This window comes from Silurus meridionalis, chromosome 24 (assembly GCF_014805685.1).
Source record: "Silurus meridionalis isolate SWU-2019-XX chromosome 24, ASM1480568v1, whole genome shotgun sequence".
NCBI lineage: Eukaryota > Metazoa > Chordata > Actinopteri > Siluriformes > Siluridae > Silurus > Silurus meridionalis.
In genome coordinates, this window is record NC_060907.1 from 10,612,752 (window position 1) to 10,756,930 (window position 144,179).

At 38.9% G+C, this 144,179-nt stretch overlaps 5 protein-coding genes and 1 non-coding gene across 11 annotated transcripts; 4 read left to right on the plus strand and 2 right to left on the minus strand.

The window, feature by feature from the left end:
* Window positions 1–8,650: 8,650 nt before the first annotated feature.
* On the minus strand, window positions 8,651–64,842 carry itsn1 (intersectin 1 (SH3 domain protein)). The gene is given in 41 exon segments (XM_046837310.1): window positions 8,651–9,603; window positions 10,697–10,870; window positions 11,290–11,373; window positions 11,802–11,884; window positions 12,124–12,245; window positions 13,214–13,426; window positions 14,302–14,469; window positions 15,056–15,154; window positions 15,296–15,328; window positions 15,330–15,480; window positions 15,896–16,002; window positions 17,226–17,347; window positions 21,644–21,835; window positions 23,826–23,949; window positions 24,867–24,988; window positions 25,456–25,501; window positions 25,725–25,891; window positions 26,589–26,671; window positions 29,171–29,376; window positions 31,112–31,283; window positions 31,381–31,703; window positions 32,303–32,317; window positions 32,428–32,549; window positions 33,605–33,819; window positions 33,955–34,049; window positions 38,565–38,704; window positions 38,850–38,937; window positions 39,245–39,385; window positions 39,458–39,607; window positions 40,176–40,438; window positions 40,594–40,706; window positions 41,252–41,389; window positions 41,737–41,800; window positions 42,158–42,267; window positions 42,350–42,428; window positions 42,530–42,718; window positions 42,964–43,124; window positions 43,276–43,339; window positions 48,313–48,408; window positions 48,510–48,570; window positions 64,704–64,842. Coding segments are annotated over 40 exon segments (5,211 nt in total). The 5' UTR covers window positions 48,538–48,570; window positions 64,704–64,842; the 3' UTR covers window positions 8,651–9,454.
* On the plus strand, window positions 47,245–47,316 carry trnae-cuc. The gene has a single exon. It is a non-coding gene; the product is annotated as a tRNA-Glu (tRNA).
* A 56-nt stretch (window positions 64,843–64,898) lies between the features above and the next one.
* Window positions 64,899–74,035, plus strand: cryzl1 (crystallin, zeta (quinone reductase)-like 1). 3 transcript variants are annotated; one of them, XM_046837313.1, is made up of 14 exons: window positions 64,899–65,079; window positions 67,434–67,505; window positions 68,305–68,382; window positions 68,480–68,552; window positions 68,645–68,689; window positions 68,778–68,846; window positions 68,942–69,075; window positions 70,914–71,025; window positions 71,165–71,185; window positions 71,342–71,440; window positions 71,663–71,775; window positions 71,880–71,985; window positions 73,447–73,492; window positions 73,741–74,035. In XM_046837313.1, exons 1-14 carry the CDS (start codon window positions 64,903–64,905, stop codon window positions 73,838–73,840), a joined length of 1,245 nt encoding a protein of 414 aa, XP_046693269.1. In that variant the 5' UTR covers window positions 64,899–64,902; the 3' UTR covers window positions 73,841–74,035. The 3 variants fall into 3 exon arrangements, with proteins under 3 accessions (XP_046693269.1, XP_046693270.1, XP_046693271.1); XM_046837314.1 differs by having other exon boundaries at window positions 67,437–67,505; XM_046837315.1 differs by lacking the exon at window positions 71,165–71,185.
* Window positions 74,036–74,481: 446 nt separating this feature from the next.
* On the minus strand, window positions 74,482–84,910 carry setd4 (SET domain containing 4). 2 transcript variants are annotated; one of them, XM_046837311.1, is made up of 10 exons: window positions 84,774–84,910; window positions 82,712–82,807; window positions 82,578–82,615; window positions 81,671–81,759; window positions 81,068–81,497; window positions 80,283–80,457; window positions 80,110–80,191; window positions 79,902–79,982; window positions 79,659–79,782; window positions 74,482–75,788 (listed from the first exon to the last, which is right to left on the minus strand). In XM_046837311.1, the coding sequence occupies exons 1-10, from the start codon at window positions 84,838–84,840 to the stop codon at window positions 75,648–75,650; spliced, it is 1,323 nt and encodes a 440-aa protein (XP_046693267.1). In that variant the 5' UTR covers window positions 84,841–84,910; the 3' UTR covers window positions 74,482–75,647. The 2 variants fall into 2 exon arrangements, with proteins under 2 accessions (XP_046693267.1, XP_046693268.1); XM_046837312.1 differs by lacking the exon at window positions 84,774–84,910 and adding an exon at window positions 83,902–84,027.
* A 109-nt stretch (window positions 84,911–85,019) lies between these two features.
* cbr1 (carbonyl reductase 1) lies at window positions 85,020–89,784 on the plus strand. Of its 2 annotated transcripts, none has more exons than XM_046837316.1 (4): window positions 85,020–85,151; window positions 85,252–85,604; window positions 87,754–87,861; window positions 88,711–89,784. In XM_046837316.1, exons 2-4 carry the CDS (start codon window positions 85,325–85,327, stop codon window positions 89,145–89,147), a joined length of 825 nt encoding a protein of 274 aa, XP_046693272.1. In that variant the 5' UTR covers window positions 85,020–85,151; window positions 85,252–85,324; the 3' UTR covers window positions 89,148–89,784. The 2 variants fall into 2 exon arrangements, with proteins under 2 accessions (XP_046693272.1, XP_046693274.1); XM_046837318.1 differs by having other exon boundaries at window positions 85,043–85,151; window positions 85,308–85,604.
* Window positions 89,785–93,007: 3,223 nt separating this feature from the next.
* Window positions 93,008–106,190, plus strand: morc3b (MORC family CW-type zinc finger 3b). Of its 2 annotated transcripts, XM_046838263.1 has the most exons (17): window positions 93,008–93,240; window positions 94,710–94,782; window positions 94,900–95,032; window positions 96,260–96,484; window positions 97,030–97,167; window positions 97,798–97,915; window positions 98,029–98,157; window positions 98,632–98,751; window positions 98,845–98,942; window positions 99,125–99,232; window positions 100,228–100,356; window positions 102,023–102,097; window positions 102,179–102,221; window positions 102,318–102,453; window positions 103,374–103,431; window positions 103,537–104,047; window positions 105,493–106,190. In XM_046838263.1, the coding sequence occupies exons 1-17, from the start codon at window positions 93,202–93,204 to the stop codon at window positions 105,757–105,759; spliced, it is 2,400 nt and encodes a 799-aa protein (XP_046694219.1). In that variant the 5' UTR covers window positions 93,008–93,201; the 3' UTR covers window positions 105,760–106,190. The 2 variants fall into 2 exon arrangements, with proteins under 2 accessions (XP_046694219.1, XP_046694221.1); XM_046838265.1 differs by lacking the exon at window positions 96,260–96,484.
* The last annotated feature ends 37,989 nt before the right edge of the window (window positions 106,191–144,179 follow it).

Consider the following 144,179-nt stretch of genomic DNA (forward strand, 5'->3'; position numbering starts at 1 on the left):
AGTCCTTTTTTTCGTTGATGTTGTCTTGTGAATTTCATGATGTTATTTTATAGATTTTATCTTGTAATTTGTTTTATTTAACTCTATGTAGTCCATGACAAAGCTAGCTATAAATATATAAGTATACATTTTATAAGTATAAAGATAGAAGAACAAATCAATTTATCCAATATATTAATTTTGATTTTTTTTTTCTATTTTCCACACTTTGCATAGTTGAGCAGAGTCAGTTAAAGTTCCCAATATTCCTAAAATAATCACAACAATAAAACAAAATCTTATTACAAAGTATTTATAGATTTAGATGACATGCTGAGTCAGTTGACATTTATTTGTTGTCATTTTTGTCCCCACACAGGCTCTGAGGGGAAAGAAAACATGTTTTACATGCTCTACAGCATATATATATATATATATATATATATATATATATATATATATATATATATATATATATATATATATATATAAAGAATTTATTTAACACAAAAGAATAATGACAAATCCCTATTACCATACAGTCTTTGAAGCTTTGTTAATTCCTCCAAAAAAGCTTTCTTATATTCTGGCCCATCATCAAGCAGACCATCACAGTCCCTGGGGCACATGGCAAAGAAATTGTCTGTTAAGAAAACTGAAAGAAATGATGTGCTGAAACAACATTCGATAGGAATGTTTTACCATGTGGTTAATATGAATGAGAGAAAAGGGTGCTGATGTGTTTTTCCAATTCATGCAAATATAGCTGTGCATACTTGCTCTTGGTGAAGAATTCACAGATCTTATCTAAGAAGAGCTTCTGTCTCGGGTCCAGCTGTGCTAAAGGTGCGAAGAAAACAAAATATACTGGGTTATTAATAGTGCCACGATATACAAAAACATAAATTCTGATTTGTTACTGTACAGCTAAAAGCTAAATAGCCATTATCCTAAAGCATTTGAAAATGACAAAAATAGAAAATTCTTAAATAAGACCCAATATAAATTCTTAAATAAGTCCAAATATTGTTAGTATATATTCTCAAGGGACAATACTATAAAAAATGAAACTTGGATATATTTTAGAGTAGTCAATGTGCAGCTTGTATAGCAGTACAGATTTACTGTCCTCTGAAAAAAATTAAACATACAGCCATTATTGTCATATGTATGGAGACATATTAGGCCTCTCTATCACCTTCACCTTCTGCTTCCTCAGTAAGACAGATGTCATCTTGGCGGTGTGTTTGGGGTCGTTTTATTATTTTGGAAAACTGCCATTCGACCCAGTGTCTAAAGGGGGGAAACTCAGTTTCAGGGTGTTAGTGATCTTCTTATAGCCGAGCCCATGTATGTGGAAAGCAACTATTCTAATTCTCAAATACTCTCTCAAAAGTTCTTTGCCACAAGGTGCCATGTTGAACATCCAGTGTTCAGTATGAGAGAAGTCAAGCAGAACACCATGAACATGATGAATATGACATGTGGCTAGTTGTTGCCAGCTATTTTAACAATAATGGCTGTATGGTGAATTATTTTCAGAGGACAGTAAATCTATACTTTTATAGAAGCTGCACATTGACTCTAAAATATATCCAAGCTTCACTTTTATAGTATTGTCCCTTGAGCAGATATATTAAATGTTTTTTCATATATATATATATATATGTGTGTGTGTGTGTGTGTGTGTGTGTGTGTGTGTTGTCGACTTAATCGCACATTTTTAAGTTAGAAATGAACCTTAAATTATTCCAAAGACAAGACAAAATATTCTTGTAAATGTTTGAAAGTAATTATGATGTTTTTAATTACGGAAATAATCAGGACACCAAATGGAACTTTTTGCTATGTTTCCACGTGGACGGTTTTAATTGCCGGATGTGTGCATCATGGCGGATTTTGATGCTTGATTTAAGATTTAAGTGTTTCTGTGTAGATTTTTCTTTTTTATATCTGAGTAAAGAAAGGATGTTGTGAATAAATGTGTTTTGCGTTGAAGGTTTTAATTTCGCCTCTTTTATATTTATTTCTATTTTTAATAAAAATCGTCAAACAGAAATTCGCGCTGCATTAATCACGCACAAATAAAATTCATGTCGTTAAAATCAATTTGCATTACCACGTTATTGACACGTCAATTGTAACAGCCCCTTTAATTAATATATATAAATATATTCTATATATAAAAAATATATATAAAGCAATATATATATATATATATATATATATATATATATATATATATATATATATATATATATATATATATATATATATATATTGCTTAAACTAAACCTTAATTGAACAATACAAAGCTGTTATCTACCTTTATCCTGAACTACAGCTGGTTAAAAGATCGCTAACAACTGTTTCAAAAAGTTACTCTCCTTCTTTCCCATAATATGATTGTTATTCTCTCTCCAAAAGTAGCATCATAAGAAATATATAAGGCAAGATAAAGTACAAATAATAAGAATAAGCAAATGAGCACACGAGAAAAATTCCTGCTTTACTCATTGTAACTTAGCATTCATGATGGAAAAATGCTACACGAATCCGCTAGTAATGATCGCAGCAGGTGTAAACACTGCTTTATATATTCAGCTGAATACACACTACTGCCACCTGTTGGTATAAGAGAGTTATGTTCTTTCACGCAAACGCAGAACGTACACGCACAGCTTGGTGTGTCACATGCGCCTGTCTAATAATCTTTAATAATTGTCGATGCCGATTGATTAAAAAAGTAATAATAATACATTATCTGCCCAATTAATTATTAAATCATCCCTATTATTGTTAAAAAATTAAATAATGCTGTTTCTGTGTTTTGGATAAAAAGTGAGAAATGCTGAAGCAGGTCTGTTTCATGCACTTTCTCATCTTTAACATGTACAGTGGTCTAAACATAATGGTCCAAAAAGACCATGTGAAGTACCGTCTGAAACCTCTTGAACGCTGTGTACGCCTTTTGTCTTCAGTCTATCTTCTGCTAAATCAGCACTGGCTGGATTAGATCTCATTAAACTTACAACAGTCTCTGGTGTGGCATCTGGGCCCTTTTCTGTTGAGGCATTCATTATTTTTGGCTAAATCGTGAAAACCGCAACTTCCTCAGCAACAACCACTTGAATTGCAAAATCTTTATTTGGAGCCACCGGTGGTACGTTAGGTTCGGTAAAGAGAAGCCTGTAGACTGTTTCTGCACAGCCAGTTTCTACTTCAGGAGTAAGTTTATGACAGATAGTCTCTTTTTTAGGGGTCTGTAAGAAACGTGTGGTACAGGCAGAGACTATAGAGATGTTTGGAGTCGTTGGTGATTGAAAGATGCCAAGATCTTGAACAGCAAATCTGGTTGCATTGTTGATCTCCCCAGTTGGTGAAAGTGTTGGAGCAATGCCTTCAGTTTGGGAACTATTTACTTCTGATGTGGTCAATGGGACACATTCTCTTTGTCCATCCAATTTTCCCTCCAGAGCACCTTCTTGCATAGGCATTATATCATTTACCTTAGAAACAGACTGAATTCCAGCGAATGTTTCACCTTTAGGGTCTCGAATGGTTTCTATATCTCCATTAGGAGATGGAGCTTCTGTAGAACTATTTACAAAAGGAGACAGGTTGGGAGATGGGTTGGAGGATCTTTTGATAGACAGGTCAGGAGACAGGACAGGACTTTGCTTGTCGAGAGTTTCACTGTGTCAGCAGTAGGATGGATCTTGAAGTAAGTCTCAGGAGAAAGAGCAGGGCCAGATTCAGATATTGCATGATAGGTACTTATTTCATTATTGACACTGTTGGAGAGATGCAAACCTTCTGTCATGTCTTCTAGTGTAACACTGAATGAGATGGAGACAGGTGGAGACACTTCTGATGATGCAGATGCTTTGGTACACAGGTTATCTTAGGTAACTAAGGGTTCATGGAGTGTCTCGCCACCTTTTTTTTTTTTTTTTTTACAGGTGTGGTTGTTTCTAATCAATTGCCAGCACATTTATTTACTGTTGGATTGTTAGTACTGTTTTTATTCCAGGTTTCTTGCCTGCTACAGTGTTGAGGTTAGCAGAAGTAGGACCAGCTGCGGCCATAGAATTTGATGCAGTCTTCGTGTCAGTTTTTAAAGCGACTTCTCCAGTTAGCAAGTGATGACTGTCTTTAGCCTTTTTGGCCCTTTGCAGTAAGAGATTGCCAATATCATTTATGGTATTGGTTTTTCTATAGTAAAGAGAACAGACAGATGTTATTCAAGTATTTATGACTATCAATAAAGCATAGCATTAGACAGCTCTAATGTGCTTATTGAACATCATCATTCAACAGAGTCACATTAACTTACTTATGCTTGAATATCTGATTGGCTTCTTGGGATGACAAGCCTTGGAGCTAAGAGCTGCTATGTCTGGAATTCTTCTTATAATACTGAATGAACATTCCATACTCTAATATTACAGAAAACAAAATAGTCATAACACAGGTTTTCTTTACTTTGCACAGAAATAATCAGGTGAGCTTAAGACAATTTTGACAATTAACAAATTAAAGAATAAACCATGATGGGGAATGCTTAAATGATTAACGAATGTATACCACAGGCTGACTAGGGCAAGCAATATCACAATTAAACAATAAAGTTTTCATATTTGATCCCACTAAAATGGTTGCTGAAGTGTGTGTGTGTGTGTGTGTGTGTGTGTGTGTGTGTGTATATATATCTTCTGCACACGTCCAAACCATCTCAATCCCGCCTCCCTTACCTTGTCTCCAAAACGTCCTACATGTGCTGTCTCTCTAATAAACTCGTTTCTAATCTTGTCCATTCTCGTCACTCCCAACAAAAACCTTAACATCTTCAGCTCTGCTACCTCCAGCTCCACCTCCTGTCTTTTACTCAATGCCACTGTCTCTAATCCATACAACTTCGCAGGTCTCACCACAGTCCTATACACTTTCCCTTTCACTCTTGCATACTCTTCGATCACAAATCACTCCTGCCACTCTTCTCCACCCACTCCACCCTGCCTGCACTCTTTTCTTCACTTCTCTAACACACTCTCCATTACTTAGCACCCAGGTACCTGAACTCCTCCACCTTCTCCACCTCTTCTCCCTGCAACCGCACCACTCCACTGTCCTCCCTCTCATTCACACACATGTATTCTCTCTTACTCCTACTGACTTTCATTCCCCTGCTGGGAGAGAAAATTGGTCGTGAGGCAATTTTTGGAGGCGCAAGAAGGTATAGGAAGTTGAAAATGTTGCCGCATTCTGGATTAGTTCCAGAACGTTGAATGTCTTTCCAAGGCAGACCTGTCAGGAGCGAGTTGCAGTAATCCAGCCTTGAGTTGACAAGGGACTGAACAGTAGGGGAAGTGGTAGGTCAGTGGTTAAGACACTGGAATTGTGATCACATGGTCATGAGGTCAAATCGACATGAGTGTGTTAGATTCACAATGTGAGAAGAAAAGGACAGTTGATTGTCCATGGTCAACACAAGTTTGCATGCAGTGACTGAAGGTATAAACAAGAGCATTGTCCATAGAGATTACATGATCGTGAAGATGAATCGGTAACATTTCAGTTTTGGTGCCATTAAGCCCCAGCTGATGAAGATTTTCTGCTATAAGAATATTTGAATGAGCACATTAAGGTAAACCTGTAGATGGCACTCAGAGCTGCAGACACTTATACAGTGATCAGATATCAGAATTCAGCACCACTGTGGGATTTTTCCAAGAGTCAACATTCTATTGGAAATAATTCAATATCTAAACATGAATACTCGTTTTATAATACCAGGAGTTTTGTCAGAGCACAGTGACATTTCTGATGCACAAAGAACTCCACTTCACACCTGTATGAAATGGAGTGTGCTGTACAGAAACAGGAAAAATCCTACAGGAACATTTATGTATAGGAAATTAGAAAAACTTTATTTGAATTTTTATTCTTTCCCTGAAATCCAAGAACACAGTAGTTTTGACAGTCTTGTGCTGTCTTCAGCATCCATTCTCATTTTCGTCAGACATATTTATTGGCATTGCTTTATAAAAACAGCTAAATATGTAAAAGTATGATTGTACATTATTTGCAAATGAGCAACTATAGAACATTTGCAACATTAAAAAACAAAAACAAAAAATAACACTGTTTAAGGGTAAAATAGGAAAACCTCAATATTCACCACTGTGGAACAAAATCAAATTCCAGGTAACAGTTATGCATACAAACACATTAGAATTAAAAAAATGACTAATTAATTGAAAAACATTAATCTTGCATTTCCCTTTCCAGATTTAACCTGCTCTTGCATGTCACTCATTCATTTTCCTGTACTAACCACATCTTCTAATCAACTTTTGAATTCTTGCAGTCATCGCTTTCCATGTGCTCATCTCACAATTTTGAATTCACATATGCAAACAATGAGAAGACAAAGATATTTAATAAAAAGGTTTTAGAACGAAACACCACACAGTCATAATTTTTTTGGTCCAACTGCGCTTTAATTACAACATTTAAGACAATACACTGCTTCTACATTGATAACAATATGCTGTCATCAACATAATTATTCTTCAAGTCGTAATATATTATACTCCTTTCAAAGATTTAAACACAAACACATAGGGTACCGTCGACTCGCTGGGACTCGGTAAAAAATACAGGGGAAGAGCCTACAGGTTCGTAATGTACAGAGGAAAAACAGAGAGAGTGATATGAGAAAGAAAGAGAGCTAGAGAGAGAGAGATAAGGGACAGACCGATGCAAGGAAAGAGAGTTAAAAATAACCCTTTGATGTACTCTAAATAAAATATTTCACACACACACATACACACACAGCATAGTAATGCTACCATTAGTACTTCATCCATCCGAACTCTTCACTTTCAATTTCCGAAATGGGAAAAAAAAAGACATATCCTAAAGAATCAGTGCATTTGTGCGAGAGCAAAAATGGGAGAAAATGGTCCTGCTCTGATCTCTGAGCTCATAAAATTACACCATTTACCATCACTTCAGGATAATTACAACTTCCTGCATTCTCCTGCTCTGTGCCACTGTGCTATTCCATTTACAGCTCAAACGGTAAAAAACAAACACGTACGCTATGAACCACACTCTGATACCTCTCATCTTTACAAATATAATCCAATTACAGTGTTAACCTCTACCGTCTAAACTGCTACGCTCAAAGCAGGGCTCATCGTCTAAAGAAAGGACTGGGACAGTAAAAATGATATTTAAAAAAAAGAAGAAACATTAGTAATACAAAACTGATCATAAATATTAAATAGCTGATTTGGGTAGCAAAATGAAACCCATGAAAAAAAATGGGACGGTAAGACAAAAAAAGATTTTGTACTCATACTTGGCTGTGCATGTACAGCATTTCAGAAGTATTTGACACTATTACAGGTAGAACATTAGCAATAGAAAGGAGCTCTATGAATTTAAATCCAGTGGTATTTCTACAAGATAAAAAAAAAAAAAAAAAAAAGAAATAAAGGTGCATACACATGGATAGGAATCAACTTTAGTAATCAGTCTTGGTCACTTTGTTAATCAAATGTCCACCGCCCTTCTCAGACAAATTTCACCTTCACGCCTATCACTCTGAAAGTGTAGGTTTCATTAACCACCAGAAGCACCCTTAAGGAAAGATTTTCCCTCAAAGAGTAATTTAGAAAAAACCCACCCACAGCTGATCACACAACAAATGCGATCTTACAGTATGAACATTTCCCCCCAAAACCAGCCTGCTGATTATTGTGATGCCATTCGGAATACAACGTATGTAAAACGAGAAATAAAACAACACAAATTCAAATGTATGACTGGAGTGTTCACAATGTTTCTGCTCACAAACATCTCGATACAGCAAAAACCTGGAGTCGAAAAGGACGACAAAAATTTGCATCATTACTTGTTGAGCTCGATGTTTGGGTTTCCATCGTTGGTAAAAAGGAATAATCCAGCATTTTACATCATAATATCCATCCACCAAATCTGTAAACTCTAAAGGAGTACTTCAGATCTGAATTTTACATTTCACTGTAGTGAGAAAAGAACAAAAAATAAAGAAATAACTCAAATCATGACTAACTTAAAGCTATTTCTAAGTGCTGTACATCTGTTTAGTAATTTGTAGTTCTGTGTAATAGACACTGTCTTTATATTCTTATTGCTCTAAACCTGTATTTCAGAGGAAAAACTAAAAACCCTACTATACTATAACTCCTGTCTAACAGTTAAATAAATAAAAAAGTACATAGGCTTGAATGGAAAGCCCTCATTTAAAGTTCCTCAACCTCAGCATCATCATTCCAGTACACTTTTGCTATTTATTGTGTTTGTACCTGCTTAGGAAACGATACATTGCCCAATGGCACCTGACCATTAAATTTGCTGTAATCCGGATTGAAGATTTACTCCCACTTTGCTGTTATAATACAGCAAATACACTGATCAGACACAACATTATAACCACCTGCCTAATATTGTGTTGGTCCCCTTTTGCTGCCAAAATAGTCCTGATTTGTAGATCATTAACTGCATGAACTTCTTCAGCAATTTGAGATATAGGAGCTCGTCTGTTGGATCGGACCACACGGATCAGCCTTCGCTCCCCAGGTGCATCAGTGAGCCTTGGCCGCCCATGACCCTGTCGCCGGTTCACCACTGTTCCTTCATTGGAGCACGTTTAATGGATACTGAGCACTGCAGACCAGGAACATCCCACAAAAGCTGATGTTTCGGAGATGCTCTGACCCATTCGTCTAACCATCACAATTTGGCCCATTGTATTTCTCACACTTCTGGGGAAGCGTTCCATTTGATTCTAGTGTTTAACTGTAGGGACTTTTAGCTACAAGAGCATTAGTGTGAGGTCTGGGGTGCAGTCAACGTTCCAGTTCATCCCAAATGTGTTCAGTGGGGTTAAAGTCAAGGCTCTGTAGCTCTTCTACTCCAACATTGTCTTCATTAAGCACATTCATGCTACAACGTGAATATTATCTCTATATTGTACTTGCAACATTAACTGTCAGACTCCAGTGGCTGTGGTTTTGAATTTGTGTCTCATAGTCAGTCATTTTACACCTTCACACATGTCCATTATAGATGTTTTGTGTAAATGTGTTTTTTTTGTTTTCTCACTGCACAGAAATGTACCAGACTTTTGTTGTGATTCATCCACTTTTACTACACACACTGTGGATAGATGTTCAGCTGAGAAACGCTGGAGTATCCCTTAAATATACATCTATAAATTATAAAAAAAAAAGAAAAAAAAAGAAGAGAAAACTGAAAGAAGACTTTTACAGCTTACGCAGAGACCGACAACCATCCCCTTGTACTTCCTCTCTCTCTAACACACGCGCACACGCACACACACGTGGTGTAGGATTGTCACATTAGGCTGGTAACACAGTACAGGAGGATTTATGGAATCTAGCGTGGCGGAAGTTCACGAGGGTCAGGGTTCGTCAAACAGCTGAAGGTCGAGTCTGACCACTATCTCTCCTGTAGGGACCTCGTGTAAAAGAAGCCTCTTAGTGATCGGACCTTTTGAACCCTGATCCTTTTTAATGTCCGCCAGACGAATCTCTGTCCTGCCCAGGAAATCTGTACACACACAAAGAGAAGAAAATAATTATTTCTATTTAATTAAAATATCATTCAAATAGAGATTGCACCGTATTAGATCAATTTAAAAAACTGATGGTTCAGATAACGGATGCTGTAAATATTTAAATACACTATATGGATAAAGAAATTCAGACACCTGACTTTTTTAGCCATTTGGTTCTTCCCCAAACTGTTACCACAAAGTTGTAAAGGATCTCTTTGTGTGTGGAAACAAAACTTTCCCTTCATATGAGAAGATCCAAACCTGTTCCAGCATGACAATGCACAAAGCCAGCTCCATTATAGTGGAAGATCTTGCTTTAGAGCTCAGGCCCTATTGAACATCTTTGGGACGAATGGCACTGGGGGCTGACTGCACCCCAGACCTCCTCAACTCACCTACACCAGTATCTGACTTTACTAACACCCTTGTGGATGAATGAGCACAAACCGCCACAAGCACACATAATCTAGTGGAACATCTTCCCAGAAATTATTCTAACAGCAAATGGGGACTGAATGTGGAATAGGATGCTTGAAAAGCACATACGATTCTATGGTTAGGTGTCCACAAACTTTTGTCCATAGTGTATAAAGTAGTGGTGCAACGGATCACAAAACTCTTGGTTCGAATCACATTATGTTTTTTGAGGCATGGATCAGCAAAAAAATAAAAACATAAATAAAAAAAAAGGGGTGAGGAGACTAATATAATTTGGTTTCCATTTATTAGAAAAGAATGTACAGAAGGGAGATGCTCCTGTACTTAAAACATTCATTTTATGCCAATTGTAACTGTGAAGTACTTCAGGTAAACGAAACATTTTAAAACATTTAAACATCAAACAAACAAAACAAACAAAAAAAAACATAATACTGAATGTAAAGTGAAAAGTGTACCATCTCTTAAAGCATAAGTAAAAAAAAAAAAAAAAACTACATTCAACTACATTTGCATTTCTCTCGAAATGTTAATCTAATCTAACGGTAGTAAGAAGTAATAGATTATAAATGGGGATTATGGATAGTAAGTAGATTAGAGATACAATCATGTCACTTATATATGTGGTTATATATGTGTGCAGCTCACCATCTGGAGAGAACTGGTCCCTTTCAAACACAGTTATACACAGAACATCCTGTTCCAGGTCCTTGATAAAAAACTGGCAGTTAGAGTTCCACTTGGGATTTAGTGTGTCCTGCATTGTCTTAGTGATGTGGCATTGTGATCCCATTGTCACCTCACAGTATGGATTACTCTTACCTAAACACACACACACACACACACACACACACACACACACACACTTTACACAAACAGTAGCAACACCAAAAGACAGAGCAATTAGCATTAAATAGATAGAGGAGAAAGAGGTGGAAAGAGAGCAAAAAAGAGAGATGAAAAGAGAGCTGGAAATAGAGAGATGTAGAGAGATAGAAAGAGAGACAGAGGAGAGATTAAAAGAAATAAAGGAAAATAGAAATGGAAAGAGAGACAGGAGAGATGGAAAGAGAGAAAGAGGAGAGATAAAAATTGAGAAAGAGAGAGATGGAAAGAGACAGAGGAGAGATAAAAGGGAGAAAGAAAGAGATGGAAAGTAAGACAGAGTAGAGATGGAAAGAGAGAAAGAGATGAAAAGAGAGAAAGCGATGGAAAGAGAGATAGAGGAGAGAGGTTCCTACCATGAGAGCGGCAGGGTTTCAACTCAATTCCTTCTACAATGTTGACCATCAGCCTTCCAATGCCTGTAGCTCTCTGAGACCGAACTACACACACACACACACACACACACACACACACACGCACACAGAGATTTCACTATTCAGTGTCTGTTCGATGAACAGTTTGCATTAGTTTGTTTTTAATCACCTGTCTCTGTCTTTAATGTAACATATCTCAATGATGTCATAGAAATGTACGGTAGCCTTGGGGGGGTTAAAGGAAATGTAAAATTGTGTGTGACTTGTTTTTATAACAAAATGTAGACTATTTTAAAAGGTATGAGTACATCATAACCAGTTCATCCTAAGTCATTTAACTAGGATTAATGGTCTATGGTTATGAATTTATATAATTTAGCAATTTAGCAAAAACTAAACATGTACAAGGCTCAGAACTGTTAACAAATACAGCAGATTGCAGACACTATGGTCCAGTTATATTTGACTTAACACTAACATAACACACAACTCACCCAGATAAGCTTTCTCCCTTTTCTTCTTCTCTGTTTCAATAAAGAGCTCAGAGGCAGCCTTGATCTTCTGCACCCATGCAGTCCTGCGAGGAAGAATCAGATATCAGATCTCAGCCAATCAGCACAGATTAATTACTAAATGTTTAAAAGTCTATTGGTGAAACAAACTTTGGTGGAATTAGTTTGGTTTTTGTTCTTTTTCTTTCTTGAACCAAGCATCAAGAACAAATCTCGGCTGGTTGTGTGATTTGCCGTCCTACACTGCAGTTCAGATACATTTTTAATAATATGCATGCATGTCTGTGTGTGTGTGTGTGTGTACCTCTCATTGATGCTCTCCGCCCGTATGGTGTACACCCTGTCTATGTGTGATATATGAAAGATGGGCTCGTCTCCAGAGGGATCTGTAGGGAGCTTCACCAGAACCTCATTCAGGAAAATGGGCTGTAAAAACCAAGAGATCAGTCATAGACAGGCAAATCAAATCCTTAGTGTAGTAGATCCCAAAAGAAATTTGCTTTTTTATATAAGAAGCTAGAAGCAGGCCAAACCTAAACACCAGCATGAAGGTGAGAGAAAAATTGTCTAGGATGAGATTTAAACCCTTGATTTTTTTCCCCCAACAGCATGCTTGGTCTGTAGCAGAAACTGACTTGGGCTGGATTGACTACCAGTATTAGTGTGGAGATTTAAGTGATTTTAAATGTATTTAAAATAATTAATTATGCCTCCTAAAGCCAGATGAGTTTATTATTTTGTTATGCACTGTACAGAGAAATGAGCATGAATTTCCAAGAGATATAGTCAATTAAAAGAGCATTATTACAATTAAATTATTTCATATTCATTGCTATTAAAATCTAAACATTTACTTACGTATGCGTATTTGGATTGTGGATGGATCTAATTAAAAATTAGGTTATTTTGAATAAATCGACTGATAGTAGATTCTACTGATACCAATAGCTAGGTTCGGACCGATGAATCAACTAATAGTTTTTAAAAATGATTCTGGATATAAAAATAAACATAAAATAAAATTCCATATAAAATATTACTGAACTTTATTACACCAAAAAAAAAAAAAAAAAAAAAAAAAATATATATATATTTAATAATAAATATAATTATATTAATAATAAATTAGAAATAATAAATGATATTTATTTTTGATTCGCCTCCAGGGGCCGCTCTCATAATGACAGTGGACGGGAGGCCGGAAAAACTATCGGTATGTAGATTTTCTGATAGCCGTGAGTTTCAGCAATCAACTATCGGCGCATTGACCTCTATTAATAACTACGTTTAGTTTGGGGAAACCTGCTTTAATACTATAGTAGACATTAGTCACTCGACAGCAGCACTTCTAAGGACAACTGCATGGTAATACTGGCAAGATCCCAAAACCATACCGTTTTATACATGCGATACTGCAGATGAGACTTGGTGCTGAACACTTTGTCGGAAACCGAGGAACCCAGTGGCCTGATGACCTGCGTCAAGAGCAGGAAGTCGTTAAAGAGGAAGCCATAAAGCTCTTTGTTGCTCTTGGCCTTGTAGAGCTTTCCGCTGTGCAGGAACTTGCGAGGTCCCAGGCAGTTGGTCACAGAGTTAAATACCAGTTGCTGAAACAAAGGCAATCAAACATTATGTCAAAACCTTGAGTCTGTCCATAAGTATTCGGACACTGTTTTCAGATACTGTCTAAAAAAGAAAATGTAATTCATGTTAATGTAATAATGATGATAAAAATCAATTAAAGCTGACAGTATAAACTTCAATCACATCATTTTAAATCCATGGTGGTAAAGTACAGAGGCAAAAATTAATTCCATCACTGTCTTCACAAGATACTTATGGACCTGACTTACACCGATTGTGCATAAAATTATGACATTGTGAGTGGTGAAGTGAATAACACTGATTATCTGATCATCATGGGACCTGTTAGTGAAAATATTATGGGGTATATTAGGCAACAAGAACCATTTGTCCTCAAAGATGACGTGTTGGAAGCAGGAAAAATGGGCAAGCGTAAAGGTTTCAGTTTCACAAGGTCCAAATTGTGATGGTTAGACAACTGGGTCAGAGCATCTCCATAACTGCAGCTCTTGTGGGATGTTCCTGATCTGCAGTGGTCAGTATCTATCAAAAGTGGTCCAAGGTAGGAACAGTGGTAAACTGGCGACAGGGTCATGGGTGGCCGTGGCTCACTGATGCACGTGGGGAGCGAAGGCTGGAGCGTGTGGTCCGATCCAACAGACGAGCTCCTGTAGCTCAAACTGCTGAGAAGTTCATGCTGTTAATGCTCGACGGGTTCAGAATTGTTTTGGCAGCAAAATAGGGGCCAACACAATATTAAGCAAGTGGTCATAATGCCTGAATAATATTGCCTGCTCAGTGTATATAGGGATTAAATATACGGGTCTACCAGTACCTCTTCTCACGAGCTGATATACACACAATCAAGGTCTGACATTATAGAAATAATCCTACTCACCTCAGACAGCCCCTCACACTGCACATGTGCTTGTATCCACTCCAGGCGATCAGAGTTCTCCTTCTCACGCACGCCCTCGTTCACCTGTGAGCAGAGTTCCTCAGCCTTCTCCAGAGCCTGCCGCAAGTGGCTGTGGTCCGGGTGGCTTTCTGGAGTGTTTTCCAGAATCTAATCGGGATCAGGAATTATAAACAGTAATGCAGCAATACACAATGTAATGAGGTGTGGGTGGGTGGATGGATGGATGGATGGATAGATAGACAGACAGACAGACAAGGAGAGAGGGGCAAGATAGATAGACAGACAGACAGACAGACAAGGAGAGAGGGGCAAGATAGACAGACAGACAGACAGACAGACAAGGAAAGAGGGGCAAGATAGACAGACAGACAGACAGATAGATAGGAAAGGAGAGAGGGGCAAGACAGACAGACAGGAAAAGAAAGGAGAGAGGGGATAGATAGATAGATAGATAGATAGATAGATAGATAGATAGATAGATAGATAGATAGATAGATAGATGAATAGATAGATAGATAGATAGATAGATAGATAGATAGATAGATAGATAGATAGATAGATAGATAGATAGAGATTTCTGACTGAATAAGAAGAAGCTGGTTTATTTTTTCAGAAGGAATTCCCCCCCAAATGAACTGCACAATCAGTAGTATGCAGCGAATCAAACAGAAAGAATGTTGCACAATAACAATGTAGAGCAGATTGTTAAATTCTTAGCTGTATGTTTTCTTACATTTTTGATGATAAGAGGATAGCGGGTGACTCTCTGCATGGGCTTGAGAAGGAAACTCGACAAAGGCATTCCTTTACACCGAGGATCCATGGCCAGCCTCTGTAACACACAAACACACTTACATTTAGTGTTTTTACCAAAAAATTGGCAAAATAGACATTTTACCATGAGGTAATTGACTGATTTCTGCTATAAGGACATTTAAATGACATGCCAGCCTGCAAGCCAGTTTGCGTTTACCTTAACAAAGTCCTTGAAATCGGGCACCTCGTCCTGTCTTCTGCTGGATGAGAGTAGCACCGTTGAGCTGACAGCTGCAGAAGCGGATGTAGGGCTGCATGTGGGGTAGTTGGGCTGTTAGTATGTCACCAATCATCTTTACAGGCATGCGTTCGCCCGACATCTTCTTTCTTACCCGCAATGCCCTGCAGGAGAGAAAAAAAAAATACATATCCGTCAGTATCTCCTTTGCAGTGTAAGAAAGTAGACAAGAAACAAAGGTTTTGAAGGATGTTTGAAATAACACTACTCTTTGTGGTTCTAGTATATTATTAGGGTATCAATAACAGGAAAAGACTTGCAGAATTCTTCATTTAATAACACAGTACACATGAGTCTTCTGTCCTTAAACACCCCTAATTCAAATAACTTAAAGACCAGGTTTAAAAAGCTTTTCCAGAACAAAAATCTATGAAATGTTCTCAACCACAATTATACACCTCTGATATAAAAACATATCTGAATCTAAATGCTCTTGGAGACCCCACACTACTGCATATTTAAGATGCCGATTTAAGATGAAAGATTCATAAGTTAATGATGAAGCAGCAGAGATCATACTTCAGCAGTTTGATGTTGCACATGATGAGCTCCTTCCAGTTAACAAAGATCATGGCCACCTCTTTCTCAGTCAGCAACTCTGACTCCAGCAGAGGTTTCTGGAAGGTCTGAGAGGCATAAAGAGCAGAAACAATTACTCCAATATACAACGATCAGGCAAAAGATTATGACATGGAAACATTATGACAGGTAAAGTGGAAAAACATTGATTATCTCATCATCATGACACCAGTTAGTGGATATATTATGGGATATATCAGGCAGCAAGTAAACATTTTGTCTTCAAAGTTGACGTGATAGTAGCAGGAAAAATATGCAAGCGTAAGGATTTGAGTTTTACAAGGGCCAAATTGTGATGTCTAGATGACTGTCAGAGCATCTCCACAACATCAGCTCTTCAACATCCTCATAATCAGACAGGGTCATTTGCAGCCAAGGCTCATTGATGTGGGGAGCGAAGGCTGGTCCGTGTGGTCCGATCCAACGGACCAGCTCCTGTAGCTCAAAAATAAGTTAATGCTGTTGATGCTCGACGGGTTCAGAACTGTTTTGGCAGCAAAAGGGGAACCAACACAACATTAAACAGGGGTCATAATGTTTTGCCTGATCAGTGTAGGTGTTACAAGTCCTAAGTAAATTTGTATACGAATGGTGTATGCACGCTCTTACAGGACTGAATGAGCTAGGAGCTGAAACAGTAAGGAAAAAAAGAGGCAGGTTTTCAACCACAAGAGCAAGAAACAGGAAGAAATGCAGTGGAAAGAATGGAATGAAAGGACGGCTGAATAGAGGAAGGATGAAACGGAAGGAGAGGAAGAACAAAAAGAAGGACTCAAGAATGGGGGAAAAAGAGAATATAAAGTAGAGTGAAAGAATTTGAAAAGTAACATGGAGAAAAGGTGGCAAGTAAAAAATGAATTTAAAGTAGGACAGAGAAAATCAAAACACTGGGAGTTTGAGAGAAAAGAGAAGACGGGGAAAAAAATGAAGACTGATGGATGTTTCCTGATGATGCTATAGACACTCTAACCAATTACGGATGGTCATGAACTACTGTATAAAAAAGTGGGCAAAAAGTGCTTTCCTCAGAGTGTTGTGCAGGAGTTCAGAAAGATGTAATTGGTTTGCTTCAAAATGTCTCAAAAGATGCAAATCTATAGTGTAGATGGAAGTATAATAAAATTTGTAACATCTGGAATAAGAATACAGTTGTCCTCTTGTAAGCACTGTAATTATGATGACAGATGCCCAATGTGATTTCACAAGTCTACCCGAGTTATTACAGCTTACGAGCTCATTTGCATAACTTTCAGAATACACAAGATCTTACCTCAGTGACTAACTGCAGGTCGTTGACGTAGTTCTCCTCTGTGATGATGAGCTCATGGATGTAGCCTTGCCTTTTCCTCTCCATCGGGGTCAACATATCGAGCAGGTGGAGGTCAGCACACCCTGCAGACAGGGTAAAGGTCACTACTGGCATCTTCTCGGAGTACTGTACTGAAATCTTACGTTAGCCTGAAATCTGTGTCTACCACAAATAAATGTTTAGCTTCAAGTTTCTCTCATATATCATTCTTAATACAGCAATATTATATGGTATATTGTGTCAAGATAAAATACAAAATCAAATGCAAGTGCTTACAATAGGCTGAATAGAGATACACAATCAAGCAAAAGCAAAAACACCACCACAGTTTGGTTTAATAGAATAAAGAAAAATAGAATAAAGAAAGTACACAAGTGCACCATTGCCATGGAGTTCTTTAATGGTTACACGTTATTTTCTATAAACATAACATGCCACTTTTATTAAAGCTAAGGATCGGATATGACTTTCAGTTGTACATTCAATCGATTTACTTGTTTCATAAAATGCTGCATTTCTCCAAGTGCAACGGTTTTGGATTTTGTTGTCCCGAGTGTTGAAAACCAAAGAAAAACCGAAACGGATTTCCTGAACAGTATGATGTGAAATCGTATGAGAAGCCTGTTGTGCTTCCAGAGTCCAAGTTCTTTCATGTGTACCAAAAAAATAAAAATAAAAAAAACTCCAAGTTGAATAGAGATTAAGGACATGATGGACAAATCCAAAGAGTCTATAGTAAGCAGCATACTTTAATACTTTTACACTAGGAGGGGGAAAAAACAACAACAAAAACGAGGTGGTGAGAGAAAATAAAACAAAAATCCCATTAGACTGATAACAGAAGTGACATTTTCAGTTCATCCACTTTAAAAGATATTACAATACTGCCATGTGATACAAAACAAGCAACCAAAAAAATCAGAGTTGATATGGTACAACCAGTACAATAAAGTTTTAAGCATAAATTAATGTCATGCCTTTCTTAATAAGCTGAAGAAAAAACAAACAAACAAACAAACAAACAAGGGTTTACAAGCCTAAAGACGTCTTTTACCATTACACCCCTTTATCAGCTGTAAACATTTTTAATTCATTACCATTTGACATTAGTAATTAAGTGTCATGTTTCTACATCATTATTAGTTCGCTTGTGTTTCTGACGGTGGGGCTCACACTTCATAAGAATGTTCATTTGCGTTACAGAGTTACAGTTTCTTATCGTTATAAAAATAGAATGTAGCCGTTTAAGCAACTTCACACACAAGTTCGACCCGACCTCTGCGATCCAAAAATAAATCCGAAAAAAAAAATCAAGTGTATATAAACAGAGGGAAGTATAGATACAAAACTATTCGATCTACACCGCCAAACAATTCTACAAGAAATGAACATGTTGAAGCCTCAATGGGGAGACTGCGGTCTTTACATATCCAACATAAAGTGTGTCTCTGTGTGTATACTCGTATACATACATGCTGTACCATTCTTGCTAAGTGGCAGTTGTGCAGTATTTGGTTTGAAACACCAGTTTATCAACCATGTCACACAACACTGTAAAAGAAATGAACTGAACAAAACAGTGAAAACACACACACACACAAAAAAAAAACCAACAACTAATGAGCAACAATGCAAACAACCAATGCTTGGGTATGAGCATGTGACAAACAATGACACGGATGCATGTGATTGGATGAATAAAGAAGTCCCATCCTGCCCATCAAAATCACTGACAGCACCTACGTCTTTTATTAATAATACACACAACAGCCATGAGGGCCATCTTCATGACCGATACTCGGGTCCTGTTGTGTTTTTAATCAAAGAGTTTTACTTACTTTGATCAACAGACATGAATAAAAGGAAAAGAAATACATATTAACCATAAAAAAAAAATAATTCAAATATGTGGTGTCGTAAACCCACTTGAGTTTGTATGACAGGTATGATAAGATACAGGTCAGTTATGACACATATGTATATGTTTACCAGGTCACCATACATGAATAGTGGGTCTTTCTGTGGTGCTGTGGGGCCAATGAGGGGGAAGGGGCTGGGGCTTGGGAAGAGCAAAAAAAAAGGCAACTGTTAGTGAGTGGGCGGCGCTTAACACCAAATGGTAGGAGGAGCCTAACGTTAAATGGTTGTGATTTGAATTTCATTAGCGAAGCTACAGAATAAGATCACAGAAAGCCACAAAAGGACCCACTATCCAGCAACCACACATATGGTTATAGTCCATAGATATTTCCACACTGTTAATTTATTCAGTGTTAAAGATTTTATTTATTATTAGCATCAAGCATTCTGTTTAAATGCAAAGAATGCTGCTTGGCAATAATTAATATATATATATATATATATATATATATATATATATATATATATATATATATATATATATATATATATATATATATATTTATTTATTTATTTATTTATTTTTTTTCCTTTCTTTTTTTTTTTCTTTTGTGAGTGTCTACGGTTCTGAATACTGATCTTAACAACTGCGCTTTCTGCAGTAATCGGGATTCGTTTCTTCTGGCCACAAAGCCAGCTGAGAGGGCAGTCACATGACCAATGTGAGGGGTTCCATCTCCCATCATCCCGCTGGGCAGTGTATAGGGGATAGTGGGTCGCTTTGAGGACTTTCAAGGCTGAGTGGGAAATGGGCAACATAAGAATCCTAGAAAGAGGAAAACACAGCACATAAGCAAAAAAACTAAGTAAAAAACAAACAAACAAACAAACAAAAAAGAAATCAGGTTGAAAAAAAAAAAAAAAGAAAAAAAAAAAGGAAAATGAACTAAGAACCACAATGTGCAAACAGTACAAGCTTGGACGACTAAGAATGAACACAGGAGGTCTTACAAGACAACACAGCATGCAGGTGTGAAGACTTAAAGAGAGACAGAGAGAGAGACGAAGAGAGACTACACATTTACACTATACAACATGCAAATGAGGAGATGCAGCAGACAGGAGGGAAGTGGGATTGTTAGTGTGGGTGGGGAAGAGGATCAGACACGGGCATAAACATAAGCCGACCCTCTATAAAGGTCAGGGTAATTCTTTAAACCCATTAAACCATAACGTTGCAAATTAACGAGTTAAGAACATTCCTTACAGAAATCTAAAACGTTTTTAATAAAGTCTTACATCCTTTGGGGGAAAGTGAATCGTCCAAACAAATTTATAATTTCTTTTATTACAAAACATGATGTCATCAGTGTTTACAGTGGGCAGGATCGAGAGAATTAGTGTGTGAAAGTAGAGGAACGGAGTATGATAAAGACAGAGATAATGGCTGTGTTCAGACAGAGAGCTCATTCTGGCATAGGAAGTAGTTTCTACAGTCCGAGTTGAGATTTTTTTTTTTTTCTTCCTTTAAAATGATGTGTTTTTGTCCCTGTGATTCGATGTGTAGAGAGTCTGAAAGTTAGGAAAAATATAGATCAATACATTCAGTGCCCTATAGGATGATTGGCACCTTTGAAGAACGTATGCAGATGTCCACGATTTAAATACTGAAATTGTATTCAAATGTTTTGGATTGTAGTTAAGAGTTCAACTGATTCTGAAGCATCCGCAGGAAAAGTACAGGAAAATAAAAAAAAATTGATTACGAGCTCTTTCCTTCCTTCACCAGCATCCATTAACTGGGTCCTGACAAATTCTTAACAGTTCCAAATATGGCCTTAATAGTAAGTTTTATATCTAAAACAGGTTCCTGAATGTATTTTTATGTTAATTTATTCAAAATACTTTAGGTGGCATTGATCTTGACAAATCTTTTTTTTTTTTTTATAAAACCTGCAAAAAATTCATTTAGTTTAAATTAAAGAGATATAAAGTGTCAAAATAAAATACACAACTAATCTCTCCTGTTGACTGTGTGGAAAGTATTTTTATTGTATGCATTTTATTTTATACAATACATTTTTTGCTCACTGGGGGAGGGGTGCTAATCATTTTAAAGGGCACTGTAGTAGCAAACCTAAAGTTAAAAAAAAAAAAAATAAAAAAAAAAAATAAAAATCCCTGAGTACCTGAGCCTGGACCTTGCACTTTATTTGTGTAAACATTTTTTTATTTTTTATTTACTGATTTAATAATATTTTTAACACCGTAACTGAACAATCACTGTAATACATACCTGCCATTATCATAACAACCAGCATGGATATGCGAGCAAATGGACTACAGTTCGAACAAACAAATCTGATTTGGTCACATCTAATTAAAAATAAAACCGATTCGCCCTGCTGTGAGAACAAAGCCATCGATAACTAGAAAGAGAAAGAAAACAGACAAGAAGAAAAAAAAAAGGAAAAAATTAAAAATAAAAACAGAAAGAGAGAGTATTTATTCATACTTACATTGCTGGCTGGGGTCTGTGTCGGTGGTCAGTTTGACATAGTTCGAAGGAAAGAGACCAATGGAACCGTTCAGCTCGCCTTTCCACCAATCAGGATCCTCTCTGCTCAGCACATTAATGATCTGTCCCTTCCCAAAGGGCAACTCGTCATCGTTTTGAGCCGTGTAGTCGTACATGCCGATCACCTGGCACACTGAACATACAAACAGCACACATTTGAAGGCCAACTCTTATGAATTCTCCGTGTAAACCAAACACCTTAACCCCATATTAGTCCCTTCTGACTTTAAACAAAAGTATGAATTATACAAAACTATAAAGAATTATACAAAACTATAAAGAATTATACAAAAAAAAAAAAAAAGCATTTAGACATCAACATAGGATGAAGACAGGGTTTAATGCTGGGGCCGCAAATGTTTCATTCCTGTTCTGTTTTTTTTAAAATCACAAAGCCACTAATCTACATGGCACTAATGAGAGTTGACTGAAAATAAAGCCCTGTGAAGGTGCAGATTAACAGGTCAGACATAGCTGGTGGGTTTTCCAGTAGACTAGAAATTCAATTTTATTAATTTTATTTTACATCCTGATTTCACAGCAGTATAACAAACAAAAACTGATTTATCTGTCCTCATACAGAACTTCAAACAAACAGCTTATGTGGCTGTGGTTTAAAAAAATAAAAAAATAAAATAAAATAAAATATGGAGCCAATATAATAAAACCGATTCATGTGAAAACTGTTTATTATAAATCTGCACCACTGCTATGTAATATCACCATTGTATCACATTACGTTTATTAACCCTGAAAAATAAGATTAGGATGCGTAAAGATGCCTTCATCATATCAGATATAAAAGAAGTGCTATTGCTGCAATGAGCTTTTAATTATTTCTAAATACTACACTACCTTTAATTTAAAGACAGAGCAAAAGCGTAGGCGTTAAAGAGATTACGCAGACTAACCTACACTTTCTGCGATGATTTAATAGAATATTATAGCTAGACACTGCAATCTGCAGTTTTGGTGCATACATTTTGTCTCTTTGACTTGTAAACTTGTAAAATGTAAATCACCGTCATGTTATTGTGACAACAAGACATACAAATTTTATCCTGTAATTTTTTTAAGTAAACATTAAGATACAGTTTTGTGTCTACACTAGGGGTGTAACTGTACACGTATTCGCAACGAAATCCTTTTTACGTGCGCAACATAGTTACAACCTGAGTTCCCTCAGGAGCGTATTAAGTGTCCGATCGCAAGTTTTAGTCTCCGCTTTGCAATTTGAGTGCGTTTTTTTATTTTTATTTGAATAATTATTAAACTTGAAAACAACAATGCAAGCGCTGTAAAAAAAACCCCAAAAAACAACAGTTACAACAGTTAACGATGTGTCACTGTGGCTACTCACTCCGTACTGGAAATACGATTTGTTGTGCGCATGCATCAAAAAACTAAAAAAAAAAAAAAATATCATAGTGCTAACTTCCTGGATAGCGGCTAACGCTAGGAATTGTTTTTCGTTTCATGTTCAACTTCAATAATTTCTCTTAAAATGAGAAAATCCTGACAATTCCACATATCAAGGGTGTAAATAATTGAAGAAGGGAAGGAACGAAGACATTTGTTAAAACATGCTGAAATCAGAAAAGTTGAGTAGATCATATCTTCAGAAAATTAAATATTAAATTTAAAACACTCACGTCTGCGTTACCCAAATGGGGTCTAACAAATGTAAACTATTTTATAAAATGTTTCTATTTAATACATTTTACTTAATTTTTGACAATTAAACAAATTACTTAATTAATTAAATATAATAAAAATGTTTATTGCATTAATTTTATGTATTTTATTTTTATATATTATAAAATATTATCTAAATAATTATGAAATTGTTTTAAAAATGTAAAATGTTCAAATGTTGAACACAAATTTTAATAATAATAAACTGCGTCAATAAAAAAAACAACAAGCAATTTTATGTTTTCCATTTCTTCTCCCCCCCACCATGAAATTTGTCATTGATTTTTGTCATATATGAACTCATAGTTTTTGCTGCAGGATTCATTCTTAAAGAGAAAATAATAATAATAATAATAATAATAATAATAATAATAATAATAATAATAATAAAAAAGGTCCATTGGGATTCCAGTTAAGTTTGTATGTACCTGCGTTTGGTGTGGGCAGTTTGGGTGGAGTTGGTTCAGTGGGCGTGGTCTTACTGGTGCTTGGGCTTAAGAGTTTCACATAATTAGCTGGGAACCAGCCGATCTGGCGCTTCTTCCCTCTCGCCTAGGTTTAAAAAAGTACAAGACATCAATCAATTTTCAGACACAAGACAGTAAAACTATATTTAAATTTAATATAACTATATTTATAGGAACAAAATTGTGCTGTTTCTTTTTTCCAATTTAATACCCTGTATCTACAAATCAAACAAATTTCAAATATCCAAATGTTTCAAGTAGTTTTATCTATCTATCTATCTATCTATCTATCTATCTATCTATCTATCTATCTATCTATCTATCTATCTATCTATCTATCTATCTATCGGCGTGCTTGCTCAGAGATTCTATAATTCATCGAGTTAAATTTAGTATAAGGTCTAAATGGTGAGATGATTCAGTATGATCATTCTTTCTCAAACTATGTAAATAAAAAAGAAAACCAAAACAAAAAATGTGCGTGCTCACCCAACATTTTCTATACAGATATATATCTACTTTTCTTAGCACTGTGTTATAATGCAGTGCGACAAAACACTGGTTCCAGAGAACTCTCTATGCAACTGTATGCAAATGATTGCTTGCGTGTGATTGTGACTTTGCATCTAGCCAGTGAAGTACGTTCTGACAACATCTAAGCGATACATTTTTATTATTATATAAAGTTTCTCCTTATGATCAATGTGAAATAAGAACTAGGCATTAGAACATGAGATCCTATTAAGACTGCTAGGTTTACTGTACTCTAATGCCATTGCAATGTCACACAGCAATATGACAATAATGACCATGTTTCACGTAGTTGGGGTCTTGACCATAACAACATTCATACGCCAACCAATAGAATAATAGCGCTGACTATAATAAAATTTAGCAGCAGTGCACTTGACTATAAGAAAGAGACAAAAGTGCAGACAAATGGACAAAAAGACAGTGTGTGTGTGTGTGTGTGTGTGTGTGTGTATTTATTTAGATCCAAACCTGTAGTTCTCCCTCCCACCAGCCTCCCGGGTTCTTTTTACGAATGAGGATGAGTTGGCCAGGTGCTAGAGTCAGCTGCTCTAGCCCAGTGGCAGTGTAGGGGGCAATCACCTGAGCAATCTCTGCAGAAGAAGAAAACAGCAAATTATTTAGCTTTAAAAGAAAAAAAAAGACAAGACATACAAAAAAACAATTATTGCTATTAAAAAAATTATTCTGATAATAATAGTATAAATAGTCCCTGACTTATGATAGACGCATTAGAATGACACCATTGTAACTTGAAACTATCGTAAGTCGAGACATGGCCTAGCCTACCCAGGAATTTTAAAGACTGGGGGATGGGGTAGTATATTGTAATTTGCTAATAATGCATTAAAGTGCATAACCTAGCAAAACTCCGTCGACCGCTGGCAACGTCCCAACATATCGTACTGCATAAATACGCTGCTTATTTATTTATTTGCCTGCTGCGTAAAACTTTTTGCGTATTGCTACAGTCATCGTAAGATCGAAAAAGTTGAACCATCGTAATTCTGGGACTACCTGAATAGCCCGGTTCAATAGCATCCGTCTGTTTAACACTCACCTGGTTTTTTCCCCAAGCTTCCAGATTTCCCAGCAGGTCCCAGACCCTGAAGATAAAGCAGTGAAAGAAACTTTTATGACTTGAATAAAGGTGAAATAACATTGACTTACTAATGATAAAGTAATAATAATTAAATAAGGAGCAGTTATAAGAAAATAACCGGTTTTTAGGTCACATACGTTTGTTTTATCAACACAGTTGTGGCTCCAGATTTATCGGTGATGTGCAACGGTATTGAATGAAGCCTTATTCAGAGTGGACGGTCTCACCTCAGAGTCCTTGGGCTTGACGTAATTGGAGGGGAAAACGCCCGTTTTGCCTCCTACTGTTCCTGTCCACCAATCTCCCTCTTTCTTCAGCACCGTAATGACATCACCCTGCTGGAAGGTCAGGTCACCCTGCTCACTACTTTCATACGTGTACATTGCGATGTACTCTGAAAATTAACATATAATAAAAACAAAATTAAACTTAATTTATGTGTATTGGAATCATTAACCTCAAATAAGAGGTAAAAACCACTGGAACAACCAGATCATTGAGGCAGGATTTATTTACTTCTCCAGTGAGGTAGGTTAAAAATCCATGGCTTATCCAGTGTTCCTACACGTTTTTAAATTCAAAACTTCATTTAAGACTATATGTAACATCTGAAATACTTATTTCAAATTCCAACTATTACCTGCGATATGTTACAATCTCAGATTTGGAATTTCTAATGTTTTCCATGTGTTTATTTGCACGCTCGGGGGCAGGGTACTGTCATGGCAACTGCTGCCTCACAATGTAACAACCAATCACAGCTGTGCAGATCCTTAAAAAAATTTAAGTGTGCATGCGGAGCGTTTTCAAATGTATCTGGATTTCCATAGCCTTTGTTTTATAAAATCACTGAAATCAAATACCATACTTATTTCATTCTCTTCCAAAATGCGTAGGAATCGTATGGGTATTACTGAGTGATCAGAGTTCACACTCCTCTATTTGTTCTGTGTCTTTTGTCGAGCACGATTTGACCCTGCTGTAGTAAACGGTCTCACGTGTTCTGAAATTCATTTAGCACCCTCCGTCTGAGCTTCTATGACACGAATGTGTGAATTGCTTCTGCACACTGCGAGAGTCTGTAACCTTACCCTCACCAAGCTCCATGGGTTTGATAGGAGTAGGGCTGGGCCTTTTCATGGTGGGTGGGCTTTCGGAGGATCCTGACTCAATACTGAAACAAGACACATGTTGATTATTTTCTGAATGCAGTTCACAAAGTCAGAGTAGTAAACACACACTGGCATTTCCTGTCAGCCTCATTGGCTACTTATTAAATTATTATTTTTTTTATTTTAGCCTCTTACCAATAACTTTCTTCTGAAATGTAATCTTCCACGTGCATCTTCCACTTTATGATGAACCAAATGTTTTCTAGGGGTGAAAGATCTGGACTGGACTCTGTCCAGCCTTGACACTTACGCACAGAGATTGCTCCAGATTCTCTGAATCTTTGGATGATATGCACTGTAAATGATGATAACTTCAAACTCTTTGCAATTGTTCTCTGAGAAACTCCTTTCTGATGTTGCTCCACTATTTTTCGCCGCAGCATTGGGAGAATTGGTGATCCTCTGCCCATCTTGACTTCTGAGAGACACTGCCACACTGAGAGGCTCTTTTTATACCCAATCATGTTGCCAAGTGACCTAATAAGTTGCAAATTGGTCCTCCAGCTGTTCCCTACATGTACATTTAACTTTTCTGGCCTCTTATTGCTACCTGTCCCAACTTTTTTGGAATGTGTAGCTCTCATGAAATCCAAAATGAGCCAATATTTGGCATGACATTTCAAAATGTCTCACTTTCAACATTTCATAGGTTATCTATATTCTATTGTAAATAAAAATATACATTTGTGAGGTTTGTAAATTATTGCATTCCTTTATTATTATCCTTTTTGGGAATCGGGTTTGTATGTATATATACAGTATATATACACACACACACACACACACACACACACACACACACACACACACACACACACACACACACACACATATACAGTACAGACCAAAAGTTTGGACACACCTTCTCATTCAAAGAGTTTTCTTTATTTTCATAACTATGAAAATTGTAGAGTCACACTGAAGGCATCAAAACTATGAATTAACACATGTGGAATTATATACATAACAAAAAAGTGTGAAACATCTGAAAAATGTCATATTGTAGGTTCTTCAAAGTAGCCACCTTTTGCTTTGATTACTGCTTTGCACACTCTTGGCCTTCTCTTGATGAGCTTCAAGAGGTAGTCACCTGAAATGGTTTTCACTTCACAGGTGTGCCCTGTCAGGTTTAATAAGTGTGATTTCTTGCCTTATAAATGGGGTTGGGACCATCAGTTGTGTTGTGCAGAAGTCAGGTGGATACACAGCTGATAGTCCTACTGAATAGACTGTTAGAATTTGTATTATGGCAAGAAAAAAGCAGCTAAGTACAGAAAACGAGTGGCCATCATTACTTTAAGAAATGAAGGTCAGTCAGTCCGAAAAATTGGGAAAACTTTGAAAGTGTCCCCAAGTGCAGTCACAAAACCATCAATCGCTACAAAGAAACTGGCTCACATGCGGACCGCCCCAGGAAAGGAAGACCAAGAGTCACCTCTGCTGTGGAGGATAAGTTCATCCGAGTCACCAGCCTCAGAAATCGCAGGTTAACAGCAGCTCAGATTAGAGACCAGGTCAATGGCACACAGAGTTCTAGCAGCAGACACATCTCTACAACAACTGTTAAGAGGAGACTGTGTGAATCAGGCCTTCATGGTAGAATATCTGCTAGGAAACCACTGCTACAGAAAGGCAACAAGCAGAAGAGACTTGTTTGGGCTAAAGAACACAAGGAATGGACATTAGACCAGTGGAAATCTGTGCTTTGGTCTGATGAGTCCAAATTTGAGATCTTTGGTTCCAACCACCGTGTCTTTGTGCGGCAGAAAAGGTGAGCGGATGGACTCTACATGCCTGGTTCCCACCGTGAAGCATGGAGGAGGAGGTGTGATGGTGTGGGGTGCTTTGCTGGTGACACTGTTGGGGATTTATTCAAAATTGAAGGCATACTGAACCAGCATCGCTACCACAGCATCTTGCAGCGGCATGCTATTCCATCCGGTTTGCGTTTAGTTGGACTATCATTTATTTTTCAACAGGACAATGACCCCAAACACACCTCCAGGCTGTGTAAGGGCTATTTGACCAAGAAGGAGAGTGATGGGGTGCTGCGCCAGATGACCTGGCCTGCACAGTCACCGGACCTGAACCCAATCGAGATGGTTTAGGGGTGAGCTGGACCGCAGAGTGAAGGCAAAAGAGCCAACAAGTGCTAAGCATCTCTCGGGGAACTCCTTCAAGACTGTTGAAAGACCATTTCAGGTGACTACCTCTTGAAGCTCATCAAGAGAATGCCAAGAGTGTGCAAAGCAGTAATCAAAGCAAAAGGTGGCTACTTTGAAGAACCTAGAATATGACATTTTTCAGTTGTTTCACACGTTTTTTTTATGTATATAATTCCATATATAATTCCACATGTGTTAATTCATAGTTTTGATGCCTTCAGTGTGAATCTACAATTTTCATAGTCATGAAAATAAAGAAAACTCTTTGAATGAGAAGGTGTGTCCAAACTTTTGGTCTGTACTGTATATATATATCAATCAGTTGCTAGCTCACACCTCATTGATTTGCGTACGGGTCCGGAAATGAGCTTGACATAGGATTTGGGGAACCAGCCTCTCTGGCCCTGCACTTCCCCGAACCACCACATATCCTGTTGCTCCAGTACAGTGATCACGTCGCTCTTGTTGAAGTTTAAATGATTATCCTTTTTTGCCCGCCATGGATACAGAGCCTGCGCCTGCATCCCCTCCACCTTCTCCCCCTAAGACAAAAAAAAATAAAAATACAGGGTTAACACTCAAATGAACACAGAAGTATCTACAGTGAGAGTTAACACTGTATTATCAGAAAGCTGAACAATGCATCAAAGGGGAAATAGTATGCTAGTGCCCTTTTGTGATTTATCATAAAGTTACAGAATTGTTTGAATAGTATCTAATACACTATATATGCATACTACATATGCTCTATAACTATTCAGAGTTAAAGAGCCGACTGAAAATGAACAACTTATATTTAATATTACTTTTTAATAAAAAACTATGATGATTATAATACATGCCTAAATACTATATATATATATATATATATATATATATATATATATATATATATATATATATATATATATATACATATATACACATATATACACATATATACACATATATACACACACACACTGAAAAGTGATAAATATATTATCTTTGTATTTACACACAATTAATTTTAAAAATACGTATTTAATATAAACCTGTATGTATTTAAGTGGTGGGCCGTCAGGGCCAGTAAAACATTTTCTGCTGACCTAAACACTATCAGAAGCACTGACCTACATTTACAACCTAAATTCTAATATTTGTTCCATGAAATTGTATTAATTTATTCACAACAGTTTATTCACTTCATTTCGTAGTGTTTCTCTTGGCTGCATTGCTTCTAGTACGTGTATGTTAAATTTTTTGTCCAATCAGATTTCAGCCTCTATGGGCTGCCATGTCAATCTAATCTGCCCAGGGCCTTCACACTCAGTAGTGCTGGCCTTTTTACCTTAGACTATATTAGCAATGGGTCTGTTTCTTTAACAACCAGATTTCATATTCGCCTCACAGGGCAGATAGCTGGCCTAGAATAGCGTCAGCATTTTTCCATCCTCTGATTGTTTGGTCAGAGGAAAACTGTTCCAGCCAAGTTCAACTGGCAAAACACGTCTGTAGCGTTCTGCACACATTAATACATCTGAGTTAGACTTTTTTATGCCCACAATGGCTGATGGAGGAAGATAAATTTATCTGGTCTCGGACATACTTAATAATACATTTTCAAGGTGGACTTTTCCAGAAAAGCTAGACATCGTGATTAAAGGTCGCCCAACCCTGAAGCCAGCTAGCTTGTCTCAGCCCGGGAAACGGTTTGTTCACCACTTCCAAACCAGTGCCTATGAGCGGTACCACTGGATTATAGCCTCTGAGGAGAGGTGCAAATGATGAGTCTGCGTCTCTGGTGAGTAGGTTGTATTTTATAAAAATTTCTTACGTTTTTGTCATGTTATTAGACAAATATTGATTCTGAACTGCTCCAGATGATGTAGGTGCAGAGTTGCGGTTGTAGTGTAGAGGTTTGGAGTCTTAACTGTGTTTCTTGCTTTAGTAAAATGGTATTTACCCACCATTTGCAAAATGCCTCTCTATTTGTAATTGCGTTTTTGTATAGTATTGATGGTTTCTATAATTGCGACGTGATGATGGTATTAAGAGGTGAATTAAGTCGGGTAAGTCCCCACTGAAGGCACAGGTACCAAATGCATGGCCCTGCACTGGTATTTAATCTCTTACTTGACGCAAAACAGTCCTTTTATCTTTAGTTTGGGAAATTTGACAGATTTATGTCAAAAAGAGTGCATAAATAGGGTACAAAAATAATTGATGTGTTCATCAGTCAATAATGAAATAAAGCACACGCATCAATATCAGTGAAAGTTGATTGTCATATCCCACCTGTCCGAGCACAGGTGAGGGGGAGGAGCCAGAGAGAGTGGCAGGAGTGAAGGCTGAGCGTTGTCGGCCTTGCCCTCCAGTTGGCACAGAGAGAGAGGGCTGTGTGGGTTGGGTTGGCCACGCCTCCCAACCATCAGCATCCTGCTTCTCCACTGCTGAATTTGTTGGCCATCTATTGGACATCATGGGAGGAATTATAAATGATCACACGAAATGCTAATACATAGCAATATATATATATATATCAGTGATTTGTAGTGCCATCTCACGTAGTGCTGAAATCTGCCCAGTTGCTGGATGTAGATGAGGATGAGGAGGCAGCAGCTGGAATGGCTGGAACGGCTGGAACTGTAGGGGGTGGAGCCGCCGCCACCACTGTCTCTGTAGTGGCAGACTGCATGGCTGTGGGCGTGGTCGAGGTGGGGGTGGGGGTGATGCGAGTACTCAGTTTGGAGGCGAAGCCGCTAGCTCTCAGATTGGGAGGGACTTCGGATTCTGGAATCTTCTCTGCATAGTTAGCAGGAAACCAGCCAGTCTTTCCTTTGATCTCTCCTCCTAACCAACCAGGTTCGCCTGTCTGAGATTCATCCACCTGACAAACAAATTGCAAAATTATAATGATTCACTGATATTAGCATTAATAAGCCTTTTTTTTTTACTTAAGTTGAACTGACGGAGAAAAAACGGAGGTGCAATCGCTATATAATCAATCAATTATGGCAGGATATTGAAAATAAAAATAATGTTAACGTAATTGTTTAATGCTGAGGATACATTTGACCATTAAAGCAATTTTAACCTCAGCATTAAACAATTACGTTCACTGAAGGAAACAAAACATTGCTCAACTTTTAAACAGCTATCATTGAAATATCATGACTTCATCTTTAACTTTTGAGTCAGCACATAAAAGAGGCACTGCACAGTCCTGATGTCAATAAACGAATGGAAAAAAAATGCTAATAATACAACAATGACAAACACAAATGCAGCTACACCACAAAAGAAAATCCAGTTGTCTTTGTTGTGTATGTATTTTTTGTACAGCATGAATAATGAATTCTGTTTCATAAATTAAGATAGAGATGATGGTTTGGGATAAGGTGTTGCAAAGTGCAAATAAAATCAAATAAAATTAATAATATAAAAATGGAAACTGGTGGAAAGGGGGAGCAGTTAACCAGGACTTACCCACTCCCCTTTCACCTTCACCAGGAGGAAGCACAGATACGAGAGAGAGGTCAAAGGTTAATATAAAATGTACTAAACATTTTCCTCATACTTTTTCTTTAAAGTTTCTCGTGTAGAGGACTTACCATGACTATGTCTCCAGGCTGGATGCTGATTTCATCATGACTGCGGGCCTCGAAAGGGTAAAGTGCTCTGTAGTAAACCACCCTTACTTTCTCCTGGTTAAAACCAGACATGGAAATCTTATCTGAAAAATACACACGCCATTTAGTGAGAAGGTCTAACATTGTGTCATAAACTGTGTAACAGACACGAACACTACAAATTACCGATTTACGCTTCATTCGTTTCTTTATTTACATATCCTATCATCCATTTATGTCAACCTTCTACTGATGCATCTCTCCATCTGCTTATTCAGTTATTCTCTCCATCCAAACATTCCACCGACCCACTGTTTATCCCCACATTCCATCTACCTGATCAAGCATCCCACCATCCCAGCATTTTTATCCTTTCAGACATTGTTTTCATCCATCCAACCATCTCTTTTTCATCATATCTAACATTCTGTGCCCATCTGTCTATCCACTCTCTCCATTCATTTCCCCAAAATATCATCCATCCATCATGACATACTGTCCATATAGCCATCCATTCCAAGAATTAATTCATGTTTCCATTTCAATATTTCATACATTCATTGAAGTCTGTCTGTCTGTCCGTCCGTCCATCCCTCCCTCCCAACTGTTTGTCCACCTAAACATGCCATCCATACAACCATCCTTCTATTCCAAGAATTCATTCATCCATCTAGTTCAATATTTCATTAATTTACCTATTAGACCATTGCATTCTTCCATCCTTCTATTTATCGATTCATCCATCCATCCATTCCAACTGTCTGTCCATCCTACAATTTTGTCCATTTCAGCATGCCATTCATTCAAACATCCATCCATTCTAAAACCCACATATTGTTCAATTTTACCATACTATTATTTCATCCATTCACTCATTCATCTCAGCATTCCCATTGTCCATCCATCTATCCACATCATGCATCTATCCGCCCACATATCACATTTTTCACTCACCTTCATTTCAGAATTCCAATTTCCCAACAAATAAATCAATATTTCACAAATTATTCATCCGCTCATCCCAACATCCCATTTACTTTCTCCTTTGACTGCTCATCCATCCAAACAATCTGTCCATTCATCCATCTTAACTTATGATTAATTTACCCCATGCATGCAATCTTTAACAGACAATCTGCCCTTGCAGTGTTCTCCTCACCTCCTGTGGGCCAGGGTGACTGCCCCAGCTGCTTGTTTGGTTCTGGCTGATGCAGGAACAGCTTGGAGAATTTCTCCTGGACATCTCCTCTAGAGCTCTGACTCTCTTCCTCTGCCAGGTGGCTGACCCAGGGCTCAGAAGCTGGCGGTGTCGGGCCCTTCGCTAGTGCAGTGTCGCGCCAGGCAGGAGACACGCGATCATCAGAGCCCAATATTCTGGAGAAGCAGAAAACATTGAAGGGGCTGCTGTTAGCAACATATCTAATTGCAGTGTAATGCAAAAACAAAGCACTCTTCTACAGTTGTACATTTACCAAGTGTGTATACACACACACAGACACACACACACACCTGTTCTCCGGCAGCTCTGCAGGTTTGACATCTAACGGAGGCTGCAACTCCTTTTGTTTAAGCCGCTGCTGCTTGTTGTGGATTTCCCTGAGCTCCTGCAAAATCATAATGATATAGAAGAGAGTGAGAGAAAGAGAGAATGAGAGAAAGAATAAGTCAATTGGAGTGACTGAAGGCACTGGGAGGATTCTTCACTCTCATACAAACGAAACATACCAGCAACAGGACCCTGCATGCAGTGGTCATTTAAATCCCTTTAAATTATTCATATACCCCTTCACCTGATATGTATTAGTGTTTTTTTTACACTATAGTTCATTCTCTGTTTCTAAAAGTATACACAATCTACCTGAATACAGCTTACATGCCAATCCCAGTTATGTGTGTATGTAAAGGCAGATTACATCGATCAAAACCAAGAGTTACTAATCTTGTGGTTCATTGTTCATGATTGTTCATTGATTGTGTTCTCAGGTAAATATTTAGGTGCGCTATATAGGTCTTTCTATAGAAATATTAGCTACTCAGCATAAAACCAAAACGTTATATTTTCCTGTCTATAACAAACTTTAAGCTGCCATTAACATTTCGGGCGTTGTGGTAGCTTAGGTGGATTTTGGCTATCAGAAGGTCATGAGTTCAAATCCCAAACGCACTAAGCTGCCACTCCTGGGCCCCTGAGCAAGGCCCTTAAACCCCATTGCTGCTCAGTTGTATGAATCAGATAAATGTAAGTCACTTTGGATAAAGCCATCTGATAAATTCCTGAAAAAAATCTAATCAATAAGGAAAGTTTTTGTTTCCTAACATTTTCACATCATTGTTGCTCCTAGGAATACTCAGGTCTTAGCTACTACCTACACTCGAATAATAAATGTTTCAGGACACCTGACTTTTTTTTTTGCCATATGTGGTTCTTTCCCAAACTGTTAACACACAATTGTATAGAATGTCTGTGGACGAGGTAGCATTCAATTTTCCCTTCACTTGCACTAGGAGACCCAAACCTGTTCCAGCAAGACAAAGTGCACAAAGCACACTCATGAAGATGTGCTTTACATAGAGATTGGAGTGGAAGATATCAAGCGGCCTCCTATTGAACTCTGACCTCAACCCTACTGAACACCGTTGGGATGAATGTGAACGCTGACTGCACCCCAGACCTCCTCACCTCACCTACATCAGAACCAGACTTTATTAGCCTTGTGGCTGAAGGAGCACAAACCTCCACAAACACACTCCAAAATCTAGTGGAACATCTTAATAGAAGAGTGGCGGTTACTATAAGAGCAAATATTGAAAAATTTCAAAATTGAATATTCAAAATGCACATAAATCTTACGGTCGGGTGTCCACAAACTTTTGCCAATTTAGTGTTTTAAGCAGTTACAAGCCCTTTTGGTAAAACTGTTTCTAAAATATATATATATATTTTTTTAAATACTCTTGGTGCAATGTAATCCGTGTACACGATACTACATACAGACAAACTTCAAAACAAAAGCATGGACACTCATAATGGTCATTAAGGTTAGAAAGATATTGAGGTTTCAAAATCACACCAAGCATGTGCACACAAACACACACAGCCCGTGCCACAGAGAGCAATTGGTTAGACTCATGAACCAGATTTGTCACAAAAATGCATGCGTTGCATTTTACTCAATGTGTAGATCCACATAGCTACAACTCTAACGGTGAAAATATCCAGTTTTCAGTCCATCTACCATTTATATGGTCTCATACAGAATCAAAACAGCACTCATAAAACCTGAAGCAGTGCAACAAAACAAAAACAAAACTAAACTGACAACCAGGTTCATGCATGAGGTTACTGCAAACATTAGTTGCATCCTAAGCTGCAGCCGAGGTTGGCGTTTGAATAAAGCCTGGGGAAATGCAGCCTACATTCCCAGAGTAGAACTTGGGAGGGCACTACCTTTAGCTCTGTTACCCCACACTTCTCTGCACCTGGCTGAAATTTAAAAAAAGAATAGCCTAAGTTTGTGTTATTGTATATATTTATATTAAGGGTGTATAAAATAGAATAAATCAAATGAATGCAAAACACTACTATATTGATTAAATTGAGTATACAGTGGAACCTTGACACTCGCGACCTCGATAGTTCGTGACTTTCCATTTGGAACCGGACTAAGAGTAACTCACGATAAAGCCGTGAGTGACATTTTTTAAAAACTTACTATTGTATTATTCATTTAAAGTAGTAAAAAAAATGTATGACAAGTAATTCACAATTTTTGTTGAGTTTACCGTACATGTACAATTCCCCTTAAAAAAGGAACCATCAAAATGAGAGTCAAAACCTCGTGATTTTTTTGTTACTCCCGCGAGGTCATAGAACGTAACCCCCTCCAAGATCGAGGTTGCACTGTATATCCATGTATCTAGTCAGAAAAACGTTGGCAATGACAGGAAGTCCCCGATTTTGCGCACCGAGCCAAACAAATTCTGAGTGTTCTCACGTGCACGGTACAAATCCGAGTTTCCAGTGCAGATGGAGATGCAGTGTCACTGTCTAGTGATATGGATATATACTCCATTTAATCAATATAATAAATTGCATTCAGTTAAATAATTCAATTTTATTTTTATATATCTTATTTAAACCAAGCAGGCATTTGATTTAATACTGTTTTACGAAATGTAAACTGTTGATGCTCACAAATGTTAATAATAATAAACAATAAAAAAAAAAAATAAATAAAAATAATTTAAAAAAAAAAAAAAAAACACATTTCTTGCCCCGTAACGGTACCGAAATTGAACCGAATCTTGACTTAAAAACCGAGGTCTGTACCAAACCTTCAATTTTTTGTTACACCCCTAATATACCCCTGTATATATATACATATATATACACACATCCACACACATGTACATCATTCCTCATATACTACATATACATACATTATCCATACACTATTAAAAAAGTGTTTTTTTCCCCTCATCAAAAAACATGCTTATAAAATCTATTCGTTTTTTATTACTACTACTATTGTGTACATCATTTTGGGCTGATTATGTTGGAATAAAACACAAAAAAATGAATAGGGCAGTACGTGCTGAGCGCTTTCCTCTGGACTTTGGGGTGTGCAATAAGACACAAGAGAGGAGAACGGTGTGTGGGATGTCTAAGGAAAATTAGCGGGTTGTTTATATTCCTTCACTGCTATAGGGAGAACTTTAACCAATACAAACAGGCCAGAAGAACTGCAAGGCGGTCCAGCAGCAACTCGTACATTAAGCCCTCTTGCTGTAAGCGACAAAAATCCACCACCCAAAAAATATGAAGATTTTACGAACTTGTTTCCATAATCTAAAATAAAAATCAAATCAATAAAATATTTTAGTATAATATCAAATAATGGGGTGGCTTGGTGAAGCTCTGCTATCGTTGCTCTGCTATCGTTACCCTGCTGATCGGGTGTGGTTTTGTTTATTGTGCACCGCGAGTTTTCGAATTCACTGATAAGCGATGAAATTGCGAGCTTAGTGGGGCTCATAGCAAGAAATGCTGAGGCGATGCAGCACTGCAACCCGTTCTGTAGAAGGCAGCGGAGAGCACAGTGCGGTCAGTAAGGGGTGAGAGGTTTGGGCACGGTTTGGTAAGGTAGTTTGTGGGGTTTGGGGTAGCAGTGGTTCTGGTTGTCTACCTGTCGCCCTCTCTGCTCCTGAAGAAGTAGTTCCAGTCGAAGGCGCTCTATCCGGACTGTGTGCACCTTATAGAACAGGCCCAAGGACTTTACCACCATGGCAGGAAAATAAGAAGGAGTCAGGAAAAGGGTATGTGGCATAAGGCCGGGATGAGCGTAGGATGAAGAGGAGGACGATGATGATGACCAAGAAGTAAGAAAAAAAATGAGCAAAAGTGAAATAGTGTAATAAAGGAGTATACGTAGGTTCAGTGTGTTACCTTTCTTTCTTACGGTATGTTCACACTTGGAAATTACATACATACACACACGTACTGTATTGCCAAAAGTTTGCGGACACCTGGTCTGGTTGCAGACGCAACTGCTCAGTGCATAAATGAGATAACTAAGTCGGTCTGGATCGGGGCGCCTGAGAAATGGCATAAATCTAACGTAGATGTGGTAGGTTACTTGCCATGGCAGGAAAAACCGGAAAGGGGGTATACAAAGAGGTTTTTTTCCTCCATAACTAAAGTTCAGTCATAATTGTACATAATTCGATAAACAACGTGTACAATTTGGTTAATAAAATATATCAAATCATCAACTATCACACATCAAACCATATCTATGGCCTGTCACCTTCTAGTGTGAAACCAGGGTTGGAGTCTGAACTCCAAAAAGTACTTCTAATCTATATGCTGAACTTGCTGAGAACTAGACTAGTAAAGAATGGCTCAAGTCAAAATTCTGTACAGGCAATATCTTTAGAATGGTGCAGGCTACTCATCCCTCAGTCGCTCCCACATACACGTGCTCTAGCAGAGGTATGCAGAATATAGAACTTAAATAATACAGTGTTCTGCTAAATGTTGAAGGCCTGCCTGTCTCCTTCAGGTCTTTATTTGTGTGTGTGTGTGTGTGTGCGTGCGTGTGCATGTGTGTGTCATGTACCTTCAGCTGCGCATTAAATGCATCGATCTCCAGCAGTTTGGAGCGCGTCTCTTTCTCCACCGCTTCCAGCTGCTCACGGAGTTGCTGCCTGGTTGCCTCCCTAACCTCCACTGCTTTCTGCAGGTTGGAGAGCGAGTCCCCTAGAACACCCACGTATACAAATAAATCGACTGCCATTCTGAGCTTTTTTTAAATCAACATAAAACAATGGAAAGTATTTGATTATTATATTTGAAGTACAAGAGCAGATCCAGATGCATAAGAGGCATTAAAAAATGATCTTACTGTGTAGGCTGTTCTGCTGCACCTGCTTCAGCTGATCATTCAGACATTGTTTATCAGGAATTAGCCTCCCCAGCCATTGCTGAGACTCCTACACGAAAAAGACGGGGGGAGGAAACAGACGGAAGGAATATAGAGAGAAAAACGGATGGAAACACGATCATTTGAATGAGAGTTTTTTTTAAAGAAAAAGCGTAAAAACAGCGTGCAAAGATCGAAATCAATAGGATTGAAATTCTGAGGCCTCAGTCTGGCAGCATGAGAGAAAAAAAAAAAAAATACACAAAAAAAAGTACATAAAATACGCATTACTGACCATACCGGCAAATCGGTATAAACAACGCCATTGCGAGTGTAGGGTGCACAGTAAAGTGAGAATCCTAGGTGGAGTTCGCTACCTGTAGCTGCTGCTGCAGTGTGGTGATCTCAGCGATACGGAGCTCTCGCGTCTTATTGGTGCTCTCGATCTCCTGCCTCTGAGTGGACAGATGGAAACGGATATCCTGCAGCTTCCCTTCCAGCTGAGACTTCTTATCATTCTAAAGAGAAACGGTCACTTAACCCTTACACACACATTGAAATCAATTATAGCTGCGTGTGTGCTTTATTACCAAAGCCTCCAGTTCGAACTCCAGAGTTTTCTTGCGTGCTTTGAGCAGAACAATGTTCTCCTGTTCCCGGTTTCTCTGGGTCAGTAGCTCCTGTCTGCGGTTCCTCTCCCATTCTAGTTGCCGCTGCCGCTCCAGTTCACGCTTGGCAGCCTACGTGTACAAAAACGATGGCATCGAGCACGTGATATGGAGGATGGCAGAGTTTTTACATGATGTTTATCACGTTTATCTCTCGCCTGTATAAATACCGCATACCGCAGCCTGATAACAAAACAGGCAACCGGTTTACATAAAAAAATCTGTTGCAACAGTCTAAGTCATTCTTTCTTTGAGATGAGATGTGATCGCTTTATGAGGGAAGGACCTTAGTTTCAGTTTTGCTTTGCATGGGTACGTGTGAAAGGCACGTTTTACCTTTAACAACACTCAGAAATCTGTGCCGTAAATGCCACAGTTATGGAAGAAAGTACAGTGCAGTTGACAATGGTTGCAGGTTCTCAAGGCTAACAAGTGAATAGGCAATTTATTACGATTTCCTCACAGTATGCTGCCACCTGCTGTTTTACTACTGGAAACAGGAAGTCGTGTTCATTTCCAACTTAATCAGTCCACACGGAAGCAATCTCAGAATATTTGTTCACATGAGCATTTTAAAATCTATAAGAATCCCCTTTAAATCGCTTGTTTTCTTGTTTTCTATCCAGTACCCTCTGCTCACCTCTCTCCTCTCGATCTCCTTGCGCCGCTCCTCTTCACGATGTCTCTCCAGCTCTCGCTGCTTTTCCAGCTGCCTCTCGAGCTCCTGTTGTCGACGGCGCTCGTGCTCCTGGCGTTCTCGCTCTTTCCGCTCCTGCTCCTCACGCTCGAGAGCGGCCAAACGTTCCTGCTCCTTGCGCTGCTGCTCCAGCAGGGCCTGTCGCCGCTTCTCCAGCTCCAGGTTGCCCCTTTCAAAGTTCTCACGCTTCTTGTCTTCAAAGGTAACTGTGGAGAAGAAAGCAATGGGAAAGTTGTTTAGAGAGACTGATTGGGATTAATCTACATACTGAAACACGAAAAATATATATGGGTGAATAAATGAGATGCCCATGTTTCATGCAAACTATTTCGGTGAGCCTGTATGTTTAAAAAGGACTGACCTGGAAGTTTCTTCTCTGCCTCTTTCTCTTCTTCTTCTGCAGCCTCCTCCTGGACTCGCTGATCTGTAGGGTGTACACTGCCCGTACTGACGCCACTTCCTGAACGCACCCTCCTACTCCCACACACACACATTGATCAAAATAACACCACTGCTACCATAATAAAAAACAATTACTCATTTTATAGCTTTGCAAAACCTAAACTGAGGCCATTCGGTTTGTCTTATCTTTTTTTTTTTTTTTTTAAAGAATGTAAACAATAGCAACAATGCGCAACACTTTTTATTATTACAGAGAACGTGCCAATATTTTCTATGGCGATTGATTTCTCCTCGCTAAACTGTTTCTCAAGTGCGTTCACTCGGCAACACGGCTGCAATGTAAATATGAGGCATCACAAAACTACGGAGGCGTGTCCTGAGAGTCGCATAAAATATAGATTAACATGGCAGAGGTAGAGCTGCATCTTCAAACATCTGTTTTAATTTAATCTTTTTCTCTTTATTGTTTGGCTCCATAAAGGCCTGTTTGTGAAACAGCCATGTGATAGAAGTCAGAAGAAATAAAAGCAAACTATCAGGACCATATTGCATTGCAAATTAACATATTTTTTCTATTGCATCATATTGTATTGCGTTGCTTAGTGACTGATTTTGACCTGAAGGTTGGAGGAAGTAGATCAGGTGGCAGCAGAGGTGGGAGGGGCAAGCCAGACATGGCCATGTCAATCAAGTGCATGGCCAGTATAAACTCCTCAGCTGTGAGCTTCCCGTCCTGATCAATGTCTGATAAGTTCCTACAGCAACCACACAGACAAGAGATGAAATAAAGTGTTAAACATGCTCGTGCATTTACATATAATCATTTTTGTCCTTTTACTTTTAAAGCTGCTATATGTAATTTTACCACATAAAGGAAGTGGCAGGACACTTATTAAATTAGTAGAGGAAAAATATTCCCTTTTTCCTTCATTTTCAAATCTTCGAATAATTTATGGTCCTTAAATTCTCCTATAATAGGTTTTCTGGATCTTAAAGTCTAAATGAGTGTACAATGGAGCGAACATTACAAAATTTAATATAACGAAGGTCTAATCTATATAAAGTCCTCGAAATAATTCAGTGCATTGTAAATCTTCCTCACCAAATGGTAGCCAGCTGGGCCTGTGGTAGACTAGACTGCATGAGAATAGTTCTTGCCTGTGGGCCTGAGAAGAAAAGACAGACAGACAGACAGACAGAGAGAGAGAGAGAGAGAGAGAGAGAGAGAGAGAGAGAGAGAGAGAGAGAGAGAGAGAAAGAGCGAGAGAGAGAGAGAGAGAGAGAGAAAGAGCGAGAGAGAGAGAGAGAGAGTAATGAAATAAGGCCCTGACGTTGCTGACACTTCATGTCTTCATGATCCTCTTCATGTCAGTGACTCATCAGAACGATGGAGCTAAAGCAGTTCAGTTACACAAAACAAACTTTTACGTTTCCTTGAAATCCACAGCGAGTCAATTAAGAGCAGGGAGGAATGAAAAATTGTAGGATTCTGTGCATCGTTTCAAACACTGGACGTGCGGTACCTGTCAGATGACCGCTCATCATCTTGTCATGGCTGTTGAAGAGTTGGCGATACTTTAATCGTGATGACTGGGGTACGGCCCAATCCGAGGGTACGGGGACCGCAGGAGCACTGAAAACACAGGATAGATGATTCAGAGGAGGTTTGCGTGTGGGTGTCTGTTCATTCTCCCACATGCTGAATAGATACTCACCTGGGGATCTCAAAAGACTGGCCTTTGGGAAGTTTGACACTGGAGCGGTTGAAAGAAGAGCTTTTGTTGACAGCTGTTGCTGGGGGGGGAAATAAATAAATAAATAAATATTTTTACATTTTTAATAGACTAGCTAGCAATACTACATATTAAGTGGTAGAGCTTTTATCATCCTCTCACCTGGGTGTGAAAAGCCTGATATAGGCTGCATCATGGAAGGGGTGCCATTGGCCAAAGGAGGTACAGGAGGAGTCACAGACGACACCAGAGGAGGTGACATGCCCATCCCGGGGACCCCCGGAGGAAGTGGTGGGAGGGGCATGGGTGGCACTGCTGGTAAACCCGTCATGGGGCCCATACTGGGCATTCCTAAAAAACAACAAAGTCCATGGACAAGCCTCAGCTAATAACAATGATGGTCATTATCCCTTGACAACTTGGAACACCAGAAACCATATTTGGCCTGGAAAGTGTTCTGGAAGTGTCAAAAGCAGAAGCAGGACCATTTCTATACTGCACCATGTATAAATCATGCATAGTGTATCAGAGAGTCATTTAGCTAAATTATTCATCTGTTTAAATGGTAATGACTCATCTCTTTTGCATGCTGTTACCGAAAGGGGCTGGAGGAGGTAAAGAGAGAGGCGGCTGCTTCATGGAAGGGGGCAGAGTCGGAGGCAGTGGGTGGCCCTGCAGCTTCAGCTTGATGAGCTTCATGGCGATGGAGAACTCGTGCATGTCCATCTTGCCATCGTTGTTCATATCGGCCAGAGCCCTGGAATATATATAAAACTTGTCTATACTTGACGTAGTTGCTTTTAATATTTATCAATAAACTGATTAGTAATTAACTATTACAGGCGACAAAATTTGTTTACAAATCATATAGTCCAATAACTGTATTAAAATAATGGCTGTACAAGTACCATATCTGAGCCAGAACAGGGGCAGGTAAGCCTGACTGCAGGAAAAAATTCTTGGCCTGGTCACCTATAGAATCAGAAAAAAAAGAATAGATAGAAAGCTCAATATAAATACAGTGATCCCGAACAGAGCACTAAAATCAGAACAACGTAAACATGTGACTCAGACCTGTTTTCTTTTTAAAGAAAAGAAAAACTTTTAACCAAGTGGCACACAGCTTGCGAGTTCTACTATGATATGAAGTGTAGAAAGTTATATAACTATACAGAGCGTCTACATTGATATAAAAGCACCTTGGCATTACAAGCAAGCTATGAATCAAGCATTCCACCCACCAGAGCTTGTGTAACCACAGGCACAGAGACCGCCTGGTCCATTTCACATTTTAGTTGTGTGTTCATTCAAGGTCTTATTCACTAGACCTGAGAAACCAGATTTCACCAGATAATTGAATCCTGATTCAGAGTAAATCTTGAACAACTCCAAAGAATTAAACTACACTTTCACAGCGTGGGTTTAAAAATTCTTTTTGCCACAAAAGGGAAAAATTCAGGGCAACCCTGTTGCTAGGCAACTGGGAAATATGAAATTTAAACGTACCTGTGTAGCAAATATTAGTTCTTAAATCTGCAATGCAAATCGGTGAAAGTCGAAAAAAAAAAAAAAAAAAAAAAGTATAGCTGAGGTTACACTGTAATTGCTTTACCAAATGAATTGGGTACCATAATGATACATTTAACGAAATCAGAAAACCATCTCATGCTAATTCTTCTCATAGATCAGGCATATCATTATACCTTTATAACAATATGACTGATAAAATGAACAACACTGATTCCTGGAACCTGTTAGTGGGTGTGATATTAGGCATCAAGTGAACATCTTGCCCTCAATTTGACGTGTTAGAAGAAGGAAAAATGGGCAAGCGTAAAGATTTGAGTTTCACAAGGTCCAAATTGTGATGGTTAGACGACTGGGTCAGAGCATCTCCATAAATGCAGCTGTTCCTGGTCTGCAGTGGTCAGTATCTATCAAAAGTGGTCCATGGAAGGAAAGGTGGTGAATCGGCGACAATGTCAAAGGCGGCCATTAAAATGAAGGCGATTTTCTCAGTAGTAGATCAAATAATCTAAAGGAAATAATGACGTTTATAAACTCGCGTCTTGTTTCCAATGTCGCTGTGTTCAACTCCTACACTTAAAGATAGTTCCAGCTGATCTCAGAAATACTTCTGAACAGACCGTTTTATTAACCACATTTAAACAGTGAACTATAACCTCGTAATTTTATTACCTACACAGCATACTTTTTAATTACACTGAAATATTGTGCATACAGTCTGGAAGCGGAGACTCCTTCAGAAAATATACAATAATCGTCTCCTCACAGTGGAGTTTATTGCGTCCATGATTAGTTACTAACATTTTTTTAACTTCAACTTTATCTGTTTTGGTCATCTGCCATACAAGTTCCTGTGAATGAGTTGCTACGGAAACAATAACATCAAAACAAGAAAATGATATATATAATCTGTATTTGTTTTGCATATCAGTCCTACTGTCTAAGTCACTATTTTCGAAAACACCAGTATTTTTTATGCTGCATATTCATGATGAAGTGAAGAAACAGAATGGTAACGTCTGAGCAGAAGCAGAACGTGACCGTTGCTTTGTATGCCGCTCGAGTGTGCCGAGGGTCACTTCCAGGTCAAAACTCAGATGTGAAAAATCATACTGTAGAATCCAACGCTTGTGTAAACACGCACATGTATGAGGAGTCGTGGGCCGTTTTTCTGCGGAGACTATAATAAATCGAGCTAAATGAACCGGGTGTGTGCTTACGAGCACATGGTCGTGACACACAGACAGAAAAATCCCTCTTCCCGCTGCAACAGGATGTGTTCTCGACCTCCGTCTGTCTGCCCTTACACACACACACACACACACGAGTGCACAGAGAGCACATTTATACCCCTCCAAAAGCTAAAAACAGCCTCTCCCCTCTCTAGTGGCTGATTGTGGGCTGGCAGCCATACAGATCCTCTCAAGCAAACACAAAGAACATCTATCCTGCACTGGGGATCAGTGGCAGGTCAACACCTCTGCTCCAGCTCAAAGAATGACCTACTATCATCATATAATGGGAGAATCAACAAATTAAATGATGCTTGTCTTATAATAAAAAATTAAATGTTTTTTTTATATTGAGCCAGCTTTTGGAATCAGCTATTATTGAGAGGTGGTAGCTCAGTGGTTAAGGCTCTGGTTTACTGCCCCGGTATAGCCAAGCTGCCACTCTTGTGGGCAGCAAAACCCTTAACCCTCTGTTCTTCAGGGGCATTGTATCATGTCTGACCCTGCGGCTCTGACCCCAGCTTCCTAACATCGCTAATAAATGCAAAGAAAGAATTTCACTGTGCTGTAATGTACATGTATACAAGTATAAAGCACCTTATTATATTTATAGCCGTGGAGGCAAATTTGTGAAATCGGAATTGCAAATAAACGTGTCATGCTAATAGAAGAAGTACTGACACAAACACGTTATTATTGTTGAAAGGAAGATTTTAGAGCTATTGTCCGGCTGTCTGGTAAACACAATTACGATCTATATATAAAAACATTTTATCCCCCCAACTTACTCCACACACGCTGCTAAAACTGCATAAGCTCCATCTTTTTAGGGATAAACGACAGAGATTACAAAATGCCGATTCAATTTCTGACCTGGAAAAATATCTCTATAATAGATTTCAAATGAAGTGAAAATCAGCCTTATCTAAGGTTAAAAACAATATTATAAAGAGTTTTCAGCCTCACAAAAAGTTTTTGCTCTTTATTGTCTGGAGATTGCAAACTCAAAAAACAGCCAAGAGTGTGAAATCAGCTTTGCTTTTAAAGGAAAAAGTGATAGTGTAGACTCACACCAATGCTAGTCTACCACGAGTATCTGTTAGCTCATGTATGCAAAAGAGGGCAGAATGCATTCTTCTCTGTGACGCAGCATGAGCAGCGGGTCGAAACGAAACAACTTATACTAGAAAGCTTGTCTGTTAATGAACAATCACTGTACCAAAATGTAGCCTGATTTTGCATTGGGTTTGACGAAGCATGCTGCGAGCGTGAGGTGTGCTCTGGTACTTAAAACAGAAAACAGGAAATCCAAGCTGACCCAAGAACTCGTTTTCCTGTAAGACCAGAAGTTTAATAGGATTTGGCAAGAAGGAAGCTGATCCCGGATCAGTATATAAAGGCTCTGTGTGGGGATGAACAGGAAGTGGTGTATTCAACAGATTAACAGCCAGGATGTTCCTTCTTATCATGAGGGGGAAAACTGATACATTTTGGTAAAGTGTTAAAAAGGTTTGGGAAATACTTCAGGATGAACTTCATTGAGTGGCTCTGCTACCGAGTGTTTTATAAAACCAGTAACACCTTTACTCTATTTTGGGTCGCTGCTTATTTGCTTAGCTTACTGTACTTAGTGTACTTTTTTTTCAAGGCTTCCACAGTTGAATCTGAAATTAGAGTAATCCCCCGCTTTACCGCGGTTTGAATCTCGTGCCCCCCGGCCACATAACTAATTTGTTTGGCTGATTTTCCTGGTCTCTCGCGGTGAGCACGATAGACCAAAAGACGTATAGGGAACTGTTTTATGGAATTTTATTTTGAAATAATAAATGTTATTAATAGGAATATAATTATTTATTATAAAATGAAGTCAAATGTAAATACAGTACTATACCGTACACATAAAATAGCATTTTCGGGGTGTCGTCCGTTTATGATGTTTTTTCTGTACAGTAATCCCCCGTTTATCGCGGTGTGTAACGGGGGATTTCTGTACGTTTATAGAATAACTGACCCCTTTATGACCTGTTTATTCATGCAGAAATCCAATCATGGGTCAGCAGCACAATGCATAAAATCTTGCAACATGTAGGTCAAGCGATTTGGTTCATTTAGATAGGTTCCCTGGTGGTCTAGTGGTTAGGATGCGGCGCTCTCAACGCTGCGGCCCGGGTTCGATCCCCGGTCAGGGAACTAACCCCAGCCATTAGGGTTGCACAAGCCTTAGTTCCGGTCCCAAGCCCGGATAAATGGGGAGGGTTGCGTTAGGAAGGGCATCCAGCGTAAAAACATGTGCCAAATCAAACATGTGGATGGTCCGCTGTGGCGACCCCTAATGGGAGAAGCGGAAAGAAAGTTTTACATCTAACATTGAAACAGGGAAACATCTGAACACAGTGAGTTTGATAGTGGCATGGTTGTTAGTGACCGGCGGATTTCAGGAACGACTGGGAATTCCACACACAACACGGTCTCTGAAGTTCACACAATAGTAGCTATAAAGACGGTAAACAGTTCAGTGAACAGAAGTGTAGTGTTGAAAGAGGTCGGGGGGGGGGGGGGGGATCTCCAGAATGGTTCGAGTTGACAGGAACGGTTCTCCGCTACAGTGTGTACAGTTTCACCCAAACTAGGCAGTTAAATAGAGGAAGCCTTCTTTCAATCGTCTTCAAACTGTTTTGGTTCCCTGGAGACTAATACTCTGTTGATCCCAAAGGGCAATTGCCCAAAGTAAAAAAGAAAATGTTGATAAATAGTTATAGTATAAAAAAGTTATAGCTCTCATTTATTGAGATCCCACAAGTGATGAGGAGCTTCTGCTATGCTGAGATCCTATATTTACTCATTCTGATGTCACTCTTGACCTGTACTGTACTGCATCTGATTATATGTGCTGCACTTCTGCCACTGGATAAGTGCATGAATAAACAGGGGTACAGCAGCTTGTTTTGGGGTGTCAGATGTAATTTTTGATGACATCTCGAAGGTTTAAATAGTTTATATTGTTTTGTAGTGTTTGGAGTCACTTTGTTTGTTTCTTAATTACAGGGTCTGAGTTTCAACCACATTTACACTGAGCTGTATATGGGTTCTTGTGAGAAGCACTGCTCGAGCTTTAAAAAAAAACCTGTGTGTGTGTGTGTGTGTGTGTGTGTGTGTGTGTGTGTGTAAAAGAGAAGAAGTACAGACCTGTGATGAAGCCAGCAGGTGTGGGGGCCAGGCTATGGAACTGTTGATCATGTTTGGCTCTCTCATCCACAGAGATAACCCACGTGTCCAGCCCCCCTACAACACACACAAGAAGACTTGACTTACAGATGCATGCAATCATACACACTTTTGCAAACATACACCCACACGGTTCTGGGTGTGTAACAGCACCTTACCTCCGAAGGGCGTGGGAAACTGAGCCATGATTCAGTCAGTTAGCTGCACCCTGTAACACTCCTGGAACACACACACAACCAGAAATATTACTCTCCAGATTTTAATTCACCAGGGAGCCACTGTCTCTGCTTTTATTATCCACACACACACACACACACACTCCGTTTTTTTTCCTCAAGACTTTGTCCTGTAGGACTAAAAGACAAGGCGACTTTAGAGGGAAAAAAATGAACACAAACACACAAATCCTGTCTCTGTCTATAATTGCCATAAACAGAACAGCTTAAAGCTTTTGCTTAATGTTTCCTCCGGTCTCAGAGTCTCTAAGTGTGTGTGTGAGATTCCTGAGTGTGTTTTAGTTTTCCAATCCTCCCCTCTATCTGGTAAGCTCCAAATAATTCCCTATCAAATTAACAATACAAGGCCTGGAAATGTGACTGGCAAAGCTCACGCAAGAATAGGAGTCGATACATCACTAGAAATGTAAATTGTTACAACCCTGTAGTTGTTTAATTGTTTGTGCTCGAGTTATCGATCATTTGTTTTTATTTTCTTTCTTTTGGTTAGGTTAGTGGTTAAACCCAAGAACGTTTTGTTTGTTATGTTGGCCCTGTCGGCCCCTGAAGTCAATCGACCAAATAATTTATTGTTATTACAATTTACGATAAATTTAGATAAATTTACGATCGTGCCGGCAGTGGAACAATTTGAGAAATGGGACGGGCATCGTTTACGCTTTATCGGTACCGATACTCATCTATACTATTTTGCAAAATGACGTGTGTAAGGATGTTGAACATTTCAAGTTATTTTATTACTGCTAAACTTTAGTATTGCACTTTACAAATGCCTCTAAGCAAACAGAAAATGTTTGCATTGAGGCACTCTTATTTAGAGTGTCTCTGTCTGTCTCTGTCTCTAGAGTGAATGTGAAACATGATTGAAAATGCACTGATGTTTGGAGTGATTTTGTCTTCACTTTTCTAAAAAACCTGTACAGTAAAATGACTTGAAATGTAAAAGACTAATAGACAGGGACACTATTAATAAGAATTATCTCAAAGAATGAGCAAACCTTTAAAGAAAAATGTTTGAAGTGTTTGAATGTGAAACGATTAAAAATGCACTGGGGTTTCTTATTTTTGTTTGTCTTTTTGTTTTTATATCAGAAGCCTCTTTACATCTGTTTTGACGGCTCCCACCACCCATACCGTAAGTGCACGATTAGACGTGCAACACAAAGAAACGTGTGGCTTCCTTGCCCGTGTATTTTTAAGATGTGACTGGGTTTACCGCAGTGACTTATTGGAGTATGGATGCAAACAATTACTTACTTAGCGAAATAGTCGATGTTGATGATTTTTTTTCTTGTGTTTGTTGGAGATTGGAGAAGCGAAACGCTGTTCAAACGCCAACCCTTCTGCTTGGTTCGTTGCTATGGTAACCGTTGAGGGTATTAGCGCGTGTTGCGTGGGCAGGGTAATGGCGGGCTCACATTGTGCCATTTTTAATAGTTGTTTGCGATTGTTGCCAGACTGTACACGAACATGATCCACAAGTCACACTGTAGGATCTCAGTTGTCATAATGTCAGACTGTACGAGTCAAAATAAACGCGCGCAAGAAAAAAAAGCCACACGCGAAGTTTTACGTCATCAATCCGCGACACGTTCAAACGCGCGATCTCCAGCTAATGGTAGCTAACAGCTAATAACAAATCGTTCATTTTGGTTGTTACATGCCTTGATAAAAACAAAATACAATCACTAATTTTTCCCTCCATTTTCCCTCCTGTCCATCGACATTTTCCCGGAGGTGGACTGAAGTTATCCTCAGCTTCGGCGCTCCTATTGATTCTTGTGATGAACGAATCGTTTATTAACGACTCATTGTGAACGAGTCTTTAATTTGATTTAGAAGAACGATTCGTCTCTTAGAGTGGTCATGAGAAGTTATGAACAGTGTGAAACAGTATTGAGTAGTTCATCTCATGAATCCAGTGGTCCGAGTCGTTCGTCCTTTTGTCACGTGACTCTCATGTGCGCCATGAAGGTGATTAAAGGAACGAAATGAACTAAATGACTCAAAGATTCATTCAATTTGATAAAAGAGATTTGAATCTCAGATTCAAAATTCATGGACATTGAAGATAAATGCACTTTTTGTAAACATGTACATGAAGACCATTTTTGGACATTTTGTTTGGCAGTTGTGATTTGCACCAAGAGACGTTAATTACAAATTATAATTAAAAGATGTTATTTGCTTTAACACAAACGAAAGCAAAATGTTGAAATATGTTGTGAACCTTTACATTTTGCAGGGTAAATATTGCATCAGTTATCAAAAAATTTGCACATTTTATTCGCTAAATATGAGTATTCTTAATAGACATTAAAATCCCCCTTTTTAAATTAATCAAAATTATGTGATTGTGTTTGTTGAAAATTCTTATTTAAAATAAAAAATAAATAAATAAATAAAAAGTGAGAAGGGAAAAAAAAAAAAAAAAAAAAACGTTGACTGTCGGTGAACAAATTAGCAATCAAAACACTACAGATTTTAGCCTAGGAATATAAAAATCTTCAAAATTTAAAAAATTTGTCCCAGGCCACTAAATGGTGGGCAAAATGGCAGTGTGAGCCCAAGTATTTATGTCTATTCTAATAATAAATCACATTGCTACCTGAATTAAATTAAATTATTAAGAGTCAAATTTTACGCTTATAAATAATGTACAAAGTTAAATAAGATCTCAGGATAATAGCACGAGAAAATTTATTTGAAATCAGGGGAAAGAACGGTCTGTGCGGGATTTGTGAGAGAGAGAGAGAGAGAGAGATAGAGAGAGAGAGAGAGAGAGAGAGAGAGAGAGAGAGAGAGAGAGAGAGAGAGAGAGAGATGAGATGCACTGTTTATTCCACTGTGGCTAATGTATGAGTTTCACCTCCTGATGTTCACTAAACCAAGTGTTGTGATCTCCCGAGCTCCAACCTGCTGTGGTGATAAACCGATCAGCAGAACAAAGCCAAAAAGCCATGGACATGTACAGGGTAAGAACAAGAGAACAGCACTAAATTCGTTGAACAGTACAGATACACCAAAAAAGCTACTTAAGTACAGTTGCTAGTCAGTATCCAGCCTTCTCTCTTCATTGCTGCAAAGTTTTGTTTACACCCAAACACTTGAATTTTCTGACAGCAGCTCAGTTCCTGGTCTGAGAGAGCATGCAACCACTGAACAACATAGTCCCCGTTTTAATTTTGAAATTTCTAATGGCAAGAATAAATAAACTACTGCAATTTCACTGTATACGCCGTCTCCCGCCGACGTTTAGAACGTGCGTGTTAGCAACCAGAAGCCTCCAAGAACCAAAAACGTCAATTCCTTGCATGAATGAAAGGTTGTTGAAATGGTCTTTACCTGGACCATACTGAACTCCACTTATTCTCATTCCTCACTCATCATTCATATCTAGATTTACATTTTAAAACCGATGTAGGTGAGACCTGCGAAGTTGTTTGGTTTAGAGACAGTGGCATTGAGTAAAAGACAGGAGGTGGAGCTGGAGGTAGCAGAGCTGAAGATGTTGAGGTTTTTGTTGGGAGTGACGACGATGGACAGGATTAGAAATGAGTTTATTAGAGGGACGGCGCATGTAGGACGTTTTGGAGACAAGGTGAGGGAGGTGAGATTGAGATGGTTTGGACATGTGCAGAAGAGGGACATGAGTTATATTGGTAGGAGAATGCTGAGGATGGAGCCACCAGGTAGGAGGAAAAGAGGAAGACCAAGGAGGAGGTTTATGGATGTGGTGAAGGAAGACATGCAGGTAGTTGGTGTGAAAGAGGCAGATGTAGAGGACAGGGGGGTATGGAGACGGATGATCCGCGACCCCTAATGGGAGAAGCTGAAAGAAGATGTCCACAAAGACCACTGGTCCAAACTAGAGACTTATTTTATAATAAATGTTGCGTTCTCTTAAGGCCGAGGCAGAATACAGTGCAGTGCTTCAGGTGCTTGAGGCACGTTTTTTAAAAAATGTTTGATTATATTACCAGTGTTGATTCCTTTGTTCATTATTTCACTACTGCATGTATTGATACTGGTTTTGCTTAGTTTTGTAACATGAGCCCACACTTTTGAACGTTTCAACATTGCCGCCATGACTGATTTCCTGCACACGCACACACGCGCTTCGATAACTTTTTATTTTTATTTTTCAAAAAGGTATTATATATATATATATTTCAGTAATACAGATGAATACAGAGGCATTACACATTTACATCATCATATTACCGTTAGCTGGCAGGGAAAGAAAAAAGAAAAAGAAAAAGGAGAAAAGAACAGAAGGCAATTACATATTTTACATTACATATTTTCGGCACTTTTCAGATTTACATATAAATTCATATAATATAATTATCATTTCTAATAAAGTCATTTCTAAAATGTGAAAAAGTTTGGTTTACATTGTGCCTACTTCTTCCTATGTACATGACATCTTGCTAATAAAATAAATAAATGTATAATATGTTGTACTTTATATTCCAAATTTTCACTCTCTGTATAAAAAACATCAAATATACAAATTTCTATTATACCCTCCAGTTTTCTATAAATATAGAGTTCTTAATCCATCCAAACCTCTCTTTAGTAAATACAGTGAAAAAACTCATGCAAAATAGTTTCTTTTTCCTGACCATATAATTCACAGGTGTATGAAATACTGAGTTAGAATCTTCCCAAAACACACTTAGCTGGATAAATTCTATGAAGTATTTTGTTAGACACTTCCTTAATTTGGTTATTGATACAAATTTGGCAGCTTCCATGCTTCAACCCAAGAGATATTACCAAACAAAGAGGACCAAAACGATCTTGCTGCAGGTAAAGACACGGAGCAAAGAGCATTTTCTTATAATCTTGTGTTACACTGTTGTTTTAAAACGTTAACAATCACAATGTTTCCACGAGGATCATCCATGTTGATTTCCTCTGTAATACAGTTCTTTAAAAGTAACATTTCACGCTTTGGAATCGGGTCAAGGACAGGAAATTCTCAGGGTTTTTAACTGGTGATTGGAATTTCTGGAGAAAGTCAGCACATGATAAATACCCATGAGCTTTTTTATCAGCTGTCTCACAAAAATAATACCTTCAATGACCCAACTATGAAAAAATACAGATTTCTTTTTTAAAATGTTCTTGTTATTCCACGTGAAATAATCCTGGGATGAAAAGGATCACAAAACGAACGTCATGACATCAGGTATGAAAGATGACAAGCAGCAGCTTTTAATTCACCATTAACACCGAAGTATGTGGAGATAAAAACAACGCAAGTACTGATCGTTTGTCCTGGATCTTATTGGTAGTACGGTATTGACCCATTTATGGAGGACGATTTGGAGACAAGGTGAGGGAGACAAGATTGAGATGGTTTGGACATGTGCACAGGAGGGACATGGGGTATATCGGTAGGAGAATGCTGAAGACGGAGCCACCAGGTAGGCCAAAGAGGAGGTTTATGGATGTGGTGAGGGAAGACATGCAGGTAGTTGGTGTGAAAGAATCAGATGTAGAGGACAGAGTGGTATGGAGACGGATGATCCGCTGTGGCGACCCCTAATGGAAGCAGCCAAAAGAAGAAGAAGAAGAAGAATCTCAGGTTCTCAGTACCGATCCCTAAATGTAGCTTGATTGATGAGCCCAAAATTGGGTTTCAATTCATATAATATTTGACTCTTTGTACTATTTATTTTCCAAAATGAAATGCTCTCTGGAACAAACCTTCCACACCCCCAAGGCGGGTCTTGCTTTCGTGTCTCATTAGCAACTGTCATGGAGTTTTTAGCTCTGCCTCGTCTCACAGTCTATTCCCTTTACGACTGCCGCTGCCAGCAAGCCGTTCCAGACTGTACAGCTGAGAATATTACCTGCTCCATAGTCTCCTCAAACCTGGCAATGCTTATTATCCTCACTTTTTAGTCTAATGCTTCAGAAAAGTTGCATTTTTTATAACGGAAACACAAGAACAGGGAAAAATCAATATCTCGCAAGGCCGTCTCGTATCTGCTGAAAAACAAATAGATAACGGAACGCATGTCTGCAAATTCGCAAACGATGGCGCCGAAAAGGAAAAGCAGATAGTTCGGTCTGGGTACGTGTTTCTTATGAGTGAATCACCATCTGATTTCGAAAAAACGTGAACAGCAGGTGCTTAAAATGTAAACTCCACCAGATATACCGTACGTGGGATTTGGTCTGCGTCACGTCCTGTGGAATGGACGTCTGTTCGTGCCGGGGCTTTGTGTGAAATCTTCGAGACGATTCTGAGGCCGTTTCGGTTCAAGTGCTAGTGAAGCCTAACTGCCATGCTGTTGTTCCCTGTTCTTATTGAAAGTGAAAACACACAGACGGCGAAACGTGACGAGAGGGACGCAAACACAGGGAGGAGAGAGAGAGACCAAACAATGAGGATAGAGAGATAATAAGATTAAATAAAAGGTGGAGGAAAAGAGAAAAACAGCAGAAAAATCGAGGAAGACAGAAAGCAACAGTCTGTTAGCAGTTATCTTCCAGCTGTGTAAATGCTGCCACAGTGCATGTACATCCACCCACTGTTACTCGCCCTCACATTCTCTCTCTCTAACACACACACACACACACACACCCCCCCGAGGTATGCAAACCAAAATATTCCAATAAGTGCCAGATGCTCTCCCACTCTCCCTTTCCATGAAACCCCTACTCCTCTTTCTTTCTTTCTTTTTTTTCTTTCTCTCTCTACTCCTCTCTTTCTCTTTCCTTATCCACAACACCCTGTTAAAACCTGGTCTGAAAGAATCCGCACGCTAATCAGGTCCATATTCCTCCACGTTTGAGAATTGCCAGTGCGGCGTTTCTCAAGGCTTGCAACTGCTGACGCGGTACTTTCTCCAGCTAGTTCACTCAATTACACAGAGGAACAAGCAGGGTTTAAACCAACACACCATGTGGACGCTTTGCACAATCGCCATCCGTTGCGACACGCACCTTCGGGGCCGCCGTAACGCTCACCCGAGTGTCATCTGGGGGCCTTTGCGACTATGCTGCTCGACAAAGCCGTAGGGACCGTGTGACGTGGGTGTAAAACACTACGAGTGCAATTTTCTCTTCCTTAAACTTGAACGTGTGACACAACGAAACCTGAAGTGGTACTCGGTGGTTCTCTCGTGTCAAACAAATCCTCAGGATCTATCAGAGTATCGGTTTTCCCTTTGGTAATCCCTTAAGAACTGTTAAATGTTGCATAAAGGGTCTTAACTCTCACGTCCCTCAGGATACATCAAGGTTATTAAGGTGGGGGATTGCTAGGCAACTTGGAAAGATGAACACGTGGCTTTCGGAGGAGTCCCAAAGTATCACAATAGAGAAATTTAGAGAAATGGAAAATGCGTGAGAAAATTTCACGACTCCAGGAATTCTTTGTGAGGTGTTTAATGTGGAGAACTGGTGGATAGAGAGCATGGAAGCAAACAGAAAGCACGCTCTGTCCCACTCTTTCTCTTTCACACACACATGCAGGGCTCCATCAAACACTGTAGTGTGAGCAACGCTGTCACACTCGCAGCTAAGCTGGCTCTTGTCACGGCCTTGCTAATGGCAGGAGTGTGTGTGTGTGTGTGTGTGTGTGTGTGTGTGTGTGTGTGTAGTCTTTGAGTATCTGACCTACTTTTTCCCTCTTGCACTTTCTATAAATTCTAATGAAGCTTTGCTATGAACAATGCTGGTCTCAGAACAGCCGTTACAGCGAGACTGCACACTTTGAACAATCATTATATCTCGGTTTCACAGAAGACTCCTCAGGATGACACACCCTGCTGCAGAGTGGAGAAGCGTGAGGCGATGATGTCATACATCTGCAATGTTGCCATTGGATGCGACTATTTCAGCAGGAACTATGTAAAATCAAATGGCTTCTGCATTAGAGAACAAAGGCGGCAAACCAAGAGACTCTGCTGGCATACACATGAAAAAAAAATATTGGGACACCTGACCTTTCCTGCCATATGTGGTTCTTCTCCAATCTGTTACCACAAAGCTGGAGGCACACAATTATATAGGATGTTTTTGGATGCGGTATAATAAAAAACCTGTTCCAGCACGGCAATACCCCTGTGCACAAAGCCAGCTTCATGAAGATATGCTTTACATGGTTTGGAATGGAAGATCTTGAGAGGCCTGCTATAGAGTTCTGATCTCATCCATACTGAACACCTTTGAGAGGAATTGGAATGCTGACTGCACCCCAGGCCTCCTCACCTCACCTCACCTACACCAGTACCTGCCTTTCGTAATACCCTTTTGTCTGATGAACACAAATGTCCACAAGCACATTCCAAAATCTAGTGGAACATCTACACTAAATGTGGAATGTGATGCTCAAAAAGCTCATACCACACTTATGACCAGATGTCCGCAAACCTTTGGCAATATAGTGCAGTTATGACGACGCACTGCAAGACTTCATGTAGAGATGTGAGAGAGGCCTCACTATGAGGAAACAACAAATACAACACGGGTCCCGCAGGTGTTCATAATAAAAGGAGCATCTGTCTAACAATAGAGGTCGATCGACCAACGTTCGTTTATAATCTAGCCTGGTTACATATGATGCTACTATTGGAGAGAGAACAGAAATATCTTTTCGGAAAACCTTCTAGAAAAAACTGCACTGATTGGAGAGGTTTGTGTTGTTTATTAAATGTTCTGTATCACTTTTTATTAACTGTGAGATTTTATAAAATAAAGGTGAAAAAAAAAAAATCGGCATCATATGTATCTGATTTCTAAATATCGCCGTCGGCCAGAGAAAAACACATATCGGCCGACCTCTAGTCTACAACTTTCAGGGGTAATCGTTATCTTAAAATCTTTCCGTACCCTGTGTGGTGTGGACGCAGAGACGTCTCCATTTTCAAAAACTCATTCAGCTCTACTCAAAAGGTAAGTTGAATGTAGTTGTAAAATGTGAGCTGGGTAGAGGGGACGGGGCTTTATTAGTATCATGTTGTAGAATTAAAACAAAATGCAGCTGTCAATCACTGCAGATTTTTATGCTGACTCGATCATCTCTATAGGTGTAAATGTGTGTTGCCTTTATACGTTTCCTGAGAGAAATGTATCGCTGATTTAAAAAGAGATTCTAATGCTGAATTTCTTTGTCCTCTCCTTACATCTTTTATCTATTTATTCACCAATGAAGCAAAAATTAAAGATCTCATTACTGGTGAGTTTTATTTTAAATATACAAATACATTGTTCCAAATGATTTAGTCGATTCCATGATTATAAAGCCGCTAGTAACTAATACATCATACAAGCACAGGCGGTGTAAATATGGGTGCCATCATTAGAGTAGTAAAAGCTGAGATGGTGATAATAGTAATATGATCCAAAGGTAGCATATAAATAATGAACAGCAGCTTGCCAAGAACCGACCCTTGAGGAACACCTTGAAGAGTAGGAGTGACAGACTGGAGTGCACTAAAGATAATTATGTCTCTGTGTAAGATCATTCTGCAGCAGCCATAGCCATGAGTTCTAGAACAAGGATAAAGAGAAAGGAGGAGGTTACGCCGCGATCATGTGTAGAGGCTTGACATTCTTGTAGAATCTGAGATGTGTCGATTTTAAATGAGGATTGTCTAATTTTAACAACATATACTTGAGGGAAAATATGAGTTATTATATATATTATATATTCAGGGTGTTAATGCTTCTAAGCCGGTGTTGTTGAACAGTACATGCACACTGCTCGTGGCATCTCTCTGCTCCTTGCATCCTTCCTTGCTGCTTGATGAGGGGTATTTTTAGCTTAATAATGGTGCTGCATGGGGTCAGACAGTATAAAGCTATAACCAGCATTTCACATTTGTGCAGGTTTTTTTGAACTTCTGACATCAACACTCGCATAACAGCAACCTGCCTCCCTCTATCCTGATTAATCACCAGTAAACACCTCTAACTGCTTTCAGCAACCAGTTTACTGATCCTGCCACCACTGTTACCTCAGATCCTTCATTTAGGATAAAAGTGGAACCTACACTTGAACCCTTTTGCTCTTGTAGTCCATCCACCTTTAAGAGATCTGAGATGCTCACCATGGTTCTAAACGATCTCATTGTTTCACACCATTTTGATTCTTTCATTCATTTTGGTGTCAGGTTACAAATCCTGATATCATGACAACCCTAGTGATGATGCATTGAAACTTTGAATGGATGATTCAAATTTCACATCTAGAACTAAGCAAAACCTTGTTCCAGAGGTCACTTGGAGCAAGACGAGTTCACACCTGATCTATATCATGCGCTGGAAAAGGTCTGCCATATTGTGGAGTTAATGATCCCTAGGCCTATGTAAGTGGAATTCCTGAGGGTCCTGCAGTTATACACACACACACACACACACACACACACACACACACACACACACACACACATATATCAATAGTCGATATCTAGATGGATTAACTTGAAGAGCAGGCAGTTCGTCTGAACAAATATACACCCAATCTAACAAACATCCCAGAAAGATCACACACACACACACACACACACACACACACACACACACATACACGCACACAAATGCAGAGACACTCATTTCCATTAACGACATGATGACTCGATTGTGTGCGGTAAAAACAGGTGCGGTGAATTCTGCAGATGTTTAGATGTGTAATGGGGTTTTGACAAACCTACACCTAACAGGTCTCTCTCTCTCTCTCTCTCTCTCATTCGCATACCTGTTTAATCTTATGATGCAACTTATTAACGGAAGCGTCACTTCAAATCAATGCAATCGGCTGATCACCTTCACCCTATCATAACTAACTTCCCTCTATCACCATATTCGACCGCTGTGGTCTCTACCAGTACGAGAGTGTCCCCATCTGTAGGGCAAGAGGCCTCACTGAATGACTTGCTGAAGAGGAAAATAATTTGCTACGGCTTTCACAGATCTTATCCCGCATCAAATGAGAAAAGATTTTTTGGAAAAGCAGTGCTTGTTGCTCCAGCAGATTTTGGGTTGTTCTGGCAGGTCACGTGACCTCAGATCTATGGCCAAAAGGTTACACAGTCATTCTATGCTTTATTCCCCCAGTGTTGTTTTAATTGCATTCCTTTAAGCATAAGGGAGATGTGCAGACCTGCAGTAACTACAGGGGAATAAAGTTGATCAGTCACACCATGAAGTTATGGGAAAGAGTAGTGGAAGCCAGGCTGAGGGAAGAGGTGACCATCTGTGAGCAACAGTATGATTTCATGCCGTGGAAGAGCACCATAAACGCATTGTTTGCTTTGAGAATGTTGATGGAGAAGTATAGAGAAGGTCAGAAGGAGTTGCATTGTGTGTTTGTGGATTTAGAGAAAGCGTACGACAGAGAGAGGAGTTGTGTGATAATTAATTGTTAATGGGAGAAGCTGAAAGAAGAAGAAGAAGAAGTTGTTTTAATTGCATTGCTATTCATCCCAAATGTGTTCTCTGGGGCTGAGGTTATAAGGTTATAAAGTGTAGGCTAGGGTTGCAAAATTCCAAGAACTTTCAAAGACTGGAAACTTTCCATTGAAATGAACTGGAATATATGGGAATTAATAGGAATAAACTGGGAATTTACAAAATTGCAGGATAATTTCAGTTAAAACAACCAGATTTATTGCAATTTCAGTGCACATTCATCAATTACATGCGCACAGCACACTTACTGCAGGGCTACTGAGGCCACACCCCGTACATGCACTGTGTATTCCTTCATAAACTACAACGGATCATTCCTTTAATCCTGCACACAAAATAATGTTTAAAAAAATTATCCATCTTGGAGAGTATTCATGTAAATTACATAAATATTACATACATTTACGCTTAAAGCTTTGTTGCCATTGTAATTTTTAAAAAAATCTGTATTAGTTTGCATGGATGTCATCTTAGGACCAAACAAAATGTGTATATGATACAATTTATAGACATTTCCCCAAATTTCTAATGAATTCCCCATAAATTCCTGGTTAATTTCCAGAATTCCCCAGATAAAGTTCCCATAGAAAGTTTCTGGAAAGTTTCTGGAAATGTTCTGCACTTTTGCAACCCTAATGCAGGCCACACAAGTTCAACCAATCCAACAATGTCATTGTGGCGCTTCCTTGTGCATCAGTGTAATTATATAAAAAAATAAATAACATTTGAAATAATGAAAGATTTGCCTCTACAAGGACATCCTATACGGGTTCTCCTCTCTCTCTCCACCTTTGTGGCAACAGCTGAGGAAAAGACCAACAAATAGACCATGTGTCCACATACTTTTGACAATATAGCACGAGGGCCACTCAGTGTGCACATGTACAAAAGATGACGGTCACTTTATGAAAGCAGAATGAACGCTTATGTTTTTATGCTTCCTCTGATCTATGATATGCATCGCTTCCGCTTCTTGGACGGTTTAAATTCCTTTCACAAGCACAAAAAACTCGCTCTGATCTAAACATTAACTAGATCTAATGTGACAGTGCCCTTATGAGCGCACGAGTCTGCCTGTGCACAATGCTGCAAGGTTACAGTCACTGCTGAACACACACACACTTCAATGTGTGAAGATGGAATACAGGGTGTGTGTGTGTGTGTGTGTGTGTGTGGACTGCAACTCATAGCTTATTGACGAAAGGACACACGTTGTGTGCAAAGGGCAGAGATATTAGTTTGGTGTCTCATAAGCAGAAATGCTTTAGAGGGAGAATGAGGTTGATCCAGAACACTAAGGAACAAAGACAAAGACCCTGTCGTCCCCCCTCCTCCCTTTACAGCAGCCCTGTCATCCGTCCCACCTAAACAGAGCTGCTTTATCTATTCCTCCAGACCCCAGCGCTGCCTAAAACTGCTCGGGATGAGCAGGGGGTGGGAATGAAGTGAGAAGAAAAACAAGTCTGCCAGAGATAAAGTCCTGTGCCTTTCAGCAAAGCCCTGGGACATCGGACAATCTGTTCTCCCAGGGGTTACACTCTCAGACAGATGGGGCTTCGAAAAGCCTCGCCGGACTGAAACAGGACCTTTAATCCAATAAACTGGTTGCGGTTTTACAGTTTCACACGTAGTCTCGGTGCACGAGGAGCTGAATGTCTGCTTTCTAAACACTCGTTCAAATTCATTTCGGTTTACTGCCATCGAGCCGAGAGTCTGCGAATGATAAAACGCGTCAGGACATTCGGCCACAGGAAATTAATCAACTGCAAGCTAATGCGTTCCCTAAGTGTTCTTCCTTCTTTCGTGAACGCAGAACGTACAAAACCATGCAGGTTTTCCCATCGCGGGCAAAGTGCTGACACTGGAGAATCCTTCCATAACGGTTATGTGATTGTCTCCTTACAGAAGAGCTTCAATGTGTCTGCTGTTATTATTTACACAACAGCGTGATTTCTCAATCTTAGTACAAAAACCCGTGAAGGAGTGGTTACTATGGAAACAGTGTATACATGGCTATAAAAGCTACACTATTAGTCATGCTATAGCTTGCACAATTGTCAGGGGCACAAACAAATGTATTAAACAAGCAACATCTTTTGACCAATCGGATTTGAGTATTTAACAGTATTGTATATAAGAACTATATAATAAATATAAATTATATAATAATACTCTTCCTGGAAATATTGTACAGCGTGATATTTTAATAACGTGGTCTACTTTTTATTCTTTTCTTTAATATTTACTTTATTTTACTAAATGTTTAAAATGGTAATTCGTTCTTTTTTATTACTTTTTTATTTTATTGGTAATTTATTGTCCATTTTTTTTCTTCACTATATAAAATGCACTGTGTATCAGACATGTAGACATTCAGAGATCATGATATAATAGTTATCTTTATTTATATCATATTTATTTTCAGTCTGGTTTATCCTCTATAATAAATAAGAACAGAACGTTTCCAAACGCCGCCGTTGCCTTGATACGCAGGACACGTGTCAACTGTGGCTGTTATGGAGTTGAATTGTTTTCGGCCTGCACAGCCCTCATGATAATAACATTACATCGATATATTGCCTGTGAAATGGCAGCGGGTAGTGACCACAATGAAACCTGATGTCCTGCCTCGAATAGATTTTCACCAGCTGAATGGGAGTGTGAAACTGGAAATGTGAAGAATTCAATTTCCACCATCCCGTACCATCGCTGTAGCTTACTGATAAGTATATACAGAGATAAACGCATGGGCAAATCATGGTATAACTTGTCTGAACATGACAGCCAGATCTGGCACAAGTGCGTTTTTTGGATAGCGAAGAAAGGTCATATATAGCGTTGAGTAATTGTTGTCTGTTGAGACAGAATATAAAAAAAACAAATACATCAAACCTTTAATGTAAATGTGTATAGGTATATATTAAAAAATGCTTATGTAAATATTATTTTTATGTATGTACATACACTTTCTGGATTTTTAAAAAATACTAATTTTACAGGACCAGCTTTTCAATCTAATTCCCTGACGTCCTTTCTCCGATGAGCATGTGTGATAGTGAAGCACATGACACGTAACCATGTACGCAAATGTGCAACGCACCCTGTAGCCTGAGAGTCAGTTCACTGTATTGGCTGTGTCGCCACCTCACGGTTCAAGAGTACCAGGTTTGATCCTGAACTCAGGGTACTTTGGTCCACATAGGTTTCTTTTGGGTTCTCAGGTTTACTCCCATCCCCTGAAAACATGTATATGAATGAGTGTGTGTGTGTGTGTGTGTGTGTGTGTGTGTGTGTGTGTGTGTGTGTGTGTGCAGGGTTTCTCATTCAGAGGAAAAACCAGCACTCCATAATGACCATGGAGGCTTGTTACAGTGTCATGGTGAGTCACGGTACAGAATCGGACACTTGTCTCACTACTGAGGTTTTTCAAAATGTTGATAAAATGCACTTTTGCTTCCTTATTCCACAGAATCCCCTTCCTTACGTGTCCAGTTTCAACTCACTAGTCATAACCCCCTTCCCTCTAGACTCTGTCGAATTTAAAAAGCAACCAAATAGTTGTGAGTAAGCCCAAACAAGAACCCTAAAGACATCTCACTTATGATTCATAAACACCATGAAACTGTGCCACACTCACTGCATGACATTTTCAACCTCGATTCTACGAAGCGTCATTACTTCCGAAAAAAAAAACATTCCTGGGATCGATCAATGATTTGCATGCATTACTGTGCACCTCGTTCTCCCAATCCCAGATTATCCGTTTCCCCAGCAGGATTAGACGCACAAGTTAGATCCGTTTAACGCTCCAACGTTTTCCTTCAATCCATCCTGACCCATATTCACCATGCTCCCTTTTCAAGATCTTTAGAAATACGAAAGACTGATGATGAACCGAGGCCCATCCAGCTTCAGGAAATCAGCCTGAGCTTTTCCAAACATCTTCCAGGTGAAGAAACAAACCGACTCTCCAATCCAAAAAAAAAAAAAAAAAGTGCATGATGGAAATGCTTTTTAATGCACAAGCAGATCATGATCATAACTTCTCCATCCAAGCAGATCTGCTCACTCACTCACACACACACACACATTAGCAGCTAAGGTACAGAAGAAGGAGGGAGGGAGAGAAGGAAGGAGGGAGCTGAAGAATCCCAGCTAAGGTCATGCAACGTTTCTCAGCTAACATAACACAGCTAGCCATTTTAACAATACACCAACCAACATATCAAGATGTTTCTGGAAAGATTGACCAAAAAATAGACGTTAAATCTGATTAAGAAAATCCTGAAACACACACACACACACACACACACACACACACACACACGATCATGCAGCACTTAGCTAAGATTAGCAACTCATACTCCAATGAAAGAAAGGATGCATGTAGGTTTTACCAGAGCAACCCAAAATCATCTCGCTCGTCTCTCAAAGTGCTAATAATAAAAATAAAAATAAATAAATATCATTAAATATAATAATCAAATCTCCCTTTAGACAGACGCATACAAGGCGTGCTGTAGTCCATAACACACGTACTGCTCAGTGTGTAAGTATGCAGATGGAGCCGGAGCCTTTAGCGCCACTACGCTGATTTCTCCCCCCATTACACAGCGACTGGAGCTCGGGGCAAATACACCGAAATACACGGTAACACGGCGCCGGGGCGAACCCTCCTCTTACCTCATCGCTCATTTCCCATCTTGTAGCAACTCTCAGTAACGAGAACCGACCGGGGGGGGGAAAAACCCGTGAGGAAATCTGAAAGAAAAGCTCCAAATTTGACGAATTATAGTATTTTTTTTCTCTCCTTCTCCTTCTCCTTCACTCCCAGCTCTCTCTCCTTTTCTATCTCTCTCTCTTTCTGCCCTGCAGCCGCCGGATGGCTTCACTACGCAACGTTGGAATTTCCCAAGTATCGCGAGAAAATGCGAGATCGAGAGTGACGTCTTCGGGGTTTGCGATCACAGGACGCGGTCATCCAGCAGTCCTTCCTTCCTTCCATCGCGGAAGAGGCAAAAGTAAAAACAGGGATAGTCTGCACTCAATACTACAAGAGGTACTGCTGCATTTCTAAAGTTTTTAGTGCACATTTTGTTGAACAGGATAAAGGTGATCTTTGGTACAGTGATCTGAGCTAATCTTTTTTTTTTTTTACGCTTTTATACATGCTTTTAGTGCACAGGTATCAGTGTCAGCTCTTCTCATGCACCTGTACAGTCTGTATAATCTATAAATAATTATTATAACTGTGTATTATTGTTATAATAGATATATAACTGTATAGTGTCTGTACATACATCTTGTGTAACTTTTGAGCAGTTGTGTATGCAATGGTACATGTACCATAGTGTAGAGATGGATGGATGGATGGATGAATGGATGGATGGATGGATGGATAGATAGGGAAGAAGAGAGGGGCAAGATAGACAGACAGACAGACAGATAGATAGATAGATAGATAGATAGATAGATAGATAGATAGATAGATAGGAAAGGAGAGAGGGGCAAGATAGATAGATAGATAGATAGATAGATAGATAGATAGATAGATAGATAGATAGATAGGAAAGGAGAGAGGGGCAAGATAGATAGATAGATAGATAGATAGATAGATAGATAGATAGATAGATAGATAGATAGATAGATAGGAAAGGAGAGAGGGGCAAGATAGATAGATAGATAGATAGATAGATAGATAGATAGATAGATAGATAGATGGATGGATGGATGGCACCAGGATGCACTATGGGAGGAAGGAAAGCCAGCAGAGGCTGTGGGACACTTGTGGACAATGTCCTGCAGTAACATCTTGTGCATCCATGTGGATGTTTATTTCACACGTACCACCTACCTTCTAAGCATTGTTGAAGACCATGTACACCATTTCATGGAAACTGGTACTGTATTCCCTGATGGCTGTAGCCTCTATCAGCAGGATAATGCGCCCTGCCACAAGCCATAAATTGTTCAGGAATGGTTTGAGGAGCACAACAACAAGTTTAAGGTGGACATGGCCTAATAATGTCCCGGATCTCAATCCATTCGAGCATCTGTGGGATGTGCAGGACAAAAAATTCTGATTCATGAAAGCCCTAACTCGCAACTTACAGAACTTAAAGGATATGCTGCTAACATCTTGGTGTCAGATACCACAGCACACCTTCAGGGGTCAAGTGGAGTCCATGCCTCGATGGGTCAGTGCTGTTTTTACAGCAAAAGGGGGACCAACACAATATTTTAGGCAGGTGGTCATAATGTTATGCCTGATCAGTGTGTATATATATATTCACACTGATCAGGCATAACATTATAACCACCTGTCTAAAATATATATATATATATATATATTAGGGGTGTAACGGTACACATAATTCATGGTTTGGTACGTACTTCGGTTTTGAAATCATGCCTGCTTGGTTAAATGATATAAAATAAAATAAAAAATAGTACAAATCTAATTAATGCAATACACTTTTTATTATATTAAATAAATTAAATTGGACAATTAAATTGTTTAAATAAAGTTAAATAAGTGGAAAGAAATATTTAATGAAATAGTTTACATTTTTGGACCCCATTTGGTGTGTGTGTGTGTGTGTGTGTGTGTGTGTGTGTGTGTTACATTTCATATTTATATTTCTAAAGATATTATCTACTCAGCTGTTCTACTTATTTCAGCACACTTTAACAAATGTCTTAATTTTTTCCATCCTTCATTCTTTCACTCCCTCGATTATGTGCAATTGTCAGGATTTTCTCCTTTCAAGAGAAATTCTTGAAGCTGAACATAAAACTCTAAAGAATCAATAGCGCTAGTGTTAACCACTTGCCACTTCCTGGTTAGCGGCTAACACTAGCGCAGTGGATTCTTTAGATTTTTCATGCATGCGCTAAACAAATCGTATTTCCGGTACAGAGTGAGTAGCCACAGTGACACTGTGCTAACTCTAGTTACGTTTTTACACCCTTTGCATTGTTGTGTATGTTTTCCAGTTTAATAATAATAATAATAATAATAATAATAATAAAAAATGCTCTTAAAGTGCGAGGCGGAGACTAAACAAACTTGCGGCCCGCCACTTAATAAGTTCCTGAGGGAACTCAGATTGTAATTATGTTCTGAAGGTACTGTAAAAAAGGATTGCATTCTGTAATTTACCGGTGTGTCTGTGTGTGTGTGTATATATATATATATATATATATATATATATATATATATATATATATATATATATATACACACATTGCATTTACAACTGTCCAAAAGTTATATACCCGTGTATTTACAGATGTTATTGGATGGAATGTGTTAAAGCAGTGCACAAAAATAGGCAGATCATGTGATCAACAGGATTCTTTGGATTAATTAAAACTCTTGTTTCTCACTGAACCTGCACAAACTTTTGCCAGAAGTCCAGGATGAAAGGGCTGTACTGCAAACTGGGTGAAACAGAGGAGCTGAAGTTTATTATACAGGAGACGGTGAGTATTGACCATGTTGTATATTGTAGCATTACAATATAGTAGTTATAGTAGTTACGATACTCGATAACTACTATAAAAAAATAAACTATAAAAAATAGTCACCATTTATGAGTGACATTAGTTGTGAATAGCAGCAAATGTGTGCGAAGCACAAAAAAAAACAAGCAGTTTTACAGATACTTCATTCAGTAAGAGAAACTGAAGAACAGAATTAATTTTAATAATAAATTGTTATAAAATAAATAAACCGGTATTTAGACTAAACTAACTAAACCGGTCAAACACGCAGCAATCCACCAATCAGGGCAGAGCACGTTCTGTTTTGATTGGCGCTTGGTGGCGTTTACTTACACTAACATACAGTTCAGCATCAGTTCACCAGCAAGCAGAACATTTTGAGAGGAATAAACGATGGTAGAAACTCCTGACTTTCACTTGCCATAACACCCGTGGCCTTATTTGTGTTGTGTGATTTTATTTAGTATTTGGAAAGAAGGTTTTTGGCTCATGATCATTTTAATATCAATCAGTGTTTGACAGATCGGTGTGCTGAGAGTAACATTCGAGTCTTTTCACATAAACTGAGTTGTTTAAGCAAAGAGTCGTGTGACAAAAGTGATAATAGAAACATTATAGCCGTAATAAATCATAGTACTTTGGATACTTAAGTACATTTGAAGGCAAATGATCTTGTGTATCTCTACTTTAACTCAACTACATGGTTTGTGTGCTTCATCCACCGCTGATTATTACTAGTTATGAAACTATTTTTATTGTCTCGGTTGTCTTTATTTAGAGTATAGCTGCAACTCTTGGCGATCATCAAGTCAAAGTCCAAGTCAAAGGCTGTTCGCTTAGTCCCGTAGACATCAAGGTAAGTGTTCACCAGTGGTCAGTCGGCCATGACTTGACTTTTCCCCTTAGATTTCCATGTGATCATACAAGCACAGACAAATGTGTATGTTTTTCAGCTGTGTGAGGATTTAAAGCTGCAGAGGGAACTTGTCCCAGTGGGTCGAGAGATAGCCGGAGTCGTGCTTCAAGGTAAAATTTATTCTAAATCACAACTTTGTTGAATCATTTATCAGCATCGCTTTTCATTTCTGTGTAACAGTTTTATCTTCCTAACTATACAGTGGGGCCCAAAGTGACCTTCTTCCAGCCTGATGATGAAGTTGTAGGTAAGGAGTGTCTGGATGCATTACTGTGAACTCTGTATTTGACGTGAAACAATTTTTTAATAACTTTTATTTTGATACACATTATCAGGAATTCTTCCCCTGGATGCTGAGATGTCCGGCCTTTGCGACGTCGTCCTGGTGGATGAATATGATTTAGGTAATTTTAATGTCAGTCCATTACATATGACATTAATATACAACGTGCTAGCATGTATGACTGAAAACAGTGTGTGTGGGTGTGTGTTTGGACAGTTCAGAAACCCGAGAAGGTTAGCTGGTTTGAAGCTGCCGGAGCAATTAAGGATGGTCTCAGGGCCTACACGGCGCTACACACTCTAGCCCACATGGCTGTCGGAAACACACTGCTTGTCCTGGATGGGGCGAGTGTAAGTTGATGCCTGTTGTTTATTAACTCGATTTCCAGAAAGAGAAACTTTCAGTTCTGCTTTCAATAAGCTAAAAATATAGCAGAAGTAGGAAAAGAAAGAAAAAAAGAAACAATTAGAAGAAAGGAAATGGAACAATACTATCAAAAGAAAAGAAAGGGAGGACCAGAGATATTCAAAAACACATAAAGGAAATAAAATAAGAGAGAAAATAAGGGAAGAAATAAAAATAGTGCGAGAAAGAAAACCAGAATACTTGGGGGAAAAAAAGCAAAGTAAGAAAACAAAGAAGCAGAGGAAAAAGAGTAGATGGGTCACACCGTGTGCACATGCAATGTGTGGGTGTTTGTGTGTGTTTGTGTAAAGCACATTGTGATTTTCCAGCAGGCATTTACAATTCAAATCACACTTAACATCAATGTTTTCACTGAGACAAATTTAAGCTTTAAAGTCACCGGCAATGTGGTTTCAGTGCTTTTTGAGAATCCCATTCCACATGAATCACCATTTACTGGTAGAATATCCTCCACTATTCAAGATGTTTCACTAGATTTTGGAATGTGTTTGTGGAGATCCGTGTTTCAGACACAAGGGCATTAGTAAAGTGAGGTACTGATGTAGGGGACGTGAGGAGGCCTGGGGTGCAGTCAGCATTCCAATTCGCCCCAAAGATGTTCAGTAGAGTTGAGTTCAGGGTTTCTATAGCAGGTCACTCAAGATCTTCCACTACAAACTATGTAAAGCATATCTTCATGGAGTTCGCTTTGTGCACAGGGGTATTGTCATGCTGAAACAGGATCGCGTCTCTTAGTTCAAGTGAAGGGAAAATACATCCGATACAATTGTGTGCCTTCAACTTTGTGGTAAGACTTTCTGGGAAGAAGTGCATATGGCTGGAAAAGTCAGGTGTCCAGATATTTTTGTCCATATTGTATATTTTTTTCATTTATACCATTGTTAGATTTGATCAGACAGACAAAAGTAATATTTTCAGAAACTATAGTCTTGACTTTAGCAGGACCAGGTTAATTAGGCCTGAGAGGTTAAATTATATATTGTTTTAATTAATAAATTCTTAGAGAAAAGAAGCTTTACTTTACAAAGAAGATCATTAAAAAAGAGAGGTTTTAAAACCTTATGGTTATAGTTGAATAATCATTTTGGTAGATAGTGTTTTTTTTATATTCTTTTAAGAATTATATGGATTTCATTGCAGTCTGTGCAATATTTCTGAGTGAAAGTATGACTCATGTAAACAAATGGAAAAAATTACGAAATGTTAAGTCTTGGGGAAAAAATGTGCTTCACAATGGCTTCATTTTACACCGTTGCTCAATTTTTATTCCAAAATTTCCCTTAATTTCAATTAAATATTGTTAGTAATCTGCTGTGAGCGTGTGCGTTCTGTTAAATATGTTGCATGTCATATACGTGTGCACATGCCACAACTTTTAGCCTGGATAAATATACATTTGCTGATTCCGATTAAGGTACAGATATGAGATATTTTCCTGTATTTTCACCTCAGTTGACGTAAATAAAAAATACTATCTAGATCATTTTACACATCTGCCTGTGGTTTATCTACTGATAGAATCACTTGGGAGAATCTGCTGTATATGAATTCAGATTATGAGGATTTTACCTGTTAAATTGCCGTGTTCATAAAATTCTTGAAATATTCCACTTGTTTCCTTGATGTTTGGAACAAATTTACACTTTCTAGTTCTTTATAAGAGGGTTCAAGCTGTATACAGAATTATGAGTAAAAATTGGGTTCAGATGATAATGATTACTACCCATATATAGTATATTTGCATATGTTCTACATTTTTTAGCCTTTTGGTGTGCTGGCCATCCAGCTTGCCCATTACCACGGGGTAAAAGTCCTCACTACTGCCATATGTCCCGATGACCAGAAATTTCTAGAACAGCTTCGACCAAGTATAGGTAAGAAGGTGAAACACAAATTTTATGTTCTGATTTTTCTTTCCTTCATTGGCTGTCCTGTACTTAATTGCTATGTGTTTAGCTCTTTACCTTTTTCTATCTTCTGCTCTCTCGTTTTTACTCTGTGATTTTGAACAAGGTGTGCTGGAATCACTCATAGGTAAGTGTTTAATGGTCTGAGTGGCTGATTTCATGAGCGTATGAATCTTTAAGAAGTCTTAGTGGCGATACGGGAATATCGTTGAAAAGGTTTTGCACTTTCGCTCAATAATTTATATAATTTATAATAATTTCACTCGTTTTTTTGTAAATAAAGCAAGAGTGATTGGAGTCTGGGACCCAAAAGTGGATTTAGTGGACTCGTGCATGGAAGAGACTGGAGGACTTGGGGTGGATATAGTCATTGATGCAGGAGGTAAGGTTCAGAAGTTAGCAAAAAAAAAAGTTTTAAAAGATGTATAATCGTTCAATTACACTTTCAGATAAATTCCAAACATTTAGACCATGAAGATTTGCAGTCCACCTTTTCTCTGTACCTGTTTGCTTGGCTTGTGTGTTTGCAATGGGTGTAAACCAGACTTAAGGTTTTATTGAGCAGCCTGTTTTCAGACATTTGTGTGTTTTTATCTCCAACCAGTGCGTCTTTACGAAGAGGAACCTGAGGTGAAGAGACATTTTCCACACAAGCACAATATTATCTCTCTGCTTGCAGTTGGGGGCCACTGGGTCACTACAGAAGACACCTTGCAAGTAATTAACCACAGTTCTACATAACTCTGAAGCAATGTCACTAACAATCACCTGATATAAGACCTGACCCAACCCGAGACATGTCTATCACTGTTTCTCTTCAGCTGGATCCTCCAGACAGTCGCACTCTCTTCCTGAAGGCCGCATCCGTCTCCTTTCTAAATGAAGAAGTGTGGGAAGCGTCCAGGGCCAGACAAGGCAGATATCTTCGTATCCTTATGAAAGCACTCAGGCCATTGTGCAGTGCAAGCTTTATTCAATTTGTACTGGGTGAGATGCTCTAATGACCTCTATAAAAAAAAAAAAAATGTAAAAAGACACTGATCAGATTGTCACCTTCTTATCGCTACTCTAAAATGGTTTATGCAGTTTCTAATCTGAGCTTTAATCTTTTTCCTCATTTAAATCTAGACTTCTTTCATATATAAATAAATGTACCAATTCTGTATTTACATTCTTAGTGAGTTACTTTTTACCACAACGTTATAGGCACACGGTGTACAGAATGTCTCTGGATGCTATAGCATTTTCCTTTCATTCGAAATAGGAGACACAATGTTTTTCCAGCATGACAAACCCCCTGTGCACAAAAGTGGCCTGCTGTAGAGCTCTGACCCCAAACTTACTGAACACCTTTGAGATAAATTAGAACGCTGACTGCACCCCAGGCCAAATCTCCACAGAATATTGGGGGATTATAAATGGGGTGAAAATGTGATGTTCAAAAATCACATAGGAATCTTATGATTGGGTGTTCAAACAAGTTCTCAACGATTGTACATTCTCCACTAGTAGGATATTTCTTTCTGACAACCTTTCTGATGATTCAGTTCATCCCAGAGCAGTTCAATAGGATTTAGGTGCGGTGACTGGGCAGGTCATTTCATGATAAATAACACTCCAGCTGACTGTTTGCTCTCTAAATATCACTTGTTGTAGGATGAATGTAGGAATGAGCCGCAGTCCAGATGGAACTGCATGGTGTTGAAGTATGGAATAGTTGCCATCTTGATTTAGTATTACTTTAACATTCTTGCTCCATAACAACCCCAAACCTTTAGGATTTCGCCTTCATGTTTGACTGTGGATGTGAGGCAGTCTGCTCTTATCTTCTCTCCTGTTATCCTTCTTACAGAAGTTCTTCTGTTAGAGCCAAAACTGTCCCATTTGGACTCCTGTCCACACAACTTTCTTCCAGTCATTCACTGTTCAATTTGTTTGTTTTGACCTTTTACCTAGCATGCATGTTTCCAAACTTTTGACAGAAACTAAAAAACTTGAAATGTATAGATAACCACGGTGGAAAACGAACTGCTAAACCTACTGCAGATTGCGCACACCTAAAGCAGCATACAGAATTTGTATAATCTGCATTAATGGATTTCTGTGAAAACAAACCTGCACTGCTCTCCAACAAGTCCACAATCCATCTTGTACAAACCTGTAAAATCTTCTTTTTTTTTTTTTTGGTGGGGCCAAGTGTAAAAATGTCCTATTCAGAACACCCATTTTGCAGTTTCGTAATCTGGCTCACAGAGTACAGTAGGCATATGGCTGAATTGTGTTTGAGCCCAGAGGAAGTTTCTGTTCTGTCTTTAGGCTTCTCGGCTGCCATTATTTCTGTGACAGCCCGATGAAACTGGGTTATATGCCTTTAGTATTTTCCCTCAGATATAATGAAGGATGTGGTGGAGAAGCTATCGACAGGGATTCTCAGGTAAGATTACACTCTATATGACTATGCGAATATAAGGCCAAGAAGTGTTAATGAAACTGAGAACATGGCAGTACATCATGTACTGTTAATGCTGTGATTGAATATTTATGCAGACATTCCATATCACAAAAGCATTTTTTGAATATAGCATCCAAAACCCAAACCCAAATACATATTTTGTACTGTGTATGTGGCATTTCATATACTTCCACTTTATATATTTGCATGATGTATTATATCTTTTATAGGCCACTGTTGGAAAAACCTGTGCCCTTGTATGAAGCCACAGTTTCTATGGAAATGGTGCAGAGGCGACAAGTCAGAAAGCGAGTTGTGGTGAAGCTTTAAATATCAAAGAACTACAAAGTCCAGAGTTCTGTGATTTAAAAGAAATACTGTAAATACAAATATTGATTTTTGGTGATTTTTCTTTTTTCAGCAGGCATTAAATATGTGTGTTTCATCTGATAGATAGCAAAAGACTGTGACTAAAAATAATTCTATACAAATGTTCTGATATTAAAATGTTTATAATTATCATTATTAGGGCTACTTGTCTGATTTGTTTGTAGTGTTGATTAGAAATGTAGTTTAAACCTGGCAAAATTAGAAAAACACTTTTTTACAAATTGTAAAATGATACATTAAACTAAAGCATAACATTTAAAAAGAAAGGTCCATGCTTTGCAAAATCACACTAACCAACATCTATAATGCTAAAATCCTGCTTCTCCTCACCTGTACATAACATTTCTTTTAGCACCAGTGGCTTTGTTAGAGGTGACTTTGTAAAAATGCTAATTTAAGACCAGTTTAATTTAATTATCATTTTAATATTAAAATATGAGGCTTCTCAAATCATGTATCTAATCTAATGGAACATTCTCATTTATGTATTGGGTTAAAGCTGTGTTTCTTCCCAAAACCAAACATAGTAAACTTCAGAGTTGTAACACTTTAAACCAAAAAAATCACCCACACGACTTGCATTGCCAACTGTTCTTATTTAATTGTACTTAAATTGGACAATGTGTGCTTATACTATACATTTTTTAAGGATTTGGGGGGAAAACAGAGTAACTTAATTAATTTGAATACAAAAAGTCATTGAGGCAGATTATTCCTATTATTATATGCCTCAATGCTTTGTTTAGTCCATTTAACTACACATGGAGTTGTGGGTTTCCCCACGGACCATTAGTGCTGACGCACCACCTGTTAAACTCTGGAGCGCTCTGGATAGGTAAACACAGAAGATGCTGCAGAATGAAAAAATGGAGGAATGGGGAGAAACAGTGAGGGGCGAGGAGAAGATTCACATAGAAGCCTGTTTCTGCCACTTAAAAATGAATAATTATTCAAATTAATTCCATGCAATTCCAACTTTATTTCTCGCAATTCAGACTTTTAGGGCAGCGTTACCGCTCTGTAGTGCCAAAAAGCTTCTAGAGAATTGCATGGTATCAAACAAAGTCTCTGATCCTTGGAGAGAACTCTGTCTAAAAATCAGCTCTGGAGAAGACGGAACAAGACAGACGAAGCAAAAGAGCCTCATTCATACACCAACAGCTTCAAACATCAGTTAAACACATTTTAAAATCATTGCAAAATTGCCTGAATTCAGTTATGTAAACATATAGTGTATATTAAACGGCAGCAGACAAAATGGGGTAAATAATTAAAATGAGCGAGGGTGAGGGAAGCAGGGGGCGCTCACCTGGTGCCCCCCAGCTGGTTGTGTCCTAGGTAACCACCTAGTTTGCCTATGCCTAGTAACGGTGCTGCTGATGTGAATGCCAAAAATGAAACCTTGTATTGATGTTAGTTATAATCTTTTAAAAAGACAAAGCAAGGCCATGGCACTACTAAGCCACTGATCCCTGCTCTTTATATCCATTCCAGAACTTCTCAAACTCACATGCTCCTGCTTTGACTAAGTCTGGTTCCACACTTGTTTGATGACGAAGGATGAAAATCCAGGAGGCAGACAGACACACTGAACTCCAAAGATTCCACTGGGACCAGCTATTCTCCATAACGAGAAATGTCAGTGTTCCCTTTGTGCTGACTTGGCTCAGTTCTCCGTGTCTTGGCAGGAACACAAGTAGTGACTATATCCTCTGGCCCCTTTAATGTTTCATGGTTCACTCGGTTGTCATGACGATGGCTGAGGCAGAATGTTTTGGAGAACTTGTTTGGAACGGTCTAAAATCACACGTTCTTCTCGTCTCAGACTCTCGACCAAGCAGAGCTGCTTCAGCTGGGCCCCGTCTGCACCATGCTTGAGCTGAGCTATCTGAAAATACAAACAAGCAAAAGATTAGATATCTAAAAAAAAATAGGATTTGGTAGCATTAGCACTTTGCTTCAGTGGTGTTATAAATTATAAAATTAAATGTATAATTATAATATATAATGATAATTATATTGTAATTACTGATGAAATGATCAATGACAAAGGTTTCTGATACAAGTAGGGCTGCAACTCTTCTTCTTCTTCTTCTTCTTTCGGATTCTCCCATTAGGGGTCGCCACGGCAGATCATCCGTCTCCATACCCCCGTCCTCTACATCTGCCTCTTTCAAACCAACTACCTGCATGTCTTCCCTCACCACATCCATAAACATCTTCCTTGGTCTTCCTCTTTTCCTCCTTCCAGGCTGCTCCATCCTCAGCATTCTCCTACCGATATACCCCATGTCCGTCCTCTGAACATGTCCAAGCCATCTCAATCTCACCTCCCTCACCTACACGCCAAAACATCCTACATGCGCTGTCCCTCTAATAAACTCATTTCTAATCCTGTCCATTTTTGTCACTCCCAACGAAAACCTCAACATCTTCAGCTCTGCTACCTCCAGCTCCACCTCCTGTCTTTTACTCAATGCCACTCTCTCTAATCCATACAACATCTCAGGTCTCACCACAGTCCTATAAACTTTCCCTTTCACTCTTGCACTCTCCTGCTATCACTCTTCTCCACCCACTCCACTCTGCCTGCATTCTTTTCTTTACTTCTCTAACACACTCTACATTACTTTGCACTGTTGACTCCAGGTACCTGAACTCCTCCACCTTCTCCACTTCTTCTCCCTGCAACCGCATCACTCCACTGCCCTCACTCTCATTCACACACATGTACTCTGTCTTACTCCTACTGACTTTCATTCCCCTTCTCTCCAGCGCGTACCTCCACCTCTCCAGGCACTTCTCAACCTGCTCACTACTCTCACCACAAATCACGGTATCATCTGCAAACATCATAGTCCATGAAGACTCCTGTCCGACCTTGTCCATCAACCGATCCATCACCACTAAGAAACAGAAAAGGGCCGATCCTTGATGCAGTCCTAATTCCATCTGAAACCAGTCTGTCGTTCCTACTGCACGCATCACTGCTGTCACACTGTCCTCATACATGTCCTGCACCACCCTCACGTACTACTCTGACACACCTGACTTCCCCATACAGTACCACAACTCTCTCTTGGCACTTTGTCGTACGCTTTCTCTAAATCCACAAACACAATGCAACTCCTTCTGACCTTCTCTATACTTCTCCATCAACATTCTCAAAGCAAATAATGCGTCTCTGGTGCTCTTCCTTGGCATGAAACCATACTGCTGCTCACAGATGGTCACCTCTTCTCTCAGCCTGGCTTCCACTACTCTTTCCCATAACTTCATGGTGTGACTGATCAACTTAATTCCCCTGTAGTTACTGCAGGTCTGCACATCTCCCTTATTCTTGAAGATCAGTACCAGCACACTCCTTCTCTATTCCTCAGGCATCCTCCCACCTTCCAGAATCTTGAAGAACATCCTGATTAAAAACTCCACTGCCATCTCTCCTAAACATCCTCATGCTTCTACCGGTATGTCATCTGGTCCAACCGACTTTTCACACTTCATCCTCTTTATCACTGCTTTCACTTCCTCCTTACTAATCCTATCCACTTCCTGCTTCACCATCTTTACACCATCCAACCTTCTCTCTCTCATTTTCATTTCTCAAGAATTGGGCTGAATTTGGTAAGAAGAATTGTGTAAGAACTGGGAAAGGGGTAAGAAATGGGCTGCAACAAATAATCAATAAAATCGATAATAACTAATAAAATTTGTTGTCAACAAATGCCGTTATTGATTAGTTGGCCTGCTTGTTACCGGTTAGCGTGACGGTAACATAACACAACCGGCAGCAGGAAAAAGTGTGCGTCCCATCCAAGGCATAGAAGCATTTTATATTAAACGCAACAAATAAACGTTATGCTAAGCTGAGCTTGTGTTTCATGGAAGTACCACAGTGATGCACAAGCTCATGAAAACACACTGATATCACGGATGAAGGCAGAACATCAGCACGATAAGAAAAACTGTATAATCCTCATCGTGTAGTTTAATGAAGTGCTGTTGTATAAACTGTTTGTAACTAAGGGACAGTCACACTGCAAATGTTCTGTCGCGACTCGCGAGCATCAGGTTGTGCAATCAGCTCGCTCACGACGTAGTGATGGATTCAATAAAAACAGTGCGAACAAACACTAAATCTAAAAGCAGCAAATAACAGCAGCAGTAAACGATTACATTTTTTAGTCTCTGTTTTCAGCGAATGCTTATTTGTGCACCTATGCATTTTTTTCTTTTTTTCTTTTTTTATTAAGCCTGTTATCTTACTGCGATTCAAAGTTCCATTCTCTTTTTAATGTTTTTAATGTTTGTATATTTTATTTATGCATATCATTTAATTATTATACAAAATGTAATTTATTGTATATTCTAGATGCATATATCTTCACAAATGTAGTAAATATTTGTGTATTTTATTTTTTAAACAAAAATTGTCAATGTTACAATGTTGTATTATATTTTATATTGATTTTTTTTGTTTTATTTTTTTACATAAAGAAACAACCCTGCATAAGGGAAATTGTTGGAAGGAGAAATCCCTCATGCACTCCTCAACAAACCACTGTAATCTATAAATGTCAAAGTTTTTGCACTTTCTGAGCACACTTTTATGCATAAATACACTGAATTAGGGTTTTATATAGTTACAATAAGCAAAACATCTAATAAAAATGTTTTGTTTTTATTCCAAACAAACAAAGAAGAAAAACAATCGTCTGATTAATCGATGATAGAAATAATCGCTAGTTGCAGCCGTAGATACAAGTATAAAAATTTTCAACTCGAGCAAAAAAAAACCAAAGAAATATGAACACACTTGAATCCTCTGCAGAGTTGAACCCCATGTGCTAGTAAAGCAAATGTGTTCCTGTTTGAATTGGTACAGAGGTCACCTTTCAGGTTTGGTTTTTGCAGGTTGAGAAACACAGTGTTGGGGGGAAATCTAGACTTTGAAATCATAAAATGTAGTTTTCGTATCCATAGCGTATAAATGCAACAAATCAACAGACGGCAGAAATTTGATTTGTTTTCTGTACACACGTGCTGCCATGTTTCTTATACTGTGGGATTCCCGTGTAATTCTGTATTTCAAAAAGTGATTGCTGCATTTTTATTTCGGTTGACCTTGTATAATATGCAGTGTAGTGATAGTAACTTGTACGTCTTCAATTATATAGTTACACTTTGATGATTTTAGAAACAAAAAGTATATGCAACTCTTACTATCCAATGCGTGATAAATATGAATCAATTTTCAGATACGTCACTATGTATTTCAGTTAAGAGTAAAATTGTGATATCTGGCAGGTGAGTGTGTGCATAAAAACATGTTCTTAAAAAAAAAACATGACGCTGGGGGCTACACCAGCATTCAGATTTCATGCAGAAAGATGACCGTGACCTGAGAGATAACGGTGGAGTGCAAAGAGAAATTCCACGGATAAGATAACCACGCTTCATGGACCGAATCAGTTTTGCCTTTTTTTTAAGAAAGTTTTTTGAGATGTTTGGACATGTGCAGCAGAGGGACATGGGGTAGAAGAATGCTGAGGATAGAGCCACCAAGAAGGAGGAAAAGACGAAGACCAAGGAGGAGGTTTATGAATGTGGTGAGGGAAGACATGCAGGTAGTTGGTTTGGAGACGGAAGATCCTGATTTACTGTTTTAAAAGCACTTATTTCAATATACAGAATCAAATCATGAGCCAGAACCATCAACCTTGAGCTACTTCATGATGTATTAATGATGAGTACTTACCCTCAACAGTGCTTTGCTATTGTCATCACTGAGATACTGGCATAAGATTTGGGCCTTCAGGATGCACCAGTCCTCTCGATCGTGGCTCACTGGTGCCCCCAGGAGGACACTTTTCCAACAGGAACTAAAAAGAACGTTATGTACGTGTTTAGCTTTTTTTGCTTTCAGAAGCCAATTTGAATACGAGCAAATATCATACCATCAAAGATATCAAACTCATAAGATATCTAAAATGAATCTTACTATTGTTCTGGCTTCATGGACAGTAGCCTAAGAGCTGTCATCAGCCTCCAGGATGGTCCATCTATACCAAATGTCAGATTCCTATACCAGAGAGAAAGATCAGGCATATGCTGCAAGAGAACATTTCCACCAGCTGATTTAAGCAAACTTTTATCATTCAGTATCTGTCACACTTTAACATTCAGTGCTGAAGAGAAAATAATTCAACCTGAGAAAATCATTGTCGTCAAGGAAGAGAAGTTTCTGCTGAAGCTGTTTATCTGCATCATTAAGACACAACTTCAAAGTATCTATTGAAAAAAAACAGTGGAAAACATAAAAAAAAATAAAAAATTTTGCAACCAAAACTGCCCATTTCGCTTAAAGTCATAGCATCCTTACCCAAGTCGACGTACACGACGCTGTGTGGATTACCAGAGGCAACAAAACCGTATTCCAAAAGGAGACGCTGGTTGTCATGGGGACCGTAGCAGATGAAAGCTTGCTGGAATTTTTTACAGCCGGGAACACTTCTGATCTCGTAGCAACGGGACAGCTCATTAAACCCCGCTTGAACCTGACAAGAAGAGAACAAACAGCAGTGTTTTTGTACAGCTCACGTCACCGTCCAAAGCATTCTCTTTTCAAGGAATTTCTGATGTTCTTTCCACAACACATTGAAAAGCAAAAAGCCAAAAGACAGAGGTCTTGTTCAGAGACACTGGAAGATTAACCATAAGTGGTTGCATCATTGTAATAGTACACAACATGAAGATAAGTAAACTTAGACAATTCCTTTGATTTGGTTATGCAGTTTACGGGGTGAAATTCTTGATGAACAGACCAGTTTAACTGAATTTCATCCAAAAACTCCATGGCAAAGATAGCAAGAAGAGAAAAGAATACAAAAACAGTAGTAATTCTGTTTTGCTGCTTTTGCACTACTACAGTGTTTTCATATTAAATAGAAAAGACATAAAGCATAAAACACTTTGGGACCAAAAACTGGAACCACAGTGAAAAAGGGGATACTGAAAAAATATTTTCGTTGCCAGTGTCAAGCCCCAAAAAGTTTACAGTAAAGTCCAAAGCAATATAAACTTGAGTTTTGTTTCTCTGTCACAGCTGCTTCAAGCCATTACTTCTGAACAAGAGGTTAAAAAACAGCACAAAGCGATTTGTTTTACCTGCACTTCAGGACAATGGTTCAGTAAGTCCAGATAAGGTGCCAGTGCAAAAACATTCTTCTCCCGTGAGAGGAAATCGCTCCGGGCATGCTCCATGTACACCGTCCGAGTATTGACACTGCACCATGCCCACCGAACCGCATCCTGAGTAAACACTACCTCTACAGGATGAGTAAAAATGGGCTGAAGAGACAAGAAGAATGGAAGCGAAGTGGAATAAAGCTCTTCAAACTGTTCTTTTTGTGTCTCTGCCTTCTTTCGAACATCCATGGGCAAAAGATCCGTGATTTCTTTTGAGAAGTAAACTGGGCATGTATAGGATGTTGGGAGGACTTTGATGTACGGGCTCCATTCTGCTGTATCTCCACGATATCTCTCAGCAATTAGGAAGGAACAAAGTGCGATGAGAGGAGATACTGGTGGCTTCCACCTGCATAGACACATATTTTACCAATTTTTTTTACTAATATTATTATAGTCATCCCATCCCATAACAGTTATATTAAATATCATGCTCCTACACATACACATTTACACTCTACCCAGTGTAGCACATCATGATAAACATCCAGATAAGATCCAAAATAAGAGAGACATTAGTACCTCTTTATATATTCCCCCAGGTAACTCTCCAGAACTTTGCTTGTAGTCAGCAAACATTTCTCAGGTAATGAGATCACCAGATCATTGGCCTATAATCAGAGATACACTCTATGAGCAAAAGTTTGTGGACACATGACCATAAGATTCATATAATCATAAGATCTTTTTGAACCTCCTATTTGCTGTCAAAGTAACCTCCACTCTTCTGGGAAGATGTTTTACTACATTTTGGATTGTGCCTGTGGAGCTTTGTGCTCATTCGGCCACAAGGGTGTTAGTAAAGATGTAGGTTCTCTATAGCAGGTCACTCAAGATCTACCGCTCTAATCAGCGTAAAGCATATCGTCATGGAGCTCATGTGCGTAAGGGCAATTTCATGCTGGAACGGGTTTCAGGCTCCCAGATCAAATTAAGGGCAATTTTTATTTCAAAGACATCCTATGCAATTGTGTGCCTTTGTGAAGAAGCTTCCCCCTGATGAAATGTATATTCGGCATATTTTGAGGGAGTCTCCGTCAAGACTTTATAACAGTCAGAAGTTAAGAAGTTCTGACCAAGTATTTTGATATTTGCAGTTTCTCAGTAGCAGAATCAGTAACAGTAATCTTTAAAAGATACGAGATTCTGGTGAGTAATTACGATTTAAAGATGATCTGAGTGAAAACAGGAAAGAATGTGTTTTTGTATTAAAGTATTCACAGTATTAAATATAACTATATAGTGTATTATTGTACTTCCAATTCTGGTACAAAAAGACGGAGCAACACGAAGAAACAAAAACCACTCTGCTTTTTCTCTTGCTTTAAATTAGTATACAGTACTTAGGTTTGTGTGTGTGTGCGTGTGAGTGTGTGTGCGTGTGTGTGTTTGTGTGTGTGTTAGTTACACAATTCAAACTGTAAACTACCTCAATCGGTTGTGTAGCCATCAGACCTCTTCCTGTATCTGGACCAAAAAAATGTACACCATCAGATTATAATTAACATCAGAACATGGATCACACACTTCGGCTAAGAGACGTAAGGTTCATTTATATTTTACCTGTAAAGCTGGCTGGAATTAAACCCTTAGAACTGAATCCTTTTTGTTTAAGCCATCTTCTCAAGTCCATAAACGACGCTTCATGAGAGAGTGTCACTAAAAGCGATATAAAAAAAACCCGATGTACAAGTGAGTCAGCGTGAGTCACTACATTGGGGTCAAGCCATGAAGCAATTCAGAATCAATACTGCAGTATCACTTTTACTTAAAGTATTGTGGGGAATCATGCATGGAGTGGAAGTGGTCAAGATGTTGAACTTCTAATCCAAAAGTCTTGAATTAAAATCCCAGCATAAGCAAGATGTCACTGCTGGGCCCCTGAGGAAGACCCTTCACCCTCAACTGCTCGGTTGTATAAATGAGATAACTGTAAATCACCCTTGTAAGGGGCATCCGCCAAATGACACAAATGTAAATGCATCATTAGACGTTTTAGAATACAGACCAACAATTTATTTATTTATTTATTTTTGCAGGTTTCAGTTGGCATCAACTAGTCACACAAGTTTCATATATACAGGACACCAGGAAAGTGTCTTTAATTAATGTGATGATTTTTTATTGAATTTTTGATTATAGCTCGTAAGAAGGCATTGAATAATTTTCTATAAATGCATTAAATTCCTTAATGTTTCTAAAGGAACAGATTACGCAGAGATTTAAATATCTGTAGCACATAAACAGACTTTAAAATGTCTCTAATTTACAATTTAATGATTTTTTTATGAAGAGTCTCTAGTGCAGGGGTCACCAACAAGGACCACATGAGTAGCCTGCGGGCCTTTTCTAAAAATAGCTGATTCCTACTTTGTTAAATCATTGTTGATAATTATTTTAAGAAATCATTAACCTGATCAGTGTCTTCACATAGATGCATATCATTAATTATTAATAATAACATAATAAAATGTAAATTGAGCAGATCAAACTGAAAACTGTGTGTATCAAACTGGTAGCCCTTCACATTAATCAATACCCAAGAAGTAGCTTTTAGTTTTCTGACATGAGTAAATCCTTGGAATGGATGTTTGGAGTCTTTTTGTAACTTGAAAAGCTACTCAAATTTTAGTAAATGTACGAGAAAATTATATATATATATATATATATATATATATATATATATATATATATATATATATATATATAACATACACATTCATATACAATACAAGTCAAAAGTTTGGACACACCTTCTCCTTTAGTGTTTTTCCTTTATTTTTATTATTTTTAATGTTGTACATTAATATTAAAGACATCCAGGCTATGAGCATATACGAATATACGATATCAAGCACCTGTTAAATTATTCTGAATATGTTGCATATTTACGATTGTTCAAAATAACCGCCTTTTGCTTGATGAAAGCTTTGCACACCCATGGCATTCTCTCAGTCAGCCTCATGAGGTGTTTTTTCCAGAAGTGTTGAGTACATGTTGGCTGCTTTTCCTTTACTCTCCAGTCCAATTCATCTCAAACTCCTCAAATGGATTTTAGATCTCCTTCTTGAACTAACAGCTCTTGCATAACCTAAAAGGTGTGTTTGGGGTTATTGTCCTGTTGGAAAAACAAATGATGGTTTGCAGACTACGTGCAAACCAGATGATGGGATGGCATCTTCTTCTAGATGGCATGATGCTGCTTAATGTTGTGGTAGACATGCTGGTTAAATGTGCCCTCAATTTTGAGTAAAGCAGTAAAGTTATCACCAGCAAACCTTCTCTGTCGTAATATGAAACATTCTGGGAGGTTCTTTTATAGTTTGGTTGTCTTCAGTACATGTACAATGTTGAAAATAATAAAAAAAATAAAGAAAAAACACTGGAGGACAATGTGACTCTAAACTTTTGACTAACTTTTTCTTGACAAACTTTGGACGAGCTTGACATTCCTCAACCTCAACCATAACTATGGAAGGATAAAGGGTATATTTGCTATAATGTACAACCCTTTGGAACTGAAATTCTTCTCAGTATCACACCACCCATGTCGCTGATTATGTTGTGTCCTGATGTTCTCCACCAATCTGTCTTTGTCTAGATCTTTGTTTTCAAAAAACGTTACCATGTCCAGTCTCTCCTCGTTTTTTCCTTCTTTTCCTCCTTGCTCTTCTTCCACTTCTGTTCTTCATAGTGTCTGGTGGGATGATGTTTGGGCTACCTCACTCTTTCCCTGTGCATGGCAATGTATATACACAGAATCTTGTTATTTTTCATTTCTTTTCCTAAAGTCACTGTGCGGGTCATGACCACGTGGGTTTTGGAGTTGTGACATCAGCACGTCCTTTACGTGACTTCCTGGTATGCGTCTCTTACAGCCTTTTGGGGGAGTTGCTATGATGATAGATATAATAGTGTGGGGTTCATGTATTTCCGGTTCTGCGTAGTAAACCTTGTGCATCAGTAATTGCAGTCAGTTTTGCTTCCGAGTGACGTCTTAAAGGTATTTATTTCTAAATCGAACACGCATGCATGCTTCATTTGTTACTCTTTGCCTGTCCGTGCACTAATTGGAGATTTTGCATTTAATTCTAACGCTTTAGTGTTACGCACGCGCGCACTTGCAGCTACTCAGCACTTCCTTCATCGGCCACCGCAGGCTCGCGAAGAAGAACCATGAAGAAGGTCGCGGTCGTGACGGGCTCGAACAAGGGCATCGGGCTGGCGGTGGTGCGCGCGCTGTGCAAGCAGTACGATGGAGACGTGTACGTGACGGCGCGAGACGCGGCGCGCGGAGCGACCGCCGTGGAGGGCCTGAGGGCGGAAGGGCTCGCGCCGCTCTTCCGCCAGCTGGACATCGCGGACGCGGGCAGCGTGCGCGCGGCGCGCGACTTCTTCCGGGCGGAGTACGGCGGCGTGGATGTGCTCGTCAACAACGCGGGAATCGCCTTCAAAAGTGAGTGCGCGTGAGAACGCACTGGGACGTGCACGAGCAATGACGGGGAAAAAAGGGAACCCTACGGGTTTCCTTTGTTGTTTTCTTCACTTATTTAAAATATTTTAGACGCGTATTGCGTTCCCACGTAATTAAAGTTTTATTGCTTCTAGTATAAATACATCAGCCTTAATGTCATCTATAAACCAGTTTGCTCCAAAAACAATGACAAAACTCGCGTTTAGAACAAAAATACCTTCAATTTGCATCATTCTCTCTCCTCCACCAATAAGGATCAACCATTTTTATGATGTCATTCTGCCCAATGATGTTTTTTATGACGTCTGTCCCATCAAATGCTCTCCAGAGCCTAAAGTAGCTATTTAAAAATGAAGATCAGTCCCTCAATATGTTCTGCCCTGATTTCTGGTTTCAGGGGAAATTATCTAAGAGTTTTAAGGTACAGGGATGTGCCCCAAGAGCACACGTGTAAAGTTTGCGTTCCCCTGACCATCACACCCATATGAGCTTGCTGAACATATACATATAACAGATCAAGTCCCCATTCGCTTTTTATAATAACTTCCACTCTTCTGCATCTGCGGCTGGTGGGATTTGCCTTCATGGATGTCGCTTCTTGTCACGCTGGACAGTGTTTGTAACTCTTTCTTCCACTGAAAGGAAATTGTAAATGAACAACATATAAAGACGTTGTATAAAATTATGAACGTTAAATATTTTCTTGGATATGTGGAAGGCCCTGCGTATGGGTATTGATCAGAGATGGCGAAAGAGTACACACATCCTTTACTCAAGTAGAAGTACAGCTATCCAAAAGTTAAAGTACTGACTACACGTTTTCACTCAATTCAAGTTTGGGCTCTTACATGCACTTAAGAAGTAGCTATTGCTTCTACCTGTTTAAGTGTCACACTGGTAACTGAACCTCGTCGTCATATTAATATATTAATGCAAAAGAATTTCAGATTTGGTTACCTATTGAATGTATCCAGGCTGAATATCCACCATATAGAACACAAGCAGAGAAAAAAATGATGATGATGATGGTCTGTAATGTCTCTGTTCTCAGTTCTTACATCATTGACTCCCTCTGTCTCGTCCACGTTAACCCCATACTTTTTATTGCCTTCTGCCTAAACACATTTGTGGTATGAAAACGATACACCAGTTGCAAAAAATATGATCAAGTCACCAAATAGTTTAAAAGTAATGAAACCGTTTTCAAAATGTACGAAGAAGAAAGTAGATATTTGTGTAAAAAAAATTTTAATTGAGTAAAAGTACAAAAAAGTCCAAAAAATAAATAGTGAAGTGAAGTACTGATACGATAACAAACTCTTATTACAGTAACAAAGTATTTGTTCTCCAGCCATCTAACTCTTGTTACTCAATAATTTAATGACTCAACACTTAAAGTCAGGAAAAAATATGATAACATTTATATACATTATGGATTCACCAGCATGACCGTAAACAATGAGACGAAATCAAAAAACAGGACTCTCATATATATTTTGGAATAACACACCACAAGGTTACAGATTAATAATCCGCTTTGGGATGGTAACACCCAAACCATATCACGCCACACCAGCTTGTATAATATTTTCTTGTTACTGCAAGTCCCATTATGTTAGCATTCGTTGGTCACACCCTTTTAAACAGCCCTCATGACTCAAAGATGGTGCAACTAGACTTGTAGTTCTGTGCAAGGAATATTACTTTTGGTTTTTAGTCAGTTCTATTACACTTATGATACTGACATATTACACCACATTCAAGAGTTACAATAATCCTGAATAATAACCGTAGAATAAAACATTTAGGTTGATCATAACATTAAGTTCATTAGATTAGATTAGATTTAACTTTATTGTCATTACACATGTATAAGGCAACGAAATGCAGTTTGGGTCTAACCAGAGCAAGTGCAGGATATACAGTGTTTACATGATTTACATAAATTAAATTAAATGGTATTATAGGACTATAAACAGTAATTTTTAATAACATTCTTTAGGGGTTGTTTAGCCTGAGTTACACATTTCTCAGTGTTTTCTTAAAGAATCCTAATGCATGATTGTATTGTTCATTCACATCCAATTTCTCTCACATCCACAAGACTCGTGTTGATTGTTTGCATGTGCAGTGGCTGATAAAACACCATTTGGGACCCAGGCTGAAGTGACACTCAAGACTAATTTCTTTGCCACCAAAGATGTTTGTGACGAGTTCCTTCCTATCATCAAGCCTAGAGGTAAGTCAGATCCTCTACTTTGTACTTGTATCGCTCCAGATTCAAAATCGACCGTCACGACACAGCAATTATATCTCCTGAAGCAACGTCTAGAGCACAGGTTCCTAATCTGTTCCTGGAGAACCACCTGTATTGCAAATGTTTGTGTTTTGCCTGCTTTAAGACGCACATTTCAACTCATGAAGTGCTTTTAAAAAGCTGAATGAGGCTCCTTGAGAGCAGAGAAGAAAAAAGTGGTTCAGAACTGACCGTTTATAATCATAGATCAAAAGTGTAATTCGATTTGATATCAAAATCAGGTTTTTTTTGCGAGTTGTGTTGACACACGCAAGGAATTTGTTTCCACCTGTGCAGACATTAATAACAACACTATACATTTAGCATATAGACAAGACTACACAAGACATTACAAACTATAGGAGACTATGCAGGCAATACAATGAGCAATCATGGATGTCAATTACTTTTGTTTTTGTTTTGTTTTTTTCATGGAGGGGTACCAATATATTTTGTCTAAATATGCATATTGGAAAAAGGCTCAAACTATACAAGTGCACTTCTTTTCTGATTTATTTGAATTGCACCAATAGACACCTAACTGCAATGTTCAATAATATTTGATTAAATGAATTGTGGTTGCTGTTGCACTGCTTAAATTCAAGCCACCAATAGGATGAGGGCATAGGATGACGCAGACCCATTTGACAGCTACAAACACAATAATGTCAGGATTGAAATCTAACCCAATTCCGAACCAAATCAAAAGAGACTAAGATGTTTTCAACTGCTAATCCTCTAGACAAGAACAGGAGTAACACATTTTCCGTCACTCAATTTCTCTCCTCATAGGTAGGGTGGTGAACGTTTCCAGCGTAATGGGTTCCATCGCCCTGAGCCGCTGCAATTTGGACCTCCAGGCTCGCTTCCGCAGCAACGACATCACAGAGGAAGAGCTAGTGGGGCTGATGGAGCGCTTCGTGAAGGATGCTAAGGAGGGTGCTCATGTGCAAAGAGGCTGGCCTGACACCGCGTATGGCGTGTCCAAGACCGGCCTGACCACCCTGACCAGGATCCATGCCCGGAAACTGACGCAGGAGAGACCTGGGGACGAGATCCTCTGCAATGCATGCTGTCCAGGCTGGGTGAGGACCGACATGGCAGGGCCAAATGCTACAAAATCTCCAGATGAGGGCGCCGTTACTCCAGTCTATTTGGCACTATTACCACCTGGGTCTAAGGAACCCCATGGGCAGTTTGTGTCAGAAAAGCAGGTGCAGGGATGGTGAAGGCATGTGTCTGCATACCCGTAACCTACTTAGGTTATAATATACTACACATTACTGAGACACTTAGGCATTAGAACACTTCTTGGTATCGGTACTTAACAAAATGATATACTTAAAACGTTCAGTCTAAATAATCCGCACAACCAAACCAACCATATAAGAGAATTTACTTGATTTATTAATCTCATGAACACTATGTGTGCCTTGTTCTGCTTATAGTTCATATATTTAGAATTACACCATATGTTTATCATCATCAAAGTCATGATTTATATTTACGGCTTGTAGACTAAAGTTTTTTCCACATAAAAACACGCATCCATCCACGTCTTTAGACTATAAACTAAATTAAAGATTTTCCTATACATTGGACTCTAGAATTATTGGTGAATTTCATGAAGTATATCAAAACTGAATAAGTCAATGAATAAAACTGTATCAAGACAATCTAAGAAAAAGACCCGACCACAGAGTGCTAAAAGGGTTCAAATGTAAGATTGGAGTATACATGGATTAATTCATGAATTTATTTTTTATTTTTTCAATTCAAATTTATAACATTAATAATTAAAATTTTCATTATATTTCTTTTTGTCATTTTGCAAAGAAAAAATCAAAGTTGTAGTCTTTTTTTTTTCTCCAACAAACACATGCATGTTCCTTTTCTTCTATATGTAACATAATAGGTATTTTAACGTTAAGATTTGCTTTGACTAAACAAATGTGTGAAATATTTTTGTAATACTTTTGCCTCTTTTAAAACTGTATAAAATGTAATCAATACACTATTATATTCATTAAATTGAGTAATCAATTAAATTGGTACAAATGTAATTTATTAAATAAAATGTTATCAATGAAAAAGTTAATAATGTTGGAACCCATTTGAGTTGTGTGTGTGTGTGTGTGTGTGTGTGTGGAATTGTCATGATTTTCTCCATTTAAGAGAGATTCTTGAAGTGGCTAGCGGCTAATGTTTTATGAGTTGCTCAGTAGCTCCTGGTTCCATAATCTCAACTGACTGTATAAGACTGTAGAAAGAACATCACTCATAATCTTACATTACAGTGCTCATGTTAGTTCTCACTCTCCAGTGTTCTGTATTGTTTAAAGACTTATAATCACACTCTTGATGTCACCTAAATGAGGATGGGTTCCCCTTTTGAGTCTGGTTCCTCTCAAGGTTTCTTCCTCATTACATCTAAGGGAGTTTTTCCTTGCCACAGTCACCATGGCTGCTCATCAGGGATAAATACACATTTCACCTTAAATCTTTAATTCTTTGAAGCTGCTTAGAGACAATGTCCGTTGTGAAAAGCGCTATAGAAATAAACTTGACTAATGCTAGCTCTATGGCTATTTTAACGTTTTCATGCATACGCAAAACAAACCGTATTTCCAGTACATAGTGAGTAGCCACAGTGACGCTGCGCTAACTCTAGTTTCTTTCTTACACCCCTGGCATTGTTGTGTATATTTTCAAGTTTAAAGTGAGAGGCGGAGACTAATCAAACCTGTGGTCCACCACTTATGCTCCTTAAGGGAGTTTAGATTGTAACTATGTTCCACACGTAGAAAAGGATTGCATTCTGTACACGTGTAGATTTCGGTACGGATACGTGTACAGTTACTCCTCTACTGTCCACAGAACTTCCTTTCATCTATTCATTGGCCGGATCTTATGTGCTTTTGCCTTTTACCGAATATGTTGGATGTTGAAACAAAAGGAATATGCATGTGTTTTAAAAACCATATAAGCAGATTTACATTACACTCCAAATAATCCTGGCTGACAAAGAACACTGAGAAATGTGAAAAATGCACTGATTACACATGAAGATCAGCCATTTTGGATAGGAGTAATACCAAAATAATTTTCGGCGGTAGGAGTGATATTGTCTTCTGAGATAAGATTTTATTTAATGTCCTTGCATTCCTGCGTTCTCAAAACAAGACCCTTTCCTCCCTTCCTGCCACATGGGGAGGATTTCCTTCTTTAACTTCATGATTTATCATTCTAGATTGATCACTCTTTAAAGATAACAAGTTCTGGTTTTAGACCTCATGTGTTATTTAATGCATTCCAAAAGATATACCACATATAAAAAGTTACATGTTGTTTCAAGGAAGCATTAGATCAGTGTTAAGTAAACTGATAAGAGAACATTTATATCTGAGGTTTGTGTGTGAAGTGTGTGTGTTATGCAACCATGTTCTCACTAGAGACTCACGGTGTAGAGACTCATGGTTTCTGCCATAATTTGGGCTAACAATAGCTACACTATTATGACAAAAGTTTGTGGACACCTAAACATACACCCTGTTCCATATTTTGACCCTAGATGTTCCACTAGATTTTGCAGTGTGGTGGTGGAGATTTGTGTTCATTCAGCCATAAGAGTGTTAGTAAAGTCAGGTACTGATGTAGGGTGAGGGAGCCTGGGGTGCAGTCAGCGTGTAGTTTGGGGAAGAACCACATATGGCTGGAAAAGTCAGGCACTTTTGTCTATTAAGTGTATATCTGCTTTTTCGCACTTGTTTAAAACAGTGTCTGGAGAATATAAGGTAGCACACACACACACACACACACACACACACACACACACACAGCTGAAAAGTGCGTTAACCTGAGCTAGATTAACATTTAATATGGGAGGATAATTTGTGTAGGATACAGGCGAAACCCATCATGTGTACACACTGGTGCGACCATCCTGCAAATCAAAATCACAGTTGTTATTCTGTAACTGCTAATAAAAATGTATATAAATTGCACTCTCCTTGATTTACACTGATGAGAAGCATTACAGCATGCCAGCAGTTTCCCATTTAGCAGCGTTTCTTGTTTATAGTTTTAACAGACTAAGGATGGCGGCACATGCACAGCGTGAGGCTCAGCATCTCCTCAGTATTTGCGTTTTGATAGTGATCCTTACTCTAGGTTGCACTACTCAAAATACACCTTATGCACACTGTAATACTCAAGATTGCACTTTAATAACTGCATATGTTACACATACTGAATATATAGCCTTCTTTTTGCACTCTCCATTTAATTTTGCACATGTATATAACCTTCATAAACAATGTATACAATATCTCCATCATTGTGTATAATCACGTCTCCATGTTCTGCTTATTTATATCCATATTGCTTATTTCATATTCTTTATTCATCTGTCATTTATATGTATCATATAGCATAACCTTACCAACCTGTTCATATTAAAAAAGGTTTGCAATGCACTTCTGTTTGGATGCTGACTACATTTATTTTCCTTGTAATGTAACTTGTGCAATGACAATCAAGTTGAATCTAATCTAACAGTATAAATGTTTGTATAATGTTTATTTTTGGCAAAAAGTAAATGTATTTTTTCCTTTTTTTTCCTTTTTATTTACAAAAATAAAATCATCTACATGATTATCATACCTATGTAACCACACACAGTGTCATATCTCTTCCAAATGTGGCTTCTAGTTTGGCAATAGTGGTGTGTATGGTGTTTCAGGGATATATGACAATTTAGTGGGGACATTTCTGTGGTCCCCATAAAAACAACAAAGAGCTCAAATCTTTTCTTCTGGATATAAATTAAGGCTAGCTTCAGGTATTTAGGCATAGAGTTAAATATCTGTGTTAAACTTTGTATCAGTTCAAGGCTTTCTCAAAGTCAATAAGCCATAAACAAATGAGCCCTGTTGTTGGTGCAATTTGTATGCTTTTACAGAACCCCAGGGTTCGATCAGCTTCAGTGCATCAATTCAAAGCAGCAATCTTGGGTGAAGGGAAGGGGTTAAGATCTGCACTATAATAATCTGCAATGTGACACACAAGCTAAGTGATGTGAACCATTACATGCACCGATGTACCATTTCAGTTCTCTCATTCCAAGTTTAAAATCCCCTGGAGCAAGATATTTTGTAAATGGAACATGAAGTGCACACACACAGATGACTCTGTGTTTAGCTCATGAACGCGCTCTAAATGTAGAGGGATATTTGGGGTTGTTACAACAAACATCTATGGTTAGTTTGTTATTTTCAGAAGAAAATGGCAACTCGGAAACACAGAGGGATCCCCCTGAGCTCGGTAAGTGCCGTGTTTGTGCTTTTGGGCATCTTGCTCTTGGCTGTCTTTTGTCCTGTAACAGAATCTACAATCCAATTACTGTTACAACTTTTACATCACTGTCTAATGTACCAAAAAACTAAATGATAACTAACATGGTATAACATTAGATTACATTTTAAAAGACATAATTAATATTTAATTCTTTATAATTGCAAATGGTGATGTATCTGTTTGTTCTGCAGTTCTTTCTGCAATGTTTCTGAGATTTAGATAGATAGATAGATAGATAGATAGATAGATAGATAGATAGATAGATAGATAGATAGATAGATAGATAGATAGATAGATAGATAGATAGATAGATAGATAGATAGATAGATTGTATTGTAACCCTGTTTTTAAAAAAAATAGGTTGTCCAATCTTTCCCACAAAGAACCAGTGTGGGTGTAGGTTTTCATTCCAATCAAGGGCCATACCTGAGAGTGACTAAAAATGAAAATCATTACATTTAAACAGGTAGAATTTGGTGTGTACTTGTTTGATTGGAATGAAACCTGCACCCACACCGGCAATTTGTAGAAAGGATTGGACACCCCTGGGCTAGAGGATGTAATCAGCTTCGCATCAGTACTTCCACTTTTCAGAGTTAATACATTTTCTCTTGTGCTTTACAACTTAGTGGTTCCATTCTTCTTCATCAATTTAATTTAGCTTATCATATAAATTTTCCATTCTGCTTCAGCTTTCATTGGTTTATCATTGAGCATTTAACTGCACTTTGCTAGCTCAACTGTGATCATTGTGAATTTGGCAGTTTCATGGTTAAAGCCATAATTCCTTACTGAAAATGCCATCCAACCTAATCAAGCCATCGTAACCAAACTGCCACAAAAAAAGTGTAGTTTTGTCTTGTTCTTTCGTCACAGTCTTAACCATTATTATATTCTTTCACTCGTTCATTAAATGATCTTCAATAAAAAATGCTTTACTGTCACTGGTCATGGTCAGACTCAATGTAGGAATAAAACCTTAATCTCCTGCAGTCACCGGAATAAATAACTACAGCCAAATACTTTGGTTTATGTGGTCCTGTTTGTCATAGTATTTTCAATTGACTTATTTGGCTCTCAAAACACAGATGCAAATAATTGAATCTATGTAAAACGTGCCTATCCCTTGGACCAAATTTTAACAGGTGGAGCTCCAAAATGCACCAGAGGATTTGTTTATTTGCATATGTTTATTTGTATTTTGTCAAATGTAATTGAATCTGTAATTTGCACATAATGGCACAAAGAGCTCTACCCAAAGGCATATATGTTGGAGGTGTGGTGTTTACAATACAGTAGCTTTGTTGGAATATTGTATTTTAAACCAGATCACTTCAGCTACCCTTTTGCAAAACATGCAGTAGCTGCTGTCAAAAAAACAAAAAAGAAACCTGCCTGTTAGATGATGATACAAAATCCATGTTTACTCCCTACAGCTCAATCCTAAATTTCTTCATACAAACTCAACCAGCCATACCTGGCCCTTTAGCGCTATTGCTGAGCTGATCGGTGAGTTTGTAATCCCTCTTTACACACATCTATAATCAATTTAACAGAATGCTAGTTAAGGCTGTGTTTTAATTGTCCTTGTCTTCAGTAATCTCTGTGTTTACAATAATATTACAGATAATGCTTATGACCCAGATGTTCGTGCAAAGCAGTTCTGGATAGATTGGACACGCATCAAAAACCTGGACTGCCTCTTATTCATGGATAATGGAGCAGGAATGACCAGAGCCAAACTACATAAGATGCTAAGGTAACAGCCCTGAACTAGCATTCATGGAAGGACATGAACAAAAACCACCCAGTTACTGCAATTAAAAACAATATACTCCAAATTTGTGCAAATATCTAATCATCTGCAACAGAACGAGTTGGTAGGTTGCGATATAATTGGGTAGAAGTACAGAAGACATCTGAGAAAGAAAGGTGAGGTTTTACAGAATACCAGCTAAATCCAAAGACAATAACAGCAACAACAATGAACACGTATACACAACAGACCATTACTAACACACACATGTGAGTAATCAAGCGCATTTAGCAAAATGAATGAAGCACATAATATTAGAAGTTACAGAAGATTATTGTTAGAAATAGAATTAATAAAATAAAGGAAAGGAATGCTCACCCATAGTAATAAATAGGCCAAAGATATGAATCCAAGCAAAAGATACAAAAAGGGATCTGCTCAGTTCAATGTTACAACATTTTTGTATTTGTATAAATATTGAGCGTTTTAATGTCAGGAAAAGTGTCAGGAAAAATGAAGGGAATCCAAAACTGTGAACAACAGGAAATAAAGGAAAAACAAAAACTAAGGGTAGTTCAGAAAGAAAAGAAAAACAGATGGACAGGTAGAAAGAGATAGACAGGACAAGTCGAGTGATTTTTCAGGTCATTTTGAGACATTTTAATGAAATAATCTTGGGTTGATTGGTGTTTTTTGCAATAAATCCTATGCTGCTGTCCCCATTTACTGGGTCTGTGAGTATTCATTGGTTTTGTAAGGCTAAAAGGCTTGAACTGTATCCCCAGTTTCGCAGTTGGACATGACAGCAGTGTACCTGCAGATACAGTTCAAGAGCTTCAGCTAAAGTTCACATTAAACATCTGAATGGGTGGAAGATTGTGATCTTAGTGACTCTGCCCCATAGCTTAATTGTTTCTGATAGACATGCTAGCATAAAATGGTGCAAAAACAACTGGTTTCACCTCCTAAAGCTTCAGAAGCACCATGCTTACATCGCTAACAAAAGACTTTTGTCTGAAACATCCTGTTTCTATGGAAACATTTTTGTCCCATGCTGATCTTTCCTACCTTATTAGTACTTAGGCACACTAATGTTAAAATCTGGATTCTTGTCTAGGGTCATGCACAGAACTGACTCGAGGACAATAAGGAAATTGCCACCATTTATCTACATTTAAATGCTACCTCAAGAATGAAATTGTTTTATGCATTCATCCAATTTTCTTTTAGCTTTGGTTACAGTGACAAGAAAGCCGTGAGAGACCACGTTCCAGTCGGTGTCTATGGCAATGGTTTCAAATCAGGTTCCATGCGTCTGGGGAAGGACGCTATTGTCTTTACTAAGACCAAAGACTCAATGAGTGTGGGCATGTTGTCACAGTCTTACCTGCAGGCTATAAAAGCTCAGCAGATCATGGTGCCAATTCTCACTTTTAGGAGGGATGGACAAAACCTGTATCCTTTGTAGAACTTCAAAATTTACTGCATAAGCACCATGAGCATTTGAATTATAACAGCATGAATAAAGAATGAGATTTTGAAGCCATCTGCCACATGCTATTGGAACTGCAGCTGGAATTAATACACTGTCATTAAAACCTTAACATCCCCCAAACATAAATTCATTCTCTTGGCTGTAGAAAGAAAATTATTCACAAAGTAAGTGCCAAAAAATATAAACAAGCCTGAATTTTAGACTCTGTTGTGGGGAAATATTGCAAATTAGGTTTAAAATCAGGTCCCCTGCTGTTGTCATAAAAGTTTATTTACAATTGTGCAGTTCAAATAACTGAAATGGAGAACTTGTACCCCCCGCTGTGGTGCTAGTCAAATAAAAGTTAAGTGCAAGTCATACAGAAATTGGTATTTAGTAATCTCTCTTTTTATTTAATTGTGATCAGCTTCCCTGTAATGGGTGAGTAAAAACAAATGCAATGGTTATGCAAGATTAGATTGGATTGCATCATTTAATTCATCTCCTTGACTGTCAACGTCCCCAGACCAGAGGATGCAGCATGTCTAGATGCAATCCTGAGACACTCTTTGTTTAATACCGAGAAGGAGCTGTTCACTGAGCTGCGTGCCATCAGCACTGCTGGACCAACCGGCACACGCATCATCATCTGGAATCTGCGCATGTGAGCTAGCAGTTTATCTCATAAGTGTATATCTGTGGGTTCCAAATCAGTGTTTGGAACAATGGTTCCTTGTTTGGGTAATAAGTAATTTATGGTTGCAAAATACAAACACTTCAGTCTTGAAATGACCTATGTTAGTTTTGATCCGACAAGCAATCTGCAACAGAGACGTTTGACATTATTCAGCAAATGTACAATGCTCTAATCAGTTGTTTAAGGTGTTTTGAGTGGCATGTGCCCTTCAAAAGAGGAAGAACGACAAGAGATCAGGAAGACCTTCAGCGAGCTCAACCACCAAAAAATGTCAAAACCATTCGGCAACTTGTGCATGTTGATCGTCGGAGAACAATCCACATCAGAAAATGTCCTAGAACAAAAACTAGCTAGCTAATCCTGAAAAGAAATTGTGTTTAATGATAGAATTTACAGGATCTTTTAGATGACCACTGTATCTGGCCACCTTTAGTTTAGGTCTTGGGGTAAAGCAAGCAAACTCCTGTCTACTATGAATGATGATACTGAGATTTTCATTTTGAAATGCATAGTTGTATTCTTGAAATTTGCCCAATGTTTCAGCACTATTTACTTTACACTACTATTTAGTAAATTCTGAAATTCCCAATTTTGCAGGATTACAAACGGGGAGACAGAATTCCATTTTGATGCAGATAAATATGATATTCAGCTCCGAGCCAATTCTAGTGAGAAAACTCGAGCCACCACACCAGAGAGTGACCATTCACTAAGAGTAAGTGCACATGTTATCAAAAAGGAAATAGATGCTATGAGAAAACAGTTTTCATAGTATAATAATTTGGTTTTGTGCCAGTAGAAACTGTTTTCTTGCATTTCCATCTGCAGGCGTACTGTAGCATTCTGTATCTGAAGCCGCGTATGCAAATCAACATTCGAGGACAACGAGTGAAAACCCAGCTCATCTCCAAAAGTCTCGCTTATATTGCCAAAGACAACTACAGACCTTCATTCCTAGTATCCTTAAGAATGTAATCAAAATCTTAAATTCTACATATTTAATACAGAAGTAGCAAACCATACCCTAAACTGCAAATTAGTGCTAGCCCTATAGTTGGAGGTTTATTTATTTAGATTAAACTGATACCACAGCCACTTCATAACCAAGAGACCTTTGTGTCTTTTTGCTAACAAATATTGCGTAGGATGATTAGCATTTTCAACCAAATGTTTTGCATGAGCACTGGTCTTTTGCATATAGCATCTGTTGATAAGTTTCTCAAAAAGCAAGTCCAGAGTTCACCATGGTGCCCAAGAGCAAAGAAGGTTAATACTTTGCTCAGTGGTGTACTTTAGCCCCCACCTAGCTAACAATCTGCCCATTGCTTAAACCAGCATTTCTGTTTCTGTTGTAGCTGTAATGCAGTCAGTACTTTATACTGTTGATTCTGTTGCTTTTGTTTGTGTGGAAATTCTTGACTCATTTCACAGACCAAACGTATTCCAATCACATTTGGGTTCAACACCAAAAGCAAGGAGCATTATGGTATCATGATGTACCACAAAAACCGACTCATCAAGGCTTATGAAAGAGTGAGCTGTCAACGAAAGGTAAAGTTTAAAAAGTAGCTGTTATTGATGAGTGCATTTTTATGCACAGTGACATTGGTGTGTCATGTTGGTATTCTGTCTCTTCCTGAACAGCTAGAGAGAAAAGGTGTTGGGGTCATCGGTGTGATTGAATGTAATTTCCTTCAGCCGACACACAACAAACAAGACTTTGATGACACAGATAAATACAGGTCCAAGATAAGATCTCTTTATACCACATAAGAATGATTTCCAATTCCAGTATTGGATTCATTTATATTCTTGCTATTACAATTGTAGTTTCTGTTCAGTCTGAGATTGGGAAATGAGTTTTGACAGTTTATAAAGCCCCTAAAGAGGCTGATGTCATTTACAAAGGTCTGTTTGTGTGCAGGAAAACCATGCACAACCTCAGCATCAAACTAGAAGAATACTGGAATGAGATCCGCTACAAGCGGAAGAAAGAGGACCCAAAATGCACACTTCCAATTGAAGATACAATGTGAGTGTGGAGATTCAGTTTATTTACAATTTGTTATATTTGCAGGCAACAATGTTTGAGACTTTATAGGACTTGCCTTATATTACCTTGCATTACCTTTATTGTGTAATTTTGGGTATATTTTCACTAGAGTCAGTGTATGATACATCTTTAATTGTTTTTTAATTAATTGGAGAACTAGCATTTTTTTTATCTCGTAATTTTTCTTTTTACCTGATAGCATTTTTAAAGAACTTCCCCAATTTCAAGTATGACTAAAAAAAAACATACTTCAAAATTTATTTAAAGCATGTGAGCCATGGATTAAAATGAGTCATTCTTAGCCGTCATGAATATGCAATGCTACCTTTAAAATTGGCAAAAACAAGGCATCTTTCCCATCCTGGATTGATGCATCAGTGTGTGTTTTCATCTCCGAGTTGCCCACATACTCCTCTCAAATGCTACCTAGCACATATTTTCACAATTCTGTGTTCAAGAGGAGCTTCACATTTCTAGCTATATAAAGCATGATATGAAGTGGTCTCGAAAAGTTTCAAGACTAATGGTGCTAACTGGTGCTAAGAGCAAACGTGAAATTCTGCATGAAATGGCGATGCTGCAACGAGTCTTTCGAGGTGTTTTGGGAGGCACTTAACAAGAGCGAAGAACATCACTTGAAGATGATGAGAGAACACGAAGCTCAACCCACAAAAATGTCGAAACCATTCGGCAACTTGTGCATGATGATCATCGGAGAACGATCCAGAAGTGCCAGGAACGCTGGGAGCTCTGTATTGCTGTACAAGGGGACTATTTTAAAAGTGATAGTGTTCAAACTTAGATCATTGAAGTACTTTCTTTTAAACAGAGCTTGCCTCAAACCTTTTTGATACCACCTTGTGTATATAAACACTTTAAGTCATTAAGTGTATAGATCTCAAGAGAGTCTTCTTTTCTGATGCTGGTATGACCTTCGCTTGTGTTTATTCTGTCTTTTCTTTTCCCCACTGAAGGAAAGTGCCTGATCAAATCTGGGTGCAGTGCGACAGCTGTCTGAAGTGGAGAAGGCTTCCAGATGGCTTTGAATGTAGCCGGCTGCCTGAGAAATGGTTCTGCAATATGAACCATGACCCACAATTCAGGTGACAGCCATAAAACATTTTTATTTAGTGATGTCATTCCTGGTCATGGAACGTTGTTGCTTAGGCGTGTACAAGGCCGATTAGTGAGCAATGAAACATTCTGGTGAGTTGCTCTGCACCAGCTGTACCAATCAATAAACAAAACTCGAATGAAATTTTTTTGGTCATTTTCTTCCCTCAAATGTTATGAATAACTTCTGTTGCTGGCTTCTGTGCCGTTTAAAATAGTGTCCTTTATGTCCTTTACTGCTCTTCACATGTCTTTCTATGTTTATCATGAATATATTCCACTGCGATGACGTACAAATACTTCTGTCTCAAGATGAAAGTGTCTCTTGCACAAGAATGCATCTCGTAAATCCTGGTATATGTTTTATTTGAACTGCATCTGAGAAGCATCTTTTGGAAGCCCTAAGCATTTAAGATCTTTTGGAAGAGTAGATAGATCTTAAGTGACAGTTCTCAGTACGGATTTAGTGCACTGTTGCTGTTATGATAACCTCCACTCTTTTGGGAAGGCTGTTCATTGAATTTTGGAGTGTGGCTGTGTATATTCAATCTAGTGAGGTTAAGCACTGGTGTTGGATGAGGAGTCAGTGTTCCAGCATTTAAAGATTTTCAGTGGTGTTGAGGTCATGGCCAGACACTCGTGTTCTTTCACTTCAAACTTCTCTCTCTTGATCTTGTTCACCATGTCTTCATTGACCGTGATTTGTTCACAGCAGCGTTGACAAATTGTAATGTTGTGGCATTATCCATATAAGTGTTTCAAACGGTCCAAGCTACTTGAGACAATTTAGAAAGTAGCTTTTACGTTTAGTATCTCACAAGGTTTCTGTACCCTGTTCATGCACTTTTTACTGCTTGAAAGTCACTGATGGTGGTGGTGGAGCTGGATGGGGTTCTATGGGGGCATCTTTCCATCAGTTCTGGAAAGCGTCCTTTCCACTTCCTTGGGTTAGAGGCAGCAGAAATTAGAATTACAGCCAAGCCTCACATTGAGCCATGGTAATAGCAATAAAAATAGGAATAAAATAATATGCTAGGCAAGACTGTACCACCTTTTAATATGTGATATCTTTCTTGGCAGCAGTTATCCCTTTTACACAATCCCAAACCCAAAACTGTAATGTACATTTTAGCTCATAATGTTACAAATAACCAGTCTTAATAATCAATCTGATTTCAACTATATTTTGTGAAATGAGTTGTTCCTTTTTATTTATGGATAAAAACTTGACTGGTCAATTACGCAGCAATCCACCAATCAGGGAACACAGATATAAAGGCTGTGCCAGCATTAGATCCAGAGCGGTACTTTCTCCTCCTAAGATCTAATGGTGGCAGAGCCTTTTTATCGTTATCTTTTTTTTCATAATCAGGCCTGTACCGGCTAGCACAGAAACTCACTGTGTTGAAAGCAGTACTCCCTATAAAGCTGGCAAAGAAACTACTGGCCTTGAGTGGAAATACTGGGTGCATTATTTTTTGGTTATACTGAGTGGTACAAATATCAAAAAGTAATATGAAAAGAAATAACACTGTGAATGTGAAATGTGATACAATAATTATTAAGAATGAAATAAAATGAAATTACAAAAGAAATAACTAATAACAATGTGATATGTACTACAAAAAAATGCCATGCATTACCCATGTCAATCAGGAGCTGTCTGGTGGAGGAGGAACTGGAGGATCAAGAAGAGGAGCAGAAGTCCTACCCCAAACCCTTCAAACGCCAGTAAGATAGCATTCCACATTTGATCTTACTATGTATTGTGCTATCTGACAGTGTTAATCAACAGGTTGTGGGTCTTAACAGGAAGAGGAACAGTAAGAGTCTACAGGATGACCAGGGGCCAGAGATAAGTTATTTACTGACATACATCATGAAAATGAAAAACCTTGATGTGTCATTTATTTGTATAAAGAAACTTATAAAAACACATTTTTGTCTGTAAGTATTAGATATTCCAGTCCTCGAAGCTCCTGTTAATGCCAGACCTCAGAAGAATACTGCAACCTGGAAATCATCTCCTGCTGATCTGTTCAGTAAAAGTGCGAGTGGTATCAGTGTTGTGTCATCCGTTTCCAATGGTTTGTATTTTATTGGCCATTGCACCACTGCAGTCATATTTAATTTGCACTAAAGTGACCATCAGAGTGTAAAAATGACTGACCTGGAAGGCAAAGTGGGCAGAATTAATATTGATCATGTATATGGTCATGTTTTATTTGTTGAATTGCAGTATTTTAAGCAAGTGTTGCACCACACTTATTTTTTTTAATTACAGATAATTATGAATAGTTTGCACATTTTTTTATAATTTAGAATAGAATATTATAATCTTTATCAAGCATAAGCTGAGATTTAGAGGGTTGCGATGAATATTTGCTGTTTCTAGACATGCAGTGTCAACATCTACTTGAGCATGTTAGCTCAGCAGCATGTAGTTAACCATAGCCAATGTAATTCAAGACAGTTAAAAACATAATAAGAGCCTTGATTTATTAAATATATTTTTCAGGGTTTGACAAATGATAACTTCATTATCTAGCCCTGAAGAAAAGTTATAAACTCCAGTGTGCTGCATTATTTTGGTTGCCTTGAAACCGTACAGGCTAGGCTAAAATGTGGTAGCTAGCATAATATAGAAGTATATATTGTATTAGCTAGGTGGGTGAGTATATCATCAGACTAGTACAGAAATGAACCAGGATATGGTCATGTAGAATGTGCTCATACTAAATGACTTTAAGGAGTGGGTTTTTTAGGTTGTTAAACGAGAAATGGCAAATTAAAAACGAAAAGGTTTGACACAAACTTCGCTTGTCTATGCTACTAATTTGTACATCACTAATTTCAGACAGATTTTCTAGTTACCTTTTTTCATTTAATAGTTAAAATCAAAGCAATACAAATACCAAGTATGATTCAGTTTTAACAAACTTTATAGATTTTATATGATTTATATGATTTTAAAGATTTCTATTAACTTTCACTGTCTTGTTTCTAGCTCAGATTTCACCACTGCCTCTAATCAATCTCACTGCTCTCTCTGATTCATTGAGAAGGTAATCCTATTAGGATTAGGACTCCTGTGTTTAAATGTCTCATCATCATTGGGCCTAATGAGTATTTATGAATCAATAGTTTGTTGTTTTTTCTGCTTCTTAAAGGATTAAAAGGAAAATCTGTACTGCTGAAGAAACTCTTCCAGCAGTGCATCCTTTGCCTCATGCCTCTTTTTCTGCTAATGCATCGCCACAAGATGGTGGCGCCTTCATTCATACACATTCCAGTCTCGCACCAAACAAAGAAGAGAGCAACTGGTATGGAATGAAAAACGAAAAGAGTACAGATAAACAAATAGACCACATCGAGAGCAGTAAGATGGAGATAATCAACCAGAGTCAGGAGCCTGTTCAGGAGGATGAGTGGTGCGCTAGAGAGGATTCACCCACTATAGAAACCCAGTACTCTTTAGCAGCATCACACTGTACGGAGGAAGTGGGAGAGGAATCGCATGATGATGGCGAGGAGGTGTGGAGTTTACAGCAGCAGCAGGATGAGTTAATAGAAATGATGAAGCAGACAGCAGAGGAGAGGGACACATACAGGGAGGAGTTGGAGCTGCTGCGGGATCACAGCACCGCCCTGGAGGATGAGAGGAGTCAGCTCCTCAGCAAGGTAGGAACTTTCATCCTATTACATGTTTAATGAAGTTGTGAATAACAGGACACAAAAATTCTGGCATTTGATCCAAATTTGAAGAAAAGAATCATCTACAACACAAGACACAATAGATAAAATGAAGGTCTTGTTGGGTATAATGTCAGAACTCAGATCTTGTCTCTGAGCAGACACATTCGCAGGATTGAAATTAGTGAATAATTAAATAAATCTTCCAGCCATGTATGAGAAGGATTCAAACATTTTAATATTCAAGAGGCATTTCTCAAACAGCAATGGCCTAAGTCAGAAGTAGCTTGGAAGTGTAAATTCGAATTTACAAACCTGTGTTTTTGTTCCTTAAGAATTTACATATTTTTTAAAGGCTCCTTCACTGCATTTTTAATCTCATTTACCTCATTCACATATTCCATCAATTTCTTTTTCTTTATGGGAAGTCTCGCTTACTACCTCCTCCTCTTCCTAATTTACATATTTATTTTCACACCTGAATAAAACACCTTCTTTTTCTTCTTGTGCCTCAACTAAACATCTTCTCTTTTCCCATTCTTATATTACTGTTTATTCCTCTCGTTTTGTATTTTTTATCCTACTTTATACTTAAGATTTACTTATTTTGCTTTTGAATAGTTTAATGCGTGATGCTCATATTAAACTGCTCAGTGCACAAGATGCTATTAAAATGCTCAGATCATAGATGCTCACCTAAAATGAAGGTTACATAGTAAAGGGTACATTCTGCCTTATAATTTCAATGCTTATTGTGCTTGATTAGATATTCTTCCAAATTCACAACTATGTATCTTTTCTTGATAACTACTACACTACCAATATAATCACTACATATATTAATAATAATAATGCTGAACATAATGCTAAATAAACATACACGAAATACTGCTAGATAAAATTGGCCTTAATACAAAAAAAAGCTAATTTAAGCAAAATTTTCTCATAAGTATTAATTGGCTCAAACGTGTGATTTTGACACGTGTTGTTCAGTAGGTATTACTGCAGCTTTACAGCTTCAAGCTTTAATTCTGAGCTCAGGTTACTGTCTATGTGGTGTTTACCAAGTTCTTCCCATGTCTGCATGTTTTTTCTCCATGGTCTCTGGTTCTCCAGGTTCTCGCATTGTCCAAAAACATGCCAGACATTGGACTGGTTCCTCTAAATTGCCCCTAGATAGTAATAAATGTGTGAATGAGTGTGTACATACAGTTGATTGGCATCCCATCTAAGGTGTATTCTCCCACCTTGAATATGTCATAGGATTTGGGACCATTGACCCGACCAGTTGTTACTGAAGATGAATTAATGAATCATAGCTTTAGTTATTTAAAATATTAACTACACAAACCTATGAAATGTTGCTATCTTTATTATTTATGTGCATGAAAGTATTTAAATAGATTTATATTAATAACTTGTACTGTTGCTAGCTGGAAAGGATGGAGGAAGAGAGAGCCAGTTTATCCTCCCTGTGCGACCAACTAAAGAGCAAAGTGGAAAGGCTGAAAATAGAGAAGGATGAAGGGTCGAGAGCAGATGCCCGAGTCAGACAAGAGAAGCAAAAGCTGAGAAAGTTGCGTCTCAGTTTGGGACACCTGCTCATTTCCTTCGTTCCCGATCTCGACTTGCAGCAAGTGGATTACAACAGTGATGTCATTGATGAACTATTAGACCAGGTCTTAAAGGAAGTCACTTAAGGTCATGTCAGGGTTGTATTACTAAGGTTTATATCTTCACAGTCAGATATCCATAATATACCCAAAATCATCTTATGGTTTCACTGCTGGCTTAGACAAGGTGAGATCATAGCTATATAAAATATATTTATGTTTGGGGCCCAGATTAGTCTTAGCAGACATTTGCAGTGGTAATAGGATATTAAAGTTAGTTCAATTGTCTGATGCAACAACATACAGTACATCTAATTCACCTGGTAAATAATTAGTCACGCATAATAATTAAAAGTAGGATGACATTAGTATCAAAATATTTGTACAATTTTAATGAAGGATACTTTTTGTTGAGTGATATAATGAATTTTGGATTTGAATGAATTTTCTTGAGAAACCTCTTTTTACTGTTTTCATCATAGAACAAAACCAATGAATAAAGAAATTCTAATCAAACATTTGTTATTTACGTGTGATTGGTATGTGTTAATCATTTTTGTATTTTCACCCAAATTCTTCAGACAAACTTCAAGCAGCTTCTTCACTTCTTCACTCTCTTCAGGTTCACTAAAGGTGTAATCACTGATTTCAGTGGAAGTTTCTGTAACTCAACATTTAAACATTACTATGTCCCAACACACACACACACACACACACACACACACACACACACACACACACACACACACACACAATTATAAAGAGAGGTATTTTAAACAGAGGTGTCCCCAGGGCTCCTCACAAATTCTGTGAATTCCCATGCAGCAGTGTATTTATTAAGTATTCAGCTCACACACACACACACACACACACACACACACACACACACACACACACACACACACACACACACACACACACACACACACACACACACACACAGGCAGCAAAATATTATCAAGATATACTTTACATGGTTTGGAGTGGAAGATCTTGAGTGGCCTGCTATAGAGCTCATCACCTCACCGTACATCAGTACCTGACTTTACTAATGACCATGTGGCTGAATTAATGAAAATCTCATCAAGCACACTTGAAAATCTAGTGGAACATCTTCCCAGAAGAGTGGAGGTTATTATAAAAAAAAAAAATATATATATATATATATATATATATATATAAAATGAGGACTAAATGTGGAAAGGAATGTTTAAAAACACACACAAATCTTTTGACCATGCGGGCTATAAGTAGTGTTTTTCACAGAGGTCTCAAGTCTGTTTAAAGATGCCATCTATATACAGACCAACTGATTTTGGACCACTTGAACACAATCCTCGTTTAGGGTTTTTCCTGCTTGTTTTCTTTGAAAACACTCCACAGAGGCACAATGAGAAAAGATCACCTCAAACAACTGCAGCAAATCAGTTATTGCGGCTCTTCAGATATCAGGGACTATTATCCAGCAATCTGCCATAGTCCTTATCTGTGGTTGTCTTCTCAGCCAAGTCCACCACCATGCAAGTCATTCAGGCTTGAACTAAAATCAATATTTTGACCTTAGCATCAGCTTACATCATCAAATCCCTGAGGCATTCTCACCAACTCTCAGTGTCAAAAGATAAGTAGACTTTGTTGATCACTAACTGGGTTATTAATAGGTGGTCATAAGGAGACTGCAGTGGTACGTGTGACTTTGTGCTGCCAAAGACTTTGGACAGAGTCTTGTTTTGGCAGTACCACTGTTCTTAAGGACTCAAATGAATGTGTGGAGGTATGGGATAAAATAACCGTTTCCTGAGATGCTCAAAGCTGATGGGAAATACATTGGGGTTCAGATAATTTAACTTCATCCTAGTTTTTACTTTCTAACATTTATGTTTATGGCATCTGGCAAACCCCCTCATCCAGAGTGACTCATCTCATTTATACAAGTAGTTGAGAGCTCAGCAGTGGCAGCTTGGTGGCCATCGAATTTTAACTTATGACATTCCAATCCAAAGTACAACATCTTAATCACAAAGCTAACACTTTTTCTTCATCTTTTCTAACAGTAAAAATACATACATGGCTGAAAAAACAAACCTTTATTTTTTAACCTTTTTATTATGAAATGGTGTTAAACTGAAAAGTACAATTGATTGTGTATGCATTTTAAAGAAGAAAAATACGCCGTTGGTCAGATGGTAAAATATTAATGCACAGATTAAACTCCTTGCACTGAATGACATTGTGGGTCATTAAGCATCATAAACCCAAGTGACATTTCTCAACCGAAATAAATTAATTCATGAATTATATGAAAATTTCTGACTTATGATGACATTTTCATTATAAATTTAATATGAAAATGTTAGAGATTATTATTATTATATTGTACTGTACATTTATGTATTTAATAACCTTTTTTTGAGTAATTCATTATTTTCTTCTATGTATTTATTTATTTTATATTTCTAGCAAATATATATACAGTCATATATATTATATATTATACTATATATTAACATCATACTATAAATGTATAGCATTTAAATACATTTCGTTATGCATTTTATTTGTTTATTGAATCTTTAATATATCAATAGAAAGTGTGGTTTTCCACACGTACAATGTACAATGCTTCCCCCTAACGGATAATGATGGTACTACTTTGGTCCAGTAATATACTTAACTATAAAATAATCAAGAAAAGATAATCGCAGTTACTATAAAAAGATACAAATGCATATATATTCGAGTTGCCAAAAATTGTATTTTTGACATATCTTTATGAAAAATTTAATGTATGTGTTGGGGTTTTTTTGTCTTTGGATACAAGTACCCTTCAACAGTTTCAAATATTGTACTATATTTACTTTTATTATATATTTAAAAACCATTTAAATATATTATATGATTAAACATTGTTGGCATCAAAATAAATGGAAAAAACTATCATTTAAACCTAGTACAAGCACATTAATAAAAAGCTTATCATTAATGTAATGTAGTGTACATTTGCAAGTTTATACTCTGCTTATAGGCTATAGGTCCAAATGTATTTATTGATCGATCCATGCCATGATATTTGATACAATAATCTTAAACATAAGGCATACATGAGTACATACAAAATACCAAATATATTAATAAATGTGCTTAATAAAGGTCACCTGACTTTAACCCATTCTCTCTGACCTGGAAACAACAAACCTTCCTGAACTAACCACATGATGGCGCTAAATCCCAACTAACACCATTTCATTCTACCATTAGGACTGAAAACACTAAAGATAGTAAAGGCATCTACAAAACATTCAAATACGCCTTGACATTTTCCAGTGGTATTTTTTTCCCCAAAAATAAGTATTTAGAAAAATGTCAGAAATTGTAAAATAAATGCACCAAATATTTGACCATGCTGGTGAGCTCCTGCCTGAGCTGATATTACAGAGATGAATGTAAAATTGAAGAATTTTAAAGGCACAGCAGTTGCTGCTTTTCATGAAACAATCATAATAAATGATTTCCTATGTGCTTATGATTACATGAGCTGGCCAAATCTGAGCAGAGAACAGGGAATTTGGCTCGGATGCCTTAATGAAGATACAATGGAGCACTTTTTTTTTGCCTTTACATCCTGTACACTATTTCTGTCAGCAGTCTACACCGGTAATGTTACCAGAAAAGAGTGAGGTGTGTGTGCTGGGGTGTGTGTCGACTCAGGAGGGAATGATGTCATGTTGTGGCTCCATCTTGACTCAAAAATTCAGATTCAGAAGGTCAAACGCTAATTTGGTCATTTCTTCTATACACATAACATTGATGTGTTTTACAATATCATATCTACATCCTGCGTCTACATCCTGCTTTAGGAATAAAAGGACCATACGCCAGAATTCTGGTCAGAATCAAGAAAAACTTTTTGTTTTTCATTCCAAGTTTGTACATGCAAAAAGGAAATGTAACTAACATTCTAACAAACTCTTGGTTGAGAGCATAACCATGTATAGTAAGACCAATGTCCAAGAACAAGACAAATCCAAGTACAAAAAGTCAATAATTTCCAGTCAAGTACAAATGAATCTTATTATTATAAGCATCTGGAATTTTAGTACATCTGGTGTCATGCACATACTTGAGGATGAATATTTGACAATATCATCGGTTCTGTTTCTGTTTCGTGTTGTCAGGAATGGCTCTGAACTTCAATCCTCTTTAAACAGCCAGTGACAAAAAACTTTACAGAACATTGCACAAGCATTAAAGCATGCGATGGTGCATATAGTGATTTGTGATAGAAGGGTATCTGCAGGAGTGAAAGGGAAAGTTTATAGGACTATGGTGAGACCTGCAATGTTGTATGGTTTAGAGACAGTGGCATTGAGTAAAAGACAGGAGGTGGAGCTGGAGGTAGCAGAGCTGAAGATGTTGAGGTTTTCGTTGGGAGTGACGACGATTGGACAGGATTAGAAATGAGTTTATTAGAGGAACAGCGTATGTAGGATGTTTTGGAGACAAGGTGAGGGAGGTGAGATTGAGATGGTTTGGACATGTGCAGAGGAGGGACATGGGGTATATCAGTAGGAGAATGCTGAGGATGGAGCCACCAGGAAGGAGGAAAAGGGGAAGACCAAAGAGGAGGTTTATGGATGTGGTAAAGGAAGACATGCAATGCATGTAGAGGACAGGGGGGTATGGAGACGGATGATCTGCTGTGGCGACCCCTAATGTGAGAAGCCGAAAGAAGAAGAAGAAAAAGAGGTGCATATGGTGAGTGATGACTGCTATCAAAATACTTACGCCAGTGCATCCTCAATGATTTCAAGTTTTGGTGCACCCTAATATTGCTGATGTCATCAAAGTGCGGACGGAACTCGGGCACCATTCGAGACAGAGATACAGAGATCTCTGGGAATCCATGAGACACTTTAAGGGCAGAAATCAGGACAGAAAGAACATTTGAATAAAGTGAAAGTAAGACAGTCGGGACGATATTAATCTCAAAATGGCTGAAATGAGAGAAATGTAGGTGTCTGTTACCGACACTTGAATATCACTTTGCTGATTAGTAGATAATTGTACAATTGAATACAGGTGAGAAACTGTATAACTTATTCAAAATATAATGGTGAGTATAGCAGATATAAACAATGATTTAGGCCTGAAGCTTTCTCAGATCTACTGAATGGATACAGTAGGATTTTAAAGTGAAGCTCTGCACAGAAGAATTTGGACGGCGGAGCGGAAAACTGAACCACATCATCGCCTAGGTTCATCACTGCATAGTCGAGCTCATATTCTTCTGTCTTTAGATTGGCTAAACATGAAGAAAACCACTTGACAAAGATGACCTGTGAGAGTCCCTCAGGCCTTCCAGCCTCATGATGTAACTCTGCTACTATCAGAATAGTTCATAGGTGGCTACTCTTCTACTATTGTACAAGTATAGACGTGTTTTTTTTTCCCCTGAAAGCATCGCATACCATGAACCCCCTCAGCTTGATCTGATTGTGAAGATAACTGTAGAGGTTAATATCGATATTAGACTCGTTTCTGCAGCTTAAACACTGAGAAATGCACACATTTAGTTGTTTTTTTGGGCCATTAATAGCATGAAGCTGGCAGCTATTAGACATGCTGTTGACATTTGTTTTATAGTTCTCATGCAGACTGAAGTGTAATGAAAGATCATGCCATTATGATTCCATTAATTGGAATCAGCGCTTTTTCAAGTCAAAACTTTGCTCTGGATGATGAAGACTGTCTTGAATTTTCAAAAATCAGACTTTGATTCTGGTCGAATCGGAAAAGAAAATGAATATACTGTAGCTTAGACCTGATTGTTGTGTGTGTTCGTGAATCAGATTTAATACGTACAATCATATATAAATTACCTAATCCATAGGGCCTTAAACATTTGTGGAGAAGGAGATTTCTGTGTTTTCTCGGCTTTCTCAGAAGAAACAGCTTTATGCCACTTCAGCTGTGTGACGAATACAATCTTAATATTTCTCCCAAACAGGACACAGACTGAGCTCTGTCGATTAGACTACCGTCTGGTTGCATCTGTTATTGACTGAAAAGAAAGCCTACACACACACACACACACACACACACACACACACACACACACTATTGATTGGTAGATTAGACAGCTACTGAGGGAGGCTGAGAGCTCTGAAATTGCAGGCTTCGTTAAATGAAGCTTCGCTGGTGTCTTTAAATAGCTCAGTCTGGGAGTGAGAGGAGTGTTTACTGAACTCCTCCTACCACAGGCTGTGTCACAAATTCATCATGTTAAACACCTTGTTGTTCGTGACACCTGAAATGAATTATGGAGGCAAGAATGGCCGTATATAATCATGCCTGTGTTCTCTTGAAGAACGCCTCTGTACAGAGTCTACAACCACGTCACATTGTAACAGAATGTGCAGAGTCCATCTTTTTTGATTTGAGAAGCTCTTTACATTTCTCTCCTCTACGTTTGGCTTGCACTTATACACTACATCAGCATTGCTCGAAAGCCTGAATGTTTTATTGAGCTTAACTCTTTACCTCATTTATCTCAGGCATCACATTGCCACCAATTCTCAATGGAGAGGCCTTGTGCACTGACTCCGCCCCCTTTTTTCCCCTCCTCCTGCTCCTCCTCCTCCTCCTCTCCCACATTATAGACTCTGAAATGTTAACTCTTTCCTCACAAAGCGTTCTCTCACCCTCACATTATTGCCAATAAGCTATTGATTTCACCAAATCAGGCTTTGTTTTTGCACAATGTTGCTTCCAAAGCTAAATTCTTCAAATTCTTTGACGTTTGAACAATTCAGCATCAACGCTTATGACTTTTTCATGGTTAGGATCATGGTGACTCTGAAACCTACACCAGGAACACTGGGAATGAAACAGGAACACACCCCTGGAAAGGACGATCCAATACATGACACAAAGCACACACGTCTACATCTAGAGGACGTCTTAGCATCGTCAGTCTCATTTATTACTATATAATAGCCCAGTTTTCACGATAAAGACCCAGTTGACAAAAAAACCATAATTAATAATAGAGACTGCAAACCCTGACATGTGTATAGAATGGATTTATTATTATATCATTGTATGCTGACTATAATTGAATGAAATATTAAAGCCTATTGAAGATCCAGGTTCATTCCTGAAGTGCAATTTTTTACTTCATTTTTGCACTCGGTTTATTATAAACTTCAAAACTAACACGTGTAATCGAAAGCGCTTGGACGTACGGTATGCTTACGTTTGGTCAAAGATATCTGCTTCTAAATTACAAAAATTGGCATTACCATGTGTGTGTGTGGTGTGAAGGTGATAATTATGTTTCCTCCAACATGCCATGAAAGCAACACTTGCAGTCCAATACTATAGGAAACACGTTTTCCTTTTGAATCACGTTCAAAATCAGCAGCATGTTAGTTTCTTTTCCATTAACGAACGCCATCCATGTTATCATTCCAGTAGTTCTGTGCATGAAGATGGATCCATATGGAATACGTTAATCTTAAAGCTTCATCAAGTCACATGACATGTTGTAAGATCTCAATAACACATCTATAGCTCCAAATGTATTATTCCATTAGCTGGAAACGATTACGTCTTACCAGCTCTGAACATTTTCAAGGTAAAAAATCCCCTTGATGTAATCAAAGGCTTTATTTGACCCTTGACCTATTTCAAGGTCTGTACTGTAAAGCGTTTGTTTGCAACATCTGCTTCATCCGACTGTCAAACATCTGCCTGCACCACCCAGCTGTCATTCTTTGTTCCTTCGTTTCTTTCTCACTCTCAATGCGTACAAGCCTGTCTGTCAGTTTTCAAGCCTCTTTATCGCACGCCGATGAGCGAAAAGCTTTTTAGATCGTGATTTTTCACCAGCGCCATCGTTAACGTCTCCACGCAAGATGATCTTCTCGGAAGGTTAAATGGACACCACACAGGAATGGATCAGAACTTAAAAGTTAGGGCACACGTTCCACCTCTCTCATCTCTCATATCGGGGTCTGTGGCCCATTGTTTCCTAAATCTACACCTCCCCCTCTTTCTCTAATCTCTCTCTCCTTCTCTCCTTCTCTCTCTCTCTCTTTTGCAGCCCCCTGGTCCACCCCCTCTTTTTTTTCCCCTCTCCGTTTCTCCAAGCTCGAGCTGGAAAACCCAGATGAGAGGATGGATATAACAACCAACCCCCCCTCCTGTTCTCACTTTTCCTCCCGCCCCCCTCGTCTTCTGGGGTATTTTTTTCTCTCCCTCTCTGAGAAAACTGTGAGAGATGGAGAAGAGCAGGGAGAAAGTGAGAGCAGTGGTGACCCCAAAGCCCCAGTGTGTGTGTGTGTGTGTGTGTGTGTGTGTGTGTGTGTGTGTGTATCAGACTTCTTTAAGGATCTCACACAGAGAAAGCAAGTGAGAGCTGAATAGTGGTTTGAACGGATGCATGTGTGTGTGGTTTGGATGCATATGTCCATGAGCGTACAGAGTGTGTGTGTGTGTATGCTGGGAAGAAGAAGAGGGGTGGGGGGGTGGCCGCCTTGTTTGTAGCTTGTCAGCAATTGCCTGAGACATGCCTCCCCCTGCATGTGTGAAAGCTACTTGGCGTGAATGCCTGGACTGTACCAAGTGCAGTCGAAACGACAGGGGGGGACGGCGGCAAGGAAAACAGATCAGACCGGAGACAATAGACCCCTCAAGTGTTCCCCCCAAGTTGCTTTGATGTTGTCCTAGCGTCTAGATGCTGAAGGGGACCGAGGATTGCAGCGAAGAGAAGCCCTTTGTGTGTGTGTGTGTGTGTGTGTGTGTGTGTGTGTGTGCACTTTTTCTCCCTCCCGTCTACTTATTCTACTTCTTCGCCTTCTCCTCCAGGCCGGCGTGGACAAAGGGGAGGGGGACAAAAGCTCGGGGAGAAATAGCAGAGGAGACAAACGATGAAAACCCAAACGGTCCCGTTCACGTTTTTGTCTCGGCTCTGCGTGTGAGAGAGAAGGGGCCCGGAAAGAAAGGGAGCGAAGCGAGAGAAAGAGGAGGAGAAGCTGCAGTCTCGCAGCGGGCTGAAAGAGAGAGAGAGACAGAGAGAGAGAGAGAGAGAGACAGAGGGAGAAAGAGAGAGCGAGAGAAAGAGTGAGAGAGAGAGGGTGAGTAGGCTGTGTCTTTTTCTTTAATGCCAGCTCTCTCTTTTTTTCCTTTTCTTCCCCTTTTTTTTCTTTTGGGGATGGAGGGATGGGGGGGGGACTTTATGGGCGACTCGAGTTAAAGTGTGTGTGTGTGTGTTTACCTACTATTACACATCGGCTATGGGGATGTTATTCTTAGTTCATTAGAATATGTGTGTGTGTGTGTGTGATGGAAAGAGAGATAGAATGGAATGTGTCATTGGATAGTCTATTGACTCACTATGCCAACAGTACACTTATCCTTTTTCTTACATCAGGGCTACCTATGGTGTGTGTGTGTGTGTGTGTGTGTGTGTTTACATGTATGATGGATGATACTTTAAAGATATGAACCCAATGTGTATCTGTGCTGTTGCTTCTTTCTCCTCCTGTGTGGCAGATTTGTCGCTCTTGGCAGCAGGTGAACTGCAGTGATTGTGGCCGTGTGTGTGTGTGTGTGTGTGTGTGTGTGTGTGTGTGTGTGTGTGTTTTGGGGTGGGGGTGGTTCTATTCTGCCTGGGGGGCTCTCTGTCTGTACACAGCATGGCGTTTGCAGTTTGCTTTCACTCCACCAGCTGTTCTGAAAACCTGCAGTGGTTCCCTGTCTCTCTCACACACACACACACACACACACACACACACACATTCCGAGTGTCTGAAAGGTTCTCCCATCATCTCGTCATCCCTAGCTTGTCATTAGAGACACGACACACAGACACACATCGTCTCCAGTCCAACCCATTTCAATAAGACAGCTCAGGCAAGCTGGTGTATCTGATACAACGAGTACAAAGATAGAAAATATATTGTTCAATAGTCCAACATGTATACACATAGAAATATTACACACACGTGTAGAGGTGTAGCGCTGAAACTGAAGCCGTATGTTCAACCTGTCCAGCAGTTGTGCATTAGTGCCACACAGTTGTTTGCCATGTTCTGAGTTTGAGCTCTTTGCTCTTAGTCGTTCACTTTATCATGAATAAGACACTTTGTGCCAAACATATGTATCCAATTGTGTGTGGACACGGCGCCTGGTTTTAACCCGTGCGGTCACCCGTATGACTAAACGGCTCCAATCGGCATCAGAGGAAGAACGAAAATATCGGTTTTATTCTTAAAGATTGCATTCGAAAAATATTTCCTGGTTTGGAGTATCCTGAGAAATTCACTCCATCATCTCCCGGGAGCAATAATTTATATATCAGGTAAACCTGTGGCACCCCAGTAGTCATAGAAAACAATTCTGGGAATTTTCAATATGGGAAACTTTCCATTGAAATGAATGGGGAATAAACTGGGAATTAAAAAAATTGCAGGTCAGGATATAACAGTGAAAGTGTAGTGTAGTTAAAAAACGAATTTTGCAGGATAATCTTAGTTAAAACATCCAGATTTAATGCAATTTCCGTTGAAATTCATTAGTCACATGCACACAGCACACTTACTGCAGGGCTTCTGAGGCCACACCCCCTACATGCACTGTGCGTTCCTTCATAACATAAAGCGGATCATTTCTCGAATCCTGCGCACGAAATAACGTCAAAAAATGTCCATCTCGGATGTACATTACCAAATATCACACACATTAATGTTTAAAACTTCCTTCCCTGTGTGTGAGCTATAGTGCAAGAAAATTGTACTAACAATTAAATCAAATTTAAAAACGTATATAAAAAAAAAAAAATCTGTATTTCGTTCTAAATTTTGTTTGTCAGCTTAGGACCAAACTAAATGTTTATATTTATATATGTGTATAAATAAAATTGATAGAAATTTCCCAAAACTTCTAATTAATTCCCATAAATTCCTGTAAATTCCCATAAATTTCTGGTAAGTTTCCAAAAAATTCCAAATAGAAAGTTTCTGGAAATGTACCCAAAGTTTTTTCTGCCGCTTTACAACCCTAATAAGGACCACGAAGAATAAAATACAATGAGGATGAGGCAAATTGAAAGGTGTTTTTACTCAGTGGAATTAGGAAGCTAGAGTCGGAGCGGGTTAGGGGCCTTGCTCAAGGGCCCAAGAGTGGCAGCATGGCGATACCAGGACTTGATCTTCCGATCAGCAAGCCAGATCCTTAACCACTGATCTAAATCCTAATGTGATTTGAGGCGTTGAGCTTCAAAACAGCTACAGCAAACCTTAGCATTACTTAAAATATCAGAAAAGCTCGTGATGCTGATCGTTTTGACGCGGTGAAAAGTGTGTTGCAGTTCCATCACTAATGCATCGCACATTATTCGCTGAGCTTCTAACCCGAAACACTGGGCAGCAAAGAAGAGAGATATTTTAGATGTTTTTTACCCCACACAGATCCCACCGAGGTGACGTGAAGCTTTTAAGCGTATCTCCTGCATGACATTACACAACTCCAGCCTCCTTAATGGAATTTGAGCAGGGTCCCGAGTCGGTTACCTTTGACCTTGTGTCTGTACCAAAAAGATGTTTTTCGCTCCAAGCGTAGGCATTTCGGTGGAAGTGACTCAGATGTGATCTGTGCCCACACGAGTCTGAAGCTCCAATTAAAGCGATAGGCTTTTAAAAGTCTCGGCGATGCCGATGCATTAGACAGACCCTTTGCTTTGTAATGGTGGGGTTTGTTTACGAATGTCAAACATGAGTGCTTACTTGTTTACTTGTTTACTTTGGGGACAAGTTGTGGTCTGTCTAGGGTCTGGCAAAGACTCGTAGCGAAAGATGCTGGGACCAGCTGAATGGGAACGAGCCCTGGGCCAAAAAAATGCTGCCAATTTCAAATGCCACTTCGAGCAACATGAGATAAAAGGGACTTCTCTGGCATTCATGTGGTCCAATAAATACAAACCATAGAGTTAACTTGAGCTGTGATTTCCACGTGATTGTAATAATATGCTGGTATACAGTATCATTCAGAATGGAAAGTGTACTTTCACCACATAGTATACACACTCTATTAGGCTTTATATAAGATATAGTACTAATACTTCGAAGAGGATTTTGCTACTGAAGAGACTACTGAGAGGTTTAGGATGTCTAACAGCAGCAATCTATTCGTCCATGAAACACTACACACTACCGCGCACCGCCCTCGTGCGAAGTCTGCCCGTGATTAGTCTGAATTCCAGTGGTGTGACCCAAGACAGACAACTAACAAGGCTTCAGTAGCCTCATGACACACTCCCTCCCCTCCTTTCCTCCTCCTTCTAATCACAGTTTGAGACAAACAGAAGAAAATTAGAGACAGAGCGGGAGAGAAGTAAATAATGGAGGACGAGACGCCCCAGAGATCGGCTGGAGCAGGAAGGAGGAAGCGAGGGATTCTCAACGAACAGAAAAATGGAGAGATGTTCTTCCACGGAGAGGGCGGCCGAGGAAATAAATGCGTTTCTTCTTCACACTTGTCAAATATCCAATGCATAAATTATGGCCCATGTTACAGCAATGCTTAATAACCCACAGCAAACATAAAACGCATTTAGTTCGATGACAGTTTAGTTAATGCCAGGATACGCCGCCGCACCATCATAATTGTTTCATTATCTCGCCGAGGCATAGGCAGATCTTAGTCGGTAGGCAGAGATATTCAATCGGCCCAAATAATGAAGTAGGTGAGAGAGAGAAGAGCGTGAGAGACTCGGCATTCAAAAAACGCCGATCTGAAGCTTTTTCCCGAACAAGTCCGGCACATTCTCTGGGCTAATAACTTTTTGAATAGGTGAGGTGTTGTGTGTTCACCCATGTGCCGAGCTGATTGTAAATTCAGTTAAAGGTGCCTATCAAACCACAGCGGAGGGATGAAGGGAAAGATGGATGGATGGATGGATGGATGGATAGAGAGAGAGAGAGATGGAAGGCTGGAAGGGGGGGAAGGGGGAACGATGATGTCTTTGGTTTTTAAAGCACATTTGTATTCATGGCATGACAGAGGAGAAAGGGGGGAATGAGAGAAAGAGAGATGGAGTGAGAAAGACAGACAGAAATGCTTGATGAGGCGAGCTCAGGACTGTATGTCTAGCGAGGACGACAGACGTCCTCAGCGTAGACGCGACGCCGCGACGGAGGCGTCCGTTCAAGCACCGCTGCATCACAGTGTCATGATGTAAATAACAGTGTGGGGGGCATCGCTTGGACTCTCCTTTTCCGGAAAAAAATCATCAGTCGGAAACAGATTGCGCTTATTGTACACGCATCTCTGTCATAGCGACGAGCTCGCTGATATGAACTGAACGCGTGCGTGACTGGCGAATATACATCATGCGTCCGAAAGACAAACACAATTCATTAGCGTAGTGAGTGCTGGCACCCGTGAGCCATCTGTGTGGTAGTTTCCAGTTTCTCGGCATTCGTGTTTTCTTTTCGGACCTTCGAAAACAAAGCCAGGGATACAAAGCGGGGAAAACAATGACGTGAAGTTGTCCAATCTCCAAACATTTTGGAAACACACAGCGCCATGTGATATTGGTTTGTTAACTCTGGGCATCTGGATGACTGGATAGTATTGGCTGTAGATTCTCCTCCTTTTAAAGGCTTAATCCTGATTGGCTTTGCTGCGAGGTTCGGCTGAGACAACCGCCCGGGACTCGAACGTATTTGTGCTGTGATCAGACCGACGCTGTGTGTGATCTAAAGGGGGGAAAAAGAAAACGGGGGTGTAATTTGCTTTCTCTTTGAAGCCTCAGCCACAGTGTGTCACTCACACCCAGGCAGTAGGAGATGGAAGAACCTCTACTCTGCTTCTCTTAATCTTTCTTCTCTCTTTACCTCTTACAGTCTCAGCAGAAGACTAGTCAGGATGGGCTTGTTTCATGTTTTTTCTCTCTTCACCCGGCATGTCGTACACCTTCCTGTTGCCTCCTGTAAATCGCAGCTTTTTCCGCACTCCATCAGCGACCGAGGACGTTACCGCTTACTGATTTCACCAGAAGCCCCTCGTTGACGATTCTGTGTCTGTCTCTTTCTCATTCCCTTGTTCCGGTCCATTCCCTTTCTCCTCTCCCTGCGTTGATCATCGATGGGCTTAGCAGCGCCGCTGAACTGGAGACTCGGGGCCATCGATTGGCCTCGTAATCGGCATGGATTTCTGCTCAAAGTGGTGAAAAATTCGCCACCGCTTATGGCTAAGCAATTTCTAGAAGCTAGCTGAGGAGAAGGTGGGATGAAGAAATGAGTGGCGTGTACCAATAATTGATATTAAGATCGATGTGTGTAGTAACTCTGAGTACCCACATAACAATCAGTATTTGTCTTCGACTTCTTTTCTTCTGATGGAAGGTCGAGGGGAATAGATGAAGGATAGAGCACGGGAGGGGATAGACATCAGTTTAACTTAAATTATTAAGGCTGTGAAAGTGTCTTAAGGTCGCGAAAGGCACTTGAGGCACTCTCAAAACCAGCCATCATACCAGCAGAGGCAGAGGTTTATGGGTTTTCTGTGGGTTCTCCGGTTTCTGCCTACTATCTGAAAGACAGCTGGACTGGCTAGTCTGTTAATGAGTGTGAAAATGTGTGTCCATGTCATGGACAGGTGTCCCATCCAGGGCTCTGCGTTTCGGTGTGTTCCCGGGATGAGCTCTGGATCCACTGTTAAGAGAAAGAAGCTGCTGAAGATGAGCGAATGGTTTTACTTGCATTAAAACCAATTTCTCAGCTGGGAATTGACTTCTGCTTCTTTTGGAAGGTTGGAAAAACCCTTGCACCAAACCCTGAAGAAAGGTCCATGTACTGTGGTGTGAACGGTGTAACAACAGTGACTTAACGAAAGAAGGGATTTTGTCAAAGATCAGTCTGTACCTTCAGCCCCACATGCTCCACCTGCAGCTCACAAATCATCCGCTGTAGTTTGTACACTTCATGTGTATGCACTTGCAGCTGTTTGCAACATTGTAGAGCTTTTCTGGAGCAGCACAGGGCCACTGGATGGGAAAAATGTATCCACTACTACATTCATTATTAAATCGTTTTCATTTGAGAGAGTCGGTGAATAAATGCGGTTGGTCATTTGCGCTGTCCGAGTGGAAGGCTGTTATAATAATCTCCACTCCACAATTTTGAAATACTATTTGACTTTGCAATACTATTTTTCCAAAGGAGTCAGCGTTTAAGTAACGTTCACCTCAGCTTTTCAACGCATTATGAAGACATTTCTAGAGAAATCTTGTAGAACTCGATATTATCTTCCTGATCTTCCTTCTGCATTTCCGACAAAGCAGACTTCACTAGTTTGCAATCGAGATCTGCTAACTATTGTTAGGATTTGTCGATTGCTAGTTAAATATCGTTAAAGGAACACAATCCCGGAATGTGTTGAACGATTAAGAGCAGGTCTTGTACAGCTTGAGTAATACAGACTAGTCATGTGACAAGTATATTTGGCTTTGGCTTATCTCTCTTCCAGGTGGTTGTGCTTTTCGTATTTATCTTCGTTTTTTTCCCCTGTAACTCTTCCTAATTTCTTCCCCATCTGTCCCAGAGACGGTAGTGTGTGTTCAGATCCAATTTCTTCGAAAACAGACCTTATCCAGACTGTCTGAGTCGTTCTCATTAAGTCCAGGGGCTCATTACTTGAAGCCAGACATGCTAAACTGGGTGCTCTCTTGGTTCAAGTTATTGTTACTCCACCTGGAGCCGTTTTGGCTCCAGTCACTGCAGTTAGAACACCGTAGCCCAACTCAGGCTCTCAAGAATCCTGGTAAATTTGATTTCTACCACCTACCACATGTCACACACTGGCTTCGGAGTGAACACACCTGTTTCCCAGGTAGAAATCGGTTCATTAAGCAGCGGCGACGACTGAGACTTGGAGACGGCGTGCACTCTAAGACGGTCTCGCTGCCATCTTGGCTTCCGAGCGTACGGCTTACATGGCTGCCATCTTGGACCCCGTTTCCAAGCACCTGTGACGGTTGTGTTCCCACAACTCTGTGTGTTGCAAGCCTAATGGCCTCAGCATGAATCTCAGCACTGACAGCAACAGTGATTTCATTTGATGCAACCAATGGGTTGCTGTTACACTTGAAGAAAGAGAGAGGCGAAGCAGGGGGAGGGGAAGAGAGAGAGAGAGAGAGACACACACACACAAAGACGTGGGATAGAGAGAATCATTTGGAGCTAGATAAAGAGAGAGAGAGAGAGAGAGAGAGAGAGAGAGAGAGAAAGATTCGAGGAAACATAGCAACACACATAAAGAGCCGAGTGATCCAAGATGCGCGAGTGACACTGAGCCGCGGCACAAGTGAAAACGGAGAGATCACTTATCTTCTAAGTGGATCACCTGCCTGGATTGGTGAAGAAGTAGAGTGTTGTTGCCATGGCATTGCTGGTTGCATGCTTCTGTGTCTGGTGTGTAATCATCATTGATGCTCGCACTCCCCCTCCCCTCTTCCACACCTCCCTTACCCTGAGCTCTCCTGCTCTCCTCCTCCTTTCCCGGACGCTTTAGTCTTCTCAGATCTGGGCTGTTCTTCAGCCAGTACTTCATTACAACAACAAATTCTTCCCCTCACTTCATAATAATCAGGCAATTAATGTATAGAGAGGACGCACTCGAGAAGAAAGAGGACGTTTCCGCTCAGAGGCGGTGTGCATAATTAATTTTCACTTGGACAGGAGCTTCTTCTCGGTTAATTTCCACCCGCAATCTTTTGCTCAACCTTAACCATCAATCACCTGGTAACCAACCTTTAGAGTAGGGTTTACATAATGAACAACGCATCCGCTGTATTAGCCTGTGTGTGTGTGTGTGTGTGTGTGTGTGTGTGTGTGTGTGTGTGTGTGTGTGTGTGTGTGTCAGGTTTTATACCCGGTGGCATATTGTGTGGCAGAGGGCTAAATATGAGATATATATATATATATATATATATATATATATATATATATATATATATATATATATATATATATATATATAATATAATCTCTATGGTAGTGCTTCTGGTGTATTATATTATAACAGTAATTATATATTATTTACTGTGGAAACAGTGACCCTTAATGTATTTGTCACGTCGCCGATATCACAGCGCAAAGAGATTCGTCTCCTTCCAAACCATAACACTCCCTCCTTCTCCTCCAAACGTCATCTCCATCTTCCCAGCATTCACTCTTCTAAAGTACCCAGTAAATATAATGTTTTCCTCTTTTAGATGTTCAGGCACCATTATTAAATGCTAAATACTAAATAATATTAGTGCATATTGGTTGTATTTTTGTATTAATATTCGGGTTCATTCAGGATGAATATATGGTGTGTATATATAAATAAATATAAATAAATATATTTGGGGTCATTTTCGGAACTTTATATATTAGGGTATATTGGGCAACATTTTGACCTCAAAGTTGACGTGTTAGAAGCAGGAAAAATGGGCAAGCGTAAGGATTTAAGTTTTACACGGGCCACATTGTGATGGTTAGACGACTGGGTCAGAGCATCTCCAAAACATCAGCTCTTGTGAGATGTGGTCAGTATCTATTAAAAGTGCTCCATGGAAGGAACAGAGGCTCACTGATGCACGTGGGGAGCGAAGGCTGGACCGTGTGGTCCGAACCAACAAACGAGCTCCTGTAGCTCAAACTGCTAAAGAAGTTCATGCTGTGTATGATCTACAGCGGTGTTCCTCAAAATTTTTTGCCACAGTTTAATGTCAGACAATATGTTCACGGACCGGCCTTTAAGGTGTGGCGGATAAATACAACACAATAAAATGATACTAGCGCCATTCAAACTGGTATTTTCTAAATATAATAATAAACGTGAATCCACTGTGGTGTTTTTTGTTCATTTTGTTCGCTTGGGGGTTTGAATTTAGCGGTAATGTATTATGTGTTAGCGGCCAGAGCAGCCCCTTTAAGATGGTAGCAGATGTTGGTAAGACATGTGACCGAGGCATCATGACATGCATCAAGAGGGAGTCATAGACAGATGTGGTGGAGAGAATCGGGCCATTTTCAAAAATAAAACATTGTTCAGAATCAGATAATAAATAAAACGGAAATAATGTAAGATATGTATTCTTTCTGTGCGGCCTAGTACTAATTGACCCACGGACCAGTGCCAGTCCATGACCCGGGGGTAGGGGACCACTGATCTACAGATCAGGACTGTTTTGGCAGCAAAAGGGAGACCAACACAATATTAGGCAGGTGGTTGTAAGGTTATGCCTGATCGATGTATATATGTTCAGCTGAAGTTGTATAATTGAAACATTGCAGAGAAAGTTTAATGAAATGACAATGATTATGGTTGGTTGGTTGATTTATGGCTGGTTTGGTATGATTTTGTACTTTAATGTAAAACATTTATCATCCGCCTCAATATTTAAATTCTAAGTTAGTTCGCAGTAAACCTTTTGTTTTTTTTCTACACCTTACAGAAACTGTCGAACTTCTAGCTTGGGTACGAAGCACATATGGCTGAAAACTACAGGTGTCCCAATACTTTTGATTATATAATGCAGTCTAGAAAATCTCTGAATGCTCTGATGAAATCCTCTGTTCTGAGAGATAATGTTCTTCATTAGCTTCACAACAGTAGTCTACATAGATTCTCCAGACTAAGCTTACACCAGAATCCTTCAGAGCATAGTTTGTGGCTAGCTGGCTATATAGCGTTAAACTGTCAGATGAATTCCTCAGACTGTAGATGTGCTGTACATTCAGATACTGATAAGAAGGAAATCTGAGTTATATGAGATACATGGCGGAAAAATGAAGCAAATAGAATTAAGTGTAAATAATTGCTGCTAATCTATTTGACAACTGTAGTGTACATGGTCAAGGGGAGCCATAATTTGTTTACTGATTGGTGCCAAAATATTCAAATATTACCAAATAGCATTCATTCGATGACTCGAAGGAGTCAAAATTATATTGCAATATAATATCAGAAATGCTGATTGACTAAAGAACTGCAGCTCTGCTTCGCTGGGTTCTGCCGTTTGGCCATCTCTGTGCTTCTGCGTTTTTTTTTTTTTTTAGCTGCCGCACGTTGCCTCTGGTGCTTCACGTCTCGGGTGACAGAAATCCAATTTCAGTGCGTCTTCGGGAACGAATCTCTTAGGCTGATGAGAGCTATTGGGCACATTGGGGATGCAGTTTCCATCTCCTTATTCTCCCATTGCTCTCGGGGACTTGGATCCTTCTAGCAAACAGGTACAGCAATGCAGGTGTTGCTGCCAGGGGTCAGGACTGGGTTTTGTTCAGAAATAGTTAAGAATAGGGAGGTGTGGCCATTAATTGAGGTCTGTTAAAGGAAATGGACATAAGGTGGCATCAAGCCAGTCTGGTCCATGTCTGCAGCACTTCCTGTCATTGTCCATATGAAAGTAAGGAATGCCTGTCTGGACAGTATGAGCCGGATGCTCTGTGTTTCTTGCAGACGTGATGCAGAGGGGATTTATTTGAATGTTTTGTTGTGGAAATATGGAGTTGGGAGAAACTCGAAAGAAACATCTGCACTGGCTTTTTTTTGTTGTTGTTTGTTTTTTTGCGTTCAACATGTTTATGAAAGGATTCTATTTAAAACAGATGGCAGAGATTAAAATTTTCATATAGAAAAATGTCAGGTGTTTTATTGTGGATGTTTCTCAATATGGCGAAACCCATGGAAGTTTGTGGCTTGTTTTGAATTCCGCTCCTACACTCCGTAAATAACAGCAAACACTTCCTCAACCCCCTCAACATCTCCTCTCGAGGTGGTTTTTCTCAGCTACCTGTATATTCCCTTTTGTCAAATCAATATGGTGAACTTTGGCTTAAGTTGTAATCTAGACACAGTATGTGGTTTAACATACACTATATAGACACATGTATTGGGACACCTGACATTTCCAGCCATGTGTGGTTCTTCTTCAGACTGTTACCACAAAGTTGGAGGCACACAACAGTACTGAACACCTTTGGAATGAATTAGAACACTGACTGCACCCCAGATTTCCTCTCCTCCTCACATACATCAGAACCTGATTTTACCCACACCCTTGTTGCTGAATGAGCACAAATCTCCACAAGCACACTCCAGAATCTAGTGGAACATCTTCTCAGAAGAGTGGAGGTTATTCTAACAGCAAATTGGGACTAAATGTGTCCAGAAACTGATTGGATGAAATGTTGAATCTATATACATTTTGGATAATTATTGTCATATTTGGTTAAATCTAATCTAAGTTTGAACATTAAAACATTTTAATGGTGGCTTTTTCCGCTTGTCCGCTGGCTGCTTTGTTATTGCGTTGTTGTTGTTGTTGTACTGCAATTTCAAACCATATTGTTGTATAAATGTTCAAAGTTCACTATAGTAAGTAATTAAAACAAATGTAGTTAGTGTATGTATACAGTGTGTGTGTGTGTGTGTGTGTGTGTGTGTGTGTGTGTGTGTGTGTATTAGTATGTATGAAAAAATAATTTTGAATCACTGAACATTTGTTTCACTGATGCGCCAAGTCTCAAATCGATCACCAAAATCCGCCATGCTGCACACATCCGGCAATTAAAACCGTCCGTGTGGAAACACAGCAAAAGTTCTGTTTTGGTGTCCTGATGATTTACTTATTAGAACATTACCTATTTTATAATACTATAATTTACTGTGAAACATTTATAAGAATATTTTGTCTTCATGCTCTATGTTGAATATGTTTTCACTAATAATAAACATTTGCATAAAGCATCCATATTTGTCCATGCCCATGTATTAAAAACTTCAAAAAGTGTTTATTTAAGGTACATTAGAACAGATCAAAATGTGCGATTAAGTTACTATCAATAACGAGTTAACTCATGACAATCATGCGATTAATCATGATGAAATATTTAAATCGATTGATAGCCCTGATATATATATATATATATATATATATATATATATATATATATATATATATATATATGTGTGTGTGTGTGTGTGTGTGTGTGTGTATATATATATATAAACTAGTTCCACTGCATGCTGTGTGTTCCAAGATTCAGCTCCAGTTCCAAGAATCATCTCAACACACACACATACCGACACAAACCACTGATTAGTCACAGTTGTGTTGAACTGATACAGAGAGTTTTATGATTATTTATTTATATGTTTCTATAATTTTGCCGCTGTGCTAAATTAATAGAGGAGCTCGCTTTCCATTTCACCAGTATTTCAGATAATTCTGCCTTGCTCCCTTACGTTCCTGTATGCACAGAGCGACACAATGAATTTGATACATGCAGGATCTTAGAAATTTGATTCTGAAAGAGTGTGTGTGTGTGTGTGTGTGTGTGTGTGTGTGTGTGTGTGAGAGAGAGAGAGAGAGAGAGAGACAGACAGACAGACAGACAGAAGAAGAGAGAAAGAGAGAGAGGGGTGAATGGAAAAAATGGAAACATGCATCATGAAATTTGATGGTGGTGTTTCAGAGTTTGGGTGGCATGTATGTGGAGAGAGAGAGAGAGAGAGAGAGAGAGAAACAGGAAGAGGAAGAGAGAAAGGACATTGTATAAGGACACTACAGAGGTGACAGAGAAAATTATGCTACTTCTCTTTCCCTTCCCACTATCTTGCATCCTGTCATTCACCCTCTCTCTCTCTCTCTCTCTCTCTCTCTCTCTCCTCTCCTCTCCTGCAGCAGTGGTCATGTTCAGATGACAGAGGGGTAGGTGACTCATCAGGGAGCTGCTCACATCTACAGATGAAGCATTGGGGGAGTGAGACAGAAAGAAAGAGAGAGAGAGAGAGAGAGAGAGAGAGACAGACAGACAGTGATGAATTCAGATCCGTCTTGCTTGACTGCTGCTGTTTATTGGTACACAGAAGCCTCTGGAAAGACACTAATGACTCCTCCCCCATGAATCAGAGACTGAGTGTGTTAGTGTGTGTACGCCTGTGTATGTGTGTGTTGTAGTTATGGTGTGAAAGCACCTTCTGATTTTCACTACACCCATCCAGGAACTGGGTATACAGCAAGTGTCACCTAGCTTCGTTGCCAGTCTGTATTATTTATTTAGTGTATATATATGTGTGTGTGTGTGTGTGTGTGTGTGTGTGTGTTAATTTGTGTTCTCATGTACTGACGATGAGGACCAGATGATTTGTTGGATTCTCTTTCGAATGTACTCTTTACACTTTAAAATTTAGCGCAGTATGAATATTCTATTATTACACAGCGCCCAGTCACACTTCCGCATGTTGTAATTTGTAGACTGATGAATTATTTCTTACTCATGACCCCTTAAATGTTTATAGAAAAATATAGAATGAACATATTCCCATAGTCGGCTGTTTCATTTCCAAAAAAAGGAAAATTTGGAGGTAAATTTTTTCGAAATCCTCTCGCCAACACTCAAATAAATGATTAAATGATTTAGAAAAAATATAATAGGATTTATTTTTAAATACAAAACTGTATATGGTGAAGATTATTATGGTGAAGGTAAGGATTTGATTTTTCTCACAAAACAACAGTGCTGAGGAATTTGTAGCAAAAAGCAAATATGAAGGACTGTCTTGTCGCATTGTAATTCGAGCCATGGGTCACCCACGGTTATGCAGACCCCTTTGTAAGAAGCGGTATCGATAAAGTGTGTGAGGGTCTCGATCTTGGGAAAAGATTCGACTGTCGTGGACTCTGTAAGAGCCGTACCGCTTTAAAGACAGATCACTGAAAACAGATAAATACTGAGAAAAGATGCTGGAATCATCTTCCCTCTATCCGACGTACTTTAGGACGAGGAGACAGGGAGCCTGGTCTCCCATAGCAACATGTGTATATGTGTGTGGTGGCTGAACTATTATAGTCAGGCATTTGTGAAAGCCACCCCGTCTCCAGAGCTAACGTTCACTGTGGGGTCCTTTTATAACACAAGCCATGTTCAACCAGCAACACCTGTGACCTGAGCTGAATAACTGAAGAACGATCATTTTGTGAGCTACACAGTCACACGGTTGGTTCGCCATTCAAATGTACGTTGAACACCTGAACTCAAGAGTCGGATGTAACATCCCAATCCACATTTAGTGCACATTTGCTGTTAGTTTCCACACGACGGTTCAAGATGTTCCACAGGATTTTGGAGTGCGCTTGTGGAGATTTGTGCTATTAGTCAGGCACCGATGTAAAGTGAAAATGTTGAATGTTGGGTCCGAAGATGTTCAGGGTTGGGCTCAGAGATCTGTAGTGCTGGAACAGGTTTAAGTCTCCTGATTCGAATGAAAGGAAAATTGAATGCTATCATATGGAAGACATCCGATATAATTGTGCGCCTCCAACAGTTGGGGAGGAACATACAGCTGGAAGAGTTGGGCGTCTCAGCACTTTTGTGCATGTGATGTATACTAAATTGGCAAAAGTTTGCGGACACCTGGTATGTATGGTATGAGCTTTTTGAGCATCGCATTCCACATTTAGTCCCAATTTGCTCTTAGAATTCCCCTTCACTCTTCTATGAAGATGTTCCACTAGATTTTGGAGTGTTCTTGAGGAGATTTGTGTTCATCAAACACAAGGCTAGTAAAGGCAGGTACTGATGTAGGTGAGGTGAGGAGACCTGGGGTGCAGTCAGCATTCACATTCATCCTAAAGATGTTCAGTAGGGATGATGTTGGAGCTCTATAGCAGGCCACTCAAGATCTTCCTCTCCAAAGCATGTAAACCAGATCTTCATGGAGCTCACTTTGTGGAAAAAAATATTGCCATGCTGGAACAGGTTTGGGTTTCCAAGTTCGAGTGAACGCACATTTTTTATTATACCACATCCAAAGATATAATTGTGCACTCCAGCTTTGTGGTAACAGTTTGAAGAAGAACCACATATGACAGGAAAGGTCAGGTGTCCCAATACTTTTGTTCATACAGTGTATGCATATTTCCCGTGAAAACATGGACGTGAATGTATAATGACGTGCCGAAATGGACAGTAATTACACTAGAAAGGTATACTTGATTCCTTTTCTACGTTACAACTTTGAATACTATTGAAACGAAAGAGAAGGTTTGGTACTTTTTTAATGTTAAAGACGAGGGTGACAAACAATTGTCGGGTCAAAGTTGTGTCTGTACGCTAATCTGAACCCAAATTTTCTTCATGCTCAGGTGTATATAAAGTGCAAAGCATGTTCTTGCCACAGCTCATCCACACATACTGACGCCCACAAAAGTTAACAAAAGTTAATGAGATTTATCAATAAAAATATAATTATTCATCATAAAATGAAGTTTAATGTTAATACAGTACTGTACCGTGTGTATATATATATATATATATATATATATATATATATATATATATATATATATATATATATAGCTCTATAGCTATAGCTATATATATATATATATATATATATATAGCTATATAGCTTTTTTGGGGTGGCGTTTGTTTATCACGGTTTTCCGTTTATCGAGGGCGGTTTATGGAACGTAACCACTGCGATAAACGGGGGATTCCTGTCATATCCAAGGACGTGCAACTGATTTGATATTGAAGTTGATCAATTTAAGGTTTATTCTTGTTCTTGTATGGAAATCCGTTTTTATCCAGCTCTTTGTGGGTCTGTTTAGCTACAGGAAAAAAAAAAAAAAAAAGGTTAATAGCAATAACATCAAAATATATAGAAGGACAAATGCTACAATAAATCCGAGCAACCGTAAAAACAATCCGCATATTAACCAAATAGTTAAAGTTAGCTGCCCAAACTCGTGATACAAGTCTCTACACCAACGTTTGCCATTTTGTTACTTCCATCTTCCATCTAAAAGAGTGATGGCAGATGACGTCTGTTGGTTTTAAATGGAGCGGGTATTTTCCCGCTCAGTTCCCCTCAGAACAAACTCTGCTTGTAGGTGCAGTTACCTCAGAATTAGCTGAAATTCCTTTATTTTTTCCCGTCAAATCTTCGCAGAGGTGCTATGAAAGGATCGTTTCTACGAGGATCGTGCCATTCGGGTTATATGGAGGGGGCTCGATGTAGGATTTCACATAGAACTACCGGGTTTCTCCCAATAAGTTAATATACAGGCTGTTATGATAATAATGCTGTAATTAAACCATGAAAAGAAAAAGCTCTAAATAAATGTTATTAACATGCACAAATAAATGCAACCCTCCACCCCCCAGTGACAGATTTAAGTTTCCATGATCCGTGACCTACACAACAGCATCTTGGGGGTAGGGATTAACATATTTAGCAATCTTGAGGAGATTCTGTAAAGGTATACTCTCTTCTGATTTAATAGTGTAAATTAAATTGTGTTTCTCAGCGCTATTTAGGCGATTTCGCCGATTCAGTTTAATTTGCCGACAGCGAAATGCAAATCTGTTCTTTTCTTTTTATTATTATTTTTTTTTTAGGTTTATTGATCCAAAATGTTTTTATACATTTTCTTCTGAATCTATGTGAAGTTCTGTACATTCTGGCTTTCAAATATGTAGACACCCCTAATGGTCAGTTACTTCAATCCAGTCAATTGTGACATCACAGCTTATTTGAAAAGCGTATTTTATTCGATTCGATTAATGTATTAATAACCGCCGTACTCTTTCGCCAAGACAGCGGGGGGAAAGCGAACATTGAGAAACTGAGTCGATGCTAATCTTTGTCAATTAGCATCAGTTAACAGTCTGAGGTAAAAAGTTTGACACGTGGACGCAAACGTTTTAGTGTACACATAGTCTTTATAAGTACAGATGATCAGATTGCGGAAAGCAGTATGAACCGGAGATATTCGCGTTTTATACCGTACTCATGGACAGAGTTATATTTTTACAGCAGTTTGGTTGGAATTGAATCATAAAATAATACATCTTTTGCCTCAGTGATGAAGATGCTCCTAAATCTCCTTTTTGAACTTTAAAGGGACCATAATATTTCTCCATGAAGAGCGTCGAGCAGTGTTTCAGTGGCGATTCATAGCATGAGATTTCGGGGTTAAGTCAAACGTATGTAGAGATCAGTGGTGCTCGGCTTAATGTTTTTCCCGCTCAACACGATTTCATATGGAAAATGCACTCGGGTGTAAGGTCAGGATCGAGTGTGGCCGAGACACGTCTCTGTTCTATTCAAACACTTTGTGTCCTTCCTTATCTGATTCCTGAATATGTTTAATTATGTACAGGAGGGAAAGATCATTCCACTACAGGATGTTCTTAAGTATTAACTGACCATATCCTGCCAATTAACTGTTAGAAACACACACACACACACACACACACACACACACACACACACACACACACACACAGGCGACAGATATGTATACACTGTCTGTCTGTTGCTTGTGTGTGTATATGGGTTTGTTGATGTATGACTTATTAGTATCATACATCTCAGTTTGTCCCAGTGGCCAGTGGCACAGCGTGTGTGTGTGTGTGTGTGTGTGTGTGTGTGTGTGTGTGTGCATGCACTCTCTCAAGCATAACAGTAAATGCTTATGCTCAGCCTAGCACATCACACCAGCATCTGCGCAGCTGTGCTGGTGACTGCTCCACTGAGATGCAACACACACACACACACACACACACACACACACACACACACACACACACTTAGAATATTGGCAGGTGGCATTTTCCTGATATGACTTGATACACCAAAGAATTTGAGATACATTTTTCTTTTTTGGAAACCCCCAAAACTCAATACATTTTCTTTCTATTAATTTTGGAATGAATAGGAATAATAAGAGCGATAGAATCTCACTGTATTCATTTGAAATGTATACATTTAGACAACAGCTATTTTGGGATTTTAATATTGGGGAAAAAAAAAACCCAAAAAAAAGGTTGTTAGATTATTTAGCCGCAGCCACGTGCCTCATTGTGTTACTTATCAATTACACCCGGTTGGACGTCAAACCACAAACTCATATATTGTTAAATTGAAGTTGAACCATTATTGCTATTTTATGCTCATTTTCGAGAATGGCAAATCTGTCTCCGTGTGCTGAACGACGTCACCACGAGTACGAGCGTATCCAAACAACGACGAAAAAACCTTCACACCATCCTCTCTCTTCTTCATAGAAAGTGAACAGGAGGTAGGATGTAAACCAGTAGCTCTCGTTCCTGCAACTGCAATACGAATAAAAAGTTACAGCCTCTAACAGAGGATGAGAACTGAGCACATATTCATGACACAAAACTAATAGGTTTAATGCGAATATATACACGCCAGTGGTGGACCAAGTACACAAACCATGTAGTCGGTAAAATATCACTTAAGTAAAAATAAAAGTGTCCCTTTAAACTTTCATTTGAGTAAAAGTACAAAAGGTTTTGCTTACAAATTAACTTAAGTATCCAAAGTACTATGATTTATTATGTAGAATGATCATTTTTGTTACAAGACTATTTGCTTAATCAACTGAGTTTATGTGAAAAGACTCGAATGTTACTCTCAGCACACCGATCTATTAATAGAATGATATTAATGAGTCAAACTGACTTGATATTAAAATGATCATAAACCCAAAATCACCTTTTTAAATACTTTAAAAGAATTACACAAACATGGGCGTTGTGGCAAGTTACAGTCAGGAGTTTCTTCCATCATTTATTTCTCTCAAAATGTTCTGCTTGCTGTTGAACTGATGCTGAAATGTATGTTAGTGTAAGTAAACACCACCAAGCGCCAATCAAAACATGTCTAAAACAGATCCCTCGACCCTGATTGGTGGATTGCTGTGTGTTTGACCAGTTAAGTTCTTATTCGTTCATAAATAAAAAGAACGACTGATTTCGCAAAATGTATTAAAAATTCTGATATTTGTCTTTGAAATGTAGTGAAGTGAAAGTAAAAGTCTCCCCAAATAAAAAGACTTTAGTAAAGTACAGATACGTGAAAAACCTACTTAACTACAGTAACGAATTACATTTACTTGGTTACTGTGCACCACTGCTACACATCATACACTTTAATAGGAACATCTGCACATTCAGGCAATGATCTATTCAGCCAAATCACGGTAAAGAACATCAGTTGATCTCCAGACTTTAATTTCGCATGGTTGGTAGTAGATGGGATGGGTTTGTATTTTAGAAACTACTGATCTTCTGGTTATTTCACATCCAACAGTTTCTAGACTTTACACAAAATGACTGAGAGTTAGTGGAAATGATCAAAATATTCACTCTTTACAACTGCGGTAAGCAGAAAAGCATCTCAGCATGCACTAAACATCCAAACTCGAGGCAACAACAGCGGAAAATCACATTAACTTCCACTCCTGTTTGCCAAGACAAGAATCTGAGGTGATTGTGATTACTTTTTTTTTCAGTCTTCAACTGTCCAGGTTTGGTGAATCTTTAGGATACGGTGCATGAATGCAGTGAATGCGGTGTATCCGCTTTAATTGAAAAGATTATTATAGGGTTCCTCTTGCGTTCCGTTTCATATTTAATCCACCATGACACACTTTTATTCATGTGTTGGCATTTCTAAATTGAACCAGTTCCTACATTGTAATAGGGCCGTGCCAATATAAAAACATTACAGCGTTCATATTTTCACTGCACTCTTACATCTCAACTCCCACCACTGATTATGTAATAGTTTGGAGTTTTTAAAAGGTCCACTGAAGTAGAATTGGCTCCACTTATGTCTTGAAAAAAATAAAAAAGTACTCTCCTGGATCTACCAGTCTAGACCATGCTGACATTTAAACACATGTACGTTGAGTACCAACTGGGACACTTCCAATTACAAACAAGGTCACGAGCTACCTTCTTGATAGTGTGCCATCCCTAATAGCATGAACGTGGGTGGGTTTGTTTGTTTGTTAGAAACCTGTAAGTGGGTTTCGGAGTTACAGAGGCGGAGAGCGATGCACGAACACTGATGCCATGTATACAGTGCACAGACGGGCTTTAATGGGGGAACGTCTGTGTGTATTTCCCAGAGGCTGAGTTATGTGTGTATGTAGGAGTGTTTGTTCTTGTTCTCCGGACTAGTAGCATAGTAAAACATCACAGACAGGAGCTCTGGAGAATGAATACGAATTCATCAGTCAGATCAGATTTCTTTTTATTTATTTTGGTTGCAACGTCATAAAGGAAACTTTCCGCTCCTCTTCATTCTCACCACCATTTAGGGAACTTCACTATTCAGACAAAAGTTTGTGGACACCCAACCATAAGATTCGTATGCGCTTTCTCCATTTAGTTCCCATTCGCTTTTATAATAACCTCGACTCTTCTGGGAAGATGCTCCTCAAGATCCTGAAGTGTGTTTGAAGACATTTTGATCACTCAGCCACAAAGGCATTAACAAAGGCAGGTACTAATGGAGGTGAGGAAGTCTAGGGTGCAGTCAGCGTTCCAATTCATTCCAATGGTTTTCAATAGGGTTGAGGTCAGAGCTCTACAGCAGGTCACTCACGATCTTCCTCTCCATATCTTCATTGATCTGGCTTTGTTCACAGGGGCATTGTCATCCTGAAACAGGTTTGGGCCTCCAAAAGACATTCTCTACAGTTGTATGTCTCCAGAACTCCATACTTTTGTCCATATAGTGTATGGGGCACTTTATGGTGGATTACTGTTAATAAAGGTGTTAAATGGATTTCATGATTAGAAAAAAGGTATTGATTGAGATTCTCTGACAAGCTTGTTGGCTGCAATACAAATAAGAGGTTTATATCCATGTTAGTCTTCTAGCATGTTAGTGTTTCTGTAGTTACTAACGGTTAACTCTCAGGGACTTGTATATGCACCACAAACAACAAATATTTTTATTTATTTTTATTTATCTGTCTATAAGCCGCAGTCTGTCTACACTAATGTACTTTACACAGGCTTTAATGAAAGACACGTTACACACGTTGTAACGGGTGAAATATGTTGCGCTTCCTCTAGGAGCATAGCGGTATTTTGGGAATAGCCTGGGACTGCATTTTTTCCGGTATTACTGCGTGTGTGCAAGACCGAGGAATATGTCCTTATTATTTTATGATGCTCATTTCTAAGTTTCTTTGACTAAACCTTAATGCTGTTGCCAAGAAAAATAAAAAAGCATGAGTTTTGGAAACCTGTCTGTGCTTATATGATTTCTGTTGCAACTGGAGTTAGCGAGCTCTCCCTTCACCCAGACTCAACGCGCTACAACGGCTTGTATCTAAACAGTAGCCTACCAAGAAAGTCATTGTTCACTGTCTTCCTCCTTCCTTTCACAACTATTTCTCTCGGGAGTTTATCTTTTGGCATCGTCGCGTGTTTAAAAATCACCACCGGTGGAAGTTTTTCTCCCGATGCCGTGCAGCTCAGAACACAGGTGAGGTGCGTTTTTTTGTTTCCGTTCAGAAATTTCATTGGTCTAATGTTATGGGGTTCAGTTTTTTGGCTTGAAGTTTGTGAAACCAGGAAAAACTCAGGAAAAATTCATAAATTAGCCGCTTCGTTGTTTAAGCCGCGGTGTTCAAAACGTGGGAAGTAAGTAGCGGCTTATAGTCCGAAAAATACGGTAACTGAAAAAAATCACAATTGTTACGATCAGCAAAAATACTTACTTTTCCAGACACAGGAAAAAGATTTCTGATGATGCAAGACTTTGCAGTTTTCATTTCTTCAGCAACAAGCTCTGTTTTTTTTTTTCTGTCTTCAAGAGAACATGAGAGAACAACTGTTTATAGCTGATAAGGCATACCCAGTCACAAATAGGGTGGGTAACTAAATAAATTCATTTATGGCAAATTGCTGTGGTATAAGAGGAAACGCATTTCTAAATGAATCGGCTTCATGGTGCGAAGTATCTTACAACCTTGCTGTTATAAACTCTTCTTGGACAGCATGCCGTATTGTCTTCAATTCCTTGCATACTAAAATATCAGTTTTAATTTAGAACGGTAAACACAAGTGTGCACACGTTGTTCTTTTTGCCGTTTATCTAACCAGCATTGCTGTTAATTATTGGCAGTGCAAAAGTGTACTGATGGCAAGTTTCCTCAGATGTGTTGGTAAAACTACTTCTAAAAAGACTATTTTGTAATTACACTAAACATGGAGTGTAAAATAAATGTCCACTGTTTCTATCATATTGGAAATGTTCCAACATTCAATCATAAAACCCGAGTGAGCTATAAAGGCAGACTTTCTTTTTATCTAACAGGAAATACAGATATATATTTTAATATATAGATCATTTGATATCATTTTTTAAAAAATTTTTTACTCTAAAAATGCCCAAACCTAAACAAAGAAGTTAAAGAGTGTAGTGTAGCTGGAACAGATCTCCACTGTTCTTCCGAGGGGAGTAATCTGGCACTGTTTGCCGTATAAGTGAATTGAGATGGAGATTTTTCATTATGTTTTAATTTATTCGGTTAATTCCAGCTTTGAGGATTCCTCGTCGTTCGCCATTAACACGTATACGATACGGGCGATTAAAGTTCATTTTGTAATGTGATAACGTAATGCCTCAAGACTCCACTTAGTCGAATCGGCCTTCTCCTTCCTACTCACTCCCACACAAACATTCTTTCTCCTTTCCGCCATCTACTTTTTTTTCCTGTATATTTTCCCTTTACTAACGTACCACACGTATAATACACACACTGGCCACGCCACCCACACAACATAACTTCAAAATACACCCATTTTTTGTTTCACTCATACATACGCACACACACATAGAGGGGTCTGGCTAAATAAAGGAAGACAAAGCGTTTTTTGAGAGCGTCTCAGCACAGGACAGCGCTGCGATCAATAGCGTTTCCACTGTAGCCGAACAGCTCTCAGCACCCACTCAGTATTGGAGCGTCAGCACCTCACGTCAAAGAACACCCTTCCCGCTTCTTCTCCTCCTCCTCCCCCTCCCAACGCTCCGGTTCAGATCAAGCCGAAAGGGCCATCATTTGTCAGCTCTTGTCACTTGCTGTCTCACCTTCCATAGGTTTTGATGTTGACCCCTGTGATTACATTGCACCCTTTAGAAAGGGTAGAGAAATCTGCGCTGACTTCAGCGATCAGGCTCCATAAGTAGTGTTCAGTACAAAAAAAGCACCGATTGGTGAGCGACCCACATCTCACCTGAACAGTTCATCGTGCGAGCGCACATCATTCATTCAAAACACTGCTGTTTAGAATTGATGGCTGTTCAGGCACGTGTCGATCGTGCTAATCCGGGCAGGGTCCTCGTCTTGCACACCGATTCTTCCTGATTAAAATGGAGGCTGTAATTGTAGCATGGTGTATTCATTTAAAACAGAAGACACAAATATGTATTAGCATTTATATCTTTTCTTTTTTTTTTTTTTTTTTACATGTACCTATATACACACATGTTCATTTATTATAAGCTACTATATTAACCAAATGAATACACACACACACACACACACACACACACATATATATATATATATAAAGTAAATAATCCTCTCTAAGCATGAATAACAGTTTTACACACCCCTAAAATATTGGACAATTCATTTCATCAGATGCCTTCTTCACTCACGGGAGATTTCTTTCTGATTCAGTTCATCCCAGAGCAGTTCAATAGGATTTAGGTGCAGTGACTGGGCAGGTCATTCCATGATAAATAACACTCCAGCTGACTGTTTGCTCTCTGAATAACACTTACAGAGCTCTGATGTATGCTTTGGGTCATTGTCTTGTTGTATGCTGGTTAGCTGAAGTCCAGATTGAATTGGATGTTGTTGAAGTATGGAATGGTAGCCATGTAGCACAACTCCAAACCATTACACTTCCACCTCCATGTCTGACATCTTCTCTCCTGTTCTCTCCTGTTCCCTGTCTTACATTAGATCCAAAACTGTCACATTTGGACTCCTCTGTCCACAGAACATTCTTCCAGTAATTTGCATAACTTGCAATTGTTTACCTAGTTATTTGCATATAAACAAAAGGAACATGTCTCCAAAACCATAAAAGACTATTTCTTTCCAAACATGTTTATATATATATATATATATATATATATATATATATATATATATATATATATATATATATATAATGTTTGTGTTCTAAATGTAACTTAAATTAATACTTTTGTGAAACCAAACTCAATGTAGAGCATGAAAACAAAAATTCTTGTAAAAGCTTTAAAGTAATTGTGGTGTTTAAAATTATGGAAATCATCAGGACACCAAATGGAACTTTTGCTGTGTTTCCACACGGACGGTATTAATTGCCGGATGTGTGCATCATGGTGTGTGTGTGTGTGTGTGTGTGTGTGTCAGATCATTGAAACTTACTTATAATGGAAGCTTGAAGGCAACTGCCTAATGTTACACAACTGCTATACAGGTCCAAAAATAAGAAAACTTCGAGAGGTTTATCCAAATTTCCAGCAGTGAAGAAATAGAGGGAAAAGTAATACTGGTTACTTAAGATTTTCCAAGATTTTCCATGTGGCTCAATAGGAAGGCACTTTTATGTTTAGTTTCAGCAAATCTAGTACATAAACACATATTTCTCAGAAGAACGAGTTTTCGTCTCTAAAAGGAGGAAAACTATTTTTACACAGTTAAAGTCACTTAGGGTCAGAAGTCACATGAATATTTATATGGGGGAATTTGCATATTCAGATTTCAGCTGTTTACAAGTTTGAGTGAACTATTTTCAGTATTGTCTAGACAAGCATATTTTTTGTTTTGTTTGTTTTAAATGTAATACAAGAGACAACAATGCATAAATAGTCCTAGTAGTAATTATCAGGTCACAATTTAGAATGACCAGTTTGGCTTTTCTTCTCATTATTCTAAAGTTTATAAAATCGCATTGGATCCAATATGTCAACTAATACTAATGAAGCCCTCACAAAATACCACACCGAGGTCACGAAATGATATAATCAACATTCTTTGTTTTGATGAATTGATAAATTAATATCTTTTTTTTGTTAATTCAATGTTTAATTTCTGCACTCGTCTTGTTACGGAGTGAAATTATGCGCACCGTATTTTTCGCACTATAAGCCGCTACTTTTATCCCACGTTTTGAACCCCGCGGCTTAAACAACGAAGCGAAAAAACACACGACGTTTTTTAAACGCACTGCGATACCAAAAGATAAACTCCAGAGAGAAATAGTGTGAAAGGAAGGAGGAAAACAGTGAACAATGACTTTCTTGGTTGGCTGCTGTTTAGATACAAGCCGTTGTAACGCGTTTACGTTGTAAATGTTTAGATCAGAGCTTTATAGCAGGCCACTCACGATCTTCTACTCCAAACCGTGTAAGCCATGGAGCTGGTTTTGTGTACAGGAGCGTTGTCATGCTGGAACAGGTTTGAGTCCTCCTAGTTCAAGTGAAGGGAAAAATCTAATGCTTTCACATCCTAAGACATCCTGTGGAATTGTGTGCCTTTGTGGTTTCCTTGGAGAAGAAACACATATGGCTGGAAAAGTCAGGGATCACTTTTTTTTGTCCATCTAGTGTGTGTTTGGAATTTTCAAGGAAATCTTACATAGATTTTCCTAACAGAATTCAACAAATGCTTTTAAAAATGCAAAATTTTTCATTCGATATGTTTAATATTCTTTTGTCAGTCAGCAGGGAACATGTACCTTCTTGTTTATAGTAAGCACATATACGCTAGATGGTCGACGGAGATGAAAATGTGCCCGAGCAGTGGTGTGGCCATTCTGCATAATCTCAATACCATATTTTAATATTGATTTTATTCACTGTTACTTTAAAAGGTATATAAAAAGGGCAATTACAAGAAATTGACATCAGTTTTAAAAGACCGAGTAAAATGCGTAGCCTCTATGGGCACCGTAAGAAGGGAAATAAAAACACAATAATGTACAAATTCTAAAAAAAAGAAAAGAACAAAATCCCACTACATAAAATAATAACTGCAAAACTCCTCCAAGATCTCGATAATGTGTCAAAGGTGGAGCTCCATCCAGCATAACTTTTTTTTTCCCCCCCACATATTGTATTTATTTAGGCAAACATGCCTATGGCAACCTGAGCAGCGAAAGAACAGACAAGACTTTTTTTTTTTTACAAAGCAAAACACTACCCCTCCCCCTCCCCCCACTACCCCCCTGAAATCGGAATACGAAAACCACTCCGACTTCTGCCTCGTGTTCAAGTTTCCTCTTCTCATTAACAACTGTTAAAAAGTGCCTTTGAGAGCTGATTAGCAAATCTTTTTGTCCTTCTCCAGCTGCCGTTGTCATTCTGAGCACAGCCTTTTCTCGAGCGGCCATGTTGCTTCTGCGTCCTCGGTTCAAAGGTGCCGCATTTGCATTGCATGAAGCTCGAGTGAACTTCTCCCCCCCCCGCCGCCCTCCTCCGTGTCCCACAGGACACGAGACGCACCTCGTCCAACACCACCCCGCGCACACCGGCCAATGGGACGACCCGGCACGGAGCGTCGCCATGACAACCGAGGCGGCCCATCCCAGATGGTCTCAATGTTGCAGACACAAAAAGAGGTGGTGGGGTGGGGTGGGGGGCAGAAAAGGGGAAAAATGAGAGAAAATAGCCACTTACTGGTGCGTTCACGCTTTGGCATGTGTGGTTTACAGGGAGCTCAGGGAGTGTAAAACTACATGGGGATGAAACTGGAATGGAACTGTAGTGTGTGTGTGTGTGTGTGTGTGTGTGTGTGTGTGTGTGTGTGTGTGTTACTCTAGTGGGGCCTCGGGATTACAAGAAAAGTGACTTGAAAAAGAAAAGTTTAAGGAATGAAAATAATCAAGAAGTAGATTATCTGAAAGAAGTAAAGATGCACACACACACACACACACACACACACACACACACACACACACACACACACTGTATGTATAATCCAGCATGAGCAACGGTATACAGACACGACAGATGACTTGTTTGTCTCTGCAAAGGTTTCTATTGGACTTCCATCTCTGAGGCTTAATGTATGGCTGATGCAATGCACTGACACACACACACACACACACACACACACACACACACACACACACACACACAGTCTAAAATAAAATTCATTTTTATTTCCCCTAAAACCATCTTCATTCCTCTACCTTCTTTTCTCTCTCTCTCTCGCTCTCTCGCTCTCCCGTTCTGTCCATCTTCATTTCCTAGCCTGCGATACGATGCTTATTGTATGTGTTGAGAGCCTGGTTAGTATTCAAAGTTGAGCATCGATGAGGAAGAGAGAGAGAGAGAGGGAGAGAGCAATATTATTCCCTATATCCATTCTCCTCTTTACATTCAAAAGCGAGGCAATGCGTGCGCTCCATCTCTCCGCCGCTGATGCTTATCCTACTAAATGAGTTTGAGAAAGTGAGAAAGACGAACGAGGGAAAAAAAAAAAACAACATAAACCTTTATCGCTTTCTTTCTCCGGAGCACCATGATACTCCCAAAAAAAAAAATAAAAAATTTAAATTGAAAGATGACAAGAGAGAGAGAGAAAGAGACAGAGAGAGAGGATTATCAACCACATCGCTTTGATTTCATGTATGAGTCATTGGCTGCAATGTTTGATATTAATTATGACAAATATGACACCTCCGTCACCGGCTGTTCCTCTGCATACTGATGAGGCTCGTTTGCAGCAAGAGTGTGCTGGAGTATCAGACGTGACGATGACCTACCCAAACAATGCAATGCGCCCACCTTAGAAAATCAATATAATTGCCTCAGTGTGTGTGTGTGTGTGTGTGTGTGTGTGTGTGTGTGTATATGCATGTGAAAGAAATCGAGAGAGAGAGAGAGAGAGAGAGATAGAGAGAGGTCTCCTGAATGCAAATATCTCATAAATGAGCTCTGTAATTGCCAGCGTCACAATTATAATAACAGCTCTGCTTTGCTGTTTCAAGCCACACACAACCCTTGGCGAGGATCAATATGTTCGAGTGCATGCTGTGTATTAATGTGTGTGCGCACGCCACGTCTGTGCATGCTTGTGCACACGTTCGTGTGTGGCTCTGTGTGTGTATGTGTGTGTGTATGAATATAAATGCTCTTCGGGCCAGGAGGAATCTGAAGGAAGGGACGTGAGAACCTGTCTGCTACAGTTTCCATAGCAACCCAGCCAGAGCAGGGCCAGAAGAGTGTGTGTGTGTGTGTGTGTGTGTGTGTGTGTGTGTGTGTGTGTGTGTGTGTGTGCCTGTATTGGTGTGCGTGTTGGTGTGTGTGTGTGGCTTCTGGAATATGGATGACTCCAACAGAAAGACAGAGAGAAAAGGATAGTTTTTTTCCCCCTCGTACACTATAATAAGAGCTTAACTAACACGGCTATATGATTGTTGTAAGTGTCAGACGTTTATGCAGCGTGTGTTAGCCACCCGGCTACACCGCCAGATTGTGTTACAGTCACGTGAACTTCATTCCTATAGTGTACAAAGCTAAAGTACGCACACGCAACAGTATAAACGTAAACGATTGGCTTTCATAGACATTCTAGTCATCCCAGGCACACACATGGAAGACGGTGGTGTAAATATAAGCGTATAAAACACAACTATGAGAAATTAATTCATTGATTATATTTCCTGTAACAGCACCCCGTGCCGTACGTGGCGTGGATCTACAGTATTCATGACATCATAACATTCATCCACATGGCATATAAAGACATGGGCGTTTGACGTGACTGACACATTTATATTGGACTTGTTCAGACTGTAGTGTATAATATGTACATTTTATGTATAAAGGAATTAAATGCAGCGACGTCATACGGATCTCCACTCTTCTGGGAAGATGTTCCACTAGATTTTGGAGATTTGTGGTCCAACCCATGTAAAGCGTATCTTCATGGTTCTGGCTTTGTGCACAGGGGCATTGTCATGCTGGAGTTAAGGGAAAATGTACACATCCAAACCTGGAAAACGCAGGCGTCCCCAATATTTTGGTCAATACACTGTATTCGAAAGAGGATCGTTAATTTTATTTTTTATTTTTTCAAAATATGGTGATTTTGCAACATAAATCAATAAATATCGGTAAAATTGATATTTTTTAAGTTACTTTACATTTTGTCACCGAAGTAAAATTATTATTAAAGGTGTATTTTCTTAAAAGGCTTAACAGTACACACCTCGCTGATCACACCAGCATCAATGAATTTTCTAAAACGGGGATATAAATAAGCACCAACAACGCATTTAAATGTTCCCACAAGAAAGGAACATAGACACAGTATTTCGAACAGCATTTCCTTTTGAACCGATTTGTGATTTTAAAATATTATTATTATTTATCAAACAGATTATGCAAATGAGATTTCCAAAACATTTTGATATAAAATTATTAAAAGATTTAATTCTGTTCACTCTAATATATAATAGATCTTATTCTCATGGTCAGCCTGTGACATTAAAAGGAATATGGAATTATTAATGATATATTAAGTCTATTAAAGCCTGTAGGAGAATACAGCTTTTTATTATTAGTATTATTATTACCATAAAGACTCAAACCATCGTAGGAACCGT

What these genes read in the sequence shown, in the direction of transcription:
- morc3b (XM_046838263.1), top strand. Translation starts at nt 93,202, where the DNA reads ATGGCAACTCGGAAACACAGAGGGATCCCCCTGAGCTCG. An exon ending in AAACTACATAAGATGCTAAG is followed by an intron (nt 95,033 to 96,259) that starts GTAACAGCCCTG and finishes ATTTTCTTTTAG; the next exon opens with CTTTGGTTACAGTGACAAGA. An exon ending in GATGACACAGATAAATACAG is followed by an intron (nt 98,943 to 99,124) that starts GTCCAAGATAAG and finishes GTTTGTGTGCAG; the next exon opens with GAAAACCATGCACAACCTCA.
- cryzl1 (XM_046837313.1), top strand. Translation starts at nt 64,903, where the DNA reads ATGGCTTCACTACGCAACGTTGGAATTTCCCAAGTATCGCGAGAAAAT. An exon ending in TTAGTCCCGTAGACATCAAG is followed by an intron (nt 68,383 to 68,479) that starts GTAAGTGTTCAC and finishes TATGTTTTTCAG; the next exon opens with CTGTGTGAGGATTTAAAGCT. An exon ending in CTACAGAAGACACCTTGCAA is followed by an intron (nt 71,776 to 71,879) that starts GTAATTAACCAC and finishes GTTTCTCTTCAG; the next exon opens with CTGGATCCTCCAGACAGTCG.
- cbr1 (XM_046837316.1), top strand. Translation starts at nt 85,325, where the DNA reads ATGAAGAAGGTCGCGGTCGTGACGGGCTCGAACAAGGGCATCGGGCTG. An exon ending in CGCGGGAATCGCCTTCAAAA is followed by an intron (nt 85,605 to 87,753) that starts GTGAGTGCGCGT and finishes TTGCATGTGCAG; the next exon opens with TGGCTGATAAAACACCATTT. An exon ending in TCCTATCATCAAGCCTAGAG is followed by an intron (nt 87,862 to 88,710) that starts GTAAGTCAGATC and finishes CTCTCCTCATAG; the next exon opens with GTAGGGTGGTGAACGTTTCC.
- setd4 (XM_046837311.1), bottom strand. Translation starts at nt 84,840, where the DNA reads ATGAAGAACAGAAGTGGAAGAAGAGCAAGGAGGAAAAGAAGGAAAAAA. An exon ending in CTGGGGGAATATATAAAGAG is followed by an intron (nt 81,498 to 81,670) that starts GTACTAATGTCT and finishes GTGTCTATGCAG; the next exon opens with GTGGAAGCCACCAGTATCTC. An exon ending in GACGACAATGATTTTCTCAG is followed by an intron (nt 79,983 to 80,109) that starts GTTGAATTATTT and finishes TCTCTGGTATAG; the next exon opens with GAATCTGACATTTGGTATAG.